General features: G+C 42.5%; 1 protein-coding gene across 1 annotated transcript; it reads left to right on the top strand.

Annotated features, from left to right (window-relative positions):
- Positions 1-76214: 76214 nt before the first annotated feature.
- On the top strand, positions 76215-133698 carry LOC134586219 (tumor protein 63-like). The gene is made up of 5 exons (XM_063441715.1): positions 76215-76343; positions 115557-115673; positions 117150-117282; positions 132829-132887; positions 133554-133698. The coding sequence occupies exons 1-5, from the start codon at positions 76225-76227 to the stop codon at positions 133696-133698; spliced, it is 573 nt and encodes a 190-aa protein (XP_063297785.1). The 5' UTR covers positions 76215-76224.
- Positions 133699-144179: the final 10481 nt, after the last annotated feature.

The raw sequence follows: 144179 nt of genomic DNA, 5'->3' as shown, positions 1-144179 counted from the left end.
TCTTATTTTCAGTAATAGACATTTTTTGGAACATTTCTGTTCAGCTCTGTTAGTTCCAGATCTATCATAACTAATTTGAACATTATACAGCTATAAACATATCAATGGGTTTAATTTACATGAGCTTGACAGTTTTGTTTACTAAAACATTATTTACTAGCAGGTGTAATTTGTTGTGATGCCAATAGTAAGCTGTGCTCCATAGGATGCCATAGAAACATCAATGTAATTTGCTATTTACTAAAAAAAAACAAAACCTTATAATGTCATAAATGCCATGTCCAGTGAGACCAGGTTCCGGTCCCCATGGCATTGAAAATGCAAATAATATATATTCTATATGTCCTGCGTATGTAATTTATCCATAATTAAGCCTCCAGGTATACACATAAAAGATGTGGGGACCCCTGGGAAATAATTTTTATTTACCTCATGGACTGTGGAGTTGAGTGTTAAATAAAAAAGGGTCCAGGAGATATCTATAAAGTAGGAAGGACCATAACTAGGGTTTACATTGAGAGGAGCAAGATGGAGGTGTCTCAAGGCAATATGGTCCTACCTTTCTCTGTTAGAGGAATAAATATCCCACATATAACAGATTCTCATGAACCATGACCGGATTAAGAAGAAAATTACTGTATGTGGATTGTCAATATATCTTGGAGAATCAGTCAGCCATGCTTCAAGAGGCACACAGTGCTGGGGTATATATTTTTAGTAGGCAAATAAACAGTTTAACAATTATCAATACGTATTAAGTTACAATATGTATCTGAATACTTAGAAGGAATTTAAGTACAGCAGTCATAATGCTACATCCGTGTTCAGGTATTTAGATGTTTTGTTTATCACTCAAATTGCCTGGGGTCACTTCCTGGTAATGGAACGAAACCTTATACTTTTGTCATTACAATATTTAGAAATTTAAAAAAAAAAAATACATGTTTGGGATTTGAGATACAATAATTAGATTTTTTTTATATAAATTCTTTATTTGTAGATTTTCAGGATTTGTTGCAATGGATTCAGGGGTTACAGAAAAAAGAAAGGGAATTGGGTACATATCAGGGAAAAAATAAACAGTCACAGTGGTATCCAACATGTACAGCGTGTCATCTGTAACTACAGTTCGTAACATAGTTGCAATTAGTGCAAACAGCAGTGCTCAGTAAGGGTAACATATTGGGTCATGTGCAAGTAGATACATTGGGCCCTCTAATAGGTGGTGTGGTGTTCATGTTTTTTTGATACACTGGAGTAAATATGTTAAGATAAGTTGCGAATAGTAAAAGTTGGTGGGAGGGTAATTGGGTCTATGACCTAGCAGCTCAGGTAGTTGCACTCATGGTACAGCTCACCGTTTTGTATCCGTGGTTGTAGGTGTCCTCTTGTTGCTTTCTGTGACAAGAGGTGGCGTTCTCGTTGTGGTTTCTTTTTTTTTTTTTTTGCAAATATTTTTACTGTAGAGAAGGCAATAAGAAAATTAGTAAAGAGAAAGAAAGGTTGCGCCAGAAATAAAAATAAATAAAAAATAAATAATAATAATAATAAAAATAAATAAATAAATAAATATAAAAATAAAATAAAATACGAAATAATAGGTAAGTTCCAATGAGTGTCAGGAGATAAGATGAGTAAAGTCACTAATTCCGCTGTGGGGGTAAGATCTCTTGTTGTAGTAGTTCACACCGTCTCGTGATATGGAAAACACAATGAGAAAGGACCAATCGTGCGGAGTGTATACACTTAATGTGACAGTAATAAAAATATATATATTGCACTCACATTTGGATGAGCTATAGCCAGCTCAGGGTTTGTAGGCATATAGCGGTATAATCCCCGCTTACAGGAAATATTGGTGCTTGTCCTCCAGGGGGTTTGTCCAACTCTCAGGAGAAGAAGGAGATAAAAACAGCAGATAGTGCTCTCTGATGATATTTATAAGGTAGTGAATAAAATAAGATAAAATATACTCACAAGTAAAGTGCAGGTCACACTGCACTTTAGAAACAGCGTTAGTGGTATAATCCCCACTTCAGGATATGTAGTATAAAATGCCAGGAGAAAAAATAAAATAAAATAGTAATAATAGTGTGCAAAAAATGATAGTGGTACAAATATCTAACCAAAAATCATTTATTTTATAAATAACACAATATAAATAACCATTTAACGCGTTTCACCACTGGGGCTTTATCAAAAATGGAATAACATATGACCTGGCACATAAAGAATATATATAGGTACACTAGTACTTTAAAAAATGGCGCCAAGATGACATCATTAATTGGTAGCCAATCAAAATCATACATTGTACATTTTAAAAAAACAAATAAAAACTTTGAACAGAAGTATGTTTCTTTAATGTACTATATATCCTATCCTTGTAGGTTAAATTGTACTTGAAAACGAGGTTCCAAAACATAAATATAATAGATTTAAAAATTGCGCGTCACTTGACTCGCACAGCACCTTGGGAAATGTAGTGCGCGAGTCACGTGATCGGCGTCTAGGAGTGGATAGAGATGGGGAAGGATGGCTGATGAGGTAGTGCAGCCGTCCTATTGGTGGGCGGCATTCACTACTCTGAAAACGGATTGGATATCAACACGTGACCCGCAGCCAATAGGAGAGTGGTGTTCGGGTCACGTGGTCGGCAGATCGGCGAAAGGGCGCATGGGAGATTCCCGTTCCAATTACTACAATGCACGTAGTCCTGACATTTATAAACATTCACCTAAAACTCAAAGACCTAGCCACTACTATAAAAATCAAAGTGAAACCCCCATTGCACATACCAATAGGTACCAACTATTGTCTACAGACTCCGAAATTGAAAATGAAGATCATTTTTTAGAAATTCAGACACACCCCAACACTTTTTTAAACACACCATACCCAACAAGAGCAAAGAAAAGAACTCTAAACCCAGAGGCAAACGGAGTGGCAGAAGACAGCAAAAAAGAGAGATTAGAAAGACAATAATTGTCAGACGCCGGTATTTTTAATTTATCACAAAAAGTTTTAAATGCAGCACAGATTTCAGTTTTAAGTAAAGGACTAAAATATGCTCCAACTAATTCTTTTAAACCTTTTGAAGCATTTTTAGATGTCAATAAATTTGTACGGAAAGCTACACTCAAAAGATGTTTTAATGCACATAACCCTGATATTAATCCCTCTAATCCCTCACCTCTCCCTCCTCCCACCTCCATTGATCTACCTTCTTATATTAACACTGATCTCAAACCAAAATCCACTTTTTATCCTTATCGTTTTAAATCAGCCCCACTCGTGATGTTTGAGAAGTCCGTACTAAGAGATTTTAATAAAATTAAGTACAATAAATATGATGCTCAAAATCTAAATACGCTAGAAAAAAAAGCTATCAAACAATTGCAAGAAGATAAAGACATTGTGATTAAACCTGGTGACAAAGGTGGAGGCCTAGTTATCCAATCCAGCACAATGTATGTCAAAGAAGCTTATAAGCAATTGAATGACACTGCTGTATATGAGAAACTATCTAGGGACCCTACATCCTCTATACAGCAAAAAGTAATCACTTTTTTACAAAAAGGACTAGATGGAAATATTCTAAACAAAAAATAATTCGATTATCTGTTTATAAAAAATCCTAAAATTCCGGTAATTTACTTCTTACCGAAAATACACAAAGACACTATACACCCCCTAGGCAGACCCATTGTATCTGTGTTATCCAATGAAAAGAGAATTACAGATACTCAGATTGATTTTATTGTAGAAGGTATTGACATCATTTTAACTAACAACTATTTTTGGTTTTATGACTCCTTTTATCTTCAAAAGAGGGGGACAGCTATGGGGACCAGGTTTGCTCCCAGCTATGCCAACCTCTTTATGGCAGACTGGGAATCCAGCGCCATTTGGGGACGGCATGCCTGGGAGCATAACCTGGTCTCCTATTTTAGACATATCGATGATTTGTTTTTTATATGGAAAGGCTCGGAGGACTCACTTAACTCTTTTATATCACATCTTAATTCAAACAATAGAGGGATTGTCTTAACATACGAATATAGTAAAGAAATAATCAACTTTTTAGATTTAAGTATTTTTATCAAAGAAGGTATAATACACACTAAAACATTTTTTTTTTTGAAACTTGAAGTTAATTAAGTTTTCAACATGTCATAATGAAGGGTGGGGGGAGGGGGTGAGGGTACAGAAGAAAGAAGGGGGTTGGGGGAGGGGGGGGAGGAGTCGACATACAGTTACATGACAAAATTGTATTACATTCCCAGTATATTTGTACAATCCTTTTACTGCAGATGTACATTAGTGTTTTGAGGTTGTTTGCGTTTTTGGTCTACACCAGCTCAAGGAGTATAACATATTCACATATTCATTTACACATTCATTGCCTGTCACGTCCGTGACTAATCCTGGCCTTTCCTGCAACTATCCGGGAGATCCCTCCCGACCTATCCTGTCCCCTTCTGACCTCGCATTTCTTTGTGGATTTCTACCCTGTGGTACTGCCTATTGAAGAGCTCCAAGGGAGCTATGTGTGTATCTTACCCTTTGTCCCCTTGTCTGCGGCTGCCACCTAGGAGAGACTTCTATGTTATTTCAGTGGTTTAGTGATTCCAGGTGGCCCCCGTTTCCTGTCTCCAGGAGCTCCACATCTCCCAAGCTCCCCCATATTTCTGCTGTCTAGAGTGTGCCGCGGTGTATTGCGTTTCGTAAATTAACTGTTTATCTATGTCTTGAATAAGGTGGAGGGCTTTCGGGGCCGTGGGGGACTTCCAGGACCTCGCTATTACCCTTTGTGCTGTCAATAGGATATGGTATATCAGTTTCTTTACTATAGCAGGTAAGTCTGGAGGCATGTCCAGCAATAGAAATGTTAGGGGCTCTAAGGCTACGTCGGTTTTGGTAGATTGGGTTATAATTTGCTGTACATCTTCCCAGTACCTCTTTAGTTTAGGGCATCTCCACCAGATATGCAGGACGGAGCCCAGGTCTCGAGTACATCTCCAGCACTTCGGGGGTGTTTGGGGGTACAGTCTATGTAGACGAGTCGGCACCATGTACCACCTATATATTGTTTTTTGGTATTGTTCTACAAGTGGGGCTGATTTCACTAGTTTCCTCACCGAGGTTATCATATGTTTCCAGTGGTCATCTGTTAAGTTAGCATTTATGTCTGCGGACCATTGCAGCGCCTGGGTGGATCTGTGGAACGGCTGGCATGGCCGGATACTTTTGTAACATTCAGATAATGGCTTAAATTTAAGTGGGAGTACCCCTGCGGTCCCAATTTTCTCCCAGGTGGAGAGTTCCCCTCTATGGGCCCGCTGTTGTGTTTTGTCCTTGCCATGTCTGTGTAAAAAGGACTTTAGTTGTATGTGGGAGTATTGGGATGTGGGTGGGATGTTGTATATGTGGCCTAATTCCTTGAAGGGCAGCAGTTTGCCCTCTTTATACAGGTGTGCTAAGTGTGTAGCTCCCCTATTTTTCCATGGTTCTGCATTGAATGTGGGGATACAATACAGAATTGCCTCAATAGGTGTTGCTAGAGAAAGTGGGCTATTCGACTCAAAGTGCGGCCTATTTATATCCCAGGTGTTAAATGCCAACTTAAGTTGCGTGGGCAAGGTCATGTTACTTGGTCTGGTGGCTTTCCGTAGCCACAATAAATGAGGCACTCGGAAAGGGGCTATGGCTTGATTTTCCATATATACCCACTGGGGTTGGTCTTTGTTCGTAAGGTGGGATAGCAGTGATGCCAGTATCGCGGCATGGTGGTACGATTTGACGTGTGGGAATGCCATCCCCCCTTTGTTCACAGGTCCCATTAACACTTTTTGGGAGATTCTCGCCCGTCCCGGTCCCCATGTGAATTGTAACATCTTAGACTGTATGTTTTTAAAATATGAATTTGGTGCTTGCCACGGGAGGTTCCTAAACAGGTACTGAAGTTTGGGCAATATGGTCATTTTAAGTGCTATGATGCGCTCCGCCCAAGATAAAAAAAGTTGTCCCCATCCCTTCAGGACCTCAGTGCATTCCTTCCAGACCCTATTGTAATTAGAGGGAAACATATCATTTGGATTCTTAGTGAACGTCAGGCCTAGATACTTTAGATTCCCAGTTCTCCATTCGAATGGGTAGTCTCTCTTCAGTCTCGTTAGTACCTGCGAGTCTAGTCGGAGGCCCAGTGCTTGCGTTTTAGTGGCGTTAAGAGAGTAGTAGGACATCGCCCCGTAGTCTGTTATAAGTTTCATTATGATAGGTAAGGATTTTTCAGGGTTTGTGACATGCAGCAAAATGTCATCTGCAAACGCACTAATTTTTATCGTCTGCCCGTGCCAGTCAACCCCTTCTATATCCTGGTGGTTCCTAATCTCCGTGAGTAACGGCTCTAGGGCTAGCACGTAGAGCAAGGGTGACAAGGGACACCCCTGTCTCGTGCCATTCGTAATTTTGAACGGTGTGGAATTAAACCCAGCTTGCAGAACCTGGGCCGTGGGGCGTGAGTACAAGGCAAATACCTGGGTATTAAATTGCGGTGGAAATCCGAACCTCTCTAGTACCCATCGAAGGAAGGGCCAGCCCAGGCGGTCAAAAGCTTTCTCTGCATCTAAGGCTAGTAGTAGACCACCTGGGCCAGCCCCCCGCATCTTCTCCAAAACCAGGGACAGTTTTCTAGCGTTGTCCATCCCCTGCCTCCCCAGCACGAACCCAGTTTGGTCATCATGTATCAATGTTGGAAGGATTTTACCCATTCTATTAGCTAATATTTTGGCGTAGATTTTGGCATCCGTATTCAGCAATGAGATGGGCCTAAAATTTTTACATTGGTCTGGGGTTTTTCCTGGTTTGGGCAGGGTCACTATTGTGGCCAGGAGCATTTCTGGGGGAAGTTGCCCTGTGTCAGTTGCCGTCTGAAACGTCTTTACCAGCCACGGGCCAAGTATGTCCGCAAAGGCTTTGTAGTATGAGTTGGATAGGCCATCTGCCCCCGGGGATTTACCCGTGGGCAGTTGGCGGATGGTATTTAGGACTTCATCTATGTTAATCGGCTCAAGAAGTGTCGAGAGCTGGGACTGGTCTAGTCTTGGGAGGGGGAGTTCTGTTAGGTGTGAGCGAATCAAGGTATCGTTTAAGGGATTCATACCAGGTTGGTCTTCTAGGTTATAAAGGCCTGCATAGTAATTTGCGAATTCTTGTGCTATGTCCATGGGGTTTTGTACCTTTCTTCCCTCGGCGGTGAGCAAGTGGGGGATTTTGGAGTGTGCTAATCTCGCTTTTAGGCGGTTGGCTAAATATTTTGTAGCTTTACCACTATGGTGGTAAGTGGTCGCCTTCAGCCTTTGGAGAAAGTAAGCGGTTTTCGCTGCATTTAGGTCCGTCAATTGACTCGTGAGGGTCTGCACCTGTTTAGCTAAGGCCGGAGATGGGTTTAGTTTGTTTTGAGTCGTTGCCACTGCTAATAGTTTCTGACACTCTAATTGGGTTTTTTGTCTATTCTTTTTGAGATATGAGGAACGCCTAATGAAAAGTCCTCGCACTACAGCTTTGTGTGCTAGCCACACTGTTTGGTCGGGTACCTCCCCTTTAGAGTTAGCTTGGAAGTATTCTTCTAATTCTACGTTCACCTGTTTTAGGAATGTGTGATCATTTAGCAATGACTCATTCAACCGCCAGGTCCCCTTCCCCTTGAATTGGAACGAGTCAAACAACTCTAGGTATACAGGGCTATGATCTGACCAAGTTATCTCACCTATATCACAGGAGGAGATCTGTGCTAGCGTTTGTTGATCAACATAGAAGGTGTCAATCCGGGTATAAGTATTGTGCACCCTAGAGTGGAAAGTATAGTCTCTCTCCCCAGTGTGGAGGACTCTCCAGCTGTCATATAGGTTGTGTAGTGTGAGTCGTGCATTTATCGCTTTACACATGGATACCATTTGTCCACGCCTCACTCCTTGGGGAGTTGCTGTGGTATCTTCCTCCGGAGATGTGATGAAATTAAAATCTCCACAGAGGATCAAACCCCCTAGCTTGAATAGTTCAATCTTTTGCATGAGGCGGTGGAGAAAAAACTCTGCTCCTGTGTTAGGGAAATATGCTGAGACCAGGGTATATTGGGCATTGTTGAAAAGGCCTTGTAGAATGATGAACCTGCCCTGAGGGTCAATCAGTTTACCTTGCTCTATGAATGCTACATCTTTATGAATTAAAATGGATGTCCCTTTGGTCTTATTTGTCGAGACCGCATGGTATTGGGTTGGGTAGTATTTAGCGTACAGTTCGGGGGTTTTAGTGTTTTTTAGATGGGTCTCTTGAATACAGGCTATGTCAATCCCTTTCGCTTTAAGTTCTTGCAATAAAAGACGTCTCTTACCTGGGGTATTCAACCCCTTTACATTATAGGTCAATAATTTCATGTTGTGTTAATAGCGTCTCTAGAAGCAGTGTTTGAATACGTGCCCCATCTGTATGTGGTGGCATCTTAAAGTTGTTATTATGCGCTATATATTGATATAGTTTACAGGAATGTTTCATTTGGGGGTGCAATTTTAGTTTTGTATGTCGGGGGTTAAGGTGGGGGGGGGGTGGGGAGGGTTCAGGTCAGTCAGTGGGTGGTGTACCCACTAGGGCTCCCATAATCGGGGCCGCGTTCCGCCACCTAGCCGGTAGGTGCGGGTAGTGGGGGGGGGGGGGGGGTGCAGGTGAATCCGTCTAACATGTCGGTCATTCACCTAGAGACCTCAGAGCAATTTCAAATTAAATACATGTAAACTCGTCAAACAATCAATACATAGACATAAACTGAAGATAACCAATATAGTTCGGTGACACCCGTTAAATCTCTCAGTTGGGCAGTGTCCGCCTGGCCGCCTGTGGATGACAACGTCTATTGCGCAGTCTACACCTTTGTGTAGTACCAATGGCGTAATGGGCAGAGTCAAAGTCTAACCAGCTATAAGAGCTGCTAAGATGATAGATCTAGAGCTTGTAAGGCCCATGATATTTTGGGGTTTGTACTGCATTTTAAAATGAGAGTGCCTGTTGGCATTAATTAACATCATATATCAGTTCGTGTTAGCCAGGTTTAACGGTGTATGTGTTGTATAGTTACGTATATCCCGGGTGTTTCAGTTGTTCGACCATTCCGGTGACATTCTCGGGACCTTTGCTGACTTTTCGGGTCCGACGGGTGGGAGAGGCAGTCCCCAGTCTCTCAGCTTGCGGGTGCCTTGTGTTGCGTCTGTGACTAGATGGATTGCATCTTGGTGGGAGATCAGGAGTTTGGCCGGATAGCCCCAGCGGTAGTTCACATTCTGTTCTCTCAGGATCGCGGTGATGGGCTACAAGGACTTTCTGAAGTGTAATGTTTCAGCTGACAGATCCGCAAATATTTTAATTGATTTGTACTTTTCAGGCATGTCTGTGTTTCTGCTAGCTCTCATGATCCTTTCTTTGGCATGGAAAAAATTAATTCTAGCAATTACATCTCTCACTGCCGTAGGCGGTAGGTGCTTAGGTCTGCGCAGCCTGTGTACTCTATCAATAATCAATTGGTCAGGATGAATTTCTGGAGTGAGAGCTTGGAATAGGTCGGACAGGTAGTCCTGGAGATCTGCATTTTGCACGGCTTCTGGAATTCCACGGAACCGGAGATTATTTCTCCTTGCTCTGTCTTCCATGTCTGCTAGTTTTAGTCTGTGTGTCTCCAGAATATTATCTAATTCTTGGATTTTATCTGCAAGACTATTATGGGCCACAGCATGTTCATTCAGTTTTGATTCAATCTGTGTGGTGCGGTTTCCTACCTCCTGCACTTCTTTATGTAGTTCAGCTGTCAGCTCCTGGAGCTGTTTCTTCATGTTCCTCTGTATGTTGTCTGTAAATTCCTCCATCATGGCACGGATGCCCCCCATAGTCAGGGGTTGTTCATCTGGCGTGCAAGAGGGGGATGTGTGTGGTGAGGGAGAGGTTTCCCGCCTTCCCAGTTCGCTGCCATCTTGGACAGGCTCCTGGCCCTCTCTCAGTCTGGAGGCCGCCGTTTTCGTGAGGAAGAACGAGGCTCGTTCAGCTTTCCCCGCTTTATTTTTCTGCCTTTGGGACATGGTGCCTACCTCCTCCGGTCTGTAAGTGTCTGATTTTGGTGGTTGGCGCTCAGTATGCCGCTTGTTTATGGCTCTGTAGGTCACTTTTCGCCGGAGCTGATCTTACATGCGTCCGTTCAGCTTCAGCAGCAGGCCACGCCCCCTAAAACATTTTTTTAAAAAGTATGCACCAACACTGCAATTGATCATACTAGTTGTCACTACAAACCATGGCTTGAGAGTGCACCTAAAAGTCAGTTTTTACGAATACGACAAAATTGTTCCCATATTGATGATTTTAGTGAACAATCATTTTTAAAAAAAAAATATTTCTGGAAAAAACTATTCACCCACAAAATTGGATAACACTATAGAAACAGTGAAAGATAAATCGAGAGGGAGCCTTCTCACCTACAAGGATAAAAATAATACAGAAGCTCCTACCCTCCCGATAATTTTTAACTATAATAACAAAAGTGATTTTATTAAAAAAAACTATCAAAAAGCATTGGCATCTCTTAAGACAAGACGATCTCTTGAAAGAAATGTTACCAATACAACCTAAAATTGTTTTTAGAGGTGCATCTAATTTTAGATCCAGCTTGACTAATAATTATACTAGAGAAATCAAAAATACCCAACGTACCTTTTTAGATGGCGCTATAGGATTTTACAAATGCAAAAGATGCATTGTGTATAAGAGTACCGACCCCTCTACACAGTCTAAAGTTACTAGCTTTAAATCTAATATTACCAATAGAAACTATACCATAAAAGAATTTATCGGTTGTAATACCACCAACGTTATTTATTTATTGGAGTGCCCTTGTGGCCTCCAGTATGTGGGTATGACCACCAGATGTATTAAAACTAGATTAGTAGAACACTGCAGAAATATAAAGAACGGATATCCCAATCATTCTGTGTCTAAGCATTTTATCAAACATAATCGGGATCCTAAATTTCTTAAATGTATAGGAATCAAGAAATGCAAGGTGCCCTGGAGAGGTGGCAATATAAAAAATATCTTAGGGAGATTAGAAATGGAGTGGGTGTTCAATCTACAAACTTTAACCCCCCAAGGCCTCAACGTTGATTTTGATCTATTTATTTTTTTATGACAATATCACAGTTTTTTTAGTTATTTTATCACTTTTATGTTCATTGCTGTCAGTTTGGGGCTATTCTATTCATAGTTGTTACCTACGGCATTATAGTCTAGGATACCCCCAACCTGACCGCATTTTTACAACTATGTGCAACATATATATATATATATATATATTAAAACGTGCTTATTTTATGCATTGTAGTTGCAGTATGTACATATGGCTTCCACTATTATTACTCTTCAATATAGCTTCCCTATACCCATATATGATGTGTTTCTATTTATTATTATGAATTATCCCTATGAATATTTGTTTTTTTATAATGGTTCTTAAAATGTTTTATTATATCTTAAATTATTTTATTTAATCCAATGACTATTTACACACCTTATGATTTTTTTTATATACAAATGCTCCAAATTAATTTGGCTCCCCTTATCTATACTATTATATTCAGTTTCTTTTATATGTAAATATATATGATATGCTTAACTTGATACTATATTGTATTCACCTATTGACTAATTAATTAATATATTCTGTCTCCTTTTATACTATCATACCTATCTATATGTATATACAATATGAATTTTACTTATCCTCTTATTTTTATACATTTAAACATAGAATACTAATCAATATTCAGTTTCAGACGAAAGGGCGCTCAAAACTACATCTCCCATGCGCCCTTTGCCGATCTGCCGACCACGTGACCCGCACACCACTCTCCTATTGGCCACGGGTCACGTGTTGATCTCCAATCTGTTTTCAGAGTAGTGCATGCCGCCCACCAATAGGACGGCTGCACTACCTCATCAGCCATCCTTCCCCATCTCTATCCACTCCTAGACGCCGATCACGTGACTCGCGCACTACATTTCCCATGGTGCTGTGCGAGTCACGTGACGCGCAATTTTTAAATCTATTATATTTATGTTTTGGAACCTCGTTTTCAAGTACAATTTAACCTACAAGGATAGGATATATAGTACATTAAAGAAACATACTTCTGTTCAAAGTTTTTATTTGTTTTTTTTAAATGTACAATGTATGATTTTGATTGGCTACCAAGTAATGATGTCATCTTGGCGCCATTTTTTAAAGTACTAGTGTACCTATATATATTCTTTATGTGCCAGGTTATATGTTATTCAATTTTTGATAAAGCCCCAGCGGTGAAACACGTTAAATGGTTATTTATATTGTGTTATTTATAAAATAAATGATTTTTGGTTAGATATTTGTACCACTATCATTTTTTGCACACTATTATTACTATTTTATTTTATTTTTTCTCCTGGCATTTTATACTACATATCCTGAAGTGGGGATTATACCACTAACGCTGTTTCTAAAGTGCAGTGTGACCTGCACTTTACTTGTGAGTATATTTTATCTTATTTTATTCACTACCTTATAAATATCATCAGAGAGCACTATCTGCTGTTTTTATCTCCTTCTTCTCCTGAGAGTTGGACAAACCCCCTGGAGGACAAGCACCAATATTTCCTGTAAGCGGGGATTATACCGCTATATGCCTACAAACCCTGAGCTGGCTATAGCTCATCCAAATGTGAGTGGAATATATATATTTTTAATACTGTCACATTAAGTGTATACACTCTGCACGATTGGTCCTTTCTCATTGTGTTTTCCATATCACGAGACGGTGTGAACTACTACAACAAGAGAACTTACCCCCACAGCGGAATTAGTGACTATACTCCTCTTATCTCCTGACACTCATTGGAACTTACCTATTATTTCGTATTTTATTTTATTTTTTTATATATATATATTTTTTTTAATTTCTGGCGCAACCTTTCTTTCTCTTTACTGTGTATCTCTTATATAGAGGGTTAGAGGGTTACCCTCTAAAAGGTCGCTGCCTGTTCACTATATTATTAGCGCTAACCTTACCTTTTTTATAATAAGAAAATTAGGCTCGCAGTCCTCCATGGGAAACATGGTGGAAAGATGTAGCACAAAGCATTTGTCATTCCATTTTAGAATACAACTTAACAGACTTTGAAACAGTGCTTAGTTACAATGTTATTGTACAGGCATGGTATAGTTGCAGTGTATACAGGTATGATTTGAGGGCATTTTTACAGTGGTCACTCTCAGTTTATAACAGGGCATGTATACACGATTTTCGTTCCATGCTCGGTGCATGTCCTCCTGCATGTGTATTTACCGCTTCGATCCACCAAGTATGGAGCTTATTTTTTCCCAGATCAGGGATGGGTTTAACGAAGAGGGGTAAAAGTTGTTTGAAAAGGAAAGAAGAGGAGAGGGTCCATAGGTACAGGAGAGGCTTCCCCTGGTCTCCATGTCGCCAGATCTGGGCGAGGTGTGGGCAATATGTTGGTACGTAGTGTTTGGGAATTATTCCGTTCTGGTAATGCATCATGTGGCAGGTACCCTGGTAAGTGCCGATTAATCTGTGTCCATGTTACCGTCGGTCGCTGTGAAAATGTCTGGACGTTGGCCTAATGAGCTTTCTTGGACTTTCCTCCCCAGGGACCGGTCCATAGAGTTGGATGAGTAATCTTCTGGTCGCTCGCCTGTGTGTTTTATCCCATAGTCTATTTTGGGGTGCGTGTGGTGAGTGTTAGCAGGTCATGTGAAAGGTGCGAGGGGTTGCGAATTAGTGTGCCGTTGGTCGTCCAATGTTTGCGTGTGGGTGCGCGGTGTGATGCATGGTCTGTCTGGAGGTTGTGTTTTTCTATGGGTGGTCTCACCTGCAGAGGAGAGGCGTCCTATGGTCATTATAGTGGCAAGTTGAGTCCGGGGTCCGCCGCCTGGCTCCCCGCCCCCAAGGCGCACAGTGACAGTCCGCTATCTACCCGCCTGGTACGAGAACCCGGGTCGCCATGTCTCCACGTGCCTGGCTGAGCATCCTGTCAGGGACGCCTGCAGCGCCTCCACCTCCTATATGTCTCCAACCCTGTGGAGCCATTCCTCCTTTGTAAGGATCTCTGATCTCTTCCAGTAGACTGGAATGAGGGATTTGGCAGCATTCAATAAGTGGCGTAAAATTGATCTCTTATATCCAGAGATGGAATGTGATGTGATATGCAGCAGAGCTAATTCTCTTGACCATTCCGTGTCATCTCCCAGAATTGCCCCAATTTCTGAGTGGATCTGATCCCAATACGGGGTGATGGCTCGGCATTCCCACCACAGGTGTAGCAGGGTACCCCTCTCTTCTTGACATCTCCAGCATGTTGGGGAAGTCGGCGGGAAGATCTTCTGTAGCACCGGTGTCCTTTACCACATGGATATCAATTTATATTTGACCTCTTGATAGTAGTTGGTGTGAGTGGTCTGTCCAATTGCCATTCCTATATTCTTTGGAAGGTATTATTATCCGAGGTGGCCCCCACTAGCAGATGCTGATCGAGCATGGATACTGCTTTGTCGAATGTGGCACCTCGGTAGCATAATTCTTCGAACCACGTAAGGTCTCGTTGTGGTTTCTTGTGCGTTTTGGACTGTTGTAGGGTGTGCCAAGGGGTGGTGGGGGAAGGAGGGACTGGCTTGAAGGAGGAGAGGAGAGAGAGAAGATCAGGTCGAGGAGATAGAGGACACAAGGGGGGAGAGGAGGTAGAGAGATTGTGGAGAATGCAGGAAGGAGAAGAGAAGAGGATGAGAAAGATTTGGAGGGTAAAGGTGGCGTTCTCTTCCGGATGACGGCCTGAAAGCTGAGTCAGTTTACCCCTCTTCAGTGTAAGCCACAGCTAGAAGGCTCATTAATGGATGAGCGTTCTGTAGGGCATTAATGGGGGGTGGGGATCCCTCCACAATTGTGCTAGGTGGTGCAATTACAACAGTGTCGGCCTTGGGACATATCATATAAATCATGCAAGTCATACAAAACATTCAAGTCACCGTATGGGTGGGAGCCCAGATGTATAGGATGAGGATCGGTCCAATAGCATTAATAGGTGAACTTATCATGTGTTAAAAGACCCAGCGGGTAATTGAGCGCTTGGGACCTTAAATGGAATGTAACATTGAATAGCGATAAGATTGGGTCGGGGAAGGGTTCACAGGTTGGCAACACTAGTACCGTCACTGATCCATCCCGGAGGCGTGAGCAGTTTGTGGGCATTGCGGGCACTCCCGGGCCGGTGAAGTGGGGAATATGCCCCTAGGGGTGTGAAGTCGACAGGCAGTGGTGGTAGTCGGTTGGTGAAGGCCTTACACCTGCAGGGGTCCCATCAGTCAACAGATCTGCATGAGCGGGTTGAGGTATCAGTAGTTGCTAATGATGCCCAGGAGCTAGTTCATACAGTGGTCGGCATGTTATGCCAGGCTAGCTAGGGAGGGGGGGATGGTCCACCATGGTCAGTTGTTGCCATGGGGTGCATTTAGGTAATCAATTCTGGGTATAGGTTGCCAGAGGTCAGCATACAGTCCCTTGGGACCATTACCAGTCCTGCAGTTTTCATGTCATGAGTAGAGATATAGAGGTTTTGGTGGGGTTCGGCAGCATTCAGGGTAGGTTGGCAGTTTAGGTGCAGTGGCTCATCGCTGGAGTCCCATCAGTTGCGTAAGGAAGCATCTTCTTCTTGAGTGGGTGAGGAGAGCGTGGTCTGTCTCGGGGTCATACTTTGTCCTGGTTTCTGGGGATGGATGGCGTGTCCTGAAGTAGGATGCCTAGAGAGTCCGCAAAAGGTCACATTTCTGTGACAGTGGAGAGGATATGGGTCAGTCCATTTTTCTTTACAATTAACTTAAAGTGGTGACCCCACATGTATCTAAGTCCATGTTGATGGACGGCGAGTGTGAGAGGCTTGAGGTCTCTTCTTTTTTTAAGTGTTGACAGAGCAAGGTCCTGGAAGAAGGTCAGATGGGAATCTTGGTAGCGTGGCGGATGTTCCCTGGCCAGGAATAACAACTTTTCCTTCCTTGGAAAAAAAAGGAGGTGAGTAATGACACCACTCGCCGTTGAGTTGTTGAGGGCTGCCGGGTGCAACACCCTATGGGCTCTATCTATTTCTAGATCTTAGGAGGATATATCAGGAGACATGGCTTTAAATATTTCTCTGAGTGTGGGAATGAGAAGTTTATACAGGACAGTCTCTGGTAGGCCCCGGAAGCAGATATTCTTGCATCTTGATCTGTTATTCAGTTCTTCTAGCTATTGGTACGCTATTTCCTGAGCCTGGGCTGAAGTGGTAGTGGGTATCCGGTATCCGGGTTTCCGCCTAGTTGGTGTGGGAGGCCAGTGCTTCTAAGTCTTCTCTGAAGCCCGAGATCTTCTTCCCGAGTTCTGCGGCCACGTGGGCCTTGATGTCGGTCGTCGCATCTCGCAGCATTTTGCGGAGGTCCCTGATGGTGAGTGGGGCAGTCGGGTCGGGCAGTTTTTCATTCCCATCCGATTCTGAGCCCGAGTCGTCTGTCCTTTTGGAATTAGTAGGCCTCCGCGGGTCTCCCGGCGTGTGGAAGAGCATGGCAACCGATGGGGCAAATTATTTCATTTTCTTCCCGCCACCCATCTTCGTGGAGGTACAGCAGGTAGTGGTGAGCTCGTGGGGTGCAGAATTATGGGCCTAACAGACGTGGGAGTTGAGGATGGTAGCGGATTAAGTGCTATAGGGAGAGGGAGCTGTGGAATCAAGTGTCGATCTTCCTCAGAGGCTAAGCTCTGCCCCCTCCAATAATTCGATTTTTTTACACATACCAACAATAGATAATTAATCTTGTGTCTATTCTCACTCTACAAATAACAAAATGTCACGTTCAGACCACGGAAACTCAATAAGTAAAAAAATTGTGTATTTTTTAACTCAAATATGTCACAGATTAAAAAATACCTAAAATCTGAATGTCAACTGGCCAAGTGGTGAATGTCTTCAGAACTCTGAGTAGGCATTATTTCCCCCAATAAATGTTTTTGCATTATATGTAACTTTTTTTTTTTAATAGGGTTAAAGGCTTTAATGTTGTGGTCTGCTTGAGATTGGTTGGAGTTAAACTCATGCATAAGCTCTGATTTGCAGCTGGTGCCTTAAATTCAGCAAATCTCCTTTTAGGGATGTCATGCTTTCTCTTTCTCTCTGGGATATTAAATAAGGAAGCTGCTGCTTAGAAGCCTAACTCCTACTAAACCCTAGACAAACTAGGACATGTATGTCCATGTGCTTCTTTAAAGTTTGCATAGTGATGATTTTAATACCAAGGTAGTTGAACTAGAAGCATAGCTGGCCTCGAATGGTTTCTCAGTTTTGCTATTTTGATTTTACATTTGAAATTCACTTTGAATTCTCACTTTAGTGAACAGCCCTGTGAGTAAATTGACTTACTAGTAGAGCTAGAATTCTAACAGGGTAATTTGTTAAAGTTCAATGGCCCCATACCAAATGGAGCAAAACCATCCAGCTGCATACAGGGTCATTGGAACTGCAAAATCATGTTCATGCAATTTAACAATGCCCCAAATGGGCTTGAATTTGGTCTGGATTTAAGCTGAACCAAACACCACCAGAAGGCTGTAATTCAGACTACATGGTCCAAATCCAGGCCCAGATGCTTCATATCCAGACCCAATTAAAAAATAAATCCGAACAATTTGTCCGCTGGCAACGTTAGCATTTGCTAGCCAGCTGCCACATAAAAAAAAAAAGAAATTACATAAATTAAGGAATAAAAATCATTATGGGAGTCAATAAGACCATTATATCACTAAAATGTATGTAATGTACCTACAATGCCCCCCACCTTCCCACAGGTGGGACTATGACCCCCTTTTCAATGATAAGGTAACAATGCCTGCCCATTCATTAGTTTTAAATATTTAGATGTTTACCTCAGTAAATATCTAATAATGTATAGTTAGCAAAGAAAAGATGGAGAAAGGCAGACAGTTTGATCTTCTACATCTGCAACTGTCTTGTGAAAACGTCATCATCCATTTAAATATTTCCCGACTGGAAAACTTTAGCATTAAATCTTCAAAGATGTTAATGGCTGCTAATCATTTCATTAACAGAGACAAAAAGGATAGAGGTTTGTTTTAAAAAAAAAAATCCAGTGGGTAATTGCTCTGGCTTACATTTACCGTTGCTTTTTCTTCATTTTAGTCTGATTCCTATACCAGTGCTCGCCATGCTTGAGTAAGTTCAATATGCAAGTTTTCAGTATTTTAAGACTGTAATTACAAAAGGACAATTTGAAACTTACACATTAATCATTTTAAGTAGATACATGAGAAAGAGGAAGAAATAATGTATATGAATACACACAAATAACAAATGTCATTAAATACTATCTTAAAAATATAGTATGTATATGGTAGATACATGAAGGAGTCATAGCTCAAAAACATCGTGGGGAGTGCAGTTTGAAACTACTTAAATGAGTGCATGACTCTTGCAACAAATGCATATTTGGAGAATGATATAATATATAGATAAGCTATTTAGGAGAGGACATCCTCACATAGACTATAGACATATAGTAATATATATAGTAATAATATCACCATTGGCATTGTTAGGTTCTAGAAACAACTAGGGCTTTTTCCCAAAGCAAAACTTGATAACCCTTACATTAACAGAGAGGAGGGGATGTTATGATACCCTCAGGCATAAAAGGGGTTAAACGCCGTTTAGAGGATATTCCCTTCCAAATATATAGGCAGCTACCAAAGACACCAATCCGCCGAACAGGAAACCATATGAATGCTGTAAACAGCCGAACCGGAACCATACGAATGCTCCAAACAGTCGAATAGGAAAAACCATACGAAAGGTTTACACTCCTAGCAGTTGAACTGGAACAGCATACGATAAATCCCCCCAAGAACGAGACAAGCCTCCGTGTTGAGGGTCAAAACAGGAACAGACTGAGCTGTGTCTTTATTGGCCTTATATACACATTTTACAGACAAAGTCCCACCCACAGGGTTTTGTGGAACATCCAATCAAAACATACAACACAGATAAACACTCCCATTCATTCCAGCAAAATCCTTCCCTGCCTATGATATAATTACTGAACACAATGGGCTAACGTAATTATCACAGGCAGGAAAATACACAGTTTTACACAATATTTATAACTTTAAAAGTATACATCACATTCACATAAAATGAAGTTTAGTGATGCCAGGCGCCGGAAAATGACATCATATCCCGGCGCCCGGCCTCACTACACGGCGCGCGTGAGGGAGCAGTGAGGAGCAGGAACCCTGAGCTCCCTCGCTGCATCCACCATCCCTTCCTCCCCGGCCTGGTAAATTATAGCCACAAAGCTGTCCATTGTGGGCCGTGGGTTTGACATGCTTGGTGTAGAAAAAAAAAGAAAAAAGAATCCTACTTAAATATTCCTTAGCAATTATGGTACTGATCAATCCGTAAGGCTTGAGTGGATATTATCCCCACTACAGATATTGGAAATGAAGTGTGTAGAAAATGACATTCTAAGCACATAACTCAAGAACTTTTCTAATTTGAACTTTGTTTTAAGCTTAGTCATGATATCTGCTATTATTCTGTCAGCTGGGCAGTATACAAGGACCATGACACTATGCTTGCATGTTTCATAACAAACTGGATTCCTTGAAAATAAGATGTTTTAACCCCTTAAGGACACACGACATGTGTGACACGTCATGATTCCCTTTTATTCCAGAAGTTTGGTCCTTAAGGGGTTAAAGGAGCACTATAGGGTCAGGAACACAAACATGTATTCCTGACCTTGTAGTGTTAAAATCACTATCTACCCCCCTTGAACTCCTTTGCATCCCTAAACATAGTAAAATCTTACTTGTATTCAAGTCTGAAGCTGCTGCCTCTGCCTGTGAACTTCCTCTGACCTCTGACATCATCAGAAGTGGTGGCCTGAGCCAATCACACTGCTTCCCCATAGGATTGACTGAGACTGGCAAGGAGGCAGATCAGGGGCAGAGCCAGCACGATTCAAACACAGCCCTGGCCAATCAGCATCTCCTCATAGAGGTGAATTGAATCAATTAATCTCTATGAGAAAAGTTCAGTGTCTGCATGCAGAGGGAGGAGACACTGAATGTTTGGATGCATTTTAGGCAGCCATGACCAAGGAAGGATCTCTAAGAGCCATCTAAGGAGTGGCCAGTGAAGTTATCACTAGGCTGTAATGTAAACACTGCATTTTCTCTGAAAAGACAGTGTTTACAGCAAAAAGCCTGAAGGTAATGATACTACTTAGCAGAACAAATTCAATAAGCTGTAGTTGTTCTGGTGACTAAAGTGTCCCTTTAACATTCATTTGATGAATAAGTAAGTCACATTGTGCTACTAGTTGCACAAGAAGCATGGACCCACTTAATCTCTGCCTTCATAGGGCATACAACTTGGTCTGATCACACAACCACCAGCATGGTATCCCCTCTCTCCAGGCCTGTTCCTTTAAGTGAAGGTTATGCAGTCATTTTACTTTTCTTCTGTAATTGTAGAATATAAGCATCTAATGTAAAATTCATGAGCATAGTATGAATTGCATATTAATTATTCTTTAGCCTCTAGAGCAATTCATGAAATTCTCGATTTCTAGACAAAAATTCCACTTTCTTGTACACCCATTTACATTTAGCTTGCATCTGCCTTGCAAAATTATTGGAAGCGGTATAAAGAAAGATTCTAACTAAATGTGTGATAATAAAATCCAATGCATTTTTATTCCTAAATTGACTTTACCCCTAGGATTAATACCCATAGCATTTGCAGGCTTGTATTTTTTATGTATACATGTTATAATTTTCTTTTAGTTTTTGATTATTAAAACTACACCACAATAAAAAAAAAAAATCATTATATTCAGACAGGAATTGTACATTCAGATGTTACTTATTGCCAAGTATGACCTGGCTTTACAACTATTATTCATTGTAGCTATTTTACCCATTTTGGAAGTATGAAACATTTATTTTATCAGGTTCTTAATGAACCTGTGAATCTAAAATACTGCACAATATACTTTGAGCTATCTCAGCATTTCCCAATTGGTGTTCTGCAGAACCCAAGCGTTCCACAAGAACAAAATTGGGGTTCCGCTGTATTTCGCCACATCCAAGATGGCCGCTGCTACCTGCTGTTCCCGGAAAGTTGGAAACAGCAGAGATTGCGCAACCTCTATCTCAAAAGAGATTGCAGGAGCGCCATCTTAAGCCAGCCCTACCGTCAGGAGAGAAAAACAAGGAGCAAGAGAGGTGAGAACAGACAACAGCTCAATTAGCCTGCCCTTTGGTTTTTGTTAGATATCATTTTGCCAAACAGATTGAAGAAGACTTGCTTATGTGTGAAACTTTGAAAACTCATACAACTGGTGAGAACATCTTTAACTGTATCCAGAGGTTCATGAACACACACAGTATAAATTGGGACAAATGTGTACATGTGTGCAGTGATGATGCCAAAGCAATGGTTGGGAAAGTGGCAGGCGCTGTGACATGAATAAGAAATGTAGCAAAAAATAGCACCAGTTCACTTGACCACTGAAGTACGCAAACACAAAGGGTACAACAGAAAGATCACGAAAGCACAATGTGCAAAAAAAGGTACCCCACAACTGCACACCTATGATAGGACAGGGCATCCTACCCCCAACCCTTTAATCTTCTGTACCCTACCCAAACCACTAGACCAGGATGTATCACGCAAGAATAGAATAATGATATGTATCACAACGCTGAGATCCATAATTACAAGAATATTGCAACTGTCGAAATATTCGAAATACTGAAATAACTTTATGTGCAAGCAATATATGTTCCTTTTTCATGTTTACCAAATGTTTACCCCCCGCTTATTTTCTGTACCCCTTACCCCTAAACAAAACAAAAAAAATCTTTCAAAATAAAGAATTTATAAAAAAAAAAAATAGCACCAGTTCTCTCACTGTGTTCTTCACAGACATGCACTGGTAGCTACAAATATTTCAATCTCACTTAAAACTGTGCTAGACAAATTGGTCCAGATTATTAATTTAATAAAAAGTCGACCATTACAGTCACGACTATTTAAAATTATATGTGAAGATATGGGTAGTCACCACTCTGCTCTGCTTTTGCATTCAGAAGCCTGTTGGCTATCACGAGGTAATGTCCTTGTTAGAATGTTTGAATTGCATCAAGCATTGTTTGCATATTTCCAGGATCATACATTTTAATTATCTGATCGGTTAACAAACACTCTGTGGTTATCCAAAGTAGCATATTTTGCAGACATATTCACAAAATTAGATGATATCTGTTTATCACTCCAAGGAAAAAAACACTAATATATTTAATGCAAGAGATAACATATTTTCACTGTCTCGTAAGCTGCAGCTTTAGACCTCATCTGTTGAGCAAAATACTTTGAACTCTTTCCAACACTTAAGGATTTTCTTGAAGAATCAGAAATTGAACTTGAAGATGAAATTCGCAATGAAATTGTAGATGATCTTTGCCATTTAATCACATCTATTAATCAGTATTTTCCATTCTTGAATGAAAACAATAATGACTGGGTTCGAAATCCATTCATAAAAGACAAACCAGCCAATTTTTCTGATGTAGATTTTGAGACTCTGATCGATATAACTTCTGACAGTCAACTAAGCCAAATGCTTTTTGGGGTGATTTACGCGAAGAATACCCAAAATTGTCCAAGCGGGCAATCAAAGTTCTGTTGCCATTCGCCAGCACGTACTTATGTGAAACTGGATTCTCGCTTTACTCTGCAACAAAAACAAAGTATCGAAATCGACTTGACGCAATTGCAGACATGCAAATACAATTGTCAACCATTAAACCAGATATAAAAAGAGTTTGCCAGCAAAAGTGAACATTACACTCTGGACATTGAAAGGTTTGCGCTGCGCTACTCTAAACACAACATTTTTTTGTTGGGGTTCCAAAGTTTTGCTATACCATGTCAATGGGTTCCAAGGGAAAAATGAATTGGGAAACCCTGAGCTATCTCATCAACGCATCTAAATTCTAACTTTTCAAATGCTTTCTGAATATAAAAAAGCAGGACATTTTATGGAAATAATATTGATTCTCAAGTATGCTTAAAAGATGCCAGAGAACTATTTTTGCTTGTTTTTCCCTTATTCCCGTGAGCTGCATAAATATCGGAGGCAATATGATTGTATCATGGGATCATAAGAAAATGTACTTTGCATAACATTTCCTGTAAGTGCCTCAGCTGTGCTGTCACTGTTTCATTTTCTAACTCCAGCATATACATACAACAGGATTTTACATGATCAGTGTTAAAATACTCTTAAACATGTGAGTTCTTATACAAATAAAATAAATAAAACAATACCATCCAAGCAAACCAGACGTGGTTTAAAGCATACCTCCAAAATGTCCCTGTTTCTCTTCTCTATCCAAATGTCCCTTTTTACTATCAGCTCCATAATGTCGGTGTGTCTGAGTGTATAACAGAACTCTGCAGCAATAGTAATACTCACAGTAATATGTCTTCAAATTCTAATAAATGTATTTAGAAATCAGTCTGTGTATATAATATGTTCTTCCATGTATTATAGAAGTGTAATGAGTTGGCTAAATTCTGGAAGAAAATTCAGCAACTAATACTGAAAGTCACGGACATATTACTGCCCCTACAATCTGAAATAGGTTTACTCCATATGTTCCTGGATTTCATACTTAAAAACAAGGTGATTTTGAGTATCCATATCTTCCTAGCAGCAAAAACCTCCATAGCTGGCCTTTAGAAGAATATACAGACACCATCAATTGCAAGGGTGAAGGAGCTGGGATCAACAGATGTATTAGGTGTAGCTCAGAGGCAGGTCCCCAAGACAAATAGCCATTCCCATAAATGAGTCAGACTCATCGTGTTCAGTAGAAGCCATGATGAGATTGTCTACATGTTAACCCCTTTGCAATGCTAGACGGAAATTTTCCATCATGAGTGTCCTGCTGTTAAGGATGCAAAATTTCCATCATTTACTAAAGTTAACCTCAATCACTGTGATTGCGGCGATCACGGGATTAACGCTACGGGAGCGCCAGATCGCGCTGTCCCTGCAGTTGTAATCACGCTGACAGGCTGTCAGAGCGAGCACATGTGCTGCAGGGACTCCTGGTCCGCCTCCCTGCGCTTCCGCGTTCAGTGTGACATGCAGGGAGACGGATCAGCAGTAATCTTCTCCATGTAAAAATAAATAAAAATAAAGTTAAAGTAATATCCCAACCCCTTTACCCATTTAAAATAAAAATTAACCCCTTCCCTGACAATTGATCATTAACTACAGTGATCAATTGGCAGGGACTACATTTTACTGTGATATGATATATTATTTTTTTTAACCCCTAAAGGTTAACTCTTATTTTTTTTAACCCCTTAGGAGCTTTAACCCCTTTTAACCCCTTAAGGAGCTTTAACCCCTTAGGAGCTTTAACCCCTTTTTTTAACCCCTTAGGAGCTTTAACCCCTTTTAACCCCTTAAATGTATTTGATTAATTAATTTAAATATTTTACAATTATATATTTAGCTAGCTGGGGTGGGTGGAAGTTAGTGGGGAATTGGGGAATTTGGTGTTAGGCTAGCTAGGGGGTAATGTTAAAAAGTTTTTTAAAAAGCTTTAAAACGTTTTAATAATGTTTAAAAAAAGTTTACAAAATCCCACCCCCTTTACCCAGTCCTAATAACTCCTTAAGGGCCGCGGATGTATGAGGCACATCCGACAAAAAATGGTCCTTAAGGACCATGAATATACCTCATACGTCCACAGCTAATTTGAGCACTGGAAGTGATTGTGATCGCTTCCAGGAGAGCAAGGGGGAGAGAGACCACCACGGGAGAGGGCGGTTGAGGCCCTCAGTTAAAGTAAAAGAAAAAAAATGTAATTACATTTTAAAAAAAGTTTAACCCCTACCCTTTTTTCACCAGCAGAGGGACTGCCTGTCAGTACAGGCAGTCCTCCTGCTGGCAGCACTGTGGACACCTGTTGGGGCCATGTGACCGCTCTTTTAGTTCCCCTCAGAAGAAGACTGATCACTGGCGGTGGTACGGCGACGATCGCTAAGTACATGGGGAGGGAGAGTGATTGTGATCGCTTCCAAGAGAGCAAGGGGGAGAGAGACCACCACGGGAGAGGGCGGTCGAGGCCCTCAGTTAAAGTAAAAGAAAAAAAAAATTTTTATTAAGTTGTCAGGCTAGGGAGGCTCCTCTAGACAGTTCAGATTCTATAAATGAAGGTTGTCTAAACTAGCGTTTAACCAGAAAAATAGCTGTAAATAATAGACAATGCAGAAAGTAAATTTTTATACTAGGTGAGAGCCGAAAAAGGGTTAACACAGAATGTATAATGATAAAGAACAGATAACACTATTCATATACTGACTGTGCAAGTGAGTATACTACCAATGGGTGTAGGAGAAAAGTGTGGTAAAGGACAACATGAGGTTAATGAGTTATAAAGCCATATATGTGGGGCACTAGTCCTCTGCACTAAGAGCTGTGTGATAACATGTTATGTGTCTGCATTCCTCCAGGGTCTCAGGATTGGGGTTGCAGTGTCAAGATTCAGCCTATGCCTGCAACAGGTAGGCTTATAGTAGGTAGGCAGTGTCCGCTGGGTGCGTCAGCATAGGTATTCCATGAGGGCCCAAGCCGGGTCAGGGGCCTTCACTTTTGGACCAAGGATTCAGGCACCTTGTAAGGCCAAGTCCTTCCTCTGAGAGGGGCAGCGAAAGTTCCAGGTGGTCCGCCGCCTAGTTCGCCCTTTGGTCTTCTGTTGGGGTAGTCAGCGTTGTGGGGCGAGCCCCGCATGGCCCTTGGTTTTAAGACGAGTGACATGCTATAGGGCGACAGTGTGGCCCAGGGAGGATCCTCTTGTGTTCTCAGCTGGGTGCTTTCGTACACTCAAACACAAACACAGCTGGAGTTCAGTGTTGTGGGTCCATCTGATCTGCTGTCCGTGAGTAGTTTGACACTTTAGTGGGGAAAGGCATATCCCCTACTGGTCCGGGGGGGGGGGGGTGGAGTTGTGAGATATAGTGCTGTACAGCTCGTAGGAGGGAGAGGAAATCGTCCGCCTTTCCTCAGTTCAGGCTTATGTAGGCCGCAACTTGCTGCTTGGGCTAGAGGCATCGGTAATGGTAATGTCTCAATATAATTGCTGGGGTCTCCCCCGAGTAGTCAGCTCTTTAGCTTGATGCTCACAGCAAAATAGCCCAGGATTTCTCAGGTGAGACAGTGTGAACTGCAGGAGTTCATACAGACACGTCTTGTCAGCAAAAGAGCCCCCAACTTCATTTTTTTTTTTTTTACCCTCAGGGGTTCAATTTATTTCATTAATTAATTTCAATATTTAAAAATTATATATTTTGCTATTACTTATTGGGAGTTAGTGGAAATTGCTAGTTAGGGGTTAAAGGTTAAAAAAAGCTTAAAAAATTTAATAAGTAAAAAAAGTTTAAAAATACGTTTTAAAAAGTAAAAAAAAGTTTAAGAGTAAAAAATTACATTTAAAAATGCTCATTACCACTACACCCTGAGCAAACTAGCGAAAAAAATGATTCCAAGGTGAAAATATGCATTTGAAATACCCCAGGGTGTATTCTTTAAAAAAAATGGTATGTGTTTGTGGGGTCGTTTCTATAACAAACCAGCTAAACTACTCCAAAATGGAACATGGACAAACTTCAAAGATAGAAAAAGAACTGAATGGCTGCATCTCAAATGTGAACCTTCAACATCCACGTATACCTGGCAAAAGTACATACAGGGGTATTCCTATCCTCCGACGGCATAGCTGAGCAACCTATGAAGTGTTACACTGTCATAGCACACATAAGGTTTGCAAAATGTCTCACTGTGTGGGTCAAAAATGCAGAAAAAAATGCTTATTAACACTGCACTTGGTACTAAATAGCAAAAACAATTTGTCCCATGCTAAGGTTCAAAATATGCCTTTTGAATTACCGGAATGGTAGAAAGTTTGAAAAAAAACTGGAATGGCTGTGTTTTAAATGTGCCCCTTCAATGTCCACATATACCTGGCAAAGGTACATACAGGTGTATTGCTGAACTCAGATGACATAGCTGAGCAACATATGAAGTATTATATAAGGTTTGCAAAATATACTGTGCAAACTCTCTTTGTGTGTCAAAAAGGCAGAAAAAAATGCTTATTACAATGCTTGGTACAAGCTAGTGGAAAAATGATCCCACGCTAAGGTTTGAAATATGCTTTTGGAAATACCCTGATATGATTTCTTTAAGAAATATTATCGGTGTAATTGGAATCAGGGCTGTCTTTAACGCGGGGAAAATGGGGCAGCTGCCCCGGGCCCACTTGCTCCTGGGGTGCCCCAGAGCAGCTGCCCCGTGGGCCCTGCGATTTGTGCAGCCCCCATGCACACCAAGGAGGCCCCCCCTGGTGGCCCATGCACTAAGGGCCACCTGGTGAGCATGTGTCAGCAAGGGGCCCAGTCGGGCGCTGTGACGCTTAAACAGCGCGGTCGGGCCCCTTCCTGTTCGGCAGCCGGCTGGGAGGAAGTGAGTGCCGTGCGTCACTTCCTCCCACCGTAGATCAGAGCCGCGCAGGAGGAGGAAGGCAGGGAGGAGGGGAGTTCCAGAGGATAACTCACAACTGCCTCAGCCTGCCACTGGACCTCAGGGAAACCACCCTCCATAAAAAAGTAAGAACCTGAAGGGTGGCTAAATGTATGTCAGTATGTCTGTGTTACATAGTTACATAGTTACATAGTTAGATAGCTGAAAAGAGACTTGCGTCCATCAAGTTCAGCCTTCCTCTCATTTGTTTTTTGCTGTTGATCCAAAAGAAGGCAAAAAAAAACCCAGTTTGAAGCACAATTTTGCAACAAGCTAGGACAAAAAGTTCCTTCTTGACCACAAAATGGCAGTCAGATTTATCCTTGGATCAAGCAGTTATTACCCTACATTGAAAGATTATATCATTGAATATTCTGTCTTTGCAAGTATGCATCTAGTAGCTGTTTGAACATCTGTATGGACTCTGATAAAACCACTTCTTCAGGCAGAGAATTCCACATCCTGATTGTTCTTACAGTAAAAAAACCTTTCCTTTGCCTTAGACGAAATCTTCTTTCTTCCAGTCTAAACGCATGGCCTCGTGTCCTATGTAAAGTCCGGCTGTGTGTTGTTTGTGTGTGTGTGTGTGTCAGTATGTGTGTGTATGTCTGTGTGTGTGTGTCAGTATGTCTGTGTGTGTATGTCAGTATGTCTGTGCGTGTGTATGTCAGTATGTTTGTGTATGTGTATGTCAGTATGGCTGTGTGTGTCAGTATGTCTGTCAGTATGTCTGTGTGTGTGTCAGTATGCCTGTGTGTGTGTCAGTATGTCTGTCTGTGTGTTTGTCAGTATATCTGTCTGTGTGCATGTCAGTATGCCTGTGTGTGTCAGTATGCCTGTGTGTGTCAGTATGCATGTGTGTGTGTCAGTATGCTTGTGTGTGTGTGTGTGTGTGTGTGTGTTAGTGTGCCTGTGTGTGTCAATACATTTGTCAGTGTATGTGTGTCAGTATATCTGTCAGTGTATGTGTCTGTGTGTGTGTGTATGTATGTATGTATGTATGTATGTCTCTGTGTGTGTCAGTATGTCTGAATGTGTGTCAATATGTCTGCCAGTATATATTTGTGTGTCAGTGTATGTGTGTGTCAGTATGTATCTGCGAATGTTTTAATATGTTTGTGTGTATGTGTATGTGTCAGTATGTCTGTCAGTGTGATTGCGGGTTGGGCATAATTGGGGGGGGGGGGGGGCGAGGGGGCAAGGGGCAGGGCCCAGGTGCCCCAAGAAAATGCTTGGACAAGGGTAGTATTCATATTATATAGCCCTGATTGGAATATGTAGCCTGCTAAAGTGCTGCAAAGTGGGACACTTAAAAACCTGAACTTGTCACGTCTCTTTTACAGCACTGTAACGTCACAAAATAGTGTCTAGTGTCTAGGTCAGAAGATGTAACTGAGCATAATTTGGGGGATTTTATGACAGTGGCACATATCAAGTGTAAAATGCAACATGTATGTAAAAATGCTATTTTTTCCCCTCACCACAAACATTGGTATAAATTGGTGAAAAAATGGTAACAAGTTAAGGCACGATATATGCCATATAAGATACAGTGGGGTGTCTGCTTTATCAAATGGAAGCCTTTTGTGGGGTTATTTGAACAGTTAAACTGCTATCATACCCCAAAATGAGGCATAGGCCCATCAAATCCTTCTATGAAAATTCTAACTATAGAAACTGAAATAGCCTTGTCTCTTATATAACATTGTAGCTTCACAGAATAGTGTCAAAGGCATACAATGAAGGTATCATTATACTCAGCAGATGTAGCGGAACACAATACGGGCTTCTGTGCAGGAATCGCACACACCAGCTTTACGAAATACACATTACAAAAACCTTGTTATATGTGTATATGCCAAAATAGAGAAAAAACACAATTTTACTCCAATATTTCGCAGAGATTGGCGATGACATGTCTACGTAAAAAGTGTCAAACTAACCTTAGGTAAATAGCCTGTGATGTCTACTGTATATAAATATTTTCTTATTTTCCTAATTGGACATATTATGCACACGCTATTCAGGGGTGTATCTATCACGAGGCAAACAAGGCATTTGCCTTGGGCGGCACTTGTCAATGGGGCGGCAAAATGCCTTGTTTGCCTAGTGAGAGATACATATTTCAGCTTTAGATAAAAGCTGTAAGAAGAAAAAAAAAAAAACGATCACTCCGACGCCCCCTCGCACTTGCCACTCTCTCTCTGCTCTGCTCTGTCCCTGCTTCCTGATTAATGTCTGTTGCCATGGAGAGCAGAGAGCCAGCCGACCTCCCACGAGAAGCAGCATGCACCCCTTCAGAGCCTCCTTCTATTCTAGCCAGGCAGCACATGCGGTCCGTGGAGGAGGAGTGCAGACATGCTGTCTGAATAGTGGAGCTCCGCTGAGCTGTGACAGGGAGAAACCGGGAAAAGCTGCAGTCTGTGGGGTTTTTTTTTTACTCTGCAGTGTGGGTGAGTAATGTAAATTTAACATGTGAATGTCTTTTTTCTATTTTAACAGCACTAAATCCCCCATATGTATGGCACTGTTTAAAGAACAAACCCCTTATTCCAAAAACATGTATTTTATAAGTATTTTGTAGTAATGCAATTTTTTCCCCCTATTATTATTAATTGTATTATTATAGAATTATAATAAAATGTAATTTATAATTATTATATATTATTTTTTTTATTATTATTATTACTACTTTTTTTTTTTAAAGGTAAATTGACTGTCCTCAAAAGTCACAATAGGTTCTCGCCTGATTGTCCCCATAAGCACCCCCTGGCCTGCACAAATTTAGTCAGGACATCCAGACATGCTATGTCTGTTGAATTTTCACTCTCGCTATATCTGTTGATTTTCACTGACGCTACGCCTGTTGGCCGATTTTCACTGACGCTACGCCTGTTGGGCGATTTTCACTGACGCTACGCCTGTTGGCCGATTTTCACTGACGCTACGCCTGTTGGCCGATTTTCACTGACGCTACGCCTGTTGGCCGATTTTCACTGACGCTACGCCTGTTGGCCGATTTTCACTGACGCTACGCCTGTTGGCCGATTTTCACTGACGCTACTCCTCTTGGCCGATTTTCACTGACGCTACGCCTCTTGGCCGATTTTCACTGACGCTACGCCTGTTGGCTGATTTTCACTGACGCTACGCCTGTTGGCTTTCACTGACGCTACGCCTGTTGATTTTCACTGACGCTACGCCTGTTGATTTTCACTGATGCTACGCCTGTTGATTTTCACTGACGCTACGCCTGTTGATTTTCACTGACGCTACGCCTGTTGATTTTCACTGACGCTACGCCTGTTGATTTTCACTGACGCTACGCCTGTTGATTTTTACTGACGCTACACCTGTTGATTTTCACTGACGCTACGCCTGTTGATTTTCACTGACGGTACGCCTGTCGATTTTCACTGACGGTACGCCTGTCGATTTTCACTGACGGTACGCCTGTCGATTTTCACTGACGGTACGCCTGTCGATTTTCACTGACGGTACGCCTGTCGATTTTCACTGACGGTACGCCTGTTGATTTTCACTGACGGTACGTCTGTTGATTTGAACTGATTAAGGGGGTGCCCGAGTTTAGTCTCGCCTAGGGCAGCAAAAAACCAAGATACACCACTGACGCTATTATTGACAAAACTGTGGGGGGGAAATCCCCCCCCCCCCTCCATATGTTTTGCCATTTTTATAATTAATGAGACTTTATCTATGTATATGTGACATCAAATTAAAGCCCTTTGTGCCCTCTAAAAAACAGTATATAATATGTGTTGGTGCAATAAATGACAGAGATGCAAATTGCGTTTGAACACAAACAGCAAAACATGCAAAAATGGTTTGTGTCCTTTTGAAGCTGTGTCCTTAATGTCAATGTTGTTGTATACTATTTCCTGCATATTATTGCTATTACATCTTCTTAATTAATATTATATGTCTTGCAGTATTTTAAGAATGATTAAATGATCTTCTGTAAATGTGTTGTTCATGAACGCAATATTTTCGATTTTTGTGAAAATGCAAGACAAAAAGATGCTTGTTTTAAATGATATTTTAATTGTAGAAATATTTATTAATAAATGACAAAAAGAATTAATAACAATGCCACCCCTGGCCACATCCCCTCTCATGCACCTAAAATTAAATTGTCTATTTGAAATGTTGGGAGGCATTCTGCATACAGATACCATGCACTACCCACTTGCACAGTATTAAAATAATCTCTACTAATCTAAAACCTGATCTTTGTGAATTGACTTTCCATGCTGTACAGATAAAGTGCGTGATTGTGAATCTGATTCTTTTTCAACCTAATTAATCTTGTATCTCAAAATGTCATGTGTTTGTAGAAACAAGGCAAAAACATGCAAAATCTACTCTAATCATGGAAAATGGAGCATATTTTAAGGGTGACTCGTGTATATTAATATATTTCACAATGAATACATGAACATGCATTTAAATCAAGCATAACATCAGAATGGGAAATAAATACTTTACAACTGCATGGATACAAATGCATAGCAGTTATAAGCATATACATGTCACAGCATTAATGTTATGATGTACTGAATTCACATAAACAGAAAAGAAAGTATAATAAATACAGTTACTATCAGATCCAAAGTACAGATCCACTTATGGTAACATACTTTTATGTTCATATTAAAACAGTGATTGGAATTTATATAATCTTAAAAGGACACTATAGTCACCCAGACCACTTCAGCACAATGAATTGGTCTGGGTACCAGGTTTCTCAGGTTTTAACCCTTCACATGTAAACATAGTTGTTTCAGAGAAACTGCTATGCTTACATAGCAGTGTTAATCCAACTTATAGTGGCTGTCTTCCTGACAGCCGCTAGAGGCGCTTCTCTGACGCTGGATGCGAAAATTGGCATCCAGCGTGCAGAACGTCCATAGGAAAGCATTGAGAAATGCTTTCCTATGGACTGTTTGAATGCGTGTGCATGCGCATTCCACTCCACTCGGGAACTGACGTCGGCGGGGGAGGAGAGGTCACCAGCGCCAAGGAAGCCCGGCGCTGGATCAAGGTAAGCTGCTGAAGGGGTTTGCCACTGGAGGGGGACCCTGAGGGTGAGGGTCACCCAAGCATGACTATATTGATCCTTTAAGTGTATTAATTAAGTGTATAAATCATTTCACAAGAAGGCATTTTTCATCACTTGTTGGGCACTTTGCATTTTGCTGTATCCAGTTATCAGCAACCTTTTTCTCATTAAGAGCACACAGACAAAGTACCTTTATTTATAAGGTACAAATAAGTCTCAAAAATATTGAATCAATAGTTTGTATTCTAAATGATTTTGTTTCTATGAACCAAATTTGCCACAAACACTGCCAGTTAGTGATATTTCTTTCTGCAAAAATGATGAGGTTGATATTGCACAAACTGGTGTTCAGCTGTATCCCCCATTGCAGCTAAGCAACCCACATATAAGTTTGTGTTAATAAATTGCACTGTCACTATTGAAAGGGACACTATAGTCACCAGAACAGCTACAGCTTAATGTAGTTGTTCTGGTGTCTATAGCATGTCTCTGCGGCCTTTTTGCTGTAAACACTGCCTTTTCAGAGAATGGCCACTCCTCAGAAGGCCACCAGGTGCTTCCTGGGGCAGTGTTGCACACAAGGGGCGAGGGGGAGGGAAAGCCACCTAAATTGTGTTTTTAACACTATAGGGTCAGGAATACATGTTTGTGTCCCTGACCCTATAGTTTTCCTTTAAGTTTGCACATTTGGAATTGCTTTGCTAGATGTTTTAGGGTTGTTTAGCAGATCAAAACTTCAAATTACTTTAACAAATGTACATCTTTCTAAACTGAAAGGGTATTTTCTATGGCATTTTTAACAATGTTCATGTTGTCACAATTTTACAGTTATATAGCACCAATATAGTCCACAGTATTGTACAATAGGCAAAACAAGACAAACAATAAATACAAACAAAACATATTTGACATACAGGAACAGTAAGTGATAGACATAATGTCATGTCTTGTTAAACATGTAAAATGGTGTGTGGAGGAACACAGATTGTTGATTGAAAAGTGAAAGAATGAAGTGGACTGTGGAAGTAGGGTTAAATGTAGTGGGGAAGGAGGGCTGTTGAAATGAGCGAAGATACCCAGGAACATTGTAAGTTTTCATACAGAGATTATTTTTAAGATCATTTTGAAAGCACTGGAGGCTATGGGAAACTCTGGTATGGAGAGGTTGGGGCATTTCATATGAATGCTGCATCTTTGACTAGTGCAAAATTAATTTAGTCCATTAATTAATGAATTTGTTTGATTCAAAATCCTTTTAATCGGGGCGGGGCCTGACCGCTAAGAGAAACGGACGCACGAAGCAACAGCTCCTGAGCAAAAACACAATTTAAGCGGATTTTACCACAAAAGGCACCCTAATTGGGCTCTTCAAAAGCTGATACCGGGCAGCGGACACCGAGACCCTCCTAAAGACACCTCAAAAGCGGAGATACTGCCCGGCGCCGACATGCGGCCTACTCACCCGGGCGGCGCGGGAGAGACGGCCGCTCTCCCGCCGCTTGCCTATCCAGCACTCACCCGGACGAGCCCACGTTCCCCCCCCTACGGACCGGCGGGGGTCATCCCGGTCCAATCTCCACAGGGCCACAGAACCCTGCAAGCACACGAGACCGCACTCACCACGCACCCAGAAACCAAGATGGCGGCTGCCGACCGGGCTCCTGGGCCTCCACTCACCCAACCTATGCCGGCGCAACTGACAAGCGAGCTCCTCCACGAGGACCGCATAGCAGCGGCCTTTGACCTCTTTTGGACCAGACTGGCACAGGTCCAAGCAGCCACAAAGATCCCTCGACTGTCTACCGCCATACCTGTACACGTACCGGCTCTGGAACGCACAGTCATGCCACAGGCCGGCAAAAAGCAGCAAGGGGCACAAGGGGCTCTGCACAAACTTAGAGACTGCAAGCCATGCAACAGACGCCTTCGGCCCAGGTCCCGACATGCTCGGAGAGCTGTTAAACACGGTCCGCCGCTGTGTAAACCACAGAGGCGCACGCACGGGGCATATGCTCGGCCTGCAGCAGGAGAAGCCTCTTTAAACTATCGGCCCATCTCCCACCAGCAGGGATACCTCGCCGCGACCAGCATTCAGAAGGACCCTGGCGGAGCATTGTGGCAAGGTACCACGTGGAGCCTGAGCGAGGCACAGCTTTACACCCTACCGAAGGACACTAACTCACAAGAAACAAGCCCACGGAAGAGCGATCACAAACCTCCACACAGACGGGGCGTCGGATTAGCGGGTGTGAGGATCCGGACTGCCGGCTGGCTAGCTCTGGTGATGACGCCGACAAAGACGACCCTGGCATACACACATAACGAGTTTGCATCCATGGACATATACCTATGCAGGACATTCCTAGCCCTTGTACTGATTCATACTAAGTTTGGCCAGGCAAGCTGCCCAACGACAACACTTAACACACTACACGAGGCATGACAATAAGCTACACTAGCAAGCCCTAGGGCACCCATCCAAAGCAGCGTGTATGATATGATATCTAGACTTAACACAAGTGTACATAAAATGTATAACCTGCAGCCTATGTTGATTCTGCTACACACAGATCATGCCTGCAATTGGTCAGCCTACGACATGTACTACCTTTCTATGCCATGTTATGTATCGAATATACCTAAGCAATTTTAGTCACTACTGGGTATAACCTTACTATATTTAAAAATGTGCAGATGTTCTACTGTCACAAATATCAAACACACTCTACCTGACAAGTGCTTCAAACGTTGACCCTCACATTTGTGTGCACACACTGTATGAAAGGTAGCAATAAGCGCTCAGACTAGCATGTTCAGTATAAACAACATCTTTAAGTTCTCGACCGCACATGCACTAGAATCAGCATGTTTTACACAAAAATTACCTTGAATGACAGCAAGCCGCTAGCCATAGAGAGAAAGCCACATAAGACTAAATGCATATTGTTTATGCCTGGTTATAACATGGTTTAATCTAACTGCACCGACTTGTTTTGACTACAGTTATAGCATACTGTACCTATATTGTTCGTATGGTTCCGAACGCAGTATCAGTCATATGTTAATATCCTTCTCATACAGCTATACCTCTACTTTATATACATAAAATGAGGCTGACAATCCTCGGAGGCGATATATTTTGAAATGTTATTCTCCTACCATGTATGACGCTTTATTGTCTCCCTCTCTTTTTTCTGTATCCAAGTAATCTTATGCCTCAATAAAAGAAAGATTGACAAAAAAAAAATCCTTTTAATCAGTACCGAAACTCATCAATTTGTTCAGGAAATAATTAGTCCTGCTTTTTACATTTTATTAACCTCACTCGCTGGCCACCACTGGAGGCAATGGAGCGAACAGTGAACACTGATTTTAAACCGGACACCAAATGCATCCATTAAACCGGACACCAAATGCATCCGGGTAATTAATGCAGATTTGCTCAAAGTGAATTTTGACCATATTTGCAGTTGCGTTTAGAATTCAGTCATTTTGACAGAATTTTGTCCATTTAGACAAAATCTGGTGTTTAGTGAATAACCATGTTGATGGAGAGTAGGGATATGAGATAATAGTTGGACAATATGCATTTTAGTTTTGCATTCAATATATTTAAGAGTAGTGATGTCGCGAACCCGAAATTTTCGGTTCGCGAATGGTCGAACGGGAACTTCCGCAAATGTCCGCGAACAGGCGAACCGGGCGAACCGCCATTGACTTCAATGGGCAGGCGAATTTTAAAACCCACAGGGACTGTTTCTGGCCACAAAAGTGATGGAAAAGTTGTTTCAAGGAGACTAACACCTTGACTGTGGCATGCCGGAGGGGGATCCATGGCAAAACTCCCATGGAAAATTACATAGTTGATGCAGAGTCTGGTTTTATTCCATAAAGGGCAGAAATCACCTAACATTCCTAAATTGTTTGGAATAACGTGCTTTAAAACATCAGGTATGATGTTGTATTGATCAGGTAGTGTAAGGGTTACGCCCGCTTCACAGTGACAGAACAAACTCCCCATTTAACGCACCGCAAACAACCGCAAACAGTCCATTTACACAACCGCAAACTATGCAGGCCAGACTAGGCCAGACTAACAAACATGCCAGGGCCAATCATAGTTAACCACCTCAGATAGTAACATGGCTCCCTCTATATACAGAGTAAACATGGCTCCCTCTATATACAGAGTAACATGGCTCCCTCTATATACCGTGTAAACATGGCTCCCCTCTATATACAGTGTAAACATGGCTCCTTCTATATACAGAGTAACATGGCTCCCTCTATATACAGTGTAACATGGCTCCCCTCTATATACAGAGTAACATGGCTCCCTTCTATATACAGTGTAAATATGGCTCCTCTCTATATACAGAGTAACATGGCTCCCCTCTATATACAGTCTAAACACGGCTCCTCTCTATATACAGAGTAACATGGCTCCCTCTATATACAGTGTAAACATGGCTCCTCTCTATATACCGTGTAACATGGCTCCCCTCTATATACAGTGTAAACACGGCTCCTCTCTATATACAGAGTAACATGGTTCCCTCTATATACAGTGTAAACATGGCTCCTCTCTATATACAGAGTAACATGGCTTCCCTCTATATACCGTGTAAATATGGCTCCCTCTATATACAGAAAACATGGCTTCCCTCTATATACCGTGTAAACATGGCTCCCTCTATATACAGAGTAACATGGCTCCCTCTATATACAGAGTAACATGGCTTCCCTCTATATACCGTGTAAACATGGCTCCCTCTATATACAGAGTAACATGGCTCCCTCTATATACAGAATAACATGGCTCCCTCTATATACAATGTAAACATGGCTCCCTCTATATACAGAATAACATGGCTCCCTCTATATACAGAGTAACATGGCTCCCCTCTATATACAGTGTAAACATGGCTCCTCTCTATATACAGAGTAACATTATTTGGCACCCCCCTCCCCAACTTTGAAATGTAAAAAACAGCTGCAATTTTTTTAAAATGTATGTGTATGCAGTGTGTGTATAGTGTGTACAGTGTGTGTATATTGTGTGTATAGTGTGTGTATAGTGTGTGCAGTGTGTGTATAGTGTGTGCAGTGTGTGTATAGAGTGTGCAGTGTGTGCATGGTGTATGCTGTGTGTGTATAGTGTGTGTGTATAGTGTGTATGCAGTGTGTGTAGTGCATGTAGTGTGTGCAGTGTGTGTATAGTGTGTGCAGTGTGTACAGTGTGTGTAGTGTGTGTATAGTGTGTGCAGTGTGTGCATAGTGTGTGTGATGTAATTCCAGTAAAATACAAGTTTAGCAGGCTAAGATTGCCACAAGGCATATGTATGTATATGTGTTTGTAGTATCAGTTACTTAATTACACGTAGCTAAGATACTGTCATCACTGTACTGACCAGGTGCAGGAATGTAAGAACTGGAATTACGCGTCCCTCTCCTTTGTATCAGATGAGCCACGTGGTTAGACCGGATGGATGAGTTTAGACTCTATTCATTAAATAGGTTAAGGGTATGTGTGGGTGTAGTTAATTGTGGGAGGAGCTACAGTGCTATATAAGGAATGTACTCTATGTATTCAGTACTCAGACTTTGCTGTATTTTGGTGACGCTAGTCCCTCTGAGTCCCGATCGGTGATCCAATAAAGAATCTCTTCCTTCCTGAAGAAACCTGTGTCCATCTCTCTGTGCTTGGCTTCCGTCAGTTTCTCCGGTATCATTTGGTGCATTGGCCGGGAAGCTCATCGTTCAACGGTAGCTGAGAGGCAGAGGCGTGAGACGGTCTATCTTTGCCCACGTTCTCTACGGCTGCACCCCTGAACTTCTGCGTGGACCTCCCTTCGTCTCGGCGCCACTGGTCTGTTGTCCAGGAGATCATCGGCCTCTACGTGAGAAGTGCTGGGGTGTCCCCGTCGATGAGTGTGAACTCAGGTTCAGGAACGAGGAGGTAAGATAACTGCTGTTTTAGACGGCAGGACCCGCTAGGGGTATACCGATTGTGCGGTAGGCCCAAAGGGGTTTTTGAATCTGTATCTGCCCCCTCTGTCGGAGGGAAGGAGCGAAGGCGCACCGCTCGATCGAACGCTCTTTAGTCAGACCGTTTGATTTGGTTAGTCAGGCGGGGTCCTGGTGTAAGATAGCCCTAGCCGGACACCGGTGTCTTGTCTAGACTAGCGTTCTAGGGTGTATATTACGTTCGCTAGGTCGGAGGGACCGGGAGACTAAGCGGCGCCTGTGTAAATTCGGTTCGCTAGTTCTCATCCTATCTGGGCTAAGTGGGAAGGCGTGTAAATTTGGAACCCACTAGACTTTTGATAGTACGACTAAGAGGCGCCTGTGTAAATTCGGATCTCTAGCTCGTTGTATAGTGCGACTAAGAGGCGCCTGTGTAAATTCGGTTCTCTAGCTCGCTATGTATATGTGGTGATTGGGCAGTGTGGCTAACCAAAACGGGTGTATATAGTTTTAGGTAGTCCATTCAAGGTACTGGCCAATAGTTTAGTTGGGAATTGTAAATGTGTTAACGATTGTTTAGTAAAGTGTATATCTTGTTAGATAGCGCGAGCTCAGCCGTCTAGCGAGAGTGTTAATAGTGTGTTGCTGTATTATAGTGCACGGTACCATAACCCTGTATATTTACTGACATTATATAATAAGTACTAATCATTGTCGTCCATTGCATGTTTAACACCATAACCACTAATAATTGTATTGTGACCTTAACTTGTGCTTTGACCTATGCTAACCGTACTGTAACCGCTATTTGTAAAAGACGATGTTACTGGGGTGTGTTATAGACGGGTAATTCGTATATAGAGAATTATAGCGTGGGTGACTGTGTAGTTACGCCAAAGGGCATAATATTGATTATATAGTGACTGGTGTAGCAGCTGTGTGTGTACGGGAATTCCCTGAGTGTTTATTGTTATTGTGTACGTTTCACTTGGTAACCATACCACGTGGTGCTGTTGCCAGAGGAAACGGGTGTGACTGTTGAATAGTACGCGTGTATAGTAATCGTTGTCGACGACGTTCCACTGTTAAATATGGGTGCGTCGCAGTCAACGATTCCGGATCCCTTAGGATGTATGGTTAAGAATTTTAAAAAGGGATTCAAAGTTTGTGATTTTGGGGTTAAGATGTCCCCTGTACGTTTGGTCACTTTGTGCACTAGGGAGTGGCCTACTTTGGTTGCGGCATGGCCGCCACGTGGCAGTTTGGATCCAACTCTGGTACAGCGCTTACACGTGGCTGTATCAGGTAGGCCTGAACTTTACGGCCAGTTTCCTTATATTGATTGTTGGAGACAGGCCGTAAATGACTCGCCAAAATGGCTCCGGACATGCCACGAGGAACAGTGTCGCCTCATGGTAGCTAGGACTTGTTCGTCCACTAGGGCTGGTGTTAGGCCCATTTTGGACACGCCCCCTGAGTCCGAGATCCCTTTGCCGCCCCCTTACTTTCCGGTAAGAGGAAGTGACGCAAATACAGGAAGTCCTGTAACCCTTCCCTCATTACCCTCATCCACTTCCGCTTCCTCCTCCAGTACAGGATCCACCCCCCCTCGTACTAAATCTCCCCTTCCGGAACCAGAACCCACCCCCATTAGAAATGAATATCCTGATTTGGCGCCACTTCAGACTTCCGGTCAAGCTTCATCTAGCTCGGCCCGAAGTGTTCTATTCACTACCTTTTCCCAAAACCAACCTCCCACATCCCCATACCCTATATCTCCCCGACCGGAACCCATGACTGACGCTTCCCTACGTAGCCCCATCCAAACCCGACAGTTGACTGGTGCCCAACAATTAAAGCACTATCAGATGCCTCTTCGCTTAAATCCCGGGTCAGCTTATATCGATGCCGCAGGTCAAATGGCACACGCTGACCCTGTCTTCGTATATGTCCCTTTCACCACTACCGACCTTTTAAACTGGAAGACCCATAATTCCTCGTATACTGAGAAACCACAAGCCATGACTGATCTGTTCACCTCAATAGTACAGACACATAATCCGACATGGGCTGATTGCCAGCAGTTATTAATGACTTTATTTAACAATGAGGAAAGGACAAGAATAAATCAAGCAGCCATTAAAGCATTAGAGGATAGAGCCCGTGCTTTGAACCAAGCTAATCCAGCAGCATGGGCCGCAACACATTATCCCAACACTGATCCCGATTGGAACGTAAATGGTGCTGATATGGTTCAACTCAGAGCCTATAGAGACGCTATAATTGCTGGCATGAAAGCCGGAGGAAAGAAAGCCATTAACATGTCGAAGACAGTTGAGGTGATCCAGAAAAGCGATGAAGCGCCCAGTGTCTTTTATGACCGATTATTGGAGGCGTACCGCTTGTACACCCCCTTTAATCCGGAAGACGCAGACAATTCCCGAATGGTTAACTCCGCCTTTGTCAGCCAAGCTTACGGAGATATTAAGCGCAAGCTACAAAAGTTAGAAGGGTTTGCAGGTATGTCAATCTCCCAACTAATGGAGGTAGCTAATAAGGTCTATATGAATAGGGAAACAGAAAGCAAGAAAGAGGAGGAGCGCAAGATGCGTAAAAAGGCTGATATGCTAGCGGTAGCGATCGCAGGCGTAGATAAACGGGGCCCAGATAGAGGCAATAATAGATGGAGTAGGGAGCCTTTGAGTAGGGATCAGTGTGCGTATTGCAAGGAAGAAGGGCATTGGAGGAACGAATGTCCGCAAAGAGAGCAGTACGAGAGAGACCAACCCAGGGCAGGCTACGGAAACTTTAGAGGCAGAGCGAGAGGTAGAGGAGGTCCCGGAGGGAGTAATGGTTATAGAGGGAGTAATGGGAACAGAGGAAGTGTTAGGGAAGACAGGTATATTCCAGCAGCGCAAAGGTCTCGCGATAGAGAAGGTAGGGACTTTGTAGGATTGGCTGACACGGTCATGGAGGACTATTGATACCGACCGGGCTCCATCCCCCTTGGTCGAGCGGAGCCTATGGTCGATGTATCAATAGGGGGGAAAAGGAGTGCGTTCATGATCGACACTGGTGCTGAACATTCAGTGGTGACTAATCTAGTTGCTCCTTCATCTGGAAGGACTATTACTGTGATAGGAGCAACTGGAAGAAGTGCTGAAAGACCGGTTCTTAAAAGTCGACTCTGTACATTGGGAGGCCACGTAGTAAAACACCAATTCCTTTATATGCCTGAATGTCCAGTCCAATTGCTGGGACGTGATATGCTATCCAAATTACAAGCGCAGATTACGTTCCTACCAGATGGAACAACATCTTTAAAGTTTAATGGACCTTCAGGTATTATGACTTTATCCGTACCAAAGGAAGAAGAGTGGCGACTTTATACAGTGTTGACTAGCCAAAACCCTAGGAGTGATGAGACATTATTTAACATACCAGGAGTTTGGGCAGAGAACAACCCACCAGGACTGGCCCGCAATATTCCACCAATAAAAATTGAACTGAAACATGGGGTTTATCCAGTGAGCCTAAGACAATATCACATTCCGCAGAAGGCTAAGAAGAACATCCAATCCTATCTGGATAAGTTCATACGGTATGGTATCCTAAAATTCTGTACTTCCCCCTGGAACACCCCATTGCTGCCTGTTCAAAAGCCCGGCACAGATGAGTATCGACCTGTGCAGGACTTAAGAGCAGTCAATGATGCGGTTGTTAGCATACATCCAGTTGTACCCAATCCATATAACCTGCTTGCTTTAATTCCGGGCGGGGCTACTTACTTCACAGTTTTAGACCTCAAAGATGCCTTCTTTTGCCTCCGAATTGCCGCAGAAAGTCAATGTATTTTCGCTTTCCAATGGGAGAACGCTGTAACGGGCTCAAAACGCCAAATGACTTGGACAAGACTGCCCCAAGGGTTTAAAAAAATTCACCTACCCTATTTGGTTCAGCCCTAAGTCAAGATCTATTGGATTTCGAGTCCATCCCAGGAGAGTGTGTATTGTTACAATATGTAGATGACTTGTTGATAGCAGCAGTTACAAAAGAAATCTGTCAGCAAGCAACGCACGATCTACTACACATTCTCTGGAAGGCAGGATACAAGGTGTCTAGAAAGAAGGCTCAGTTGTGTTTGCCAACTGTCAAGTATCTAGGATTCCATATCTCTGAAGGTCAAAGAATTATGGGGCCAGAGAGAAAAGAAGCTGTCTGCCAAATACCAATACCCAAGAATAGAAGACAAGTGCGAGAATTCTTGGGGGCAGCAGGCTTCTGTAGGATATGGATTCCCAGTTATGCGATACTAGCAAAACCTCTGTACGCAGCTATCAAAGGTACAGAGCACGACCCCTTCTTATGGACCCAAGAACAGCAAACGGCATTTGAAGATGTGAAGAAGGCTTTGATGAGTGCCCCAGCATTAGGTCTACCTGATCACACACGACCATTCTACTTATATGTACACGAGCAAAGAAGAATGGCTGTGGGAGTATTGACACAGTACTTGGGATCATGGCAAAGACCTGTTGCCTACATGTCTAAACAATTGGATGCAGTGGCCAGCGGACTTCCACCTTGTCTAAGAGCCGTAGCTGCAGCCGCCCTGCTAGTAGCTGAAGCCGATAAACTCACTCTGGGTCAAGAACTTTATGTACGAGTCCCACATGCAGTACAGACGTTGTTGGATTACAAAGGAAATCATTGGTTTAGTAACAGCCGTATGACCAAGTATCAAGCAATGTTGTGTGAAAACCCAAGAGTGCATTTAGAGACTGTAAACACCTTAAATCCAGCTACCCTTTTGCCACAACCTACTGAAAGTCAACATGATTGTTTGGAAGTAATGGATGAAGTATTCTCAAGTAGACCAGATCTTCGTGATTTTTCCATCCAGAACCCCGATGTTCAATATTATAAAGACGGCAGTAGTTATGTGAAAGAAGGGATCCGCTATGCAGGATATGCAGTAACAACCATAGACAAGGTGATAGAAGCTCGGCCACTGGCGAAAGGAACATCAGCACAAAAGGCAGAATTGATAGCACTGACACGAGCGTTACAATTGGCTGAAGGTTTAAGAGTGAATATCTATACGGACTCTAAGTATGCGTTTTTAACCACTCATGCCCACGGAGCTTTGTATAAAGAAAGAGGACTACTGAATTCAGAGGGCAAAGAAATCAAGTACGCAGCTGAAATCCTACAACTATTGGAAGCAGTGTGGGAGCCGAAAGAAGTCGGTATTATTCATTGTCGAGCACATCTGAGAGGTGATGGTGATGTAACCAAGGGAAATCGGATGGCAGATAGTGCAGCTAAGCGTGCTGCTGAATCAGGAAGACAGGAGTATGTGGGGCATATAGCTGCTCTTATACCAACTCCACTGTCCCAATGGACTCCAGTTTATACAGCTCAAGAAGAGGAGTGGTTAAAGACTGAACCGGGAAAGTATCTGGAGAACAAGTGGTATCAGCTAGAAGATGGAAGAATAGTTATACCAGCATCGCTAGCGGTAGAAATTGTCCAAAATTATCACAACGGGACACATTCTGGGAGAGACAGTACTGAAGAATCTCTTAGAAAACATTTCTACATACCAAGATTGTCCAACTTGACTCAGGCCATTGTACGCAGATGTGTAACGTGTGCTAAGAATAATGCAAGACAAGGACCAGTAAAGCCACCAGGAGTTCAGTTTATGGGGGGACTCCCCATGTCCGATCTACAAATAGACTTTACAGTGATGCCTAAATCGGGTGGACATCGTTACCTGCTGGTAATTGTGTGCACCTATTCAGGCTGGGTAGAAGCATGTCCTACTCGTACAGAGAAAGCAGGAGAAGTTGTGAGATTCCTGCTACGAGAAATAATACCCCGATATGGACTACCCTGTTCTATAGGATCGGACAATGGTCCAGCTTTTGTTCACCAGTGCCTACAACAACTGACTCATATGCTTGGTATAAAGTGGAGGCTTCATACTGCATATAGACCCCAGAGTTCTGGTAAGGTAGAGAGAATGAATAGAACTATAAAGAACCAGTTGGCTAAAATGTGTCAGGAAACCCAACTTAAGTGGAACGTTCTCTTACCCATAGCTTTATTGCGAATCCGCAGTACCCCTACCAGAAGGATGGGCCTCTCTCCTTTTGAAATCATGTATGGGCGACCACCTCCCGTACTTGGTAACTTAAGGGGGGACTTGAGTCAGTTGGGAGAAGGAATTACCCGGCAGCAGGTTGTAGAGTTGGGTAAGACTATGGAGGAGGTACAGAAATGGGTACAAGATAGATTACCTGTGAATATTTATCCCCCTGTTCATAGTTATCATCCAGGAGATCAAGTGTGGATTAAAGAGTGGAATAATGTACCGTTAGGGCCCAAGTGGAGAGGTCCTTATGTTGTTCTTTTGTCTACCCCTACAGCAATAAAAGTAGCAGAAGTGACTCCGTGGATACATCACTCCAGGGTTAAACCAGCAGCAGTCGATTCTTGGCAAGTTACAGCAGATCCAGAGAATCCCTGCAAGATCCGGTTAAAACGCACTACTCAGTCGGAGTAACGAGGAATTATTGTGGATTACAAATTTTATTGTTACAGGTGTGAGTGAGAAGGCCATAATAAAGCCTGTCCGCTTACCATCACATAGTGTATAAGCCAGGAAAGTCTCGAAGGGACACCTGTGAAGATGAGCAGAACTCCATTCCCTGCAGCCCCTCACATCCTGGAAGCTGAGGCGCCATCGCACGGACGAAGACTGAGGATGACGGCGAAAGATGTGCTTTTGATAGTGTTTATTTATATGTGTTTTTATATTCAGGAAGGTAGAGGTACCGACACTCCTAGCTGTGAGGTATGCATTAAGACTACGAGAACAGGTAACCATATATCCCAAACCCTAATTTGGCATTCACAATACGAGTGTAAAGGAGATGTATCGAGATGTAGATACTTAAATATAGACTATAGTGTGTGCCATTTAGGAGTAGGAGAACCTAAGTGCTTCAGTCCGGAGTATCAACCTCGTACAATTTGGTTGACTCTCAGGAATGGAGATCCTCAGGGGACCCTAATTAATAAAACGGTGTTAGAATCCGTACATTCTTCGGGTGTTCTGCTATTTGATGCGTGTAAAGCGATATCGAGTGGTAGAAAGCCGTGGAATGTATGTGGGGATCTTAGATGGGAGAGGACGTATGGGTCTAACGATAAATATATTTGTCCCAGTAGCAAAAATAAATATGTAAGTCCTAGATGCCCAAATAGAGATTATAACTTTTGCCCATATTGGTCTTGTGTGGGGTGGGCAACTTGGGGACAGACAGTAGACAAAGACATGATAGTGACTAAGTTGCCTACCAATCCATACTGTAAGTCTATGGAATGCAACCCAGTCCATATACTCATTAATAACCCCGACAAGTTCTTAGATAAGTATGGAAATTTATTTGGGTTTCAAATATACGGGACGGGTTTAGATCCTGGGACATTATTGTTTATAGGAATAGAGACTGATACGGTATCCTCCCAGACTCATCAAGTATACCATTCCTTTTACGAAGAGATGAGTATAGATAATAAGATCCCCCATAATGCTAAAAACCTGTTCATTGATCTAGCTGAAAGTATTGCCGGTAGTCTTAATGTTACCAACTGCTATGTGTGTGGAGGTACTAACATGGGAGACCAATGGCTTTGGGAAGCAAAGGAGGTAATGTCCGGTTCTGAGGCAGTTGACCAATTAATATCTACACAAGCCGATTATCATATGAGTGTTAGAGGTAAATCTGAGTGGAGATTAAAGACCTCCATCATAGGTTATGTTTGCATAGCAAGGAAAGGAATAATGTATAATACTTCTGTAGGAGAATTAACTTGTCTAGGGCAAAAAGCTTATGATGATGATACAAAGAATACAACTTGGTGGTCGGCTTCAAATGTCTCAGAACCATCTAACCCGTTTGCTAGATATGCCAATTTAAAGGATGTGTGGTTTGATCTATCCATCACATCTATTTGGAGAGCCCCAGCAAATTTGTACTGGATCTGTGGTAAGAAAGCCTATTCGGAGTTGCCACAGGACTGGGAAGGGGCATGTGTGTTAGGTATGCTCAAACCATCCTTCTTCTTGTTACCGATTGAAACAGGTGAGACTTTAGGTGTTAAAGTGTATGATGTGAATCATAGGAAGAAAAGGGGACCCATAGAGATAGGCGCCTGGGAAGATGATGAATGGCCTCCCCAGCGTATTATAGATTACTATGGGCCAGCCACGTGGGCTGAGGATGGTACCTTTGGTTATAGAACCCCTATTTATATGCTCAACCGTATTATAAGATTACAGGCGGTGGTTGAGATTATCACAAATGAGACATCACAAGCGCTCAATCTTCTAGCGAAGCATAACACCAGGATGAGGACAGCAGTATACCAAAATAGATTAGCCTTGGATTACCTTTTGGCAGTAGAGGGAGGTGTATGTGGGAAGTTTAACCTAAGTAATTGCTGTCTTCAAATAGATGACGAAGGGCAAGCAATAGCTGAGCTTACTAGCCATATGGTTAAACTAGCGCATGTGCCTACTCAGGTATGGAAAGGGTACAATCCAAGTAGTTGGTTTGGTAGCTGGTATGAGTGGTTTGGAGGGCTTAAGGCAGTGGTAGGTGGAGTCCTACTGATTTTACTGTTGTGTCTACTCCTACCGTGTCTTATACCCTTAGTAGTTAGGTCTGTGCAAAGCCTGATAGGAAGTATAGCAGAGAGGAAGGCTGCTGCACAGATAATGGCGATATATAAGTATAAGGCTCTAGATCAGGGAGAACCAATGCAAGAAGATGAATGTTGAAGATTCACATCATAAGATAAGTCTGGTCTGGTTCATGGTAACCTGAGGTATATGCAAACCAAGGTTAAGTGATGCCTCAAGTAATTGTGAAATATCAGAGGCATCAAAGGGGGGAATGTGATGTAATTCCAGTAAAATACAAGTTTAGCAGGCTAAGATTGCCACAAGGCATATGTATGTATATGTGTTTGTAGTATCAGTTACTTAATTACACGTAGCTAAGATACTGTCATCACTGTACTGACCAGGTGCAGGAATGTAAGAACTGGAATTACGCGTCCCTCTCCTTTGTATCAGATGAGCCACGTGGTTAGACCGGATGGATGAGTTTAGACTCTATTCATTAAATAGGTTAAGGGTATGTGTGGGTGTAGTTAATTGTGGGAGGAGCTACAGTGCTATATAAGGAATGTACTCTATGTATTCAGTACTCAGACTTTGCTGTATTTTGGTGACGCTAGTCCCTCTGAGTCCCGATCGGTGATCCAATAAAGAATCTCTTCCTTCCTGAAGAAACCTGTGTCCATCTCTCTGTGCTTGGCTTCCGTCAGTTTCTCCGGTATCATGTGTACAGTGTGTATAGTGTGTACAGTGTGTGTATATTGTGTGTATAGTGTGTGTAGTGTGTGTATAGTGTGTGCAGTGTGTGTATAGTGTGTATGCAGTGTGTGTATAGTGTGTGTATAGTGTGTGCAGTGTGTGTATATTGTGTGCAGTGTGTGTATAGTTAGTGCAGTGTGTGTATAGTGTGTGCAGTGTGTGTATAGTTAGTGCAGTGTGTGTGTATAGTGTATGCAGTGTGTGCAGTGTGTATGCAGTGTGTGTAGAGTGTGTATAGTGTATGCAGTGTGTGTGCAGTGTGTGCAGTGTGTGTATAGAGTGTGCAGTGTGTTCACAGTGTATGCAGTGTGTGTATAGTGTGTGCAGTGTGTGTATAGTGTGTGCAGTGTGTGTATAGTGTGTATGCAGTGTGTGTATAGTGTGTGCAGTGTGTATAGTGTGTATATAGTGTGTATGCAGTGTGTGTATAGTGTGTATGCAGTGTGAGTATAGGGTGTATGCAGTGTGTGTATAGTGTGTGCAGTTTGTGTATAGTTAGTGCAGTGTGTGTATAGTGTATGCAGTGTGTGCAGTGTGTATGCAGTGTGTGCAGAGTGTGTATAGTGTATGCAGTGTGTGTAGAGTGTGTGCAGTGTGTGTATAGTGTGTGCATAGTGTGTACAGTGTGTGTATAGTGTGTACAGTGTGTGCAGTGTGTGCATAGTGTGTGTGCAGTGTTTGCAGTGTGTGTAGAGTGTATGCAGTGTGTGTAGAGTGTGTATAGTGTGTGTAGAGTGTGTATAGTGTGTGTAGAGCGGCGGGTGGGGGCCCTAAATGAAAATCTCCCCCTCCCCCATCAAAGGTGACTAGGGGTCCCCAAGCCCCTAGTCACACAACCAAACAAAAAAGCCCCTACCTACCCCCCTCACCCTAAAAAATAGTGAGGGGGGAATAAAATTACTACCCTGTAAAGTAAAATTCAACTTACTATTCAACGTCTTCTTTTTTCTAAAATCTTCATTTTTCAGCCCCAAAAAAGGCCAAATAAAAAGCCATCATACCCGTCGAACTTAAAAATAAAATAAAAAACCCGAGCGCAAAAAAAAAAAATTATCCATCTTCACCCATGGAGGGATCCGTGTCAGTGTTTATCAGGGATCCTTAGGATAGATGTCAATCCATATCTGCCAAGTGACCCTATGTAGGGGGAACAGTCCCTATTCTGCTCTGTGTCAATGTCTGGAGGGAGTATCTGCAGTAACACAGAGTGTCTGGGGGGAGTATCTGCAGTAACACAGGGTGTCTGGAGGGAGTATCTGCAGTAATGCAGGGTGTCTGGAGGGAGTATCTGCAGTAACACAGGGTGTCTGGAGGGAGTATCTGCAGTAATACAGAGTGTCTGGGGGGAGTATCTGCTTGTAACATTTATATGCACTAAAAAAAAAAAAAAAAAAAAAAAATTGAAAAAAAAATGGTTGCAGCTTCCGAATTAATCTAAAATGGATGCTGTCCAGTAGGTGGGAGGGTCTGCTAGGGAGGGTGTGCTGCTGATTGGCTGTAATGTGTCTGCTGACTGCGAGGTACAGGGTCAAAGTTTACTCAATGATGACGAATAGGGGGCGGACCGAACACCGCATGTGTTCGCCCACGGTGGCGGACGCGAACATGCTATGTTCGCCAGGAACTATTCGCCAGCGAACAGTTCGGTACATCACTATTTAAAAGTAAACCTGTTTTAAAATTGCTCAACATTTTTCAGTTTCTATATATTTCTCATACCATTTTATAAGATCTTTTAGAGGATTAGTTAAAACAGTATATAGTTTTTAATCGTGTTGATTTGCATGTTTAATCCTGTAGCTTACCACTTTCTCTTATGGTTACATTTATTGATTACTCCAAGCACCATAACTATCAGTAACATGAAGTGGTCATGGTCCTTGGAGTTGGCATGTGTCATTCCCTTTAAAGTGTCACCAAGTCATATCTTTAATGTGAGGTTCACTCATGCATACCAAAGATTTAAATGACAATTATAAATAACTCTCAAACAGAAAGAGGAAACTATATGGTAAGTTAATGTCAGTGTTAATTTCGTTGACTTAACATTTTTCGTTGCAGTTTTCATTAGCTGCATGTTTTCAGTGATGAAAATTGAACTATAACTAAAATTAAATTAAATTAGAAGGACGAAACCTATAACAAAAATGCATTGCAATTTATGTCAATGAACAAACATGCAACACATTTTCGTCATAGTTTTTGTCCTTTTAACTTAACTTTTATTCTGTTGCTTCACAGGAGATATTGAAGCAGCCCGGCCTTATTGATGTAAAGGACTGCCCCACATGCTGGTCAAGTACATTCAACATGGTCTTACAACTCCTCAACGTCAAAGACTCAGTCTGTCAAATTGCAAACAACATGGGATGGGACAGATTGCTACCTAGTTAATGCAAAAGCTTACATCATTGCATGACCTACTGCTACCTTTTGCGGCGCATACTAAAATCCTCCAGAGTGACACTATTTCCATGTCCCTGGTGGTCCCTGTCTTGATCTGCTCAGCCACCTTGATGACTTTGAACAGAACACTAGCTACCGAGACCTTTCCATTCTTGCACATTAAATGAAAGGGAATGTAAACCAGCATTTTGCTTCACTCTTAGCTCCATCTGATGAATGTTCTTGCCACTTGTAGTAACTGTTTTTTTGGCAAACCCCACTGTCCATAAAACTTGTATTGATGTGTTTGATGGTCATATTCAGGAACTGCTTAAACATGTCGAGGAGTATTTGGTAAAAATATCCACATTGCAACACACATAAGTGTGTGTGAGTGCACACACGCGGAGCCTGACCACTGATCGGATCAGACATGCTTCGTCTGAGTTCCCGCATTCGAGCCAGAAAATCGAAGCTAACTGTGTGCCACAACCTGACCCAAATCGAGTACCAAACTACTAGTCAGCCGACTGTGCACGCGGGGATACCCCATACGACCCAGAATGGCATCGAAGTAACCCGATTGAGGCCTGAGGCCTACTTTTTGTTGTGTTGATTTAATTGATTCTTGTTTTTATATTCAGGTAATATGTGCAACGGTGTTACAGCCAATCCAGTTTGCGGTTTGCTTGGTTTTTCTTTAAATATTTTTTAAAGTTGTACTTCTGCAATATCCCTGTTTGTTTATGACACCTGTTGTTTTCTTTTCTTTCATTTGAAGATAAATAATAAAGATAATAAAGATGTTATACATCACAGCGGTTAAATCTGTGTTTGTATTGCATGTTCAAACCTTAATACCATAACTAATAGTTTTTTACTCCTGGAGTATAAAATGAATTAGTGTAGACTAAAATCTACTTATTGATTTAGGCAATTAAAACAATTCTGATGACAAAAATACAAGTAAAACTAAAATGGCTTTTTAGTCAAAAGACTATAACTTAAACTAAATTGAAATTTGGCATTAAAAGTAACATTGGATCCCTGATTGCACAGGACTTCCCCTGAACTATTCAAAGTAGGTGGTTAGGTGGTTAGTGGGAAATTCCTCTAAGTTCCCCAGTAAGTGTATTTATCACAACAAGTCTTACAGAGCTAAACCACCATATGGTTTTAACATCTTTAAGACTATACAATGATGATAAAATAGCTCATGGTGCAAAAGCCTTGATATAAGGCAGTACTGTTCACTGGTGCAGATTAAGACTGTAAAAGGCCCTTAATGTTCACTAGTACAGATAACCAAATGTTCTATAAATCCACAGAGTATATGGGCTCTTGTCAGGTAAATTTAGAGTCATTACATGGATCTGAAGCCGATCTGGAGCAGTTCCTGGTGATGGCCTGAAAGTACACAAAGTGAACCATCTGTACAGCTAGGGAGTTACGGTACTTGAAATCATGAAGTATCAGGAAACATGAGTGTAACGGTATGCGGTATAACCGTCCACGACATCCGTTGGTATCTTCAGGAAATCCACAGTCAGAGTAGAAAAGCAAGGCAATATTCCCAATCCTCCCAATAACCGGACGAAACACAGTTTGGGAGTCAACTAACTCGGTTTATTCACAAGCAGCGTATTTATACAGTTCCCCATGCAAGGGGTTTCCACACAGATCATCCAGGGGATTTCTCCCAACATGCATTGTGACTTTCCCAACAGGCATTGCGACACGAGAGGGATACTCCCACTAAAATGGACGATTAAGTGGATTATCCCCTCGTGTAGCAAAACCGACAATTGACTCTAAAATCCATAATTCACATAATATTCGGTACTTTGGAATAATCGAACGTTCGGTAGATAGCTGGGGTCGGAGCGCACACTTTGTGAGAATACCGCTCTGATCCCAGCTGAATTGACCGAACGCCGCACATAATACATTTAAACATGAAAGTTGGTTTAAAAGTACCGAATAAATACGGGACATATAATGTACCGAACGCGGAACTCCCGAACGCTCTGGAAACCCAGCGGGGCTCGGATCATCGAGTAGCCGTTTTCAAGTCCAGGCTCTCGACGACCGAACACCGCTGCAGAGACAAAGGATCCAAGATGGCCGACCGCCGCATGGTCGGTAGTGGATCGACGGCCACCTAGGAGAGCCCTTAATTACCGATTGCAACAATGTTGCAATCGGTTACTTGGTACCACACGACTTGGGAGTGTGTGGTCGACCTGGGGAGCCCGTATTCGTACGGCGAATGGCCAGGATAGCCGTGTTTTCGTCGTATGAATGCTGGTACGCTGGCAGCGTACGGCTGCCAGCGTGCGAACGGCCATAGCACAATACATACACATTTAACGGAACACATCATACAGTCAGCCTACGGACAACCTATACTGCATATAGTCCAGAAGTGGCTAGATTTGCCACAATGCTCCCCCAGAACCAAGCCGGCATACACAGTCTGATCCCAACGGATCGGCTTGGGGATGTCCGGGAGAGTACTCACAGATCACTTTTCGAGTTCAGTCTGTCTGGATAACCCGTCAGCGTTACCGTTTTGTTTTCCGGGCCGATAGTGAATGGTAAAGTCAAAGGGCTGCAGCGCCAAACTCCAGCGCAGCAGCCGGGCATTGTCCCCAGATACACGGTTCAGCCACACCAACGGGTTGTGATCTGTGAGTAAGGAAAAAGGTTGTCCGTACAAATATGGCTGTAACTTTTTGAGGGCCCACACCACGGCCAGGCATTCTTTCTCGATGGCAGCGTAGCTCACTTCACGCGGTAGTAACTTGCGGCTTAGGTAAGCTACGGGGTGTTCTCCGCCATCGGCTCCCACTTGGCTCAGTACTGCTCCCAATCCAAACATTGAAGCGTCTGTGTGAACAAGAAATCTTTTAGTTGGATCAGGAGCAGTCAACACAGGAGCATTAGTTAGAGCCGTTTTGAGTTGCTGGAATGCCTGCTCACACTCTGGGGCCCAGACAACCTGTCGGGGAAGGTTCTTTTTAGTCAAGTCCGTCAGGGGTTTGGCCAGGGTGCTATAGTCTGGAACAAACTTCCGGTAGTAGCCGGCCGTCCCTAAAAACGCCAGCACCTGAGTCTTAGTCCTGGGGGTAGGCCACTTTGCTACGGCCTCAATCTTGGCTGGCTCGGGTCTCTGCTGCCCACACCCTACTCGGTGTCCCAGATACTGCACCTCAGCCATACCTATGTGGCACTTGCTAGGCTTTAACGTTAACCCAGCCTCCCCAATACGATCTAGGATCGCCCCTATGTGGTGTAGGTGATCCTCCCAGGTCTGGCTAAAGATGGCTATGTCATCTAGATAGGCACAGGCATACTCTTGGAACCCGTCCAGTAGCCGATCTACCATCCGCTGAAAGGTAGCCGGAGCGTTTTTCATTCCGAAGGGCATGACCTTGAAATGGTACAGGCCAAACGGAGTGACAAACGCCGACTTGGGGACGGCGTCATCGGCTAGTGGAATTTGCCAGTATCCCTTACACAAATCAATGGTAGTGAGATACTGGCCCCGTGCCATCTTATCTAACAGCTCGTCTATCCGGGGCATCGGGTAGGCATCAGACACCGTTTTGTCATTTAGCCTCCGGTAGTCGACACAGAACCGAGTGGTGCCATCCTTTTTCGGTACTAGGACTACCGGCGATGCCCAGGGGCTATCGGAGGGTTCGATAACCCCTAGCTGTAACATCTCATCTAGCTCGGCTTTCATATGGGTACGGACGGATTCCGGAACCCTATATGGAGCCTGTCTCATAGGTAGCTGTCCCAGGGTGTCTACTCGGTGAGTGGCTAGCGGAGTGTAACCAGGTAAATTGGAGAAGGTAGCCCCTTTGGCTTCGATCAGCGCTTGTACCTGGGCACGCTCATGGGCGCTTAGCCGCTCCCCCAGCTGAACTCCCTGGGAGGGCTCTATCGGTGCCTCGGGTTCTAGTAGGTCAGGTAAGGGTAGGTTCTCCTGATCCTCTAAGGAGGAGGCGCAGATGGCCGTCACATCCTCGATCCTCTCATGATAGGGTTTGAGCAGGTTCACGTGGAGCATGCGTCTCTTCCCTACCCCTGAGCAGGGGCCGATCACATAGGTAGTGTCGCATCGCTGCTCCACTACCTGGTATGGGCCTTGCCAGATGGCCTGCAGCTTGTCTGTGCGGACAGGTTTTAAAATTAAAACCTTCTGTCCCACCTGAAAGCTGCGGTCTCGGGCTCCTCTATCGTACCAGCGTCGCTGTCGTTGCTGGGCCGCCTGGAGGTTGGTGTGTACAGCCTGAGTGAGCGCCTCCAGACGGTCCCTGAATTCCAGGACGTATGATATGATAGGGGTCTCGTTGGTAGTACTCTCTCCCTCCCAATGTTCCCTAATTAAGTTCAAGGGTCCCCGCACCCTCCTCCCAAATAGTAATTCAAACGGGGAGAATCCGGTCGACTCCTGGGGAACCTCTCTATAAGCAAAGAGTAGGTGAGGTAGAAACCTCTCCCAGTCTTTGTGGGTCTCCCCGAACGTCCGAAGCATCTGCTTCAGTGTCCCGTTGAACCTCTCACATAACCCATTGGACTGGGGGTGGTAGGCGGAATTAACTATTGGCTTAATGCCACATACCTTCCACATATGTTGAGTAACTTCGGCCGTAAACTGGGTACCTCGGTCCGAGATTATCTCTTGGGGGAACCCTACCCGGGAAAACACTTTCATTAATGCCTCCGCTACGGTCTCGGCATGTATATTAGTGAGGGCCACAGCTTCGGGGTACCTGGTGGCGTAATCCACTACAGTCAGAATGTACCTTTTGCCAGAGGGACTGGGTTTTGGCAGGGGCCCTACGATATCTACCGCTACGCGGCTGAAGGGCTCTGCGATAATGGGTAGGGGACATAGCTTGGCCTTGTGGCGATCCCCTCGTTTACCTACTCTCTGACATACGTCGCAAGAGGTGCAATACTGGCGCACATCCTGCGAGATGCCGGGCCAGAAGAAGGCATGCGTTAAGCGGTACCGGGTACGGGTCATCCCTAGGTGTCCTGACAAGGGAATGTCATGAGCAATTCTAAGCAGCTCCTGTCTATACTTTTGCGGTACCACTAGCTGCTTGTTAGTCAGGGTGACAGACCCCCCCACATCTTTAGTCGTGACACGGTATAACAACTCCTTCTCCCAGATGTACCGCTCCCCCTCTAGCCCGGTTTGGTCTGTTTGTGCCCGGTCCCTATATACTTGGAGGGTGGGATCGGTCTGGACTTCGGTCGCAAAGGTAGTCGGGGTATCCCAGGACATGGGGGTCGGTTGGGGAGCATGGTCTCTTACCTGAGCCTCAGAGTGCATCGGTGTAGCCGTGGTGCGAGCCTGTTGCCGGGTGGTTACGGGGTGTGCCTCCTGATAGGGAGTCTGGGGAATAAAAGCGGAAGTCATTTGGCCTAAGTCATTCCCCAGCACAACATCTGCAGGTAAATTTTGCATAAGCCCTACTTCCACAGTCCCCTCTCCCACACCCCAATCCAAGTGTACTTTGGCAGTCGGTAGCCGGTATACTGCTCCCCCGGCCACCCGTACTGCCACTGACCCGCCAGTGTGGGTTGCGCCCGGGACCAAATGTGGTGCAACCAAAGTCAAAGTGGCTCCCGAATCCCTGAGCCCTTGTACCTCCTTGCCCTCTAGGGTTACTAGCTGCCGATGATGTTGTCGGTTGTCGGTGGCTCGGACCGACATTACTTCGTGGAGCACCCCTAGCGGCTCCTCAACTTGAGCGCTCAGCAATTCTTGGGTGACGGGGGCTACCTGGTAATGGTGTGCAGCAGCCCTTGGTGCCAAATTTTGTCGCACCTGATTCCAAGCCTGCCGGCTCCGGTTTTGGGTGCACTCCCGAGAAATGTGTCCCCACTGCTTGCAGGTGTGACACTGAATGTTAGCCCGGCCGTTGTATCGGGAGGGGGGTGGTGGAGTATTCAGTGCTGGCCTGTGCAGGGGTACGGTGGGGCCGGTAGGAGTAAAATTATGGGGTGGCCCGGTAATCCGAGGGAGGGCCTTATTCTGTGATCCGTGATGCCTCCGGGCATCAAAATGCTGATCCGCCAATCTAGCGGCTTCGGGTAGGGTGAGGGGTTTACGGTCTCTCACCCATTCTTGTGCGTCTGGGGACAAGCCATTAAAAAACTGCTCCAGTAGCATAAGCTGTCGTAACTCCTCCATATTAGTGGCGTTGCTGGCCTGTATCCATCCTTGCGATGCTTGATCCAGCTTGTGTGCCCACTCTGCGTGAGAATCTTTCTCCGGTTTGCGCAAGCCCCTGAACTTGCGCCGGTATGCTTCTGGGGTAATAGCATACCTCTCCAAGATCGCCCTCTTTACTTTAGGGTAATCTTTGCTGTCCTCTCGAGGTACAGCACGGTAGGCTTCAGCTGCCCTACCCGATAATTTACCGGCCAGCAGCGGTACCCATACTGCGGGTTCCAGATCGTGCAAATCGCACAGCCGCTCAAAATCCTGTAAGTACCCATCGATTTCGTCCTTTTCTTCACAAAACGCTTTAAAGGCGTGATGTGGGACTTTGGGCTTTATTTGTCCATAGGTGGAGGCAGTAACAGACTCTGCCCTAGGTGGGGTTGCTGGTGGGTTGGTTGCCAGCAGATAGTCCTGTACATCCGATATCATCACGGTCAACATTTCCAACGATACTGGTTGCGGCAGAAACTCCAACCTGGTTCGTAGCTCTTTTTGGAATGGGGTCTCTTCCTTGGCTGGTGGAGGTGTAGTGCTGCGGGCTCTGTCTCCCTCCATTAGTTCAGCGATCAGCACAGCCTTAGATTTGTTGCTGGCTATCTTGCCCCTGGCTTCCAGTAGCTCTTTTAAAGTCTGTCGTTTCAGTATGGTGTAGTCAATCTCCATACGAATTGCCCTTGCTTTCCTTGTTCGGTAGTTCCAGTTTACACGAACGCTGCTTTTTCGGCTGTAAGGTTCGGATCCCGTCGCTTGCCACCAATTGTAACGGTATGCGGTATAACCGTCCACGACATCCGTTGGTATCTTCAGGAAATCCACAGTCAGAGTAGAAAAGCAAGGCAATATTCCCAATCCTCCCAATAACCGGACGAAACACAGTTTGGGAGTCAACTAACTCGGTTTATTCACAAGCAGCGTATTTATACAGTTCCCCATGCAAGGGGTTTCCACACAGATCATCCAGGGGATTTCTCCCAACATGCATTGTGACTTTCCCAACAGGCATTGCGACACGAGAGGGATACTCCCACTAAAATGGACGATTAAGTGGATTATCCCCTCGTGTAGCAAAACCGACAATTGACTCTAAAATCCATAATTCACATAATATTCGGTACTTTGGAATAATCGAACGTTCGGTAGATAGCTGGGGTCGGAGCGCACACTTTGTGAGAATACCGCTCTGATCCCAGCTGAATTGACCGAACGCCGCACATAATACATTTAAACATGAAAGTTGGTTTAAAAGTACCGAATAAATACGGGACATATAATGTACCGAACGCGGAACTCCCGAACGCTCTGGAAACCCAGCGGGGCTCGGATCATCGAGTAGCCGTTTTCAAGTCCAGGCTCTCGACGACCGAACACCGCTGCAGAGACAAAGGATCCAAGATGGCCGACCGCCGCATGGTCGGTAGTGGATCGACGGCCACCTAGGAGAGCCCTTAATTACCGATTGCAACAATGTTGCAATCGGTTACTTGGTACCACACGACTTGGGAGTGTGTGGTCGACCTGGGGAGCCCGTATTCGTACGGCGAATGGCCAGGATAGCCGTGTTTTCGTCGTATGAATGCTGGTACGCTGGCAGCGTACGGCTGCCAGCGTGCGAACGGCCATAGCACAATACATACACATTTAACGGAACACATCATACAGTCAGCCTACGGACAACCTATACTGCATATAGTCCAGAAGTGGCTAGATTTGCCACAATGAGTTCTAAATTTAGACCAATAAATAGCCTTAGGGATCTAGCTAAACAGGAGGGACTTGGTTATAAAATGAAAGCTTCCAATACTAGAATCTAGCAGACAGTGAGGTTATTGATTTCTCCAGTTTGTCTGCCAAACATGACCATAGCTTAACTAGAGGGTTATTGGAGCTAAGCAGACTGACTGAGAAGTTGATAAGACATAACACGAAAATGTATGTAACAGAGGCAAAACCATAGACGTTAAATTCTAAGGAGATGATTGCACTGAGCCTTAAAAAACTCCTTAACTCGAAACGATGACTTCTGTACACGGAGCATAAGTCAAATCTAACAAGTTCACAACCCGTAAGTATTTGTATGCTAGAAGACTCCAAGCCCTTGATGATCAAAAATAGAACAATCTGCCTCATTACCTTCAGGCGTCAGTTTTCTGAAGACAAATTATTTGACATCAGATAAAAGACAGTAAAACTATTTCCTAAAATAATATCATAAAATAAAGCAAAATACATGCTGTTGCCCTAGTCAGAGAAATGGTGACTGATTGAAGTTCAATGTCAAAGCACAGACAGAACAATGTTATCTCTTTTACGATAAAGAAAAATCCTGTTTATATGAGAGGACAGTGCCACCAAACATGAAGGATGGTGTTGGGCAGCATTAGAAGGCTTTGCTGTAAATGTATGTGTGTGTCTGTATGTACGTGCATGTGTGTATGTGCATGTGTGTATGTGTCTGTGTGTGTGTCTCTGTGTATGTGTCTGTGTGTGTGTGTCTGTATGTATGGCTGTGTGTGTGTGTATGTATGTGTGTGTGTGTCTATGTATGTGTGTCTGTAAGTATGTGTGTCTGTGTGTGTGTGTGTGTCTATGTATGTGTCTGTATGTATCTGTGTGTATGTGTGTATGTGTGTGTGTATGTATGTATGTGTCTGCATGTATGTGCCTGTCTGTATGCATGTGTGTGTCTGTATGTATGTGTGTCTGTATGTGTGTGTGTGTCTGTCTGTATGTATGTGTCTCTGTATGTATGTATGTATGTGTGTCTGTATGTATGTATGTGTGTATCTCTGTGTGTGTCTGTATGGGGTGGCGGTGAAGGTGGGGGGGGAGGGGCATGGATCAGTTTTGCACCGGGACCCCATGGATTGTGTGTACGCCACAGGCTGTAATGTTATGGTACGTAATCAATTTTCTTAATTTATTTATTTTTTTCTAATGGTAACCTACTCAGAGTGGGAATTTGGATATATCAGCATTATTTGGGGAATAAAAGTGTCAGGAAACAAAATATTTTTTAATTGTATAGGCAAATGGATCTACATAGCCTCAGTAAGAAGAGATAAGCAGAGAGTACATCTACTTTACAGACATCTAAATGGCTGGAAATTACAGAAGTCTTGCAGGTGTGAATTTGCAGTAAGGGAGCGAGCAGCAGACAGGAGAAGGTCCCCAGTAGACCAAGAGGAGGCATACCTATGAATCAGTGAAGAAATGTAAGAGGAGTTAGAGCTTTATAGAAAAGGGTTAGTATTTTAAATTGACACCTGTAGGGTACAGGATGCCAGTGTAAGGATTGGCAGAGGGGTGAGGTGTGAGAGGAGCGACAGGAGAGAAAGATCAGCCTAGCAGTGGCATTCACCACAGATTGTAGGGGGGCAGTACGGCTTCTGGGGAGACCAATTAGGAGAGAATTCCAGCAATTGATGCGAGAGATTACTAGAGCGTGAACATATGTGTGTATGTGTCCATATTGCGCTTACAAAGGATACTGCACTAGCTGGATATCTGTTTCTGCTGTGTTTTTATTTTGTGAGTCATGTCCTGAGGTCTGTGAAGAGAAGCAGTGTTCCACCTTAAAGGCATAAAGGCCCATGATATTAGAACCCTATGGGCTCCATCACATGTAAGTGTGTTTACTCACATCTATTAAAATAAGAGTGCATACTGTATTACACTAGTATTCTTTCTTATTTCTTATGCTATATTTGAGAATATGTATTACAGGACTAATAGGGGTAAGTTTAGATTATTATCGTTCTACTTTCAAATTGTGTGGCTCACCACATTAACATATGTTGTGTTTTTTATTTGGTTTGCTGTTAAGAGAGAGCAGCAACACAAATGTTTTGTGTTTTGTAAATATAAATGCCATTTCACGTATACCTAACTTGTTTAACACTTCTATATCTTGTTTGTAAAAGGGATCAACCGCTATTGATTTTTTAGAGCCGATGCCGATACCGATAATCTGTGAACTTTCAGGTCGATAGCCGATAACTTACCGATACCGATATTCTGTACATTTACCATTTAAAAAAAAAAAACTATTTCTACACAAATCTACTGTTAACTGAACATGTTTATTTTATTTATTTTGCAAATCTTTTTTTTATTAAGGTACGTAAATGCACAAAATATACATGCAGTCAGAACTTTTTATGTTTTCAAGAATATATGTGTGTGTAGTGGATGCAGTGAGAGTATTTGATTAGTGAATGCAGTGTGTGTGTGTTTGTGTAGTGGATGCAGTGGATGTTTGTGTAGTGGATGCAGAGTGTGTGTTTGTGTAGTGTGTGTATAGTGAATGCAGTGTGTGTGTTTTTGTAATGTGTATATAGTGAATGCAGTGTGTGTTTGTGTAGTGTGTATATAATGAATGCAGAGTGTGTGTGTGTTTGTGTAGTGTGTGTATAGTGAATGCAGTGTGTGTGTAGTGTGTATAGTGAATTCAGAGTGTGTGTGTGTGTTTGTGTAGTGTGTTTGTGCCGTGAGTGTTTGTGTAGTGTGCAGGGCTGGCCTTAGGGGTGTGCGAGCTGTGCGGCCGCACAGGGCGCCATGGAGCAGGGGGCGCCCTGCGGCCGCATAGCTCACACGGCAGGGACGTTTTAGCCGCGAGGCAAACAAGGCATTTGCCTTGGGCAGCATTTTCCTGGGGGCGGCAAAAAAAGCCGCCCTCAAATGCCCAAGGCAAATGTCTTGTTAAATGTAGAGACTGGGGGTGGACCCGAGCCCAAAAGAGCTCAGGGACACCAAGAAAGATTCTATGAGTCTACTCTTTGTGGACTGAAAATAAAAAACACCTTTATTATAGGGTACAAATTCCCCAAAAGAAGTAAAGGAAACTTATAAATAATGCTAACACATCTAATAAATAAGTGGGAGGTGGTAATATGTATATCAGAGAAAGGAGTGAGCAATTGAATATTACACTGTCCACTGCTTGAAACCGTATAGTCAAGGGTTTCTTTTAACTATACATGTGGTTAGTGTAGAAAGTAGATAATAATCATAGCTTGAGCGATCTATAAGGCCTTTGGGAGAGATAAGAACAAAAATAGTATCTCTTATAAATAGACCTGTTAACTTAGTTACTAGTAGGATTGATACAGATAGTCATTGAAGCCTTAGACAGAGTATCAATATATATCCAAAACTAGCAAATCTTGTGTTATAGATCGCTATTGCTTCAAAATACTGAGCTTCACCACAGTGCCTGAGACTAGCTTGTCTATGTAAGGGGTTAAATGCCCAAAACAATGGCTTAGTATATTGTTTTCAGACAAATAGTGGAGATGCTATTGCTTATATTGAAAAGCCACTGAGTTGCACTCTAGTATCTAAGAAAGGGTATCCATATATGGAGCTAAATGCCCCCAAATGGTTAATATATCGTTTATATAGATCTTAGAAAGCTCATAATGATCTATTATTCTGCAGAGCTTTAGAACTTGTGATCTCTCCAAGTGATTCAGTAGCAAAGCTTAAGAAAAACTGATATTCATGCTATTGCTTCTTATTGAAGAGCCACTAAGTTTCACTCTAGTATCTAAAAAAAGCTATCCATATAAGGAGCTAAATGCCCCCAAGTGGTTAGTATATCGCTTATATAGATCTTAGAAAACTCATACAGAAATAATGATTTCTTAGAAAAAGTCCTGTAGCACAGCCTTAAGGAGCAAGTATAACATTGTTACCCCTATTGAGAAGTTACTAAATGAAACTTCCCGGCCATTTAACTATGAGAAGCGCCAAATTGCTCTAATCTGATATCAGCATCAGTCTCCTATATTCTCATCCACCTCCCTCCACCTAGTGAACACACACAAAGTGCTGGTGATCGTTAAAAAAGCATTTTTAACGATCACCAGCACTTTGTGTGTGTTCACTAGGTGGAGGGAGGTGGATGAGAATATAGGAGACTGATGCTGATATCAGATTAGAGCAATTTGGCGCTTCTCATAGTTAAATGGCCGGGAAGTTTCATTTAGTAACTTCTCAATAGGGGTAACAATGTTATACTTGCTCCTTAAGGCTGTGCTACAGGACTTTTTCTAAGAAATCATTATTTCTGTATGAGTTTTCTAAGATCTATATAAGCGATATACTAACCACTTGGGGGCATTTAGCTCCTTATATGGATAGCTTTTTTTAGATACTAGAGTGAAACTTAGTGGCTCTTCAATAAGAAGCAATAGCATGAATATCAGTTTTTCTTAAGCTTTGCTACTGAATCACTTGGAGAGATCACAAGTTCTAAAGCTCTGCAGAATAATAGATCATTATGAGCTTTCTAAGATCTATATAAACGATATATTAACCATTTGGGGGCATTTAGCTCCATATATGGATACCCTTTCTTAGATACTAGAGTGCAACTCAGTGGCTTTTCAATATAAGCAATAGCATCTCCACTATTTGTCTGAAAACAATATACTAAGCCATTGTTTTGGGCATTTAACCCCTTACATAGACAAGCTAGTCTCAGGCACTGTGGTGAAGCTCAGTATTTTGAAGCAATAGCGATCTATAACACAAGATTTGCTAGTTTTGGATATATATTGATACTCTGTCTAAGGCTTCAATGACTATCTGTATCAATCCTACTAGTAACTAAGTTAACAGGTCTATTTATAAGAGATACTATTTTTGTTCTTATCTCTCCCAAAGGCCTTATAGATCGCTCAAGCTATGATTATTATCTACTTTCTACACTAACCACATGTATAGTTAAAAGAAACCCTTGACTATACGGTTTCAAGCAGTGGACAGTGTAATATTCAATTGCTCACTCCTTTCTCTGATATACATATTACCACCTCCCACTTATTTATTAGATGTGTTAGCATTATTTATAAGTTTCCTTTACTTCTTTTGGGGAATTTGTACCCTATAATAAAGGTGTTTTTTATTTTCAGTCCACAAAGAGTAGACTCATAGAATCTTTCTTGGTGTCCCTGAGCTCTTTTGGGCTCGGGTCCACCCCCAGTCTCTACATTTATTAAATATTCAAGGGTTATCCCCTACCTAAGATTCTGTGGACACACTACAAAAGATCCTGTTTATCAGGCGTCTTACTACTTTATAATCAAATGTCTTGTTAGCCTTGCGGCTAACAGACATGCTGGGCGGTCGGGCGGTCGGGCGGCGCTGCTGGGCGGCTGGCGAGGGAGCACTTCCTCTGAGCTGTCTGCTCAGCTCCCTCGCGCGCCGCAGAGTGAGGCTGGGAGCCGGAATATGACGTCATGGACAGTGGCATGGACTGTGCAGAGGGGGCCCAGGACACTCTTACTTACCTTCCCAGCAGCTCCCTTCAGCTCCCCTGTCTAACTCTCGCGGCCTGTGTGCCGGGCAGAGCGTTGCCATAGTAACCAGTGGCAACGCTCTGATGGCTGCGGGACCCGCAAGGGTTAGACAGGGGAGCTGAAGGGAGCTGCTGGGAAGGGAAGTAACAGTGTACTGGGCCCCCCAGGGCCATCGCGGGCCCCCCAGGACCATGATGGCGGCATTGGTCTGCATTATCGGCAATATCAGTATTGGTTTTGGCCGGTACCGATATTGCTGAAAATACAGAATATCGGCCGATGATATTGGCCAGACCGATAATCGGTCGATCCCTAGTTTGTAATAACATCCACAAAGAAAAGTGTCTAATATCACCTGAATTTGCACGCAACAATTTTTCTAATTCCTGAAACTCTAATAAAATGGAATTTTGAGGGGAAGATCTGTATAAATTAAAAGTTTATGCTGACATTAAGACAAACAATAATATTTCAAACACAGTGTTGTACTTGGCATTAATGGTATAAAGAGGGGTGATGCATCCTGAAACAGCTATTATTTTAAGGCCTTTAGTTGTTATTATTATTATTATTATTATATTTATAGAGCGCCGTCAAATTCCGCAGCGCTTTACAATGGGTGGACGAACAGACATGTAGTTGTAACCAGACAAGTTGGACACACAGAAACAGAGGGGTTGAGGGCCCTGCTCAATGAGCTTACATGCTAGAGGGAGTGGGGTAAAATGACACAAAAGGTAAGGATAGTATTGGACTAGTGACAGTTGCAGAAGAGGAATCAGTTAGGAGCTATTAACAGTTTAATTGATACACTTTTATGAAGAAGTGGGTTTTTAACGATTTTTTGAAGGAGTGGAGACTGGGTGAGCATCTAACGGAGCAGGGAAGCGAGTTCCACAGGAACGGTGCAGCCACCGAGAAATCTTGAAGGCGAGCATCAGAGGTGGGAGTACGGACAGAAGATAGGTAGGGGCGGATGCGCGCAATGTTTTTGAGATGGAAATGACAGGATTTGGTGATAGATTGAACATGAGGCTTGAAGGAGAGGTCGGAGTCAAAGAGAACACCTAGGCAGTGAGTCTGCATGGTGGAGCTGATGGTAGCACCGTTGACTTGGAGGGAGACAGACACAGGAGTAACAACACTTGAGGGAGGAAAGACCAACATTTCAGTTTTGGTCAAGTTTAGTTTAAGGAAGTGGGCAGCCATCCAGTCAGAAACAGCAGAGAGGCAGTCAGAGACACTAGTCAAGAGGGACGGGGAGAGATCAGGAGAGGACAGGTAGATTTGCGTGTCATCTGCATAGAAATGATATTGGAAGCCAAAGGAGCTAATGAGTTTACCAAGGGAGGCAGTATAGATGGAGAACAGTAGGGGACCAAGGACTGAACCTTGGGGTACACCAACAGAGAGGAGTTGGGGAGAAGAAGCAGAGCCAGAGAAAGAAACACTGAAAGAGCGCTGGGAGAGGTAGGAGGAGCACCAGGAGAGAGCAATATCTTGTAGACCGATATTGTGGAGGATGAGAAGAAGCTGTTGATGATCAACAGTGTCAAAAGCCGCAGACAGGTCAAGGAGAATTAGGATAGAGTAGTGACCACGAGATTTTGCAGCGAGTAGATCATTGGATACTTTGGTCAGTGCTGTTTCCACAGAGTGCTTAGTGTGGAAACCAGACTGAAGCGGGTCTAGCAGAGAGTTGGACTCGAGGAAGTCTGTCAATCTCACATACACAATCCTTTCAAGGATCTTGGATGCAAAAGGCAGTAGCAATATAGGACAATAGTTGGATAGTGAGAGGTGGAGAAAGAGAAGAAGACAGAGTATGGATGAGATGCGAGGGAATTGGATCTAGGGAGCAGGTGGTGGGGCGGGAGGACTGGAGCAGAGCAGAAACCTCTTCCAATGTAGCGGTTGCGAATGAACATAGAACAGCAGAGGGAGTGAAGTTAGGGGAAGTATTGTAAGGGGAAGAAGAAATATGAGAGATCTCTTCTCTGATTGTAGAGATCTTGTCAGTGAAGTGAGTTGCAAAGTCTGAGGCAGTCAAATTAGTAGGTGGAGGAGGAACAGCAGGGTGAAGAAGAGAGTTAAATGTGTGAAATAGTCATTTGGGAAATTAAGTTAAAGGGAAATTAAGTTAAGGGAAATCACAGAAACAGAATGTGGCATTGCACTGTAGTACTAATTTTTCTCTGACAAACAAACAAAAACAACCTAAATGTATACAACTGATGTTACTAAAACCTGTAAATTCAAAAAAAGATGTATGATGGGGACACACACTGTTATGTCTGTCTCTGTTGCATAAGCAGAGTTGAGACGGAATTAATGACAAAGCAAATGTTTATAAACAATGCCTTTTCTGAGTTTTTGTGAGTCTACTCCTACACTTACTGCACACAGAAATACATTGTAACCAAAACAGAGCATTCTCGATAGGTGCACCCATGCAGTGTCTTTTTAAGGATGTCTAGTGTTTTTTTCATTTTATCACATCCTCATGTTGACCCTTCTCATTGGTAGGCAACCTTCGGCACTCCAGATGGTTTGGACTATACCCTGTTCCAAATTATTATGCACATGATATTTTTCTCATTTACCTAAATATTTGATGTAAATAACAGTCAGCATAATTCTCATGTTATCAACTATTACGAGTACAATTCATTTTTTATTGAACAAACCTCCTAATGATAACAGTATTTTTTTAAAACATAAAAAACTTACAATGCACTGTTCCAAATTATTACGCACAGTAAGTTTCAAAACACTTTATAGGTTGTAAAGAACTGAAAATTGTCATTTGTTGTGTTTGCAGCATATTTACTGAAATCAAAAGTTATTTCGATCAAACTTATAACATTTTAACTTTTTAAACATTTTAACAGGTCATGTTACATTTTAACATAGGACCCCTTATTTGATAGCAGCTTCACAAGTCTTGCACCCATTGAACTTGTGAGTTGGACAGTTTCTGCTTGAATTTGTATGCACAATGTCAGAATAGCCTCCCAGAGCTGCAGTTTGGATGTAAACTGCCTCCCACCCTCATAGATTTTTTGCTTGAGGATGCTCCAAAGGTTCTCAATAGGATTGAGGTCAGGGGAGGATGGAGGCCACACCATGCCTTTCTCTCCTTTTATCCCCATAGCAGCCATTGATGCAGAGGTATTCTTTGCAGCATGAGATGGTGCATTGTCATGCATGAAGATGATTTTATAACGGAATGCACAGTTCTTCCTTCTGTACCAGGGAAGAAAGTGGTCAGAAACTCCACATACTTTGCAGAGGTCATCTTCACACCTTTGGGGACCCTAAAGGGGCTGACCAGCTCTCTTCCCATGATTCTGGCCCAAAACATGACTCCACCACCGCCTTGCTGACGTTGCAGCCTTGTTGGAACAGGGTGGCCGTCCACCAACCATCCACTACTCTATCCAGGGTTGCACGGCACTCATCAGTGAACTGGACTGTTTGAAAATTAGTCTTCATGTATTTTTCTGCCCAATACAGCCGTTTCTGCTTGTGAGCATTGGTTAGTGGTGGCCGAATAGAAGGTTTATGCACAGTTCCAAGACTCTGGAGGACTCTACACCTTGATGTCTGTAGGACTCCAGAGGCACCAGCAGCTTTAAATATCTGTTTGCTGCTATGTAATGGTATTTTAGCAGCTGCTCTTTTGATCCGATGCATGGATCTGGCAGAAATCTTCCTCAATGTGCCTTTATCTGCACGAACCCATCTGTGCTCTGAATCAGCCAAAAAACTCTTAATAGTGCGATGATCACGCTTAAGTTTTCGTGAAATATCTAATGTTTTCAGACCGAGGAGCTCGGCCACGCTACAGGGAAGGGGAGGTGAGGAGAGAGGCAGTGCAGCAGCCACCTGAGCGCTCTCTAAGAGCGCTCAGGTGGCTGCAGTATTTAAAGGGCAGGTGATGGGGGCGCAGGACGCCCCCTCCTATAAGGCGTCCTAGGCGGAAGCTAGCATTCAGTTCCATTTGAATGAAGGGAAAGTGCCAAACCAGGCTCACAGAGGGAAAGCTGCTAATGGTGGCTGGGCAGGGTAACTCCCGAACAGTGGCGTACATACCAGGGTCGCAGGGGTCGCGGCTGCGACCGGGCCCGGCCCACCAGGGGGCCCGGCCGCCCCTGCGACCCGGTATGTATGTCACTTGGCCAGCCTCTTCTCCTGGGGGGCCCAGGAGCCGGCCACCTCCGGGCCCCCCGAGGCTGGCCCTGCTGTCACCCGGCTGGCCGGTCCTGCGGGCGCGCGAGGGAGCACTCTCCCCTGAGTGCTTCCTCTTCAGCTCCCTCGCGCACCGCAATGATACCGGAGCCGGAAGATGACGTCATCTTCCGGCGCCGGTATCAGTACGCGGCGCGCGAGGGAGCTGAAGGGGAAGCACTCAGGGGAGAGTGCTCCCTCGCGCGCCCGCCTGCTTGCCTGCCCGCCGGGTGACCTCCCCCCAGGAGCCCAGCAGCACCACTGGACCCCAGGGAATCCCCTCAGCACTCCAAAAGGTAAGGAGGCTGGGGGATTAAATTTAAAAAAAAAATGTGTTAGTGTGTGTGTGTGTGTTAGTGTTACTGTGAGTGGTACTGTGTGTGTTAGTGTTACTGTGAGTGTTAGTGTTACTGTGTGTGTTAGTGTTACTGTGTGTGTTAGTGTTACTGTGAGTGTTAGTGTTACTGTGAGTGTTAGTGTGTGTGTTAGTGTGTGTGTGTTAGTGTTACTGTGAGTGTTAGTGTGTGTGTTAGTGTTAGTGTGTGTGTTAGTGTGTGTTTTACTGTGAGTGTTAGTGTGTGTGTTAGTGTTACACACTAACACTCACAGTAACACTAACACACACACTAACACTCACAGTAACACTAACACACACTAACACTCAGTGTGTTAGTGTTACTGTGAGTGTTAGTGTGTGTGTTAGTGTGTGTGTTACTGTGAGTGTTAGTGTGTGTGTTAGTGTTAGTGTGTGTTTTACTGTGCGTGTTAGTGTGTGTGTTAGTGTCACTGTGAGTGTTAGTGTGTGTGTGTTAGTGTGTGTGTTACTGTGTGTGTTCGTGTTACTGTGAGTGTTAGTGTGTGTGTTAGTGTTACTGTGAGTGTTAGTGTGTGTGTTAGTTTTACTGTGAGTGTTAGTTTTACTGTGAGTGTTAGTGTTACTGTGTGTGTTAGTGTGTGTTTTACTGTGAGTGTTAGTGTGTGTGTTAGTGTTACACACTAACACTAACACACACACTAACACTCACAGTAACACTAACACACACACTAACACTCACAGTGTGTTAGTGTTACTGTGAGTGTTAGTGTGTGTGTGTTAGTGTGTGTGTTACTGTGAGTGTTAGTGTGTGTGTTACTGTGAGTGTTAGCGTGTGTGTTAGTGTTACTGTGAGTGTTAGTGTGTGTTTTACTGTGAGTGTTAGTGTGTGTGTTTTACTGTGAGTGTTAGTGTGTGTGTTAGTGTTAGTGTGTGTGTTACTGTGAGTGTTAGTGTGTGTTAGTGTTGGTGTGTGTTTTACTGTGAGTGTTAGCGAGTGTGTTAGTGTTACTGTGAGTGTTAGTGTGTGTGTTAGTGTTACTGTGAGTGTTAATGTGTGTGTTGGTGTTACTGTGAGTGTTACTGTGTGTTAGTGTGAGTGTCAGTGAGTGCGTCTGTTGAGTGTGTCTGCTAGTGAGTGTCAGTGAGTGTGTTACTGTGTGTGTCTGTTACTGAGTGTGTTTGTATTAGTGAGTCTGCTTGATGTCTGTTAGTGAGTGTATGTTTTGTAAGTGAGTGTGTATGTATGTCTGTCGCTGAGTGTGTCTCTGTCAGTAAATGTGTGTGTCTGTTAGCTAGTGTGTATGCATCTGTTCGTGAGAGTGTGTATGTGCGTGTCTTCAGCACTTACCTTTCTCCAGCGCCGGACTCCCTTGGCGCTCGGGATCCCTCCGCCTCTCAGCTCCGAATGCGCATGCACAGCAAGAGTCATGCGCGCATTCAAACCGCCTATAGGAAAGCATTACTCAATGCTTTTCTATGGACGTTCAGTGTCTGAGAATCGCGGAAGCTCCTCTAGCGGCTGTCAGTGAGACAGCCACTAGAGGCTGGATTAACCCTCAGTGAAACATAGCAGTTTCTCTGAAACTGCTATGCTTTCAGCTGCAGGGTTAAAACTAGAAGGACCTGACACCCAGACCACTTCATTGAGCTGATGTGATCTGGGTGTCTGTAGTGGTCCTTTAAGTGTGTGTGCATCTGCATGCACTGGTGTACATACCGGGGTCGCAGCCCTGCAACCCCTGCGACCAGGTGCCCGCCGCCATGTGTTGCGGCCCCGGCCCGCGCAGAGTAAGTGTGCGGGGGGGGGGGGGCCACGGATCAATTTTCGCACCAGGGCCCCATAGGTCATGTGTACGCCACTGCTCCCGAACAGGGTCTCCGACCTGGACCATAGTCGGTGGGCAGGAGGACAGCTTCCACAGTCCTCCAGGAGTTTGTGGCAAATCACAGTTGGTCACACTCACACATTTCCCATTTAATACACAATTTCTGAAAAAACTGTCAAGTATGTCTTGAAGTTGCTGTTCAGTCAAAATGTGAAGAAACTATTGATGTTTTTTATAAGGCTTTTTCTTGAAAATGCTATATTTTAGTGATTGATTTTTTTCTTGAAATGCTATATTTTAGTGACTGATATGTATTAATGATAATGTTTAGTGACAAGTTATTAATGCTAAATGAAGCAGGTAATTGGGTAAGGCGCTGTAAGGCCTATGTTTCAGAACTCTCTGCCAGGACAGTGACAGCTGGATTGGTTCCGAAAGTTTACTTGGAAAGGAAAACATGGCACAGACTCTTTGAGAGCGGTGAAGCAAAAATGATTTATAAAGCTCATGTGGTATGAACAGAAGTATGAAGGAAGAAGGGCCTTATTGTTTAGCTGTGATGACAACATCTACTCACGTCTTCTAAGTTTTTATTAGAGATGCTCAAAGAGTTTGCTGACCTATATATGCAATACTAAGCTCCATAAGTTAAAGGGACACAATAGCGTTAGTAATACAACTCTTTAGTATCACTGTCATGCCAAGGGTGCATAATTCATTTTTGCACAATAGAATATTGCCATTTAATGTAATTTGTGTAGTGCATATATGAACTGACCAGATGACAGAAGGGGTAATGTAAATTGCATAGGTATTTGAAAGGGTGTCCATATGGATTCATTCGTTAAGGGGGATTTTATCATTATTTAGTGTAGACAAACAGTGAACTTTAACCCTTTTACCACCACAACTACGTCACGCACACTCTTGAAGTAGGGTGCATTTGTGACAATCACAGTCTCTAATAATTTTCTATGACAGTATGCGCTCGTGACCTCATGGTATACCTGGGTTTGAAAGCTGGGAAGTAATAGTCGCGGCTCTCCTATTCAGAGGGCTTGGAGGCCGGGCTTAAAGCAGCACTTCCAAGCCTTTCAACTATTATAATAAAGCGATTGGAGGGCCATTAAAAAAGGAGGACTACTATAGGCACTATAACAAATTCAATTAGATAAAGTTGTTATAGTGTGCACAGTGTTCTTTTAAGGATGGAATCTAATATTGCCAGTGCAGATGGCATATACAACCCCACCCCCTTAATGTATGATATTATATAGGAAAGCATTATATACTGATACAGAAACAGTATATAATGAGAACACATTGTCTTCTCAACTCTGTGCTTCTCAGGTGTTTGTACCTGCAGGAGTTGATCTCTCAGACATTATTTAATCTAAAATCTATGTATGGAAGGTGCAGTGGGGGTATAACTTCCTTAAATAGTGTCATATGCTAAGAATTTACTAGGCGGCAATGTGAACAAATGGTAACAAAATGTTCCAAAAATGATCCTGTACACGCCACTATAGGAATGGGGAATTCCCAAAAAACATGGGTCCGTCAACTCCTTGGAACAAAATGACTGCAGAGGAGGGGAAGGTGAATACTAATTTAAGATCTTTCTGTCACCTGTTCACAGAAAATTCAGCACCCACATGCAATGGATGTCAAAGGGAAAACATGCTTGATTTAAAGAAGACACCACTGTTTCTAAACATTGTAAAATTATAAAATAATGATTAATTCTTTGTGAAATCCTTTTGCTTATTAAAATGCAGCAAAGGAGTTTAATTCTCCCTCAGCTCCTGTATAGCAAAATGAATTGCTCTCTAATCCTCTCGTAGTGCAGATGGCTTTATTTTGGGGACATGTTTTGCTTCCGTTGATTGGTATGTGTGGAGGCTGAAGAGCTGACAAGAAGGCATAATGATGACTGTATATTATTAAGAGAGGGATTACACAAAAAAAGTAGGCATGCTACTATACAACTTTAATTCAATGTACATGTAATCATAGCCTTATTCCATTGCAGTTACACAATTGGTTTATTACACATATATGTCTCAAATGTCTCACTACTATGTTAAAAGTAATCTGCATCTGAAGAAAAAAAAAAGGATAAAGCACATTATATTAAATAATACTTGATACTTATTTAGTGATTGTAGCTGGTCAATGTTAAGTACAAACAGCACATGGAAACAAGCAAGCCGCAGTGATCAGTCACAATCAGAAGAATTAGTAATAATTATTATTATTTAGAAAGCGCCAACAAATTCCACGGCGCTGTACAATGGGATGGTAGTTATGCTTGCTGCAAGAACTTTAGTCGGATTGAAATGAATGCAGGGTATTAAAGCAGCACTTTCACTTTGTAAGTTTTGTTTTTAAATTAATAGCTTTTTCTTTTCCCTTTGTTTTTATGTATTTATTTATTTATATTTATTTTTTATTTATTTAAAGGGCCCCTATCATGCCCCAGAGACATTATGCTCATTGGATTGAGCATAATTTTATCTATACATTGTGCTAGCAGTTTTGCATAGATTAGGAGAAAAAAACATTTTAAAAATAAAAAATGAACAAGTTGAAAGCTCATTGTGTAGATTAAAAATCTAGGACAGAAAAGAAGGGGGTAACCCTGAAAACTGAATTTATTAGAAGATGAGGATAATCTGTCCTTAAGAAAAAATAAAGGTAATCATAAAACACAACTTTTATTATACATAGGATAATACTAAAATAAAACTAAATAAACCAAAATAAGTAACTATTTTAAAAATTGTTTTATCTACCATCTGTCAGTCAGTGCCTCGGCATTGGCTGACAAGGGAGAGCAGAAAATACATTTCTCAGCAGGCCCTTTCGATCTCCTGCAGCATGGTCCAATCCAATGCTTCTACAGAAGGAATCAATGCTTACGTCTTGTGGCATCTACATCATGTGACCGAGTTTTACTAGAGAAGCATTTAAAACATTGCAGTTTCCCCCAAATTGACATATTTTACATTGCAGGGTTAAAATTACAGGACCACTGCACCAGACTACTTTATTAAGATAAAGTGGCCTGTGTGACTTTAGTGGTGCTTTATAAAAGGTAATTACTTCCAGTGAAAATAATATTTTGATTTTCATTGTTTTTATTCCCTATGTTGTACCAACATCTTTGAGATCTTTCTACACTATGATTGGAGTCCACCAATTCAATTGATTGGACATGATTTGGAAAGGCATGGCTTTTCAGAGCGAAAACACAAGACATGGGCAACTGCCCAGATCTCCAACAGACAATTGTTTTGAGGCATAACATCTGTGGAAGGCTACAACAACATATCAGCTGCATTGAAGGTTCTTAAGAGCACAGTGGTCTCAATAATTCTTAAATGGAAGCAGCTTGGAACAACCATTTACTAGAACTGGCCGCCTGTACAAACTGAGCAATAAGAGGAAAAGTGCCTTGGTTAAAAGAGGTGAGTGAGAACCAGATAAAAATAGAGGTGAACGCATCAAAATACAGAGTAACCCTTAATGAAAGCCTGTTCCAGAGTGCTTAGGACCTCATACTGAGTAGAAGGTTCACTATGGACTATGACCCTAAAAACGCAGTTAAGACAACACAAAAGTGGCATAGGGACAACTCTGTTAATGTCTTTGAGTTGCCAACCATAGCCAGGGCTATCATTAAATATTTCTGGAGAGACCTTAAAAAGACTGTCCATCGACAGTCCCTACCAAGCCTGACAGCTTGAGAGGATCTGCAGAGATTAATGCCACACACTACACAAATCCATGTGTGCAAACTGTGTCACGTCATACCCCTAAAGACTTGAGTCTCTAATTTAAGCCAAATATGCTTCCATTAAGTATTGAGTTAATAGTCTGAATACTTATGTCAATGTGATATTTCAGTTTGTTTCTGTTTAGTATTTTCTATGGTGTCAAAAAAAAATATTTCTTTGTCATTATGGATATTGAGTAAAGATTGATGTGAAAAAACTGGAAAGCAACAAAGGGGTCTGAATAATTTCTGAATGCACTGCATCTATCTATATACTCAAGGAGAATAATGTGTACATTTACAAAATAGAATTTGAAAGATAGATGCGTTATGGGTTTTAAAAGCCAATTAGCAATTCTATAATTAATTAGAAATTTGATCTATTCTGTATGAACTACATATTGTCTTGTAAACTACTCATGTTGTCTTGCAAAGTATTTGAGTTGGCTGCAGTTCAAAACTTCAAGTTTATTGGATTCACAATTCACAGATGTTCGGAACTATCAAGCTGACTGTGGGTGGAGAATGTCAAGTTTTAAATAGCATTCTGACCACTCAGGCACACACAGCAAACATTTTTTTTACAAACTTATATATGTAAATATATATTAATTTCTTTTTTTTTTTTTTTACTTTTACACAGCACTGTCTTGAAAAAAATCTTACAGTAAAAAATAGGTGATTTTCCATATTGCTGAATTTTTGTTGTACCCATGCATTATGGGTAGGCAGTCAAAGGGTGTCTGCTACTGCTTAGAGATGCATATCTTCAGTTGCTTGGTTACTCTAATTCTATTTTTTCCTCTTGGAATTTGTTTTAATTTAGATACTGATTCATATTTCATTCATTCTCCCAAACCACAAAACCCAGATAGGTTTACAGCCTCTACTATTTGGGTGTGAGTCCCTGTAGGAACGGGTAAGTAAAAGGAAACACTCAAAAGTGGTTTACATCTTGCTGTTTCCATCTCTGCAACTGTCCGAGGGAAAACCAAAGTGCATGTTAGAACCTCACTTAGGGATTTGTGACGTAATAGTTTGTGAGTATTATTATTTAGCTTTAGCAATCAATTCATTTGCATGGTTAATGCATGATTTTTTCATTTTATTTTGTCATTCGCAATTAACAGTGTTTATGTTTTTCTTTTCCTCTTTTTGGTGATAGGTAAAAATTGCTCTTGGAAAGTTATTTTAGCTGTCATCTTAAATCCACTCACGACAAAAAAACAAAAATAAACAAAAAAAAGAAAAGAAATCCTGGCTGTTTTCAAAACTTTTAAAGAGAGTAGAACATCGGATAAGAGGTTATATTTGATGTTAAGGAATTTCCCTGCGTTGCAATTGGTATAGTGAAACTGTGACCACAACAGGCAGTTAGTGTGCTTTGGAGGACACAAGAAAATTCCCCCAATAGAAGCTGTAACAGATTATAAACTTCTGAAGCAGCTAAGCTACATCTCAGGCACTGAGGAGCACAGGAAGACCAGTCATCTTGTGCATAGCTGTTCAACGGCTCAAGTTCAACAGCTCAAGAACCCCCCTACTGCTGCTGAAATTAAACTCTGATGTCACTTATCGACCGGCCAATCATCTAGCAGGTCAGACGTTTACACTACAACACACCACCCAGCAGCAAATGTGACATGTATGTGCCAAGACTGATACTGATACTAAGCAAAACAAATAAATAAATGAGAAAGGTGTCCAGTTGGTAAGAAGCAATTCTCCTGTCACTTGATGCATCTCATTGGCCAAGCCAGTGACAAGTCCCGCCTATTTACAAATGTCAAAAACTTCTATCTCTTCTAGCAGTTGTCATTATAGTTTAGAACTTCACGCTTTCAATCTACATGTGCCTCAATATTACATGTTTCTTTCTCTATTTATACCAAAAGAAGTTGAAAGAAATGAATTGCGAACCTTCGCCATGCACAACTTTACCCTACTGCCCAGATCCACACTTGCAAAGGTGAGTATAATACCTGTTTATCAATTTTTGCATGTCATATGAGACTTGAGTTTTTTTTTTTTTTTTTTTTTAATTACCCTGAGTTTGGGTCTGTTCATTTTGTTTTCTCTGATAAAGTATCTTTTGGATTCACTTTTGTCATGTTTGTGGGTATTTCAGGCAAAATGCTGTGTAATGTGCACTGCAGGTGATTTACCATGTAATGAATTCATATTGGTAACATTTCATTGTTAGCTCCATAAGGGGGCACATCTGGTACTTGTTGCATTGTTATAAACATATGGTGTTTAAATATGTTGCACTGCTTGGCTGTTGAAGTTATATTGTATTATTCTAATGGTTTGTTTGTGTGCCTCTTTCCACTGCCTATTATTATTATTGGTATTTATATAATGCCAATTTATTCCGCAGTGCTTTACAATATCAGGGAGTATTAATTACTTTGTTGATTGTCAAACACAAATATTCAAAATGCTGAGCAAGCAAGATAAAAAAAAGCCTTACATTCTAAGTGCAATATTGGAAAAGAGATTGTAGCTGTGTTAGTCAGTGATCCAGATGTAAAATAACAGATTAAATGCATATCTTTTAATACCTTTTTATTGCACTAACCACATTTTGGAAAGGCAAGCTTTTCTTTCTCAAGTCTTTTCTGAGCAAAAATGGTACATAGATTTCAAAGCTGCGTTGTGGTTCAGGGGTTAAAGCAACATTATTATTATGTTATTATTTATATAGCGCCAACAAATTCCGCAGCACTTTAAGGCTGAGATAATACTAAAATTGGTTGATATTGATACAGATAAACAGCCAGATAGGAGATATGGGAGGAGCAGAACCAAGGAGACACAATATGCCAATTTTATGCCTTATCATATTTGAGAGAGACAATGACTTAATGGCTACAACTGCAAATAGCAACTGCTGTCTCAGTAATCTTGGGCAGGATGGGACTGAAATAATGCACATATCATGCGAATACATTTTTTTTATAGATCTAATAAATGTACAAATAGTTATATTTATGCAATTACTTTACCATAACAAAAAATGATGTTTTTAAAAATGAAATATGCATTTAGTTAGATTTGTATATGGCATACTGTGTGTGTGTGTGTACAGAGGTGTGTGTGTGTGTGTGTGTGCGCACAGAGGTGTGTGTGTGTGTGTGTGTGTGTGTGTAGATAGAAGTAGCACAATATACCTATGTAAATAGCACACCAGACATATAGACACATATGTGTCATTGTGAACTATTTTTTTTCTCATAAAAACATGTTGCAATGTTTTATGATTCATTTTAACTAAGATGACAGTAACCCTGTCCAATAATATCAGATCCAGGTTGTTGCACCTGTTTTGAGCCAGAAGTCAGTCCATGTGTTCCCATCATTCTGTCAGAGCTCTTGTTATCCTGAAATGCCCTTATTTTTCCCAATTATTTTATTATATAGCAGTTAATGAAACAAATCTAGCTCTATTGTACTTGTATCAAAGGACGTCCAGGGTATAAGAATTACATACAATAAGGCTGCCATTAACTGTACATATTCCCCACCACATTGTGCTGTTTTTCACAATGAATACATTCTGAATTTAATACTCGTCACTTTAGGCTGGGGGATTATCCTGAAGAACAACCCTCATATGGCGTCCAGCATAATTGCACAAATCTCACACCTAAAAGGCCGTCTTGGGTGGAAAATTAGTGTATATGCAAGTTGTGATAGCAAAGACAAAAAATTAGTAAGCCCCGCTTTGTTTTTCCAACTCTGTTGCTATTTTAAACAAAAAAAACTAGTGCTGGTATTTAAAATAAAATTTCAATTGAATGGAAATATGAACCTATTATATATGAATATATATATTATATATATATATATATATATATATATATATAACTAATATGACTTTTTATATGTTAAATATATTTTCCAGTGGTGATAGTTATTTACATTACAACATTCACAAGGCAGAAAGCAATGTTCCAAGTAAGGAGGAAAAAAACTTAATTCATTACTTGTCAGTAGAAATTCCAACACTTCAAATAGTAATATTTATATCACACCTAGCAACAATTATGCAGTGCTATTCTAGTGTGATTGATAGTGAGTTAGTTAGATAGACAGACAGAAAGATTATAAAATAGGATACATAGATAGACAGACAGACAGACAGACAGATAGATAGATAATTTGATACATCAAGACTGCTTTGACTATAAATACAACATAAAAAATACAGCAAATTTCAAATTAGCTTTAGACCTCATGAACATAGAAACACGAGACTTAGACAACATAATTGATATTATCAAGATGCAATACATACAAGATATAATCACATAGTGCTAATTGTTTTTTTCAAATTGAAATATTTAAAATTAACATATCTATCTTTAGTGAAGAGCAAAAGGTGGTATGCTGAATATTCAGCTCAATAATGAAGCTAAATTAAATTAAACAAACAACACATCACAGTACACTCCATCTTTCCATTGATCGGAATTATCCATGACATAGTTAAGTTAAGATAGATCGGCTACACATTTTTTAGACTAAAATATGAAATTTTGAAAATATGTCCATCTTAACATATTCTTTTCCATTTTGCTAATTTTTTCTCTATGTTGTTATAAACATTTAGATTGGTAGTTTAATAATGCTCTCGAACATATGTAGATTATTAAAAAATACCTCCTGACTGAGGTCTTGGATGTCAACGCCAGTTTGTTATGAGCATCTAGCTTGGGAAACGGCACTAACAGTTGAAGTAGGTAAGTGAGGATTGACACATTATTATGCACTATGGGAAAAGTGTCAATTGATGATTTCTTCGTACATGAAGAGAAATGTGACATTAAATCTTCCAGTGTGGAAGTGGTTCTTACAAGCACACATGGGATATATTACACTAAACATGTTTCTGTCTAATCAATAACAAGCTTGCAGAAAATTGTTTTCTGCACTGTACATAACTTTGGTCCCCTTCTTCAATAATAGTATTTAGCGTATATAGGCATTGCTGTGAAGATAAAAACAACCTTCTCTCATAGTTAACTCTTTGTGTTCTATATGTTCCTAGATAGTTTTTTGTAAGACAAATTGTCTTCACAACTTGCATTTCGCATTGAATTCTTTAAAACAAATGTCATAATTTCATGGTAAATTACAGATGTGCATTGCTGTCTGTTCTTCAAAATAATCACAGAGCCATCATTCCTGAATGACATTCTTAGATTGTTTATTTTGCCTGTCTTATTTGGACTGCCATTATGAAACAATAGTGGAATTAAATTAAGGAATGTATTCATATGTTTATCAATAATATAAAATAAAACCAAGTCAAAAATCAAGCACTAATTATATATTGTAACTGCCCCCTGGTTCTTGGAATAGGGGATATTTTGCAATACGATCAGTAATTTGTAGATAATGGAAATATAGTAGCATATTAGCTGTATTTTTCCCTCACCAATTTGATCATTCTGAGTGAACTGGTTTTGTTAGCAGCACAAAATACAATGGCCATTATGTATACCAAGATATTATGGGGAAATTTATTATCAATTAGTTTTCATGCTTAATTTTACACTTTTTGCAGATTTATACAAAACCCTAATTATTCATAACTGATTCTGTTAATGATGTCCTAAACAAAATCAACGATATTGCTTGCAAATAACCTAACTTTATTTATAGTCTGAGCAGTGACACTCTAAGCACCATAACTGTTGCAGTCTTTTAAAAGGAATTTTTGTGTGCAAAACCTTTGCTTTTTTATTGAATCATTTTGAGCTGTTTGACGTCAATTGTGGCACCAAAAGTCTGGCCTCTCTGTTGCCACTGTGATACTTTCACATTTTGACACACTCTTTATAAAATGATATTATGGTGCAACACAAAGAAAAGTATCATTTGTAAGTACAACATCCAGTCCAAGACACTATAGCCTTAGTTTAATATTTGTGGATAATCTCTTTAAATTCTTTAATATTTTTGGATGTTAAAAAATATCATACATAAAAATATATCAATACAAGCCGTATCAGACTCTCCCTCAGAGGCGTACATATGCCAACTTTCAAGACCTTTTATCAAACTTCCAAAAACACATGACCCAACAGATTGACATGGTAACCCTGTAAACGACTTACTAAAGACCGGGGTGGACATTTTTCTACTGTATATTTATATCATTACATGTCTGCCACGAACATTGTATCTCTATACTTGTTCTCTTCATGTTTTACTGTTGTACCATTATGATACTCCATGTATCATGTGCATTATTTAATGTCATGACAAAAATAAAGTATTATACAAAACTATATATATATTAATATATCTAAACATTTCAAAATATTAAAACACTTTCAATGTATTAAATCATTTAAAAAAATTATTTTAAAGATATGAAATCATTTGAAAAGCGTATCCTGAAATATTAATATCGATATGTAGGGCCTATAATGAATAGAAAATCAGTAGACCAGTCATTAGACCAAACCAAATTTATCTGATCACAAATACAGATAATATTAACTTCAACATGGGAATTGGGTGGAATTGAGCAGTCCATAATGGATTTCCACTTATTTTTGTTTAGTATAGAATTATATAGAAGATATATTCTTTAACATGGGAGGCAATATTTTTTTATAGTAACTGCAAGTTAAACTCCATAACATTCATTGTCTCAAAACATTTACTGGTTCGCTTCTTCTAATGTTAATAAAATTAGAATTGTTGTAGTAAACACACCATTCTATTGGCTTGAAGACGCTGTTGTTATTTTGGATGATGCTGCAAGAAAAAAACAAGAAAGGCTAAGAGAATGCGTAGCACATTGAAAGCATCAAAGCATTCTGTAAGATCTGTGTAAAACTGTGTGTGATTAAAGGGACACTGTTAGCACCAAAACAACGTTAGCTTAATGAAGTGATTTTTGTGTACAGCAAAAACACTTTCAGTCTCACTGCTCGATTCTCTGCCATTTAGGAGTTAAACCACATTGTTTATGAAAAACACACTTCCTGAAAAAAGTACAACAGGGTTTTTTGTTTTTGATAAACACTATTTTTTGCCTGGATGTACAAAATCTGATGAAAATGACCGAATTCCGACTGTAATGGCGATTCTCATATTTGCTTAAGCCATATACGGCTGATATGCATCCTGCACTTTTCAGAGTCCTACTAAGCCTAGGAGATAGAGCATGGTAATAACAGACGTGAGGGTAGGGAGTATAAGCAGAGGGCACACAAAGGGAAATGAAGGTGGTATGGGTAAAGGGGCACAGGTGATGTTGGTCGTATGGACAGAAAACCACAAGAGGATGTGGATAGAGACCCAAGTAGAGGAAGAGAGTATGGGCAGATGGAGACAAGGGGGTATGCATAGAGGCAAACAAGTTAAAGAAAATGGGTTAGAGGTGCGCACAAGGAGAAAGGGTTGGAATGGACAGATAAACTTTACTAGATAAAGAGGGGTCTAGTAGATAAAACATGGACAAAGACACAAATAGGCGGAAGGGATATGGTCAGAGGAAGTATGGAGGGGGGAATAAATGGCAGACTATCACAAAAGGGCAAACTAAGGTACATGCAGAGTGTCACAAGTGGTGGTAGTAAAGGGTACAAGCAGGGGGACATATGTGGGGAAGGGTGTATAAAGAGATGTATGTAATTGGGGTAGAGATAGAGGAATAGTATATGATAAAGCAATATACATCAGGTACAAGTGGTAAGGTGCTTTAGTTAGGAAAGGGGATGGGAAACTACAATGAACAAATACACTCCTGCATACACACACGCTAACCCTCAATACCTAAACACCACTACATTTACACCCCTGCACTCACAAGAACTTTCCACACAATCCGGGAGTGCAGAATTATTAGGCAAATGAGTATTTTGACCACATCATCCTCTTTATGCATGTTGTCTTACTCCAAGCTGTATAGGCTCGAAAGCCTACTACCAATTAAGCATATTAGGTGATGTGCATCTCTGTAATGAGAAGGGGTGTGGTCTAATGACATCAACACCCTATATCAGGTGTGCATAATTATTAGGCAACTTCCTTTCCTTTGGCAAAATGGGTCAAAAGAAGGACTTGACAGGCTCAGAAAAGTCAAAAATAGTGAGATATCTTGCAGAGGGATGCAGCACTCTTAAAATTGCAAAGCTTCTGAAGCGTGATCATCGAACAATCAAGCGTTTCATTCAAAATAGTCAACAGGGTCGCAAGAAGCGTGTGGAGAAACCAAGGCACAAAATAACTGCCCATGAACTGAGAAAAGTCAAGCGTGCAGCTGCCAAGATGCCACTTGCCACCAGTTTGGTCATATTTCAGAGCTGCAACATCACTGGAGTGCCCAAAAGCACAAGGTGTGCAATACTCAGAGACATGGCCAAGGTAAGAAAGGCTGAAAGACGACCACCACTGAACAAGACACACAAGCTGAAACGTCAAGACTGGGCCAAGAAATATCTCAAGACTGATTTTTCTAAGGTTTTATGGACTGATGAAATGAGAGTGAGTCTTGATGGGCCAGATGGATGGATTGGTAAAGGGCAGAGAGCTCCAGTCCGACTCAGACGCCAGCAAGGTGGAGGTGGAGTACTGGTTTGGGCTGGTATCATCAAAGATGAGCTTGTGGGGCCTTTTCGGGTTGAGGATGGAGTCAAGCTCAACTCCCAGTCCTACTGCCAGTTTCTGGAAGACACCTTCTTCAAGCAGTGGTACAGGAAGAAGTCTGCATCCTTCAAGAAAAACATGATTTTCATGCAGGACAATGCTCCATCACACGCGTCCAAGTACTCCACAGCGTGGCTGGCAAGAAAGGGTATAAAAGAAGAAAATCTAATGACATGGCCTCCTTGTTCACCTGATCTGAACCCCATTGAGAACCTGTGGTCCATCATCAAATGTGAGATTTACAAGGAGGGAAAACAGTACACCTCTCTGAACAGTGTCTGGGAGGCTGTGGTTGCTGCTGCACGCAATGTTGATGGTGAACAGATCAAAACACTGACAGAATCCATGGATGGCAGGCTTTTCAGTGTCCTTGCAAAGAAAGGTGGCTATATTGGTCACTGATTTGTTTTTGTTATGTTTTTGAATGTCAGAAATGTATATTTGTGAATGTTGAGATGTTATATTGGTTTCACTGGTAAAAATAAATAATTGAAATGGGTATATATTTGTTTTTTGTTAAGTTGCCTAATAATTATGCACAGTAATAGTCACCTGCACACACAGATATCCCCCTAAAATAGCTATAACTAAAAACAAACTAAAAACTACTTCCAAAAATATTCAGCTTTGATATTAATGAGTTTTTTGGGTTCATTGAGAACATGGTTGTTGTTCAATAATAAAATTAATCCTCAAAAATACAACTTGCCTAACAATTCTGCACTCCCTGTATATATATATATATAGTGAGAGAAACAGAGAAATGATGTTCTCATTAATTGCTATAAGGGTTTTTTTTTTTTTTACAAAAGTTTCAATTGTAAGTGAATTTCAAATTGTATGACAAACTAAATGAGCTGAAAACATTACTTCATACCTCCCAACAATCGGTAGGGGAAAATCAGGATGGGATGATACCCATTTTGGGCATGCCCACCCCATTGACAGGCTCCTTGATTTGCCCGCAGCCTTCAGGACCATGCAGGGAGCATCTTCCACTAAAGCGCATCTTCCACGATCCTAGTGCCCGTTACACAGCGTGAGCGCGGAACACCAGTGAACTAAAGTGGGAATGCGGAATTGGGACTGTCCTGCCAAAAATGTGACTGTTTGGAGGCCTGTAACTGACTTAAAGAATTGTTTTTAATTCATCTCTTCTGGCCTAAAAACTGGAATTCAGTTTGTATTCCCAAAAAGTTTAACTTTTACAAATGTACCCTGTATGAAATGAATTTCCTTTTATTATCTGATAGCGTGCATGAAAAGGAATAATAAAGAACAGAGATGTTGGTATGGACTAGACACCAACTATTGAACACGACAATGTACCAGTGCACATTTCTTTTTGATTGAAGATAGCTTTGTACTTTAGGATTAAGTCATTGTCTCATCACACTAGTCAATCTGGCTTCATGGTCACTGCTTCTGAATTTAGGGAATGTGTCTCTTCCATGACCTCCTGGATGGAAAACTCAGCACCTGCTCCTTATGAGGACGGTTGAGCAAGGTCTTTAAAAGGGTGAGATCCATTCAGTTGACAACATTGTCTCAAAAAAGGAAGGCATTTGATGATGATATGGGTATTTATCTTTTTTTTCCTTGTTTTCAGCGCCAAGAAAAGTTCAGTGTTAAACGACAACTCCACATGCATAAAGCACTTCAGCTTGCTTTATTAATAATAATAATAATAATGACAGTTTATAAAAGTGCCAAACTCTACAATAAATAATTAAAGGACCACTATAGTGCCAGGAAAACAAACTCGTGTCCCCACCCTCAGGGTCCCACTCCTGTGGCGCTGAAGGGGGCGGAAGGGGTTAATCCCTTACCTTTTTTCCAGCCGGGCTTCCTCGGCGCTGGGACTCTTCTCCCTCTTCTGACGTCCCTGGTTGAATGCACATGCGCGGCAAGAGCCACGCACGCATTCAGCCAGTCCATAGGAAAGCATTCTCAATGCTTTCCTATGGACGCTGGCGTCTTCTCACTGTGAAAATCACAGTGAGAAGCGCAGAAGCGCCTCTAGCGGCTGTCAATGAGACAGCCACTAGAGGCTGGATTAACCCCATTATAAACATAGCAGTTTCTATGAAAAAAGTGTTAAACCTAGACCTGGCACCCAGACCACTTCATTAAGCTGAAGTGGTCTGAGTGCCTAGAGTGGTTCTTTAATGAAACAGTCCTTGGCTGTCAATCAAAAAGCCAGGTGGAGGGGTGTTTCCTTCTGCCTCCTGAGCTAACAGAAATGGCAGGTGCGCTCTACTTGAAAAAGCATGCATGCATTTATTTGGAATATATACTAAACTGTGATTTCAATGCTTTAATGCTGAAAAGGCTGAAACAGCATCTTGTATCACATCAGAGTGTCTTAAAGGAAATGCTGTGATTATTATTATGTGATTTGTCAGTTTAGCAGTTAGCATTAAAATACAATGAAATAACGTGTTGTTAGAATTGTAGCTATGTGAAATATATAGAGATGATCTGCCTAAGTCTTACGACAGAAATATATACACCATAAATAAACCTTTTATGGTTGATTGACAGTAGTGCTGCCATCTATTGCTGAGATATGACAAAGGGACAAAGTTACTGCTACTGTACAGACTTTGTTAAAACCTTGTGACTGTCATTTATTTACGCTCCTTGTAATTGCTGGTTGCAGCTTTATTTCTATGCTCAGTGATGTATTTTAACATACTTATGATACTACTTTAGGTGCGTCCACTACTGGTTATTAAAATAAACAACCCTTTATCTGTACAATCACAGACATATTAAAGAGAAACTATAGAGGGGATAACTACCACTATTTAAAATCCTTAGGCAATGCATTAAAAAGTTATAAAAACAATTAAATATAAGAAAATTGAAAAACATCAAGCCATAGGCTTGAAAAAAGACAAATCTTTGTGTCGATACGTTGTCTTTTTCAAGTTTGATGGCATAATAAACTACCATGAGACACCATTGCTGAGGATTATTTGGACTACTAAATGTTATGAAGATTTTTTTCCATTGACACATTTAAGCCCTTCATTTCCAGAAACAATTAAATGGTGAATACGAAAAGTAAAGAAATTTAACATATGCTATTGTCCAAATAAAATCCATACCTTATTCCTGCTTTACTAAATGTTATCATATAAAAATGTCATTACATTACATGATGTTGCTGTGTTAGGTTTTGAACAGCATATAAGACATTTTTATTACATGAGAAACCAAACGACTATCAGTGTACACCTGATATCAAGATTCACCCTCTAAAAGTGTGCTCACCAATGACACATTGAATACACTGCATTTCTTTTGCTTTATTGGTTTATTTTGGCTTATTGACTGCATTTTTATTATATGACCTAAGGCAAAATTACTACTCAGAGAAGTGCATTCATAGGCATTTAAATCAGGTACCACCTGAAAGGATTCCTCTAATGCACATTTCATCTGGTGTAATCCTACACCATATCATCACCATACGCTGCTTTCTTCCCAATCTCAGAGCATTACAATGTGAAATTCAGAAAGAAAGAATGAAAAGCATCACTCTAAGCATCAAAACAACATTATGATGACTTATAACTGGTTTGATTTATTTTCCTCTGACGCTTTGCGAGATCTATCTAATGTGTGCATGCAGCATGTATATGTCACATGCACAACTAGGATAGACTTTTGTCTCCTTCTCTTGAGAGAATCAATACAACAAACTGACTGCTTGTCAGATGGCTGTGAACTGGTCTATGTATAAACTTATAGAATTTGCAGTATAGCTGCGAAAATGTGAGTGGAACTGCAGCTGGGACTCTTATGCCCAAAATGATCAAATTTCTGCTTTGGTTAACAAAATGGAAATAATGACTGTAGTGTGTGTTAAGGCTATGTATATACTTTGTTTAAAAAACCCAAAACAAAACGAAAAAAAGCGCCAAGCTCTTTCGTAAAAGAAAATAGGTATTTCACCTGTTCTCTGTCACAGGAGCTACAGAGCACACTGTAGTTGCTGTGATTATTCCTCTGGCAAGTGCATTCACTTTAGCTGAATCAAGAGTGTTGGCTTACTATGGGAAGTATGCACTGCGTTGGTAAATATTCCCTAGCAGGCACAATGTGTAGATGGGACCAATGTTGAGTAAACATTAGTGTAACAGCCAAGGACCACTTCAAGTTGGCATCACCATTGTCATGGGACAGAAGATAAGTTGTTGCTTAATAACTTAATAACCAAGTAACTACATAATAACTTGCACAACTTTAAAATATATAATTTATCTCTAAGATACATTATAATTTCATTGCTTTAGAGTATGAGTAGTTAAAGTGAATCTATCATGACAATTTCATTTTAAATTGGCAGCAATAAATACACTGTATATAAATGTTCCCTTCATAACAAGGGCCCAGGCAAACCCATTTATCCCATGGCAATTCTGTCAAATCATCAGTAATGCAGCAGTAACAAGAACACTCTGAGCACCATAACCACTACAACTCACTGTAGAGTTTATGGTGCCAGAAGTGCCCTGGTGCAGTCCCAGTGTAATTTGTGAAACCATTTTACTACAGTTTGACAATTGACCTATGACCCCTTGGGCGCCAGCAGCTGCTTACCCTGATTCAGTATTTTTCATTTGGGAGAATCTGGTTAGATCTAATGAGCTTAGCAGTGCCCTGCATATCGACTGAGAGCATCAGCTAAGCGCTGTCGGTTAACAAGTGCGGACCTTTGTTTATGGGATATTAAAAAAACCAGACCAGAATGATTGGTTCCTGACTAGTAGAGACTATTTGTGGTATAGACGGGACCTTCATAATGCTTCTACATACGATTTATTAGCTAAAGCACCTGGAACTGTGGAGGTATCTTTTTATTTTAATTAATTTAAAAAGGAGGAAGGTCAATTCTACCACATGGGAAGGTCAATTTTATCTTAAAATCTTCAATATGTATGTCTATTGTGATCTTTACCTATTTTAGAGAGAAAAAAAAAAACAACAAAAAAAAACACTTATTTGTTGGGTCATTTTATTTGATGAAAATGTTGCTTTATTTTGCTGATTATTAAGCACATAAAGAAGATTAAATAATATTTAATGTTTTGACTTTGTGATGTTAGCCTATAATCCATGTCATCCACTGGTCCTGCTAATGATTTTCCTCGTTGCTGGGATTGCAGATGAACGCCTGTATACATTAGAAATGCACTGGATGAATCCTCACGGATGTTTGAAGTGTCTTGGTTAATCCACGATAAAAGGTGGATCAGTGGGTTGCACAACGACTTCTTGGCTGGAGGCACCAGTAGATAGAGCTTTGAATTTAATTGCACCCGTAAACAGCTGGGCGCAGTCAGGATGTAATTAGTAAGAGGAAAACTGATATGTGGCTTTTGAAGCTAAAACGTTTCAGAAAGATCATAAAGCTCCAGTACCACTGGTTCACTTGGAGATTCAGGAACAAGTCAAACACAGAATAAGTTGGTTCTTGGGCTCAAACATAGCAAATCGTCTCTTAATAACTTAAGGACAACATGATGGTCTATGCCTTCATGCAGTGCACAGACCATTTTGGCTTTAAGTTACCAGCATGGTTAGATCCCTGCTTTTGACATTGTACCAGGGTCGCCCAGCTATTATTCATACCTGAGGGTCCCCTGTGTCAGCCGGGGTACAACCAGTGGCCCCAGGCTGACAGATGACCTGTGTGCAGCGCTTAAAGTGAGCTTTGCAAATAGCTCTTTAAATCCCTTTAAATCACTTCACTGATTAATCACATTCAGCCACGGTGATTAGCTCAGAATCCTGGAGGATTCTAAACTTTCAGGAAACAGAGTGAAACTCCCAGGGTCTGGACAGAACCAGAAATTGTTGCCATACATTCTTCACTTCCTAGTAATCGGTGCTGAACTGTGCCTGCTGCCCAGCACCAATCAATGTGATAGGCAGGAGCTGCAGAATGAAAGGAAGATCTCCTTTTCATGCAGCAATCACACTGTACAGAGCAGTTTGTACTGTGTTAGTTGAGAAATCACCCTGCTGATATCAGTACTGATGGCAGCAAAGGTAAACCATCTGTGGAAGAGTTAGGGTTAGGTGTAAGGTTAGGGTTTATGTTAGGCATAAAGTTGACAGTAGGGTTAGTTTTACGAGTAGGGTTAGGCTAAGAAATAGTGCCAATGCTTGATGCTGCTCAGTATTGTGACACATATAGTGTCACGTTACCAAATTGCATCCCATGTAAGTAAACAGAGGCATGGCAAAGTTAGGGCATGTCTGTTTTTTGTGAAAACACTAAACATGAATCCTTGGAATAGAGGGAAACATGAAGGAAGGAAGGAAGAATAATGATAAAAATGTAGGAAGCCATAACCTAACTAGGGGTATTTTAAAAAAAAAAATAATGACGGAGGCGGAGCCAGCAGCCATACTGTGAGGACGCATCTTCCTCGAGCTCCGAGAGCTACAAAAAAAACAAGCATTTATCCTCGGGAATTTAATTGCAGAACCCCGCAAAACGGTGCTACCAACACAGCTGAAGGTATGGGACGACGCACCAAGAAATGTAAAGCGGACCGACCCCCCACAATGGCTGATATCGGCGAACTCCTGAGAAGGCCGCAAGCCACGGGACGACCACAAATGGCGCCAATGTCCGACGGAATATCCTCCAGCGACGAATACTCGGCAGAGGGGGTGGACTACTACACTAAGGTACCTACCAGACCTGTACACCCCAAGCCCTTACCGGCCGCGAAACCTCCAGTCACGGAGGACACGTTGCGGAACCTACTAGGTGAGCTACACCGAAACATAGAGACCGACATAGGGCAGTTCAGGGAGGAAATCAATGGAGTTTCAGCACGTCTGCAACACACTGAACTGAACTCCGCGGATCACGAGAACCGCATACAAACACTGGAGAGACAAGTGGCAGCCCTACAACAAAGCCAGACACAAGCCAAAGAAACTCTAGCAGTCCTGGAAGACAAAAGGCGCTGGAAAAATATCAAAATCAGAGGCCTGCCTAACACACTGGAGCCGGCGGAGTTCCCGCATTTATTCCGCAGGATGCTCAACGCTCTATTCCCAGCCAAACAGGCCAAGGCGATGCCACTAGACGGCTGGTACAGAATCCCCAAGCCAGCCACAGGCACCCAGAACACCAGCAGGGACACTATTGTCTGATTCCAACACAGCCAAGACCGATTGGCCCTCATGGCGGCCGTCCGCAACAGGTCACCCTTACAATTCGAGGATCACTCATTAACATTTTATCCTGATTTATCCAGAGCTACCCTGGATTGGAGACGCACACTGCGCACGAAAGATCTCGCTGCCCACAAAATCTCATACCGCTGGGGAGCGCCGAGAAGCCTCATCATCCTGAGGGAAAATGGCGACCTGAAGCTTACCGATGCCACTGAAATACCCGGTATAATGCAGACGCTTGGACCACCTGAGCATCCAGCGGCGGCACCGTCCCAGCCGACACCTTCCACTACCACTCACTGGGACCCAGCGAAGGTGCGCCCATTTGTACCAGCAGCCCTCCGAGGAAACCCATCGTCACCATCAGGGTCATGAACAGCCAGCAGAACTCAACTATACAGAACATTCTGCGCCTTAAGAACTTTTGTTTTGTTTTACTATGCCTAGTTATTCCTATATGCGTTCAAAGTTTATTATTGGTTAACATAAATACATAACCCCCCGAGAGGAGCTCATAGGAGCACAGTATACGGCTTATAATATCTATACTCATTCTAGCAGCCTCCCACAGCAACTATCCAACCAGCTTCTACACACCTAACCTAAGTCTGGGGTGTCTATATTGTATGAATACTTTGTACCATCTAGACCACAGACGCACCTGTTTAGCTTGTACAATCATTACTTATTTACAAATATATTTAGATGTACCTACTTACAAAGCGTAACTTAACAAAAAAGTGTGCCATACTAGCAGCCATGACACTGTTTCTTATTGTCTTTATTGTACTACGTAAGCCCGTACCAGCTGTTGTGGCGATACGAGCCTGTTTGTATTATCTGAGCACTGCAAAAATAAAGAATGCAAAAAAAATAAAAAAAAATAATGACTTGTAAAGAATCAATACAATGGTTATCAAAGGGATGACATAAGTTCCCTATGAGAGGTTGTGGCAGTCAGCCCCTAAAGATAGTAGGGGCAACTATTCACAAACTGCTACCTGATTGTGATTGAAATAATTCATACAGGGTACAAAAGGGGAACATAAAGGTTGGTACTAAGGAGACTTGAGGTAGTTAACTACGAAGAAAAAGAGAGGGGATCATAAAAGTCAACTCCCTCAGGTATAGTCAGAGTAAGGTTGCAGGTTCATAAAGAAGCTGTGATTTACAAACCCATGAAAACACAATAAGCCACTAAAGCAAACTATGCTATAAGGGGTACGAATACCTTAACATAGGTTAGGACACAGCAACTGAATGGCTGAATGGCTGAATGACCTAACAAGGAAAAGATAAAGCACCTGGGATTGGAAATGTCCCAAAAGGGCAGAACTAATAGCAAGACTGGTAACATACTAGTCTAAATCTCCCAGCTCCGCTCCCTAGCTTTGTGAAATATTGTGAAATATTCTACAACTCCCATCATGCATAGCCAAAACTGAATAGGGGCAGTTTTATTGAAACAGGCATAAGACAAGCACTGCAGTTCTATAACTCCCATTATTCATAGCTAAACCTGAATAAAGGCAGTTTTATAATAAACAGACAGAGAATAAAGCAGTGCAGTGTTTAAACTCCCATCACTCATGGCCAGAACAGAGTGGAAGGAGTTATATATAAACACATCTCACATAGAGCTATGTCTATTATTTGACCCTCTAAGTCCCTCAAACGTCTGTCAAAGTATCATTATACTACAGAACTGTAGCAGACTACAAATATGGGATCTCTACAATAGTGGTACATGAGTGGTTTGTGAAATTCCCCATGAAAACACATTTGTGAGTTACAGAAAAAATAAATATAACCATCAGATCTGACCATTTTACTATAGTCTGACAACTGACCTAGGACACATTGGGCGCCCACAGCCACAAACCCTGATTCTGTATTTGGGACTGTTTAGGTGTTAAAACCTGAGGCTTGTGCCAATGTATTAAACCACCCTTTAATACATTGTCTATTTGTTCATGCTAATGTAGTTCATTGAATATTTTGTTGAATGCCTCTATTAAAAAAGGTTTAACTAAATGTGGTTCTCATGAATTTCAATTTGAAGGGAGTTGTGTCAGATATTTTACTCTGACCATTATATATACCACTTCATAAATACAAATGCAATACAGTGCTTAGCTCATTGGCTGAGAGTGATCAGCTGACACCGACCTAAATTAAGTTTCTGCTGATAAATTTCCTGTTCTCAGGAGAGAGTAGAGGAGGCGAGGATAGATGCTCCGCAGATCCCAGGTAATAATTAAAACTATTACCAAAAATGTGCAAAAAATGAAGTTGTTTTAAAGGACCACTCTGGGCACCCAGACCACATCAGCTTAAGTGGTCTGGGTGCCAGGTCGAGCTAGGGTTAACCCATTTTTTTTATAAACATAGCAGTTTCAGAGAAACTGCTATGTTTATTAATGGGTTAAGCCTTCCCCCTAATCCTCTAGTGGCTGTCTCACTGACAGCTGCTAGAGGCGCATGCATGATTCTCACTGTGAAAATCACAGTGAGAGCACGCAAGCGTCCATAGGAAAGCATTATGAATGCTTTCCTATGCGACCGGCTGAATGCGCGCGCCGCTCTTGCCACGCGTGCGCATTCAGCCGACGGGGCGGAGAGGAGGCGGAGAGGAGGAGGAGAGCTCCCCGCCCAGCGCTGGAAAAAGGTAAGTTTTAACCCTTTTCCCCTTTCCAGAGCCGGGCGGGAGGGGGTCCCTGAGGGTGGGGGCACCCTCAGGGCACTATAGTGCCAGGAAAACAAGTATGTTTTCCTGGCACTAGAGTGGTCCTTTAATGATTGGACTATTCTGAGGTCTATCAGCCATCTTGATTACCAATGAAAAAAACATGACAAATTCAGTACTGGGATGGCTAGGAGTTTCTACTTAAGTGAATAAAAACGTTTGCTTAAATACAGCAGGGCAGTGGGCATCTTGCTAATCGCTCCAAAAACATTTGTAAGAAATTTTCATCAAGAAAATAAAAGGTGTTATCCTACATATTTAGCACCAATTCTAACCCTTCGGATATTTTTAATCTCAACAGCAAAGTATTTTGTGAGGGGAGGGAGAGTGACACTTGGGCCCTGGGGCCTGAATGCAGCAAGATAACAGTGATAGTTTTAATGGAGAGAACAGCAGATCTATCCAACTGGCCCACAGGTTATTTGGCATTAAATTTAGTTGTGTGCCACCTCTGTATGAAGAGCACCAAGTATTTTCTATATAGGGTCTCCTAATAAACATTCCCTATAAAGGAAACAACTTTCTGTGTGAATGTTATGTGTAAATGGAGGCAGGAATAGGATCCTGCGTTGTAGCCTTGCGGCTCGCCTACTCTACATACTGAGACATGGCTGTATGGGAAGTCTGTCTGCTGTGGGGAGGACAGTGGCTGTGTCCTGGCTGGTCACACACTAAAGGTTTAAGGGAAGGGAAATGCAGGGGGAGAGGGGAAAGAGGTAGAAAGAGATATACTGTAGCTTTGAATAAAAAGGGAGAAAAGGGATGGGAGAAAGGAAAATGGAATAGTGAGGGCTGGGAGATAAGGGGAGTGTTAAGATGGAGCCATGGATAGTCTAATTGGGCTATTTGCTGAAGTAAGAAGTGTTGGGAATTCAAGGTAAATTCATGTTTAATTTTAGATTTAAAGGGACACTATAGTCACCAGAACAACTACAGCTTATTAAATTTGTTCTGGTGAGTAGAATCATTACCTTCAGGCTTTTTGCTGTAAACACTGTCTTTTCAGAGAAAATGCAGTGTTTACATTCCAGCCTAGTGATAACTTCACTGGCCACTCCTCAGATGGCTGTTAGAGATCCTTCCTGGGGCAGTGCTGCCTAAAATGCATCCAAACATTCAGTATCTCCTCCCTCTGCATGCAGACACTGAACTTTCCTCATAGAGATTCATTGTTTAAATTAATCTCTATGAGGAGATGCTGATTGGCCAGGGCTGTGTTTGAATTGTGCTGGCTCTGCCCCTGATCTGCCTCTTTGTCAGTCTCAGCCAATCCTATGGGGAGGCATTGTGATTGGATCAGACCACCACTTCTGATAATGTCAGCAGACTGCTTGTTTTTCTGCGGCAAACAGCATGCAGATCTACAGCTTCAGGCTTGAATACAGTAAGATTTTGCTATATTTATGGAGGCATGAGGGAGCCCAAGGGGGCTAGATGGTGGTTTTAACACTATAGGGTCAGGAATACATGTTTGTGTTCCTGACCCTTTAGTGATCCTTTAAGTTGCCAAGTAGTTCAGCTACTTTGTCTTGTAAAATGTAAAATTCACCTTGAATTTCCAACAATTTTCACTCTAGTAAATACACTGTTAAATACTTAAAACTATGGAGAGGTGGGAAGGAGATAGACAGGTGGTTGCGGGCATAAAGTAATGAGAGAAAATTAATAATATGTTGTTCACTAAATATATTATTGGCTTTGAACAAACTGGCATGCCTTCCAAATACATCCCTCCTTTGAGACACACACAAATTCCCATGCATGCCTTCTAAACAAACCTTTGTATTCAGACGTAAATACTCCATACACTACTTGACCAAACACACTAAGGCAGTGTTTTTTTCAAACCAGTCCTCAAGACCCACTAACAATCTAGGTTTTGTCAGTATCTCCATTCTAATAAAACAGGGAAATACATAAATCCTGAACTGTTGGTGGGCCATGAGTTCTGGTTTGGGAACCACTGCACTAAGGCATTCACATACTTAAAAATACAAACTTACATGCACCCACTTCATATGTGCAACAGTTCTAAATTCGCCAGAACAGTCTCACGTTTCTGGGGTATTGTCCCAGTGGAAACTTACCGGCCTTCAGGGCCGGACTGGCCCACCGGGATACCGGGAAATTTCCCGGTGGGCCGTCGGCACCTGGGGCCGGGGAGACATTTTGGTGACCTGCGGCAGCAGGGAGAACTTGAATGGCGGCCGCAGGGGAAGCTCTTCTGGCGGCCGCTGGGTGAGCAGGTTGTTCTGTCTCTGCTCCCCTGCCCTCGCGCACTAGAAAGAGACCGGGGCCGGAATATGACGTCATATTCCGGCCCCGGTCTCATTAAGCTGTGCGCGAGGGCAGGGGAGCAGAGACAGACCTGCTCCCATTCAGTTTCTCCCTGCGGCCGCCAGCACACCTATCAGTCTGCCCACCCACACAGGTAGCAACAAGTATGTATGTCAGTGGGAGTGTGTGTGTCTGTGTCATGCTGTGTGTGTGTGTGTCTGTGTCATGCTGTGTGTGTGTGTGTGTGTGTGTCTGTGTCATGATGTGTGTGTCTGTCTGTCATGGTGTGTGTCTGTCTGTCTTTGTCATGGTGTGTGTGTGTCTGTCTGTCTGTCTGTGTCATGCTGTGTGTGTGTGTCTGTCTGTGTCATGGTGTGTGTGTGTGTGTGTCTGTCTGTGTCATGCTGTGTGTGTGTCTGTATGTCATTGTGTGTCTGTCTGTCTGTCATGGTGTGTGTGTGTGTCTGTCTGTGTCATGGTGTGTGTGTGTGTCTGTCTGTCTGTGCCATGGTGTGTGTGTGTGTGTATGTCTGTGTCATGGTGTGTGTCTGTGTCATAGTGTGTGTCTGTGTCATGTGTGTGTGTGTCTGTGTCACGGTTTGTCTGTATCATGGTGTGTGTGTGTCTGTCTGTGTCATGGTGTGTCTGTCATGGTGTGTGTATGTCAGTCGTGGTGTCTGTGTGTGTTTTTAAAAATAATGTTTTACTCACCGTGCTGGTCTCCCCTCGACTGGCCCTGCCTCTATGACTGAGATGATGATCTCAGCCAATCCGCACTGACACAGGAAGTGCCTTTAGTGACCGTCTGAGTGTCTATCACTAGAGGTGTCACTAGGAAGCAATGTAAACACTGCCTTTTCTCTGAAAAGTCAGTGTTTACATTCAAAAGCCTGCAGGGACAGGCTATAGACACCAGAACCACTACATTAAGCTGTGTGTGTGTGTGCGCCTGCTAGTGAGTGAGCTTGCTTGCATGTGTGTGTGTGTGCCTGCTAGTGAGTGAGCTTGTGTTTTTATGTCAATGAGCTTGTGTATATTAGTGAAATTGTTTGTCTATGAGGCTGTGTATCAATGAGCTTGTGTGTGTCAGTGAGATTGTCTGTGTCTGCATGTGAGTATGCTTACTGTATAATTACATGTTTTACTCTGAAAGAACCAATATTTTATATTAGTAAAAGCAATATATATATATATATATATATATATATATATATATATATATATATGACTCAATCATCTGGGGTGGCAAGACATAGACTTACATATTACATGCGACAATATATGGCGCAATGACTTATGGGTCTGGCATAGATTTTTTTCCCAGGGCTGCTTTGTATCCCCAGTCCGGCCCTGCCGGGCTTAAGAAAGGACTGGGCATTAGGACCTTTCACAGAGTGCTTTAGAAGTACTTTGTGCATGGTTACCATCTCGGATGGTAGGCAAGTGTTCAATTCAGACATGCCTTTCAAATAGTTGCCTGCATTTACACACTCACTTGCATTATAAATATACTCCTTCATTCACATACACTTCACACTACGACATCCCTGTGTTCACACAACCACACTGACATTCTGCATTTGTGCACATATGTATACAGTGACATGTGCTTATTAATACATTTCTTCATTTACAAATAAATGTACACAAACCACAAAAAATCCCTGTACTCATATGCACACACCAGCCTCCTAACACACATGTTATACAGAAACAATATGCAATCAAAAAACACACAAATAAACACCAGAAATCACACACACTTGGATAACTAGCATACAGAACCCTGCATTCATGAAAATAAACTGCATATATCCATTGGCACTACATATATTTAGGCATCCTGACTTGCACACAATACAACAGAAAAAAAACAGTTTATTTTGGTGTAAAGTTTTTTAATTCACTTTTAATTCCCAACAATTCTCACTTTAGTGAATAAGGTGACAGTTTTTTTTCACTAAAGTGAGAATTAAAAGTAAATTCTAAATTAAATCTAATTTTAAGATCAAAATAGCTTAACTGGAAAATTTCTCTAAGCCAACTATATTTTTAGAAAAAAACATAAAAACCTGCGTATGTTTTTTGTGCATTATTGAGTCACAGTAATGTATGTTTGTTTTGTTTTTTATGTTATGAATTAAAACTGTGGAATGAGTTGATGTGGTACGGACATTTCTTGTTAAGTAATAGTTATCTGAGCTTTACACCCACGGTTTTACCTCATTTAAATTTCTGAAATGGTATTAGAATCTATAATTTGAGGAGCAGGAAGAAAAAGCATTAAGGCAGCTGAAATCATTATATTTGTAACTTGTGTGTGAATGTTTTGTGTAAAATGTTTTAATTACAAAACAGCAAATCTTATACCAGTATGTGATCTGTAGTCAATTCATGTAGGTTCACCAAACAACTAAATTGCATAACAAAATTACCCTAGAAAAACCATGCCCTAAAGAACAGGGTGTGGAATTTGTGTCTGCTTCTCTGCCTTAGGCAGGTGCAAAGGTGTTGACTAATTTTAAAGTGCAGAGTGTCCCACACTAAAATTCTCCTATAAAATGTGGATAGCAATCCTCATTGTATTTTTTTTATATTTTGGTTCCTTTCCTCTAACATGTATGTACGTTGTGGACATTGGATGAGATACCTTCCCGAAACCAACCATGAACCCCCCAAAAAAGACAGACACTAATATTGGATGAAACAGGCCACAGCAGTTATTAAAACATACAAATACTGTATAACACATACATATTCGTATAAAACTATAAATATAAATAACCAAACGATCATGACTTAACATCTAAATAACAGTGCATAATGTCATACAGTATGTACTAACTCTAATCAAAACGTCCTTGCCAATCTAACTCACACCCCTCCCAAAGGCTCTCACCTCCCCCCTCGTCATAACAAATTCCTCTTCCCGTTTTGGGCTCACCACCAGCTGGCTTTTAGCTTCGTGGGGGCCCATCCATAATGCTCCCCACCAGCCGGCATTAAACTTGGTGGGAACACGCCCAACCTGGTACCCTTGCGATCTACCATAAGAGACAGGGGAGGATGAGACCCGGCCATTATCCACCTGTAACCATCTCTCAACCTGTTTTGGCATGGACATGCCCCCTGCCTAGCTGTGACAACACAAAGGTCCAAAATTAAAGGGAGGGTGGCGGGAACCTGTTGCTGGCCTGAATCCTAAGTAACACTGAGGTCAGCTTAACCTAACAGATTAACAGATTTTTTCCCTAATTTCCGGCTTCAGATGCAAGCCCAGGGGTCCAGACCAGCACATATAAGCTGCCCTTTGGCCATGTCCGCGACCCCCATCTAAATCCTCGGGGTTGACTACCCTCCTGTAACCATGCTGTGCACAGGGGGCACTGGCACTGCTGGGGAGCCGCCGACCCGTCACTAACCGCCGCTGCTGTCAAAGAGCTTACCACTCCACCCACCTTCGAACCCACCACTGGGACAGAAGGGGACCACACCGAGCGCAGCTGACCATTTAACCCCTGTGTACCCAGCGCTAGCGCACCTTGCTCCCACTGGGAGAGAAGACCCTGCAGCCCTGAAAGAAAACCACCTAGCGCAGAAACCCCCGATTCTGACAATGAAGGAAAATTGGACACACCTGAAGCCACCCCGAGACCAGCCTGCGGCACCAAAAGCAAAGCGGGAACCTGGAGAGCAGTATCTTGAGAGGTCCCTGTGGCTCCCATGTTTACAGGAGCTCCAGTCGCCACCTGCTGGACCGATCCGGCAATTGCACCCAAAGCCTGAGAAAGCATTATAGAGTCAGTGAGCCTGCACCTCAGAACAGGAGGCTGCCGAGACAGGTAAGGAGCAGGGGGTGAAGGAGTGACATCCCAGACAGAGGGAGAAGAGAGGCAGGGCCGGCCTTAGGGGTGTGCAAGCTGTGCAGCCGCACAGGGCGCCATGGAGCAGGGGGCGCCCTGTGACCGACACAGCTCGCACATGGTCGGGTGATAGGGGAGCAAAAAAAAACGAAAAAAAAATCGAGGCGGAGGGGGCGGGGCTTACGAGCAGCGGGGACGGGGCTTATCTCGAGACGAGGGCGGGGCTTATACCTATCTGAAGTCCCTGGTAACTGCTGCACAGGAAGAGGGAAGCAGGAAGGAGTCCCTGCTTCCCCAACATCTAACTGCTTCCACTCTCCCTTCAGCCTGCTTGTGTGTGACTGCCTGTGTGTGTGTGTGTGTGTGTGTGCGTGTGACTGTTTGCATGTGTGTGTCTGTGTGTGTGTGACTTTCTGCCTGTGTGTGTGTGACTGCCTGCCTGTGTGTGTCTGCCTGCCTGTGTGTGTGACTGCCTGCTTGTGTGTGACTGCCTGTGTGTGACTGTTTGTCTGTGTGTGTGTCCGTGTGTATGTGACAGTCTGCCTGTGTGTGTGTGACTGCCTGCCTGTGTGTGTGTGTGTGTGTGTGTGTGTGTGTGACTGTCTGCCTGCCTGTGTATGTGACTGTCTGTCTGACTGCCTGTGTGTGACTGTTTGCCTGTGTGTGTGTGTGTGTGTGTGATGGTCTGCCTGACTGCCTGCCTGTGTGACTGTCTGTGTGTGTGTGACTGACTGTCTGTCTGCCTGTGTGTGACGGTTTGCCTGTGTGTGTGTGTGTGACTGTCTGTGTGTGGCTGTTTGCCTGTGTGTGACTGCAATTGTGTGTGTCGCTGTAGCTGTGCCATCGTGCGTGCCTGTATGTGTGTCTATCAGCGTGAGTGTCTGCATGCCTGTAACCGAGTGTGTATGACTGTCTGCTTGTAAAGGAGTATGTATGACTGTTTGTTTGTGACTGTGTGTGTGACTGTCTGCCTGTAACTGTTCGTGATTGTGTGCCTGTAACTGTGTTTGGCTCTGTGACTGTCTGCCTGTAACTGAGCATGTGTGACTTTCTGTCTGTAACTGTGTGTGTGACTGTCTGCCTGTAACTGAGCGTGTCTGACTGCCTGCTTGTAACTGTTTGTTTGACTGTCTGCCTTTACCTGTGTGTGTGACTGTATATATAAGGCAACTTGTTGGGGGGGGGGGGGGCGCCGTGAAGACTTTTCGCACAGGGCGCCTAATGGCCGGCCCTGAAGGGAGGTATAGAAAAGAGGAGGGGAGGCAGGAGGAAATGCAATCAGGGAAGGGAGGAGTAAGGGAGCTGAGGAAACCAGAACAGCAGGGGGAGAAAGGTCCCCAGAAAAACCCAAAGAGGGGGGTAGGCACCAGGGAGGGTGAGGGTGGAAGGGGGAGGAAAGGGGGCCAGGACACTAAGAGGGGGGGGGCACCAGGCCTGCGGACATAACGGGAAGGGGGGGTGGGGAAGGTGGAACAGGTGGAGTGGGAGAGGAGCCCAGGCCAGAAGAAACCGGAGGGGACCCCCCCTATCGCACAACGGCATTGGGAGAGACCCACCGCACGTGCCTCGCAGGGGCCTACTCACCACTGCCGGCTGCAAGGGGGCTTAACTGTCTGGTAGACAGCCACTAGAGGTTGAGTTAACCCTAGTAGGTAATTATTGTAGTTTCTTAAAAATCTGAAGTGGTCTGGGTGCCTATAGTGTCCCTTAAGGGCAACATGACAAGTCCTACTCGACACCTCTATTTGTGATTGCACAAAAAACATGGTGGTATCAGATGTACCTCCTATTATGTTGTTACAATGATAGTGTTATGTAATGGCAAACACAAACAAGAAACCCTAAAAGTCTTACTAATTGTTTAATTAAAGGGCTTATGGGTCTCTAATTTGGACCCCAAGCCATAAAAGTCTCTATTTGGTACATAGTAATCTATGTGTATGTGTTTTCTTTTGTCTGTGACCACTCACTTATATTGTATGAAGGCTGATCTGGTGTTTACCAACTTTAAATTCAAACTCTCTAGTTTTTCCACAATAGATTCCCTTTTCATAATTCGTACTTGTTTGCTTCAGGTGAAAAATGTTGGCAGTTTAACGCTAAATAACACATGATGCTGAAATGTTACTGTGACTTTAGGCTATAATTAAAAAAAAGTAGACGTTGAGCTTGACCATACAATCCAAACACTATCCTTTTATTCATCCAATTGTTCATTGTGAAGGAAAGGTGAATAAATGAATTCAATCCCATTGAAATACGTAGCATTATATTTCTGAGATTTTTACTAACTTTCATAGCCTTCCTGTATTTTCCCACTTCACATGTTTTACAGATTCATTTAATTTTGTTGAATAACAGAGTTAAGAAGTCACTAGTTTCCTCTTAGTATAAAACAATCCGGTAGCATCCTCAATCAGATACAGGAAATCATTTAATAAAGTAAACAAGGTGAATGAATATTCAAATAGTTATTTTAACATTCGGTTACTCGTATAACCCCTTAAGGACACATGACATGTGTGACATGTCATGATTCCCTTTCATTCCAGAAGTTTGGTCCTTAATGGACCACTATAGGCACACCGGCACCACTTCAGCTTAATTAAGTGGTCTGGGTGCCAGGTCCATCTAGGTTTAACCCTTTTTGCTGTAAACATAGCAGTTTCAGAGAAACTGCTATGTTTACCTATGGGTTAATCCAGCCTCTAGTGGCTGTCTCATTGACAGCCGCTAGAGGCGCTTCTGCGCTTCTCACTGAGATTTTCACAGTGAGAAGACGCCAGTGTCCATAGGAAAGCATTGAGATTGCTTTCCTATGGACTGGCTGAATGCGTGCGCGTGGCTCTCAGGGATGTCAGAAGAGGGAGGAGAGTCCTAGCGCCGAGGGAGCCCGGCGCTGGAAAAAAGGTAAGGGATTAACCACTTCCTCCCCCTTCAGCGCCACGGGAGTGGGACCCTGAGGGTGGGGGCACCCTCAGGGCACTATAGTTCAGAATGAACGCTGGTCTGTGTGGAGGTAAATTATGGGAAGCGGCGTGCTCGTGTAGGGTGCACCCAGGGCCGGTGCAAGGATTTTTGCCGCCCTAGGCAAAAAAAAATTTGCCGCCCCCCCCATATGTCCTGCCCACCATGTGACATCACAATGCCCTGCCCATATGCTCTGCCATATGGGCCAACGTCAGTCTTCACAAAGTGTCTTTTATCTGAAAAGACTGTTTACATTAAAAAGCCTACAGGCACAGGCTATAGACACCAGAACCACTACATTATGCTGTAGTGCTTCTGGTGACTATAGTATCCATTTATTGTGAGGTAAATTAGAGATTAGTGCCACTAATAATATATTGGATTGCCTACTTACCACCAGATGAGGACAAGAGGCTGATGATGGGCTCAGTCTGGCTCCACAGGTTTGGTGTAGAAGAGGCTCTATGGAGACAACAATTAACGAACAGGGCCCATTACACAGCTCAAGGTCTGGGCCCCCAGGGCTTGACCGTGAGTATGCCTACAATGCCCACCCATAAATACCTACATGGCCCACCCATGAGTTCTCTCACAGGAAGTGGAGTGTATGTGTGTAGGGGATGTTTTATGTGTTCTTGTAGACTGGATGCAATGTGTGTGTGTTCTTATGGAATGTAGTGTATAGGGATACCAATTTGTGTAAGGGATGTAGTGTGTTTATAGGGGATGCAGTGTGTGTTTGCGTGTAAGGAATGCATTGTATGTTTCTGTGTGTGTGTGTGTAAGGAGTGCCCTTGTGTTTCTGTGTATGTAATTGAATGCAGTGTGTGTCTGTAAGGGGTGCATTGATTGTGTAAGAGATGCATTTTGTTTCTGTGTGTAAGAGAATGAGTGTTTGTGTGAACGTAAGGGATGCATTGTGTGTTTCGGGTGTGTCTGTGTGTGAGTTGGAATGCATTGTATGTTTCTGTGTGTGTTTGTGGGGAGGGATGCATTATGTATGTGTGTAGTGTAAAAGAGAGGGTTTGTGGGGTAGGATAGGGACTGAGAGGAGAGCAGCTCTTTATTTTTCCTGTCAGTTATTGATTTCCCCTTCCCTCCTGTCCCTCCGTGTTCTCCCATTCTGTCCCTTAGTGCTCTCCCTTGGCCCCCTGTCCCTCTGCAGTCCCCCTTGGTGATCTTTAGTGTTAATCTCCCTTAGTGGTAATCTCCCCCCCCCCAGTGGTCATTACCCTCTTCCCCCCCTTAGTGGTCCTCCCCCTCCCAAACCCCTTAGTGGTAATCTCCCCCCCCCCCAGTGGTCATTACCCTCTCCCCCCCCCTTAGTGGTCCTTACCCTCCTCCCCTCTCCTTAGTGGTCCTCCCTCCTTACCCCCCCTTTGGTGGTCCTCCCTCTCCCAAACTCCTTAGTGGTCCTTACTCCCCCCCTCCCCTAGTGGTCCTTACTCCCCCCTCCCCTCCCCTAGTGGTCCTTACTCCCCCCTCCACTAGTGGTCCTTACTCCCCCCTCCCCTAGTGGTCCTTACTCCCCCCTCCCCTCCCCTAGTGGTCCTTACTCCCCCTCTGCCCTCATGGTCCTTACCCCCTCCCCTCATGGTCCATACCCCTCCTCCCATCATGGTCCTTACCCCTCCTCCCTTCATGGTCCTTACCCCCCCTCCCTTCATGGTACTTACACCCCCCTCCCTTCATGGTCCTTACAGCCCCCTCCCTTCATGGTCCTTACCCCCCCTTCATGGTCCTTACCCCCACCCCTCCCTTCATGGTCCTTACCCCCCTTCATGGTCCTTACACTCCCTCCCTGGTCCTTACACCCCCCTCCCTTCATGGTCCTTACCCCCCCCCCTTCATGGTCCTTACACCCCCCTCCCTTCATGGTCCTTACCCCCCATTCATGGTCCTTACCCCCCTCCCTTCATGGTCCTTACCCCCCCTCCCTTCATGGTCCTTACACCCCCCTCCCTGGTCCTTTCCCCCCCTAATGGTCCTTACCCTCCTATCTGCCTATGTAGCGTGGCCGGGCGGCGCGTAACGCGGGACAGGAACCTCTATTTCCTGTACCCGGCCGCCGGCGGACTGAGGGGAAGTGCTCACTCAGTGAGCACTTCCTGTCATTCCGCCGGCGTCCGGGTACAGGAAATAGAGGTTCCTGTCCCGCGTTACGCGCCGCCCGGCCACGCTACATTAAGAGACTGGCAGGAGGTAGCGCTCTGCGCCTCCCTCCTGCCGGTCACTCAAACCCGGCCGCCCTCCATACAGCAGTGCTGCGCCGCCTGAGGAGACGCAGCGGGGACTCCGGACACAGGGATCCGGCGCCCCCTGCTAAGGTGCGCCCTAGGTGGCTGCCTAGGTCGCCTTACAGGTGGCGCCGGCATTGGGTGCACCTGCAACTTCTGTTACCATAGGGGAGCTAATGGATGTTGGAAGCAAACCTCTCTGGCTGTTTGACAACCGTGAGGGGTTGTATTGTTTAATTCTAATAGTACAGTTTTCTCATAGAAATCAGCACTTTATGAAGTGTCTTTTAATTTGAATATTCCCCACACATTGGGTGTGAAGTGGTCATTTAATATGATTTGCAAAGTAGCTGATGTAGAAATGCAGATGCAACAATGTGCATCAAATTACTGGGAAATACTTACTAGCTCATATCAGAATAAAGTTTGAGATTTCTCTATAGGACCAGCATGTTTTCTTTTTGCAAATATTAAGTTTCATTTAGCTTGAGTTACCGCTGTCCTCTCAGGAACAAGAGCTGCTTATTTTTGTAGAATATTTTGTAGAGCTGTCTCCTTGATGATTTACTATTTAAAATATAGGGAGTTTGTCAAAACAGATGCACAGTTTTATCCAATTATAACCCTCCATGAAATGATAAAATTGTTTAATTCTTATTTATTTTATTCTATATTATTTGCTAAGCATGAGAATATTATAAAAATATATTTCTTGCTTTTTTAGTATAACTGCAATCTTGGTGGTTTTATATTTATATGTGTTATCGGTAGACTAGGCTCAGTAATCACGTCTTATTGCATTGACACTGTGTAACGTAACATTCACTCTACTAATGATTAAAATATAACTTGAATTATTATTATTGACCAATCAGTTTGAAGAGTTAAGGCTTTTTGTTTGATGCTCCAGACATTGAAGCTCTTTTGAGCCCTATTTTGAATATGCATTTCCTATAAAGCAAATGTTTAAAGGGACCCTCCAGTGCCAGGAAAACATATCCGTTTTCCTGGCACTGCTGGTTCCTGCAGTGCCCCTCTCCCTCCGACCCCCCCATCCCATGTTGCTGAAGGGGTTAAAACCCCTTCAGTGACTTACCTGAATCCAGCGCCGATGTACGCCCACGCACCTCCACCACCGACATTAGCCGGCGGGGGAGACCTAATGCGCATGCACGACAATGGCCGTGCGCGTGCATTAGACCTCCCCATAGGAAAGTATTATTTAATGCTTTCCTAAGAGGATTACGGCGACGTTGGAGGTCCTCATGCATAGCATGAGGACGTCCAGTGTAGTTTAAAACACATTTCGAGATTTAAAAACCAGGAAGTCCCTCTAGCGGCTGTCTGATAGACAGCCACTAAAGGAGGACTTAACCTTGCAAGGTAATTATTGCAGTTTGTAAAAACTGCAATAATTACACTTGCAGGGTTCATGGTGATGGAATTTGGCACCCAGACCACTCCAATGGGCAGAAGTGGTCTGGGTACCTGGAGTGTCCCTTTAAGTTATACCATAGGTGAGCACAGCTGCTGAATTTTTATTATATTGCAAGTCCAACCTTCCTAATTAAAGACTTGAATGTAGTGAGTGCTGCAAGGTCAACCATTTTCAATACCATTCCTGTACCAATTCTTTATAATTATCACTACAGCTTAAATAATTATAACTGCACAAGAAATGTGCCAGTTATCACTGAAATATCCAAGTATATGGAGCATTTCTAGCATTAGTGGCCATCTGCATTTCTGTGTTATTAGAGGGTTAATTGCATACCCTTACTATAGTCTTCAAGATGGAGGAGAAATACTGGTCTAATCTTAAACTATGTTTTATGTAATTACTAGTATAAATATAGATACATTATCCAACAATGTACTATATATAATTATGCCAAGGATTAAGTTCGAAGAATAAATATTAATATTAATGGGACCCTCCAAATATGTAAATAACTTTAGCTTAAAAGCATACTATAGGCATGGGGAAAATAGCCTGTAAATTACTATTATTATTATTATTATTATTATTATTATTATTATTAATAAAGCACCAACAAATTCCACAGTGCTGTACAATAAGTGGACTAACAGACACGTATTTGTAACCAGATGGGTTGGACACATAGGAACAGAGGGATTGAGGGCCCTGCTCAATGAGATTACATGCTAGACGTAGTGGGGTATAGTGACACAAAAGGTAAGGGTAGGGTAGAAAAGTAGGTTGCTAGGATAGTATTCACTGAGGGCTTAGTGTTTTGTTTTGATGCCAGTTCCAGGAGAGGAATCAGGGTGCGGGGAGGTAAAGCTGTTGACAGTTTAATTGATATACTTTCCTGAAGAAGTACGTTTCAAAGATTTTTTAAAGGAGTGGAAATTGGCCGTAAGTCTAACAGAGAGGGGAAGAGTGTTCCATAGGAATGGTGCAGCCCTAGAGAAGTTTTTAATGTTCACATCAGTAGTAGGAGTACGAACAGAGGTTAGACGTAGGTCTTCGGCAAAGCGTAGGGGCCTAGACGGGACATATTTGTGTATTAGTGAGGATAGGTAAGTCGGAGCAGCATTGTGTAGAGCTTTGGAAGGAAATACCAGGATCTTAAATTGATCCCTATATCTTATGGGAAGCCAAAGTAGTGACTGACTGTAGCGTTACTTACCTTATCTAGGGTCCAGTCGCGGTCCTCTCTTCGAGCCACGCGCGGTTCTGCTGCACGAGCCGCGTGCGGCTCATCCGACGGCTTCAATAGGAAGGCGGGCAGTGACCGCGAGACGCGGTCACGTGTCCCGCCTGAATCTAAGAGCGCGCCGCGGGTCTCGGTGGGGACCATTTTTTGGGGGGGGGGGGAGGGGGTGACTAGGGGTTTTGGGACCCCTAGTCACCTAGGGGGACATTTTTTTTAGGGCCCCCACCCGCCACTCAGGGGTGGGGGCCGGGGGGGAGGACAATAGGTCCTCCCTATTGGTATTTAGGGCCCCCACCCGCCGCTCAGGGGTGGAGGCCGGGGGGAGAACAATAGGCCCCCCCATTGGTATTTAGGGTCCCCACCCGCCACTCAGGGGTGGGGGTTGGGGGGAGGACAATAGGTCCCCCCCTATTGGTATTTAGGGCCCCCACCCGCCGCTCAGGGGTGGGGGCCGGGGGGAGGACAATAGGTCCCCCCCTATTGGTATTTAGGGCCCCCACCTGCCGCTCAGGGGTGGGGGCCGGGGGGAGGACAATAGGTCCCCTCCCCTATTGGTATTTAGGGCCCCCACCCGCTGCTCAGGGGCGGGGGCCAGGGGGGAGGACAATAGGTCCCCTCCCCTATTGGTATTTAGGGCCCCCACCCGCCGCTCAGGGGTGGGGGCCGGGGGGAGGGCAATAGGTCCCCCCCTATTGGTATTTAGGGCCCCCACCCGCCGCTCATGGGTGGGGGCCGGGGGGAGGACATTAGGTCCCCCCTATTGGTATTTAGGGCCCCCACCTGTCGCTCAGGGGTGGGGGCTGGGGGGAGGACAATAGGTGCCCCTCTATTGGTATTTAGGGGCCCCACCTGCCGCTCAGGGGTGGGGGCCGGTGGGGAGGACAATAGGTCCCTCCCTATTGGTATTTAGGCCCCCACCCGCCGCTCAGGGGTGGGGGCGGGGGAGGGGAGGACAATAGGTCCCCCCCTATTGGTATTTAGGGCCCCCACCCACCGCTCAGGGGTGGGCGCCGGGGGGGAGGACAATAGGTCTCCCCCATTGGTATTTAGGGCCCCCACCCGCTGCTCAGGGGTGGGGGCCAGGGGGGAGGACAATAGGTCCCCTCCCCTATTGGTATTTAGGGCCCCCACCCGCCGCTCAGGGGTGGGGGCCGGGGGAGGGCAATAGGTCCCCCCCTATTGGTATTTAGGGCCCCCACCCGCCGCTCATGGGTGGGGGCCGGGGGGAGGACATTAGGTCCCCCCCTATTGGTATTTAGGGCCCCCAACGCCGCTCAGGGGTGGGGGCTGGGGGGAGGACAATAGGTCCCCCCTATTGGTATTTAGGGCCCCCACCCGCCGCTCAGGGGTGGGGGCCGGTGGGGAGGACAATAGGTCCCTCCCTATTGGTATTTAAGGCCCCCACCCGCCGCTCAGGGGTGGGGGACGGGGGGGGAGGACAATAGGTCCTCCCCTATTGATATTTAGGGCCCCCACCCACCGCTCAGGGGTGGGGGCCAGGGGGGAGGACAGTGAGCAGCCACAGGCTGCTCACTGTTTAATAGACATGCCCCTACTCGCAGTATTGCGAGTAGGGGCACAATTTACTAATACTAAGTAATTTTTACTTCGTATTAGTAAATTGGCTGAAAGACCAAAAAAAAAAAATAGGGGGCGGACCGAACATCGCATATGTTCGCCATCCATGGCGAACGCAAACACGCTATGTTCGCCAGGAACTATTCACCAGCGAACCATTCGGGACATTACTAATGCAGACGTATTCTTTGCAGCATGAGATGGTGTATTGTCATGAATGAAGATGATTTTATTACGGAAAGCATAGTTCTTCCTTCTGTACCAGGGAAGAAAGTGGTCAGTCAGAAACTCCACATACTTTGCAGAGGTCATCTTTACACCTTCGAGGACCCTAAAGGGGCTGACCAGCTCTCTTCCCATGATTCCGTCCCAAAACATGACTCCACCATCGCCTTGCTGACGTCGCAGCCTTGTTGAAACAGGGTGGTCGTCCACTAACCATCCACTACTCCATCCATCTGGACCATCCAGGGTTGCACGGCACTTATCAGTGAACAGGACTGTTTTAAAATTAGTCTTCATGTATTTTTCTGCCCAATGCAGCCATTTCTGCTTGTGAGCATTGGTTAGTGGTAGCCAAATAAAAGGTTTATGCACAGTTGCAAGACTCTGGAGGACTCTACACCTTGATGTCCGTGGGACTCCAGAGGCACCAGCAGCTTCAAATATTATACATCTGCAATTAGTTTCGGTCCGAATATGAATTCGGATGAATTTCGGACAATTCGGACATTCGGGTACTTCCGAATGTCCGAATGGCCGAGGTCCCGAAGTTCCGAAATTACCGAATTTCCGAAGTGTCGAAGTTCCGAAGTGCTGAAGTTCCGAAGTGTCAAAGTGCCGAAGTGCCGAAGTTCCGAAGCACAGTATTGCCTAAGTACTAATATACTTACCCAGTGAAAGAAGAAGAATGTTACATTGTATACAATTTTAAATAAAAAGTTTACAAACATAGCCAGGATTCAGCTGTAAGCATTTGCAACACTTACAACAATCAAGTAACATACATTCATATAAAATGTAATTACTTGGCCAGTCAATGTAATGACAGGAATGAATAAGTAGATAACTCCCTAATTCCCACGGTATTAGGGAGCTATCTACTAAAAGGCTGAAAGACCTAAATTGGTCTTTCAGACAAATTTACTAATACTAAGTAAAGATTACTTAGTATTAGTAAATTATGCCCCTACTCGCTATACCGCGAGTAGGGGCATGTCTATTAAACAGTGAGCAGCCTGTGGCTGCTCACTGTATAAAAAAAAAAATAAGGTCCCACCGGCCCCCACCCCTGAGCGGCGGGTGGGGGCCCTAATGTAAAATAATGGGGGGGGGACCTATTGTCCTCCCCCTGGACCCCCACTCCTGAGCAATTCCCCCCCATCATTTTACTTTAAGGCCCCCACCCACCGCTATGGGGGGCACTATTTTTTTAAACAGTGAGCAGTCACAGGTTGTTTTTTTTAAACAGTGAGCAGTCAACAGGCTCACTGTTTACTAGACATACCCCTACTGGCGGTATAGCGAGTAGGGGAAAAATTTACTAATACTAAGTATTAGTAAATTTGGCTGAAAGACCAATTTAGGTCTTTCAGCCTTTTGGTAGATAACTCCCTAATACCGTGGGAATTAGGGAGTTATCTACCAAGCGGCTGCAAGAGAAGTCCTGAGGTGGCGAAGTCCCGAAAATTACAAAATGCCGAAGTTCCGAATTTCCAAAGTGTCGAAGTGTCGAAGTGCTGAAGTGCCGAAGTACCGAAGTTGCCGAAGTGCGGAAGTGCGGAAGTGCTGAAGTTCCGAAGTTGCCGAATTTCCGAAGTGCCGAAGTTCCGAAGTTGCCGAAGTTCCGAAGTCTTGAAGTGCCAAATTGCCGAAGTCCTGAATTGCGAAAATCCCGAATTTCGGAATGCCAAACCGAACCGAAAATTTTCCCCATGCACATGCGTATCAAATATCTGTTTGCTGCTATGAGATGGTATTTTAGCAGCTGCTCTCTTGATCCGATGCATGGATCTGGGAGAAATCTTCCTCAATGTGCATTTATCTGAATGAATCCGTCTGTGCTCTGAATCAGCCACAAATCTCTTAATAGTGCGATAATCATGCTTAATTTTTCGTGAAATATCTAATGTTTTCATACCTCGTCCAAGGCATTGAACTATTTCACTCTCCCATGTATGGGACCCGGACAAGAGTGTCCCATTCGTCCCCCTGAGTTCCACGCCGGAGACATACGCTGCGATCACGACTTAGAGACTCAGGCAAAGCCACTAGTTTGGATGTTTATATTGTGTTATGCATTTCATGTTTTTCTTTTCCGGAACTTATTCCGTGCAGGCGGCCGCCTCATGGGGACAACAACGACAGTGAGAGTACCAGAGACAACCATACAAGTTAGGACCTAGGAGACAGTGGTTAATGCACAAGCAGGGCACACCGGGGCATACCTGAATCGGGCTTCCAACGTGAGGCTCTGACCACCGCGAACTGCCTGTCATTTTTGCTTTTAACTATACTTACCGTGATGCCCACTGGTATAACTTTACGTAAATGTTGTATATTAATCTCTATGTATGCACCTCTCGTATGCTCAGTGAATTGTTCATGTAGGCACCTAGTGAATTCACGCAGCCATATATAGTTAGACTTGAGTACAGCCCCCACGGTTTGCTTGTCTCATATAGTTGTCTCCTTGCAATTTATTCGTCTTACTGATGAGTATCCAGATTGTTGTCTAACTAATTTACAGAACTCATGAGTGTTCCCGCGCAGCAGAGAATATTCGTTCCATGTAGCAGCAGTGCAGCATACCATACAATATACTTACCGCAGGCGACCAGCTCGTTAGCCACTGAACACATAGCGGTTTTATACCCAACGCAATTGTACCCTCATGCATATAAGCGCTGTATTTGACAATGTGTGGACTCTACTGACCGCTTTCAAAAGTTATACTTAATGACCCACTCGAGTTCCTCTAAGCGTCCCACCCTAGATTTTATGCAGGGCATCTCTATACTTAGAGAGTATAGCACATGACTACACATCATAGGCTGCATCTAGCACTGATAACTGCCGTTTGGAGCTCCTTACTACAGCTTTTTGGTTTAACTTCTATATGTAATCTATTTAGTTACTGCAAACTCAACTGCATAGGCTTCGTTAGGCTGTCTACATTTTTGCACAATCATGGACATATCCATGTCAGAGAAGCGCTGCCAGCCATAATGCTTAAAGCATGCCTCGTTCCCGTAGTAACGTTTTTGCTGTCATACTACATTTAAGTTTAAAGGTGTTCAAATCTAGACCTCTAATGAACATGTACATCGGTATAGCCCATAGGTCAGCACTGACCAGCTGACAATCAGACGACAAGTCAAGGCTGGGGCTACCTGCTCCAACACCTATGCCACGACGTAATTGGGCTAGAGTAATGTTATAACTCTGTTTTAAACATGTTTGTCCAACCGTATTTAAAACCAAACGTGAACCTACTCTCGTTAACCAACACAAAAATGAAAAATTAGGCATTGTCCAGCAGGAAATGTAATTAACGCTGTATTAACCCTTATCTGTATATTACCATTGCATTTCCCCTCTTATTATTCTGTACCCTATTGCACATGCCTTAATAAAAGAAAGATTGACAAAAAAAAAAAAAAAAAAAGAACTATTTCACTCTTTTCGGCAGCAGAGAAAAATGGTGCTCTGCTTAATAATGTGGAACACCCTCCTTTAGTAGTTTTTCCTTAAATTGGGCTCACCTGGCAATCTAATTATCACAGGTGTCCGAGATTGTTTTCAGTGATGAAAAGAGCCCTGAGACACAATATCATCCATGAGTTAAACTGAAAAACAAAATATTTAATCTTTGTGACACTTAAATAGAATTTGCATAATAATTTGGAACAGGGTGTATATTGATAATCTTTTCTGCGCTCCTTTATCAGTCAATGCTTTGGCATGCCGAGGCATTGACTGACAGCTAGGAGAAAAAAATAACATTTTTAAATAGGTTCTGCTCTTAATCTATACATTTGCTAACAAAACTGATAGCACAATGTATAGATATAATCTTATTCTCAATCTAATAAGCATCAGTTGTTTGGTGGATGACATGTGCCCTTTAAAGAAATAGTATACTCATAAAAAGTACTTTGGATATGTAACCATGTCCTGCGATAGTTTATGACGTTATTGCTATAGAGTCATGTTTTGTTGTCATTTAAATAGCCATATATACATGTTAAAAGGTACTGCATTAAAGGACCACTCTAGGCACCCAGACCACTTTAGCTTAATGAAGTGGTCTGGGTGCCAGGTCCTTCTAGGGTTAACCCATTTTTTCATAAACATAGCAGTTTCAGAGAAACTGCTATGTTTATGAATGGGTTAAGCCTTCCCCCTATGTCCTCTAGTGGCTGTCTCATTGACAGCCGCTAGAGGCGCTTGCGTGCTTCTCACTGTGATTTTCACAGTGAGAGCACGCCAGCGTCCATAGGAAAGCATTATGAATGCTTTCCTATGTGACCGGCTGAATGCGCGCGCAGCTCTTGCCGCGCGTGCGCATTCAGCCGACGGGGAGGAGAAGAGGAGGATCGGAGGAGGAGAGCTCTCCGCCCAGCGCTGGAAAAAGGTACGTTTTAACCCCTTTCCCCTTTCCAGAGCCGGGCGGGAGGGGGTCCCTGAGGGTGGGGGCACCCTCAGGGCACGATAGTGCCAGGAAAACGAGTATGTTTTCCTGGCACTAGAGTGGTCCTTTAAGATGTTGACTGGACATAAAAAAGGGGAACCGCACTGATCCTTAATTGTTTTGAAATAAAACTGATTAAATTGCATTTTCAGTATTTTGAGATCTATTGTCCCCCATAATTAAATTATGGGCCAGAGAAAGGGAGATGGCCCCATGTTCGCAGGGGAATTCCACCAGCCATCCCCTGCCAGACATAAGTATGTCTTAGCAATAGGACCTTCCCTCTGCCTTCACAGCTGTGTCCTACTAAATAGTGATGGCTGCAAATCTCCCAAGTGTTACCATGCAGAGCAGGGGAATTCCAGTACACTGCACTCTGCCAAGTTCCTGAAGTTTAGCAGCATGCTTATAAACTGCCCTCCTCTGTCAAAACAAAAAAAAATATAAAAAAAAACTCTTCTCAAGTGCTGTTTGTTCTTTGACTCAAACATATTTAAAATATTATGATTTATATGAAGAGTTGTAGTAATTAGTGAAATGTACCTTTAGTAGATCTCACTCCGGGCTCTAATTGTGTTTGCTAATGTTCCCCAGAAATGTGTAAGAATGTAATTGCTTAGAGTAGTAGAGAAAGGTAAATACCGTACTTCAGTTTGAAAAGAAAAGATGAATATGTTCGAGCAAGCCTTCTGTAGGTAGAGTATTAAAGTCTTTACTTTGGCTGTAGCACAATAGAATGTTTTACTGCAGAAGTCAACTGCATCATCTAAGTTGGGAATCATGGTAGCGGGTACAGCGGCACTGTTAGTTCAATCCATCATGTGCTGTGTACCCATATGAAGGAGTTTAAGAGGCCTTGGAAATGTGCAACATATCTGCTAAGGTTCGGTACTGATTGTAACAGGAGGAAAATGCTGTCATTTATTTTACTGCTCATCCTGCAACATGCAGTCTTCTCCGATGATGAAAGAATCTAATGGTGATTTGTTATTAAGTAAAGCCCCTGGCCCTACGCCTAATGCCATTAGCTATCATCAGTTCAGGCAGCAAGGTCAGAGTCCCGATTACAGAGCCAGAGGCACTCTCAGGCCAAACACAGGGTTCAGGTATCCTGCAATCTTACTCAGAAAGGTTTTAAACTGCCCCAAGTAAAAAAAAAAAAACACACACAAAAAAAGAGCTCAACAGGTTAAAGACATTTAGAAAATATCTGTCCACACCCAGCCTGTAAGTGTCAGCAGTTTTAAAAAAAAGAGACACGTGCTGAACTTCGCTCTACTGCCACAAAGAGCCAGTCATGCAATATTCATTATTTAGAGCGCTCTTTAATAGTTGTGTTATTGTTGTTCCCATTATTGTTATTAATTTGTAACACTTTGCATGGTAGCTGGGTGTGCAGTCCTTAGCAATACAGCTCACACCCTTCTGGCTCTGAAAGGGTTTAGCCAAATGTACATTTTCATGATTTACCACATGTCATTCAGGGCTTATATAAAGAGACTAGTATTATTTATTTGGTGGAGCAGCAAAAGTGAGTGGTTCGAACAAGTAAACATGATATGTGAGTGACAGTTGCTATGGCTGCAGCAGCTAGATACACAGGTGAAGCGTGATCCTGAGTGACCCAGTCCATTTGCGTCTAAGGGCATCAATTAGTCAGCAAGTGTGATGTTTTAGAGAAACATTTCACCGGTGTCTTACTGACATTTCAACCCAGAAATAGCCAATATAGAGAGCCAAACATGCACAGCTGTTCAAGACTACAACTACCATGATGCCTCGTCAGCCTTTAACCCCTTAAGGACACATGACGTGTGTGACACGTCATGATTCCCTTTTATTCCAGAAGTTTGGTCCTTAAGGGGTTAAACAAATAAATCACGACAGTAGTGGGGATCTAACAAGTGTCACCACTACTGCTATAATTATTAAATTATTGAGCTCTTAGATACATTACAGTTTTTTTGTTTTGTTTTTTTTTGTTTGCACAGATTTGCTTGCTATCTTGTTCTTTGTATGTACTCTACTAGAGCAGTTGCCGATGCCTGTCCGTGTGAAAATGTTAAATCATCTTACCCTGGAACGACTAAATGTAAATCTGAACGTAAAGCTTACCTTATGGCCCAAATGCATCAGCGCCTCAAAGGAACACGCAACCAATATGGCCTGCTGTGAAACCGTAGCCTTTTTAAGGCTAACTCTATATATGTATAGCCTCTGCGGCCAAAAGCCACTGAAATCCATCTGCTTTTTTTTAGGTTTGTGGATACATCTGCTCACTTTTCATGTAAAGAAGGATATTATCGTGCAGCCATGTCCCAGGATTCAGACATCCGAAACACTGACGTATTTGATCGTCTATGGGAATTTCTAGGGTAAGTCTATGCACAATAAAGGCAGAGTTGCTTAGTGACTTGTTTTAAACAGTTTTGCTTCTGAAGGTGTACTGACCTAATTCATCAGGCAGTTGGCAACTCTATATTAGCTGTGAGCATGTCATGTGACTTTTCTATATATAATCAGCAAATATAATATTGCTTGGCAACTCTGCTGCAGCTTCCATCACACTGGCGTTATGGGTGTTAATCTAACTCCAGCACACAGCTTGAGGGCGGTCCCATCGCAAGCATGACCGTCCTATTTGTAAAGCACTACAGTAAATGATTACTTACCTTTTTCCAGCTCAGAGACTCCCTTGACGCTGCTGGCCTCTCTGCCTCCGGTAATCAAGGATGCATGGCTCCAATGTTTTCTTATGAGCTGCAACGTCACATGCTCCACATTTTTCCACACACTCCTTTTACCCCAGAATATATATAAAACGTTTTATAAAAATTCTGGGGGGAAAGGAGTTTGTGGAAAAATGTGGAGCACATTGTATTTGGTATAAAAGGGACACCATATATACCAAAACAAATTAAGCTTAGTGAAGCAGTTTTACTATAAAGATCACGCCTCTGAAGTTTCACTGCTCAATTCAATGCCATTTAGGAGTTAGATCACATTTGTTTCTGTTTATGTAGCCCTAGCCACACCTCCCCTGGCTGTGACTGACACAGCCTGCATGGGGAAAATGGTATATATATATATAGTGGGCCAAAATTCAGAGTAGTATTTGACAGGTAAATAACTTATTTGTTAATAGTATATATAAGTTATATATATATATATAGTGGGCCAAAATTCAGAGTAGTATTTGACAGGTATATAACTTATTTGTTAATAGTTACATATTGTTGCAGGTACATAACCATGGGTTAAAATAGTGTTATTTTATTTGCAAAATTGCAGGTCCATTATTTTAACACAAAGAGAAAATAATTCTGAAATGTGGTTTCAACAGGATGGGGCTACTGCCCATAGAGCCAAGGCCACAATGGACCACTTGGGACAACTGTTCAGCGAACGGATAATTTAAAAAAATTCCCAGATTAATTGGCCGCCACATTCGCCCGACCTTTCAGTTCCCAATGACTTTCTGTGGGGATATCTGAAGGAGGTGTATGTGAACAAACTGCGTACACTTGAGCAGCTCTGTGAGAATTTTGAGCGCTAGAGCCTCAAACTAATATTATGAACAATGCAATTGAAAGAGTCCAACTTTGTTTACAATTGTAGGCGGCAAATGTAGCTTATTTGAAAGATGCAATCTTCCTTGCCTATTCAAACAAATCTCCATACATTAATCATTCATTGTATGTAATATCATTGAAACCGGTTTATTAATTAAAAAGTTACTGACACCTCAAACCCTACTGTGAAATTTGGCCCACCGTGGTTAAGCATTTTTTCTTCCTTTTCATACATTCGTGCAACATTAAAACATTTTCTATGTTTTATCTTTGCCTTAGCCCAATGCATTCTGTCCAGCCAAAAGACTTGAATTTTACCAGCGATCCGACAGAAAAAGTTTCTACAAACAAGATAGAGATTAGCATGGACTGTATCAGGATGCAGGACTGTGATCTTAGTGATCCTATGTGGGTGAGTGGAGCTCAAACATGTAACTCCAACTTTTTTTTTTACATATATTAATTCTTTCAATGGATGTGTTCGAATATCTTTGTATATTAGTCAGCCAGAGGTATTGGCATGTATTTTACTCAAATATTGCCATTCCCTTGTCAGTTCACCATAATTACAAATTCACTGTTTAGAGAATTAGTTTTTATAGCTGTATGTGGTTTGTAAGACAAAACATACTCCGACACCATGCTTCTTTAAGTTTGCTGTGTATCCTTCCATTGTCACTGCTATGTACATAATACTATCTCATCGTATAATATATTCTACAGGTCCATAGAAAAGGGTGTGATATTTCTGCTGAAATAAATTCGTGACTAGAGCTCATCCTCTTGTGGAGACAGTTCTATGGTTTACATTCATAATACTTTAAGGCACACAAACACACCCAGATTTGTGGATCAGGTTAGTTCCTTTGTGGGGTGAACAACAAAAGCTTAAAATCTTTTACTTGTGCAAATGTTAATTTAGTTTTTACAAAAGACCTTGATGTTTCCGTTCTCTGCAATAACAGTTTTTTACCCAGTTCTTTATCACACCATCCGCTCTTTTCTTACCTCACATTGGTCAATCTTCCTATCCGTGCTGCAGATTCAATTTAGGGGCTGGTAACTACCAAAAAGAATAAAATAAACTAAATTCATAGGTGTCCTTTAAATGACCTACAATATTTTAATTCTATAGACTGTAATGAAGAACATTCTTCTCTTCTCTGGATAATTCACTTCAAAACATATGATGCTCAGTTTCAAAATTAGCTAAGCACCAAAAAAATTACAATAAACACCCAGTTTACACAGGTATCACAGGCATGGCAGATGGAGGGCTAGACATTGCCTTTCACTTTTCTAGAAACCTCAAAAAATATATACTTTATCCATTCTGCTCAGATACAAGGCAATAGCAAGACTATAAACAAAGCCAAAATACAATATCTAAGACACAAAAGTTGAGTTTTGTCTATTAAAGATATTCATTCAGGAGGTCTCAAATAAATTTTAACATGTCAGACCTTTCCCACACACAAGGGTTATTTGGAAGTAAAATGTCACACAAGTACCTCTGCATAAGAGATAAAACAACTCCAGCCTATTGTTTCAGCCTCACCTAGTGCTCATCGGTGATACAGAACAAAGGGGCCATTTTGAGTGTTTTACAAATTGATTTTGGCTTATAATAAAGAGTGCCTATTGTCTCTGAATGTGCATAGGCCCAATTAATCCCTTAAGGATCAGTGCAGAACATATTGCATAATGCAGTGTTTTGCATAAGGCAACAGTTTATTAAAGCATATCAAAACACATGGCATTATAAATAACATATCAAAATCATAATTACTTCTGCAGAAGTAATAATTAGAGCTTGGGTTTGAAACCATGATCTAAAAATGACACAGCCGTGACTGCGTATTGAAGGTCTTCACTCCATAGGAGCAAAAATAAATACATGTAAATAATCTATAGCCACCGGTAGAATAAAAAACAATAGACATTTTACTTTGGGGAAATTTCCATTACAAATGGTAAACATACCCCCTGTTGTTCCACTACACTACAACCTGACTCACTGATAATGAATGATAGTTGTCTGGATAAGCTGCTGAGAGTAGCTGGGCATGTGTAGGATTCACGTCGTTTGTGAAATATGTCCAGTCTGAGAGCAACTCAGACATGCTCACTATTCTCCGAAAGGTGATTTTTGAAGTACACCATTAAGTTAAACAGTGTATACTAGTTCAATTTCATTTAAAGTTACTATTTAGAGATAAAAACCTTCACTTTCAATGTAAAGTGTGTTCGTTCAAAATCGTTTTTTTTTCCTGCATTGTGATTTTTTTTTTTGTTTTTGCTTATTTTTCCAAAACTTGATAATGTTATCAAATATATTTTATTTTTAAATATTTAATTAATGACCTTATTAAGATTTGGGGAAACTACATTAATTTCACTTATTGAGTTTCTGTTGAATGAACATGCAAGAGTGAACATGTTTGCTTTTTGTGTCTTGGTCCATGTAAAATGATATCTTGTACAGTGTTTGGTTCTATCTGATATAGCAAATAAAAAATAATGTGAAAAAAGAAAGAAAATATTTAATGCCAATGCAATATTAAAACCTTGGCTTTCAGATTGAAAGCCAAAGGCAGTAACTAAGACACAAAGTAACAAAGCTCAGTTTCAATGCTGCTAATGTGTCATCCAGCAGCATCACTGTGTACCTTTTAAAAATGTCTCCTGCATTTTAGCACTTTGTGTGTCTCTCTTTCAATTTGATTTTGTGCTCCTATAACTCTTAATAATTTCATGTTTTGGCATTATTTATTGTATCAGAGCAGCAATAGCAAAATCATTAAAGGAACACTATAGTCACCTAAACAACTTTAGCTTAATGAAGCAGTTTTAGTGTATAGATCATGCATCTCAGGTTTCACTGCTTAATTCACTGTCATTTAGGAGTTAAATCACTTTGCTTCTGTTTATGCAGCCCTTCTCACACCTCCCCTGAATCTGATTGACAGAGCCTGCATGAAAAAAAAACTGGTTTCACTATCAATCAGATGTAATTTACCTCAAACAATTGTATCTCTTTCTCTGTAATTTGAACTTTAATCACATACAGGAGGCTCTTGCAGGGTCTAGCAAGCTATTAACATAGCAGGGGATAAGAAAATCTAAATTAAACAGAACTTGCCATAAAGGAAGGATAAACTTTAGATGACTCTTTACATAAAGTGTTTAGGAAGGCTGTGCAAGTCACATGCTGGGAGGAGTGACTATAGTTCATAAATAAAGTGATTTAACTTCTAAATGGCAGATAATTGAGCAGTGAGACTGCAGGGACATGATCTATACACCAAAACTGCTTTATTAAGCTAAAGTTGTTTTGGTGACTATAGTGTCCCTTTAACATAAGTAGCTTCATGTATAGTGAGTAATACACAAGTATTTAGTTTTTACCCCTTTAAGTGCCAGAGTTGTGGAACTCAAATTGTATTGTAATGTGCTGGAAATATCTGTGGCTCTTAAAGGGTTAAAACAACGAACCTATAAATAGTCAATGCTGGACGCGGCTAAGGTACTTGTCCATGCCGCTGTTCTCTCTCTCTCCCAAGTTGCAGTCTAAAAAGAAAGCACCTCTCACACCTAACCCCTCTGTCAGTCCCTGCAGTGGCTTCCTGTAAGATATAGGGCTCAATTTAAAATGTTGGTTCTTGCTTACAAATCTCTGCACAATACTGCTCCGACCTGCCTCTTCTCCCTAATACATGTATGTCCCATCTAGGATCCTACGCTCTGCTGCAGACCTACATCCATCCATTGTTTGTACTCCCACCGCTGATTTTCGCCTTCAAGTCTTCTTTAGGGCTACACTGTTCCTGTGGAACTCTCGTTAGACTTTCACCCAGTCTCCACTCCTTCAAAAAAATCATTGAAAACTCACTTCTTAAGGAAAGCGTATCAATTAAACTGTTACTAGCCCCCTGCACCCTGATTACTCTCTTGCAACTGTCATCAAGACACTCAGTCTTCAGCGAACACCTTTCTACCAATCTACTATTCTTCTCCTACCCTTACCTTTTGTGTCACTATACCCCACTCCCTCTAGCATTAAGCAGGGATTTCAACCCCTCTGTAACCAGACGAGTTGGACGCACAGGTACAATTATGTGTTTTCTTAGTCCAGTCATTGTACAGCGCTGTGGAATTTGTTGGCGCTAAATAAATAATCATAATATATATATTTTTATTTTTTTTGTCAGCTATTTTAATATTTCATATGAGTCCTACAGATCAGGAGGTAGAGCTTCCAGAGAGATGAGGAAGTGTCTGGTGCCCCACCATCTTGAAACACAACTCACTGACATGATGAATTAGTCAGTGGCCAGTGGTAACTGAAGGAGCTGAAAAAATCTGCAGTTGGTATGGGATAAAATTGCCCACATGACACTCTGTACAAAGCCAAGTTTCATGAATGTGTGATGAGAAAAAGCAAACTGCTGAAAAAAAAAGCCAGCAGTGTTTATTATCCTGAGAACTCCGCTGCCACAGTGATGCGTGATTGTGGTTGCTTCATTTTGTTTGGCTGGATTTTAGCAGCCAGGACTGACCAGGATTGCAAGGAAAAAAATGCATGGAGCCAAATACAGGGCAATTGTAGGATTAAACCATTTTTAATGTGCGATAGAGGCAGGCGTTTATCTTTCAGCTTAATAATGAGCCTAACCACACAGCCAAAGCTACACTGGAGTGGGCTAAAACCAAAAACCAGACTGTCTTAGCATGGCCCTGTCAAAGCCCACATCACAATCCAATTAAAAATCAGTGAAAATAACAAACTTTTTCATCATCCATCCTGACAGAGCTTGAGTAATTTTACCAAAACAAATTGTTAAAACTTGCGGGGTCCAGCTTTGAATGCTGGTATAAACGTATCCCCAGAGGACTCACGGCTTTAGTTTCAGCCAAAAGCTAAAAACAGTGTGAATCTTTCCATTTAATTTTATTTTACCATTAGTCATTAACATAGCTAGAGGACAGGACACTACTATCTGGTATAAAATGTACATCACACTATTGTTGACCAGCTTAATAGAGATCCTCAAAATTTAGCTAGCTGCGACTGTACATTATCTATATTCGTGTTCCATTATGCTCCAGTACAGTATAGATTCTCCTTCCTTTTGTATTAGATTTTTTTGTTTCTATTTGGAATTTAGCTATATATGCACAGTATTACCTTTCACTTATAGTGCTACATTCTTTCTACATTTATCTGAGATTGTTATGGTTAATATTGTTGCAGTGACACTAGGTGATAATGATATACTAGGAATTGTGTGCCCCATACGGTTCTTATGATTAAGTGCCTGTTTCTCTGTTTTTTTCAAAAGATAACATATGTAATAATCCAGAACAGCAAGTACTGAGAATTTACGCCTACTGGATCATGTTGCAATATCCTTGGCCTTGCTGTTAGTGTTGGGATAAAAGGTGGGAGTTAATGTTGATTTAGAAAAGGTGTGGTATTGTTTGAAAAAGGGTTTGGAGCTGACAGAAAGAGGAGAGCCAGGAATAAAGGTGTTCAAGACTGAATATGTGGTGTTATATTGATTGAGCAGCATTAAATGCTGAAGAGCTTTAATTTAGCGTCAAATAGAATTGTGTGTGACGTTAGCGAACAGAATAAGCTGCGAGTGGGTTGAAGCAGGAGTGACTTGAAATGGAATCTGGGAATCTTATACATACAGCGAAAGTTACATGTTTGCAGGCATAAAGTGCAGCATCTTATCCTTTTAACCTTTCGCATTTGAGCAATTTCTCATTTTTTCAGATCCTATAGAGATTTTAGTTTTGAAAGCCTTTTACAAGAAAGTAAAACAAGTGTCAATCACTGCTCACAATCTTCCCCTTGGAGCATAGTTTAGATAAGTAAGACATTCCCAGCCATGGGCCATAGAGGAATGTCCCAGCTCTCCTTACAACTTTGAGAAAATAATTCATACCTATCATTCATGGATCGTACTGAAACTCTTGATGGTGCTGTGTTAAACCGAATTATTGTGCTTTAATGACTACTAGAGAGAACTATCAAGTTATGTTGACAAATTTTAATTCATAATAATTAATAAATGAATACAAGACCAGATAGTAGTAATACTAATACAGATTAAAGACTATAAGACCATTGGTTTTCTTCCTGTTCTCCATTCCTGGTAGAGTATATACTTTGTAATCCCTATTTTTAAAATGTTATCACTCATATTTGTTCTAATAGTTGGCTGTGCCCTTTTTTGTTTCATATTGGTCATCATAAAGGAAAACTCCAGGCACCATAACAACATCACTGAAATTAAGTTGTTATGGTGCCTGCCATGTGGCCGATGGTGCCCGCTTACCTTAAGGGCGTTAAACTGTTCTTGAACTGTTCTATACCCTTTGGTTAATGATTATAATTTTGTAAAGCTTTCAAAATAAATAATTTGAAACTAATGGTTGATTGCAAATCATATTTCTTTGCAGCAAGACAGACAGAGATTTCGTATCGCTGCATAACGCAATGTCAGCAGGCCAATAAAGTTTTGCTTTGTATGTTTAATCCATTTGAGAATAAGCAGCTATAATTCGCGTTACGTTATTAAACAGCTGTTTTAGGGTTTTCTGCTTCTAGTGAACTATTAAAGGAAGCATAAGTCAGGAAAAGGGTATGGATGTCTGTATGACCTTTGTAAACACATTAAAGGAGTTTAGACATTCTTGCAAAATTACAGCTCCATCAATCTCTTGAGGACTGAGGAAATAGAACTGTTATATTTGCCCAACTCTGCTGCTGCTTCATATCAATTTACATAAACCAGAAATGAATATGTTTTTTTTGCCAATATCAAATCCCAAAAATTGATGTCGGGCTCATATGTCATATTTGCCATTAGAGCATGATGTAATATGGTATAATGGGAAAATTTGATATTATGTTCTTATAGGTGATATTTTAAGAACTGATGTATTTATAAAAAATTTTTTATATAAATGGTGCTCATTGCATTTTTGATTAGAGGCGGACAAGATAAGTTGCCCAAAAAATGAGCTAGTGTTTACATGTAAATGTAGCATGAGTTCTATATAAATATTAAAATGAAAGGCAACTGTCACTTCTATGGAATCTACACCATTGAACAGAACATTGAAATCCACCTATAACTTGTGTTTTCATGAGATGCTCTGTATTCTTTTGAATTTATTTTAAAGATTTAACAAATTACATTACAATCCAGTTCAAACAGGGAAATCCAAAGCAAGCATTGCAATTGAAGAGAAGAAAAAGAAACGTAGCTTAATTTCTCCTCTTCTTTATATGTAGAATTAATGTGATTGGTTTCTTGAATGAGCCAGTCACATGCCTCTTCGCCCTTTACAAAAACTGAAATTAAATCTATCTTGAAGCAGCACTGTCACAAGTTTTTTTCTTTTTGTTTTTGATTTAAAGGGTATTTGTCATGCTCCTACAACATATTCTAATTTTAAATAGCATAATGCATGCATGTGCACAACAAAACACACAACAAACACCACTGTACAATCCTCTAATATACACAAAAAAGTATTGTTAAACAATACTTACCACCATGAACCAATATCAATATGCAAAGAAAAATAAATTACCTAATATTGGTACTGAAAACTGAATTTTCTTGTAGGTAAAACATAAAAATAAAGAAGAAAACAGAATTTAGTGTAAATCTGTGTGGTCAAATAAATAAACATATGTATATACTAATTTTAATCCCAAATGACAACTGAAATAATAAAAAATACCTGGCTCTAGTTATTTGGTGTCTTAAAGGTTCCACCTCACCTTCTGGATAAATGCTGTTGCTGGATAGTAACCTCAAAAATAAATACAGAGGAGACGTGGCCTGACTTCTAAGCTGAGCAGAGGCTAGTTGCTACAGCTCTTGTACATCATGGCAGATATTGCAGAAAAACAGTAAAAATAGCCTATACTCAACCTTTAAAGGCCACCAGACAAGAGGTAACACCACAGTGCACATGCTGGAACAAAATAAACTGATTTACATGTAAGATTCATCCAAGCGGCCTATAAGCATGGTCGGCACGGGGGAGGCGGCCACTCACTTGCTGCCACAATGGGCTAAACTCTTGAATCTGGGCCCTCGTTCCCCCCCCCTCCATGGATCGTGTGGGTTATCTCGGTCCCCACTGAGGTGCAGACCTGCTCCCCTATGCTGGTCCAGGCGGTTCCTGACGAGCAGCCTCACTGCAACCAGCGACCGAAGATGGCCGCTGATGAGATACATATACTTCTCCAACCATCCATGACTTGGTCCTCGCATGAAGAGCAACTTGATAGAACCATCAAGTGCATATGATCGCAATTTTGGGAGCAGATTCGCTGATGACATCCAGCCTGACACCTTGCAAAGCACAGTCAAGCTGTGACCTGCTAGGCGAGACCCTGACGCGGTGCAGATGTCAATGAAATGAAGGCAGAAGCCTCATAAGAAGCCTAAACGCCAGCAGCTCTCTTAGATTGAGTGTCCCATGGCTGCTCTCTCGTACACCATGCTGTGTGGCTGCTAGGGCCTGCGAGAGTCCATCTGGCGGAATGGGGTCTCCCCCCCCATAAAGCTTAGGGCTGTCTTTTAGTGGAGGTTGGTGGTCCCTTGCTACCTCTCTTGATTCCACCACTGTAAGCCGCTGATGGAGATCACCCACCTCTTTTTTTGTGCTCCGCCGGTCAGCTCTCCACACCTCCCGCATTTCTTCCAGCAGGTCCCTTATGGCTTGGAGGTGCTGGAGGTGAGGCAAGGCTCTCTCTGTCCTCCTGAGAGTCGTCTGAGGTCTCGCTGAGTGCTGCAGGTGCCATTTTGTTGGAAGCCAGTGGAGAGGGCCTTGCAAATGCAAGCCGAATATCAGGGGTCTTTGGCGGCTCCGGGAGTCAGAATTTCTTATTCTTCCGCCCTATTGATGTCTCTGGGTGGGAGGTTTGTGTGTGGCCGTTTGTGGGAGCCGTTTTTTGGGACTTTTTGCCTTTTCATTACTTACAATTTATAAAATTCCAAGTGTATATTGTGCTGGTAGATTTGCTAGCAAATGAATAGGTTGGGGGAAAAACCTAATGAAAAATCGTTTTTTCTCCCACCTGCTAGTGAATTATTTGGCATAGACCCTGTGCCGAAGAATTCACTAACAAGGGACATCAGACAAGACCACTTACGGACTGTCCTCTTGCTTTTCTAGCATAGCAACAACAGCAAGGTCTAGGATGTATAGGAACAGATTGACAAGAAATCACTCCATTTATACACGTAATTGCTTGCAGGGGACCGGTGTGTCAGCATCACAGAAGAGGTTTGCAATCAAACAATACAGCTAGAGCAGTGGTAGTCAACCTTTTTCTACCTACCGCCCACTAATGCAAGACACATACAGACACACACACGCAAAGGCACACAGACAGGCACACACACACACAAGACACATACATACAGACACACAAGACACATACATACAAACAGACAGGCACACATACATACATAAGACACATACATACACACATATATACAGACAGACACACACACACACATACATACATACAAAGACACATACACACAGACACACACAAGACATACAAAGACACAAACACAAGACATACATACAACGACACACACAAAAACAAACACACACATTATAGTTAAGTCACCCTCCTGTTTCCTACCTTTAAGGTGCAGGAGGGTGACTTTCCCTGGGTCCAGTGGTGGCTCAGGTGGATAGGAGTCAGAGTTCCCACTCTGACTCCCTGGTCTTCCTCCCGTGCGGCTCTCAGTGTTAGCTGGGAGGAGTGACGTGCAGTCACTTCCTCCCAGCTCTGTGATGTCATCACAGGGGGCCCAGTCGCGCTGTTAAAGCACCCAGCGCTGACCAGACCCCCTTACAATCCACATCCATCGGGTGGCCCTGACAGCATGGGCCACCCGATGGACACCTTGGAAGGTAGCCCCGGGGTTTACTGCGCGGGCCGGGGCCGCAAATGGTGACGGCGGTACCCGGTTGCTCGCGCTGGCTCGCGCCCGCCCGCCCTATCAAAACGAGGAAATCCCTACCGCCCACCTGGAATCCTGAAACGCCCACTAGTGGGCGGTAGGGACCAGGTTGACGACCCATGAGCTAGAGGATCAAGGGTGCTGAATGGAGGTGGGTGTTACCCACAAAGTACAGAAAATGTCGGCACTGGAACAGAGGTAAAGTGAGTAAATCACAATATTTTGCATTGAATAAATCTATGGTATATGACGCATTCGATGTAATTTAGCTAAAGTTGCAAAAAGACATAACTGGTTCACTTGAATCCTTTTTGTCCCTCTATTCCCCCCCCCCCCCCCTTTTTTTTTTAAATTCACCCTAGTTTTTTTTAGCTTTACATAAGATAAAGTAAGGGACTGAATTTTCTTATGGGGTGTTTGATCTTTGGCAAATTTTGGCATTGGGTGAAATTTAAGCAGCTAAGCTAATTTACCCACAATGCACCAGTCAAAAGTACCCCATATGAGCAAACAGCATGGTAAATTGTAGACATAATGGACAGAGGAGAACAAAATAGAGACGCAAATATATGGAGAACTGGTGCAAGGGAGAGACATATTTAAAAAATATAAATAAAGGCAATTGGCTATGACATACAAGGTGCATAAAGAAGAGAAATATGAAAGAAGAAAACAAAAAAATCCGACAATGCTGCTGTAATTTGTTCTCCAGTCTCTCGTAGGCCCACCAATTACATTTATATATGTGGATCCATTCCCAGCGTCCACACAAAGCAATGTAGAAGTCCTCCTACACAGGTGTAAAAATGTGTGTATGTAAAATAATTCAGATTCAGATCTCAGGGATAAAATGTGGTAGGTTTATCCAGCTTTAAGTGGTGGCAGATGCAATAATTATATATTTTTGCTCTGTTGCTTACTGCTCTGTTTTTTCATTTACTATAAAAACTGTATCATCAGCGATTATTATCTTGGTGCCAAATGACCTTTGTTTCTGTGAAGTCTCATCTCTTTTAGGAGTATGGGTATTGATTACAGGGAAAGGGTCCAGTGTCAAGTCCAATCTCACTGACTGGAAAGTTTCTAAATGAGTTTTACTGCTGTGAGGACAGCTATTACTGTTTATCTCCATTGTGTCTATTTCAGTGACTCGGAAACTGATCTGCACTTAATCCTGGGATTGTTTCTATTAACCACTTACTGTCAGGTGAAGGATTTATCAAAACCAGAGAGCTATGGAATTTGAACATAAAAACGTATATGTGGTACATTTAGAAAACTAGCCTTGTGATAATATAACTAATATAGTCACTTGTTATAATTAGAAAAAAAGAGTAAAACATATATATTTTTCTTTTATTGGTAAAAATGTTTTTATTTTTTTTATTTTTTTATTGCATAACACATGCACTTGTAACTTTCCCCATTAATCACCCCCTTTAGATACACAGCAACTGCTTCACGTCAACCAGAAAACTTAGCAGCAACTATATCATCACTAAACCACACACAGCACTCAAGTCACATGAATCTTTAAGATGCTGCATTCATGTCACATGTAGCATACTTATAAAATAAATCACACATATCAAGCATGTATAAGTCTACATTACATTTAGCAATAAACTCCTGTAATCCAGGCCTCCCTAGAGGCCCAGTTTAGGTAGGGCAGTTCCGATTTTGGATCCAGTCCCACTATCCTAATTTTGTTCCCCGGTGTCCTGCATCTGGGGACAGCAGCTATCTGTCCCCAGATAGCACAGTATGAGCATATTACTTGAGTGATGAAGGTACTAGGACCATGCAGATAGTGTGGCAGTAGGCTCTCTGTACAGTCTGCCCTGAATGGAAGCTGTCAGTCAACCTTTTCTGGAAGGACTGGCCACTTTGGGCATCATAAGTGATATAAATTGTGTCATTGACATGCCCCCCTTAATGCCTACTTACCTCTACCTGTTTTCATACCTTTCAAAGAGGCGTTTCAAAAGAAAACGCAAACGAAAACCACCTGCTGACTTTTTCCAGACTGAATATACCGCAATAGCTGATACATAATATTTTTTTATATAAATTTTTTTTTACATAAAATGTAAATACAACCTCCAATTGCAGTTGTGCCTTGTGCTCTCATGTGCAAGATCTCACAATGTCTATTCTCACTAAGCTTACCATCCCTTACATTGATGTAGAGATGATGATACATACATCTGTCTGGGGCCCCCGGTTAATTTTCCAACCATCCATCCATCCACTCCAGCTCCAAATGTGTTTGGAAAGGGAATGAGTGTATTATTTTAAATCTACACTTTTATGTCATCTCTAAATATATTTTTTAAACTAGATATTTCTTCAGACAGTAGCTTAATAAGGAATTTTAATGAGAAATATTAAAAACTAATGTTTGGGACAAAATGTGCCTATATAAACCGGAATTTGTTGAAACATTTAAAATGATTTTATCCGACAGTTGTGTTTGTTACAACTATATTGTCATGATGACATCAAACTTTTGCATGTAACATATGATATGTCACTGATGCGCTTGTTTGTCAATGTGGTATATTTTGTTGACACCTCCGTTATCAGAAAGGTTGGAGCAACTCCTGTGCACAATAAATATTCTTTAAAAAAAAAAAAAAATCAATGAGATTGCTTAAAAGTGAAAGTGTCATTATAAAGAAAACCTCAGCGTGGTGCCAATTACATGGGACCTGGTATGTAATTAGGTGGTTCTGAGTCATATCTCCACACTCATGCTCTCCACATTGTTCTGCGGACAGGTGCGCTGTGAATAGAAGCAAGCATTCCACATTAATTAAACATTAACAATCAAGTGCAAATATTGTCAGACATGAATAGTATTACTTTTGGCAGACAGGGCTTCTGTTTTCTGTTCGTTTTCACTTCAAATCCATTAGTCTTTAATTATTTACCTCCCTTTTCTAACTGTCGGGTACCTGAAGTTCCTTCAGATTTTAAAAACATCCAGTGGTGGCTGAGCTGGCATTGAACCATTACACAGAATATATCTCTTTTCCTTCTCTCTGCTTGTACGCATCTGCTTGAGATGCAGCATGTGTGAGCACCGGTGAAAAGCTTATTGATTAATTGATTCATTATTATTGGTTCATAATTGTTATTGACTATAATCCTATTATTCCCTTTAGTAATAAAGCATATGTATTGTCTCTAAGCCTGGCTTTAGTCCTCTTTTGTCCCCATAAATAAACTGTTTATGCCTCTTACTATACGCTGTCAATGTTTATAAAAAATATGTGTTTCACATTGATAATACATTGATATCAGTAATGCTATATGTTTAGTAAAGATAGATTAGAAAGAGCAGGGCATTAATAGAAAATATTTTTGCAATAGTAATAGTAGATGCTAGTAATACTATAGTATTTATTTTCTAGTGAAGATGAAAATACACACACACACACACACACACGCTGCCCAAAATATCCACTTGTTATTGAGGAATATAAACAGAGCATTGATGAGTTGATAAAAGGCAGTGTTTACATTGCTGCCTAGCAACACCTCCAGTGGAAGTCACTCAGACGGCCACTAGAGGTACCTCCTGGGTTAGTGCTGCACAATGTCCTAAACTTTCCACTAAGTCAATGCATATCTATAAGGCGATGCTTATTGGCGCAGAGCGGTGATAGTCTCCCAACAATTTCCAGCGGTGCTAGAAAAAGGTGAATAAATCACCTTTTTATCCGGAGGTATGGGGAGGGCCGTAGGCCTAAACAGCTATTTAGATCTATTGTGTCTATTGTATCTATAGCGTTCATTCAATAAGTTCAGTGTTGCTGCTACAGAGGACTTTGTTTGGATTCCACATTTTGTTTAGTTGTAAGCTGTTCCAGTTTACCCACAATTACGAACTGGTAGAGGAGATGGCAGCGACCTTTAGGTTATTGAAAGTCCCATGAGTACAGCCCTTGCTGGCAGTAATTAGTGCAGCTCCACAGAGCTTTGCTTTATCAAGCTTTGATCATGCCCACTCAGTCATACTATAAAGATGAGTTGTTGCGTACCAAAATCCTACAGCATGCGTTGCAAATGAGCTTTACCGAGGCATCACTGGTTCAACAACCTCATGTCACTAGAGACTAGGGATGAGGGATGAGGACCCTTGTTGGGAAATTGTTAAGAAAAATTAGGATAGTAAACTGAAAGGGTGGGGAATTGGGGCTTATTGACATGTAATGTGCAGTGCATAAGCTGGATCAGAGCCTGCAATAATATAAAGTGGGTATAGTGGGTTTATTAGAGCCCACAGTAACTTGGGACTTTAATAAAGCTACTCCATCCTTCCCAAATATGTTTTTTTTATCTGAGGCCCCTTTTCACCGTCATAAGCTTTATATCAAACATATTTTCCTTACAGACTGATGCAGTGAAGCAATTTGCACAGTGAAGATTATACCGAATTTCACTTCCAAAAATCTCCAGCAGGGGGATGTCCAAGGATTATAATTTAATAGTAACAATTTAAAGTTTGCCATTTGTATTCAGTTTTGAGTTTATTTTTATTTATTCTCTTATCTAATTGATATTATCATTTTTATATTTGTAAATGCATTCAGATTTGTTGAAACAAAAACACTGTTAACCTTTTGATTTTGTTTCAGTTAAAACTTTTTTTTCTTTTTTTTAATCTTTTAGGCTAGTTCTTAACAGGATCCCACATTATGATGCATCTGCTTCTAATATAATACATATCAAAATTAATTCAGATTTTTTAAAATTATTATTATGTTCTTCTAAGTGTCCTAGTAATATTGAAAGGAAAAAAAAAAGACAAGTCCATAATTTTTTACTTAATGTATATCTCTTCCCTTTATTGATCCATAAGAAGGCAAAAATCCAATTTGACGGAATTTTTAATTGTTCTGCAAAAAGTAAAAAACAATATTTTAAAAATATCTTTCTTGACTTGGGAGCCTGGCAGCACACCGGAACAGTCGCCATTTCCGACAGACTAGAGCAGAATCCGGTGGATATCAGCCGATCCACGCAAGCCTCACATGAACACATGCCATGCCAATCGTTTCCTTGGTTGGTGCAAAACACTCCAACACTGGACTCTGGAGCAATGGAGCATGTATTCTCTGGAGTGATGAATAATGCTTCATTATCAGGCTGCCAGACGGAAGAATCTAGGTATAATGGATACTGGAAATACATAGCACCTACTGTAAAGTTTGGAAAAGGAAGAATAGTGGTCTGGGGCTGTTTTCCATGGTTTGAGTTAGACCTCTTAATTCCAGTGAAAAGTCATCTTAAAGAGTTACTCCATCCACCAGGACCACTTCTGCTTTTTGATGTGGTTATGGTGGTAGGAGTCTGCATACGCAGTTTTTCTGCTTGTAATTGGCACTCACGGCACAAAATATGCTATTCTCTGCATATTTTACATCTGTTGACAGCGTGAACTGCTGGTGACAGACGTAATGTGATTCTCCCCTTGTAGGCTGAGTGTGATGTGTCCCCTCCCACCCAGCAGGAATAATCTGATACATTTTAATGCAGATTCCGAGACAGATTTTCTTTATTAACATCGGTGCCTGACCTCACAAATGCTTTTTTATCTGTCTAGGCCCAAATTCTCATAGTGCCAATCCGAAATCTTGTGGAAAGTCATTCCAGAAGTTTTGTGGCTGTTGTTTCCGTAAAGGCAGGGCCAACATCACAGTTACCCCGATGGTCTTGGAATGGAATGTCCAACTCGTTTATATAAGTGTGATGGTTAGTTGTCCATATACTTTTGACCCAATTATTTATCTCGCCTAAACCCTTCCTGTTTTTAATGATTGATAGGTGTTTTGTGGCTATTTGACATAATGTAATAATGACTGCTTGTTTTTAAAAATGATCTAGTGTAATTCATTTTTCTTAAAACATAATTTTTGGTTTATTATTTCATAATCCAGGTCAACATTGGTTTTGTACTGATTTGCTGTATGAAACAACGATCCTTATTGTGTCCAAGGTGAAGAAAACTGTTTGTCTTCCCTATGGCAGTGTTTTTCTAAAGTTTACACTGGCAGAGAGCATGTCCTGAGGGGAGGGGGATTTGCAGTTCTGTGTAAATTGAAAATACCTATTGCCTTGTGTTTTGTGCAGCCTCAGGGCAAATGTTCTTCCAGCACCTGTCTTTAAGTCTAAGAGATGTCCCTTAAAGATGTGGCACAGATCTGACTTCAGGGAGGGAGCGCAGAGGGTTGATGAACATACAGGAATCCAGCAGTAAAGGCAGACTTGATTACACTAGATGTTTATCATCTTTCCATGTAGTGCATTGAAAGTACTATATCAGTCATGTAGCCTGAGCTATTTACGACTGTTTAAGAACATTTGAAGGTGTGGTCACCTCAGAGGGCTAAACAAATAATTATTCTGCATTATTGCAATTTGCTTCATACACATACAAAAATCTGTGGAAGACCAAAGTTGCATCAGAGAAAATTGAAGATTATGCTAGCTTTAGTGTACTAATAATCTTAATTTTAATAAGGACAGGAGGCGAGTATTTTGCATTAACTCTCTTTACTAAACGCCATAGCAGTAAAGAAAAACATAAAGAGTAACAATAAATCAATGGGCAGCATAGTGTTTATAAGGGTCATGCTGCCTGTACACTTCCTCTTTCTTTAAGCGACATCCAAGTCCTGACTGAACTCGAAAATAACCAGAAACCCAAACGAAACCAATGGAAGTGTCCTCAGTGGAGCGCTGAACTTGAGGAGACTCCTAACAGTGAAACCAGGACCAAGAAGCAAACAAAGTCCTCAGCCAATTAAGCGGAGTCGTGAGGGATCCCGAAACGGTATCCAGTGGAGGTCCTGAAGAGGATTACACTGAAAGGAGAGTATAAAATAGGTTAGGTACTGAACCATAACTGGTCAAGCAGATGAGCCTTTATCAGTATGCTTTCAAGAAGAAATTAATACAGAGTAGATGACAAATATTAGTATATAATAAAACATGCTCCTGAAACTTATGATGTCAGGTCCCTAATATGAGAGTCAAGTGTTGACCAGAATAGACCACTAAATGATAGGTCAGAAACACAGCGACTTTAAACCAGAAATTAATATCTGTCACCTCGAGATCCACCCCCCCCCCCCCCCCCGAGGTGTCAGGGGAGGGAACAAAAGGGAGGGAAAATACTTGCCTCCTGTCCTTATTAAAATTAAGATTATTAGTACACTAAAGCTAGCATAATCTTCAATTTTATTACATGACAGGAGGCTTCCTATTTTGCACTTTTAACGCTGAAGTAGAGATATCCCAGCAGAAGGAGGATATCGGAAGTAGAAGGTGCGAAAGGTAGATTCCCCAGACCAATCCGCCGCCCGAAGGATATCCGACAAGGACGCCCCCGCTAGGAAGGCTGAGGAGGCCACCGCCCCGCGTACGGAATGAGAACCGAAAGAGGGGTCTATACCGGCGAGAGAGAGGATCCAGCGAATCCATCGAGCTAGCGTGGTGGTAGAGACTGGAGCGTGGGGTCATCTGGAAAAAAAGGGTAAAAAACCGAGGTCGAATCAGACTTGGTACGACGGGAAATATGGAATGTGACCCCATCGGGGGCGACATTGAAAGCGTCGACGTCGAAGGCTCGTACGTCTGACACTCGACGGAAAGACACCAGGCAAAGCAGGAAGGCGAATTTAGCTGACAATTGTCGGAGGGACAATTGTTCGTTAGGGTGCCAATCCCGGAGAAAACTGCGAACCAGCCCGACGTCCCAGAGGTGAGTGTACTTGGGGGCTGGAGGGCAGCGCAGCCGCATACCGCGGAGAAGGCGACAGACCGGAGGGTCTTTGCCAACCGGGAGGTCCCCGACGGGTGTGTGGGCCGCCGAAATCGCCGAACGAACAACGTTAACGGAGAGGTAAGAGCGACCCGTCGAAAACAAAGATGAAAGAAAGTTGAGAATCATGGGAATAGGTGCTGTAAATGGATCGGAGTCCCGTTCCACGCACCAAGTAGACCATGAGGCCCAAGCTGAAAGCTAGCAGCGTCTAGTTCCGGGGGCCCAGGAGTCCCCTAGTAGCCTGCGATAGTCCGCTGACTTGCCAGGAACCCCTGAAAGAGTCCAAGCCACAAAGGGCAGACGGTCTTCCAAGAGGAGTGGGTGAAGATTCCCTTTGGGATCTGTGAGCAGGTCCGGGAAGGACGGTAGGAGCAGAGGGTCCTTGCATGAGGAGGCCAGAAGATCCGGGAACCAAGGTTGGCTCTGCCACAAGGGCGTTATGAGGGTCAGTGTCACTTGTTGCGTCCGGATTTGGTGCAGTGTTCTCGCAATCATGGAGAATGGGAGAAAAGCGTAGGCCCCGGTGGTCGGCCAACGTTGGAGAAATGCGTCCGTCGTCTTGCTCTCCGGGTCCGGGAGCCAGCTGAAGAACTCCGGGGTTTGGTAGTTGTTGCGGGAGGCAAACAGGTCCAGGTGAAAAGGACCTCTTGGGGCTGCGATGGCCCGGAATACTCTTGTGTCCAGCTTCCAGTCGCTGACGTCCCTCCAATGACGATCTTTGAGGATGGCAGTCTCAGAGTGCATGATGTGGACTCGATCTCGAAGCCTAGGAATTGTATAGTCTGAGAGGGAGTCAATTCCGACTTTTGGCGGTTCACCACAAAACCCAGGGATTCCAGCAGTGTCACCGCGAGACGAGTGTGTTGACGTAGCCTGAACTTCTCGGAGCAGAAGAGAAGGATGTCGTCCAAGTAAATGATGCACCGGATGCCCCTGGACCGCAGGTGGGCTACCACTGGTTTTAGGAGTTTGGTGAAACACCATGGGGCCGAGCTGAGCCCGAAAGGGAGGCAGGTGAATTGCCAAGGACGGTCGTGCCAAAGGAATCGGAGAAGGGGTCGGCAGTCCGGATGTACTGGGACAGACAGGTATGCGTCCTTTAGGTCGAGCCTGGTAAACCAATCGTTGTTTCGCAGGAGATCTCGTAGAAGATGGATGCCCTCCATCTTGAAGTGGCGGTACACCACGTACGCGTTGAGGTCGCGCAGGTTGATGACAGGGCGGAATTCTCCTGTCTTTTTGCGGACTGTATGGCTCCCTTGTCCCGCAGTTCACGCAGTTCCGTATTGACGAGATCGTGGTCGTGAGATGACAGATAGATGGGGCACGGGGGGCGCGCCTGAACGGGGGTTCCTACCAGGTCTATGATGTAGCCCCGTACTGTTTGTAGAATCCACATGTCTGACGAAAGGGCGGCCCAGTTCTGGAAAGAAAGGGAAATACAGCCCACAGTGCGGGTGCATGGTAAGAGAGGAGGAATAAGATTGCCTACCTGTAGCAAATTGGGAACGTCCACGACCACACGGTCCACGGCCTCTGTCCGAGCCTCTGGAGTAGGTGGGTGGTTGCCTGTAATCCCTGGTAGGGTAGAACGGTGTCGGCTGGTTGCGGGGGCCTGAAGGCCAAAACCGGCTGGCGGCACGGCCCCGTTGCCGACCAGCTCTTCCAAAAACCCCTCTCATGGGGTTGCCTCTGAAAACTCGGCGCATAGAGGACTGCGCTTTACTAAGTGAAGTAATGTTTGTTGAGTTCTTTGAGGAACGGTTCGCCAAACAGTTTCCCTTGTGCCTGGGGCACAATCTCCTTTGTGCCAAGCTCTGACAATTTACCATTAATACGGTATAGCGCTGCTTTTCGTCTCTCAGAAGAGAGCGTAACATTTGTGTTTCCAATGAAACAAAAGCATCGTTGTGCCCACTCACGAATGTCATGTGCCCATTCCCTGACATTGTCGTCAGAAAAGGAACCGGCCTTGGCATAGGCGTCATCCGCCAAGTACATGATGCGGGAAAGGGGGCCAACGGAATCCAGCAGGTTGTCTTGAGCTCACACAGTCCTTTTTCCACCCCTCTGTGAGGGTCTCGTCCGCTCCGCATCATGAAGGTCGTCATGACCTTATCAAACTAAGGGGTTTGAGCCACCTTGTCCGGAAGGGAAGGATGTGAGTATTCCGACCTAAGTCGACTGCGTACCTCTTTGTCTAGAGGTTTGCAGAGCCACAGGTGCATGAACCTGGAGAGGTGCTCCGGTGGTGACCAGTCTCCTGATCTGGGATGGCGTATGTTGCGAGGGTCGAACATAGCCTGACCCGAAGGGTCTAATATGGTGTCTGGGTCTGGGGGATCTGCGTCTGCAGGATCCTCACTCCTCTCTGTCTGGGCCGCACCCAGGAGGGTCTCCCGCATGAAGGCGGAAATAGACTTCTTGTCCAAACCCCAAGCGTCATAGTCCGAGTCGGATAGGTCTGCTTGCCACTCGTCTAGAACTGACATGGAGTGTGACAGTTCTTGGCCTTCGTCGGAAGAGTGATCCTGACGCGGGGCCGGGGTACTGAATTTGGATGATTTTTTATGTTTGGCAGGCGCCTTACCCTTGGTTGGTTTGGGTGTAGTGCCCTCGCCTCTCCCATGGCGTTTGCTGGGATGGGAGTCCTCTCTGGCATGGTAACCCGAGACATCAGAGTCTGAGTCGTGGCGTGGGCGTCTGCGAGAAGATTTGGGTAAATCAGGATGGAAAATATATACTAAAGTAAATATATATACTACAGCAAAATATATACTACAGCAAATATATATAGATATATAACAGTGTAACAGAATAAAAGTAAATAACAGATTAGTACAATAAAGGTATAAGGCTCTGGGGGAGCCAAAAATCTGACCTGTCTGCGATGGAGCAGTAAAGAAAGAGGGAGTGTACAGGCAGCATGACCCTTATATACACTGTGCTGCCCATTGATTTATTGTTACTCTTTACGTTTTTCTTTACTGCTATGGAGTTTAGTAAAGAGAGTTAAAGGACCACTCTAGGCACCCAGACCACTTCAGCTTAACCTCTCCCCCCTGACTGTGGGCCCCTCCCCCCCGACACATACATACAGACACAAACACATACACACAACCCCGACAGACACATACATACATACATACACACATGCAGACACATACATACAGAGACACACACGCAGACACATACATACAGAGACACACATAGACACATACAGAGACACAGACACACATACAGAGACACAGACACACATACATACATACACATACATACAGACATACAGATACACACACACACAGACACAGACACACAATCATACACACATACAGAGACACAGACACAAACATACATACACAGACATACATACAGATACACACACACACATACAGAGACAAAGACACAGACATACATACACACAGAGACACAGACACACACATACATACACACACACACACACAGAGACACAGACATACATATGGATACACACACACAGAGACACAGACATACATACAGATACACACACACACATACAGAGACAAAGACACAGACATACATACACACAGAGACACAGACACACACATACATACACACACACACACACACACAGAGACACAGACATACATATGGATACACACACACAGAGACACAGACATACATACAGATACACATACACAGACATACACACAGACATACACACAGATACAGACATACACACATACAGAGACAGAGACATACATACACACATACAGAGACACAGACATACATACACAGACACAAATATACAAAATGTTTCCTACCATGTGTGGGTCCAGTGGTGGCTCAGCCTGATGGGAGTCAGAATTCCCACTCTGACTCCCTCCTCCTTTCGGTTTCCTCCCGCGCGGGCTCTCAGTTTGCTGGGAGGAGTGACGTGCGGTCACTTCCTCCCAGCATGTGATGATTTCATCACAGGGGGCCTGGTTGAGCACTTAAAGCGCTCAGCGCAGACCGGGCCCCCTTAAAATCCATGTCCATCGGGTGGCCCTGACAGCATGGGCCACCCGATGGACCCCTTGACATGCGGCCCCGGCGGTTTGCCGCACGGGCCGGGGCCGCAAAGCGTGGCAGCTGCTACCCGGTCGCGGGGGGGCCGCAGGGTGGCCGGGCCCCCTGGAGCGCCGGGCCCGGTCGCAGCTGCGACCCCTGCGACCGCGGTACGTACGCCACTGGCAAGAGTATACTGAGAATGGACAACAGCTCAAGTGCCCATTGCGGGTGACAGGTCTCCGGGACCCAGTTATGCAGAAACCGTACCCAAAAAACAGCTCTGATCCTTTACATTCGGTACTGTAGGCATCTATGGTTTTAGTATTGTTTGACAACATATCTGATTCCCACAGGCGCACCTCTACATCCAGTCAAACAAGCTGATGTCACTGCAGTGTCTGGCCAACGGCCACTGCCTGGCCGATGCACGACATCACTCATTGGCAGAGAGTTGAGCTGACACTCTTAGCAAATGAGTGTGGTCCTGTATGGCCCTGTTTAGATTTGTAGAGCTACTTGGAAGACCAGAAGCAGGAGCTGCAGTCATGGACATTGGTGAGACATAGAAAAGTTGTTAAACGGTTTGTTTGCTTACCTTGGGGCAGCACCAGGGCACTCCTGGCACTGAAACCACTACAGCATGCTTCAGCAAGAATGGAGGTGAAGCATGCCATTGTTACCTGCAATTTGAGCATTTTATTTATTCATTGTAATCCCAGTTGAGATGTTGTTAATTATGTTACCTTAGTATATACAGCAAAATCTATATTTGTAAAAACATTTTTATATGATGAATAAATTCCAAACCTTATCTAATTTAAATTAGTCCAATAAATTCAACATAATGCAAGCTTCTCCAGCTATCCCTCCTAGCCACATATGTTTTCTGTGGATTGGGGTTTGGGAACAGTAAAGAGAAGAAGTGACAAGTGAGTATAACTGCATCACATAATAGAATACATTCGGTTACAACCAATTTTAACTGCTACTAAAAACTCTTGCCACCTTTAATGAGTTGTGTGCTAACTAGTGATTATTTCCACTAGAGGTATTAGTTCGGCTGCAGTAGCAGAGTCCCAAATCACTGCACACAAGTATTTTGATCATTTCCATTTAGCCATATTGTCGCCAGCCAAGGTATATTTCATTTATTTGTGATATCCCCACACATGTCATTTCAAAGTTAAAGGAACACTATAGGCATTGTCATTGTAACCCCTTCATGACAAAGCTTTTTCCCCCTTATTCTTTATATAGGCCTTTTTGATACTTTTGCCAAATGTTTGTTCTATATTTCCCATTTAGTGCACCCACAATATATACAATTTTTAAAGGATAGATGAGGCTTCCTTCTTGACATAATACTAGTTATAAAAAAAGGTAAAGAAAAAAAGCACTTTGCTCCATGATAACTACTACACAAATAGTACACCTAAGAAAATAAAAACTCAAATTAGATTCACTTATTAGATCAATTATGGAAATGCATAATTTGTCTAGGATTTCAGTTGATTTTTGGAAGGTATAGGACAAATATGGCAAAGAGTGAAGTGCAGTTTTAAAACTAAACATTAACCAAATTTGGCACCTTGAGACAATAACTTAAGGGACACTATAGGCACCCAGACCGCTTACCGTAATCTCATTGAAGTGGCCTGGGTGCAGTGTCCCTGTTCCCTTAACCTTGCAATGTAAAACATTGCAGTTTTAGAGAAACTGCAATGTTTACTTTGCATGTGAAGACTGCCTCTAGTGGCTCAATGAAGTGATCTTTTTGCTATGTCCCACCTGTTTTAGCCCTGCAGCTGAAAACATTGCTGTTGTGCAGGAAGGCCACATTTTTTTTGAAGGGTTAACCTACGTCTAATGCTTCCATGAAATAGCAGACATCATCTGATTGGTTCAGCGCTGCATTTTGCCACAAATGCGCATTAGCCTCCCATTCCTGTGGGAATGCATTGGATTGGCTGAGATCAGTGTTCTCAAAGTGAGTATGTTGGTTCAGGGGTTTCCATAAAGGGGATACTCACTGTATCCCATTTATGGAGACACTATGTGTTTGCTTACAAGGAATCTAGTGTGTGCATAGGCGACCCAGAGTGTGTATGTCAGAAATGTAGTGTGTGTGTAGGTGGTGCAGCGTGTGTGTAGGGGATTTAGTGTGTGTTTGAAGGACCCAGAGTGTGTATAGGAGATCTATTGAGTGTGTCTAGAGGATTCAGAGTGTATATAGAGATCTAGTTTGTGTATATCTTTAGATGATTCAGAGTTGGGTAAGGGATAGACATGTGCAATTAGTTAGAATTTCGGCAATTCGGGGATTCGGATGCTTCTGAATGTCTGAATTGCCGAATTGCCGAAGTGCTGAACCAAACCAAAGTGCCGAATTTTGTAAGTGCCGAAGTGCTTTGAATTTCTGAAAAGTGGCAAAACAGGAGAGGGAGGGAAAATTAAGGGAATGATGACAGGAATCTAACCCTAACCCTACCCCAACCCCTAACCCTAGTAGGGTTAGTGGTAGGGTTAGGGGTAGGGCTGGGATAGGGGTAGGGTTAGGGGTCAGTTTAGGATTAGGGATAGGGTATGCCATGGCAATGCTCCAGATCTCGCAAGAGGAACCTGGTAAAAAAGGTAAGCAAAATACCTTTTTAAAGTGAAGCAAAGGGACCGGAACCTAAACAGTTGTTTTACCTCTATAATGTTAGGAATACATGTTTGTATTCCTGGCACTATAGTGTTCCTTTAAATTAAATCTAGCTTTTCCAGAAATAGATACATTCATGGTGTTTGGAGTATCTATTAATATGCTGCATTTAGTTATGATATAGATCCAATGTGATCTTTGGTATATTCAAGGGAGCCCAAATTATTATTTCAAGTGCACTTGGAGAAGTCTGAATTAGACACCAGACACCTGTTGGTAATCAAAATAAGCCTCTGACCTTTGTTATATCAGTGGTATTTTTATACATTAAAAAGTAAGTGCTTACATGCAAATACTCGTAGGACAGTAGTAGGAAGGGAGTGAAAGGGTGAAAGGAGTACAGATAAGACATAGGGATGAACGTCATGTACATATAACAGATAAGTTCAGAGAAAGAGAAAGGACAGACTGATTTAGGAGAGAACTGTCAGGTGGGGGGGCTATCTGCTCCCGGAACTAGACAAATATGGTCTTAAGTGTCGTTTTAAGCATTAAGCATTTCCTAAATCCAAGGTAGCCAATTTTAATATAGGATATCTAATATAACAACTATAAGCTTGTACCTTAGAATCACAGTAAATTATTTCACAAACCACTCTTTTGAACCAAGGGTCACCCAAATGTCCAAGGCATTTCCAGGCCTGCTAGCCAAAGCCTGTGGGACTTTCATTTATTTCTTCACCATGCTTTCCCCTGGACTGTTAGGCCACCAGAATCAGCTTAGGAGAGTTCCTTCATTCGTTAGGCGAGGTTACATCATAAAAACCTTCCGAAGTTGGAGCTGGAATGTAAGTTAAGGTAAGGCCAACAGTAGATTTGTTTTTAAATAGAGAGGTTAGTAAACTTCAGAAGAATCTAAAGGTTAGAAAAATGGCCATAATAACAAATACAGCTAATAGCAAAAAGTACAACATTTTCTTAATTAGTAAAGTCAACCATGTTTCCAATCCCCAAAGAAGCCAGTATCCTGTAATAAGTCATGTCAATCTTTTATATGTTTATGGATCATAGTGCCATGGTCAGATAGGTTAAAACAGCACATACCTTCAATAGCTTCACAGCTTAAAGGACCACTCTAGGCACCCAGACCACTTCAGCTTAATGAGGTGGTCTGGGTGCCAGGTCCCTCTAGGATTAACCCTTTTTTTTAATAAACATAGCAGTTTCAGAGAGGGTTAATCCAGCCTCCAAAACCTCTAGTGGCTGTCTCATTGACAGCCGCTAGAGGCGCTTGCGTGCTTCTCACTGTGAAAATCACAGTGAGAGCACGCAAGCGTCCATAGGAAAGCATTGTAAATGCTTTCCTATGCGACCGGCTGAATGCGAGCGCGGCTCCTGCCGCGCATGCGCATTCAGCCGATGACATCGCAAGGAAGAAGGAGAGGAGGAGTAGAGCTCCCCGCCCGGCGCTGGAGAAAGAGGTAAGTTTAACCCCTTCCTCCCCCCAGAGCCCGGCGGGAGTGGGTCCCTGAGGGTGGGGGCACCCTCAGGGCACTCTAGTGCCAGGAAAACAAGTATGTTTTCCTGGCAATAGAGTGGTCCTTTAAGTCATGTTTCATTAGTAAGTAGCCAATGGCTGCTCTTTTCTCAAGGGTTGCCTTCTTATTTGCCTGGGTGTCCATAAGTAGCTCTTCTAGGACCTGGGAAGTGGCATTTAAAACTTTTGCAAGGGAACAGGCTACAGCATTAATTACTCAGGTATTATACAGTGTTAAGCCTGGAACTCCGACCATAGAGTACGCAAGGGCAGAGTATTCGGATTTAGATAAGAGAGTGATTTCAGGGTTACAATCTGAAGTTAGGGTGTTTTTAACATTTCTCATGTCTCTCTGCGGTTTGTGTAGCTGGGTGGTTTCAGGGATCAGGTCAGATTTGGAAAAAATGGTCATGGTTAGGCGTGAGATTGCATAGGGCCCTTTCTGTAATGTTACCTCTGACATAAGCATAAGTAATATATCCACAAGAGAAAATCCATCCTTTAGGGAGATAGACATGGTAGTGGTAACTCATAACATAGTGGTGCTCAGGGCTCTCCAATTTGTGGTATTTTTCCACCATGTGGGGAAAAACAGGAATTCGGTATTAGGATATTTTGACAATTACATGAAAAAGACCAACATAGTTCAGCGGCTCTCACATTAATTGTCTTTAGGGCTAGGAGGGGCTTGCCTACCAATGGGTTGAAAGCATAAGAATGTAGTTGTAGAGATTTACAGGGTCTATGGGTATGTAGGTACTTCTTCAAGAATGAGATGGGGGTAGGGACAGCTATAAGACAAGATTGTATGGCATTTTCAGTACTGAGGAGAGGGTTGAGGCAAAAGGAGGTTAAATTAAAAGCCTTTGCTATCTGCAACTATATATTTCCCTACCATGCATTATTATCTTCTGGTCTCAAGTCAGAGTAGCATATCTGAACAGAGCATACAATGGTAAATGATAAGAACAGCTTCATGTCGGTGGATCAGTCGGAGTGACTTGTTTACAGTGTAGCCATAGTCAGGAGCACTTGGAATGGACCGTCAAAGCGTGGTTCAAGTCGTTGTTTGTGCACCCTGCCTAATCTTTGGTGTAGGACCTGTACATAGGAAGTCATACAACCATGCTGCATCTGGAGGGTCTGGGGAAAACAGAGGCTTGTCTTTGGGGCACATCCAAACAGGATCTCAAAAGAGGATAGGCCATGTCTGGAATTGGGGGTGGATCTCATAGAAATGAGTGCTAGG

This window comes from Pelobates fuscus, chromosome 2 (assembly GCF_036172605.1).
Source record: "Pelobates fuscus isolate aPelFus1 chromosome 2, aPelFus1.pri, whole genome shotgun sequence".
NCBI classification, from domain to species: Eukaryota; Metazoa; Chordata; class Amphibia; order Anura; family Pelobatidae; genus Pelobates; species Pelobates fuscus.
Note: the sequence above shows the minus strand (reverse complement) of the source record. Positions and strands in the feature narration are given on the sequence as shown.

Excerpts from the sequence above, each read along its gene's own strand:
- LOC134586219 (XM_063441715.1), top strand. The coding sequence starts at position 76,225 with ATGTGCCTCAATATTACATGTTTCTTTCTCTATTTATACCAAAAGAAG. Across the intron at positions 76,344-115,556 it reads CCAGATCCACACTTGCAAAG|GTTTGTGGATACATCTGCTC; the intron begins GTGAGTATAATA and ends GCTTTTTTTTAG. Across the intron at positions 115,674-117,149 it reads CGTCTATGGGAATTTCTAGG|CCCAATGCATTCTGTCCAGC; the intron begins GTAAGTCTATGC and ends TCTTTGCCTTAG.